The sequence below is a fragment of the Jatropha curcas genome, chromosome 8, assembly GCF_041381405.1.
Source record: "Jatropha curcas cultivar XTBG-Jc1 chromosome 8, XTBG_Jcur_1.0, whole genome shotgun sequence".
NCBI lineage: Eukaryota > Viridiplantae > Streptophyta > Magnoliopsida > Malpighiales > Euphorbiaceae > Jatropha > Jatropha curcas.
The window spans coordinates 27,328,585-27,471,070 of NC_143158.1; the positions used below are offsets into that span (position 1 = coordinate 27,328,585).

Sequence of the window (142,486 nt, forward strand, 5' to 3'; positions counted from 1 at the left end):
GAATAAGAATTACGTTTCCATTCTTTAATTTAGTTGCAGTAATGAGGGAAGGAATAAAATGGAGAACCACTAAGAAAACCCAAAACGAGAAGGCATATATTTGAATATTTTGGGAGAAAACATAGGATATATTTGGTTTTTTGAGCATAAAGAAAGCCTATTCCTTACCTTTTCCAACCCTCCTTCAAGAAATTCTTGTTCCTTGACTATTCCCATCTTATTCCTATTCCCCCTCCTTAATTATGCTAATGAACAAACGGAATGATTAATTTGGATTCCATTTCCCATTTCATTCCATGTACTGAACATAAGATTCATATATTCAAATGGGAACTGAGAATTAAATTGTGAAAGCCAAAAGCAACTTTTCGTAGTAACTTATAGAGACTCCTATATAAATTAGGGTTATTCAACTCAATATGGGGTTAATATGTTTGACTCAATTACTTATACATGGTAAACAAAGGGCTTTTGAACTCAATATTAATTTAGTCCTGCAGAAGCAGCTTTATTGTATTGGTAACTAAAGATATGTTAAAAAAAAATTCCTCCATTACATCATCAAAATTCAAAGGAAAAGCTCAATTATGGTTCTTACTGGTTTAAAGAACATACACATATATACACATATACACAAACCTGCTGTTGCTTGCATCACTAATTCACTGAAAGTAATATTTAATTTTCAAATTAAAACCACAAGATCTTCATTAAGCATAAACAAATACTACTACTACTACTACAAGTCAATATAATCGTTCTATATATAGTAAATATAAAATTAACTTGCAAGGTACTTATTTATTTTCTATTGTGCTTAATTAAGCAATATTTTCATATTAGAGAGTGATTTACATATAAGAACTGAATATTAGTATAAATGATCAAATGTTGAGATAAAACTAATGTATCTCCTCCACCCTCATGCATCTGTTATCGAACCTAATTTTAGACCCACCGTTCATCAACCCATAACTAGGGTTTGATATAGATTCCCTTCCAGACAAAAACCAATATTTCCATTTCAGCACAATGGAAACTTTGAATTAAGAAGGGAATGGAAACTCTAATTAAAGAGATTCACCCAGATTTGATTTCCTGCACTTGAAAACAAATAGTCTCGCTACTCATAGTAGCAATATATAGCATTAAAGATGATAATGATGAATTAATCATCATCATGCAGCGCAGCCGGAGCACAATCTTTGTCATCGTCGTCGTCATCATCATCGCCATCACCCTCCATTGATGCTGCAGGAGCATAGTCATAATCTTGATCATCATCATCACCATCACCATCAGTGCATGGGAATGGTGTATAATAATATTCATCTTCATTGACATACTTGTTGCATAAAGTGGCAGTGGCCTTTGGAAACATTTTCAACGCAGTCAAGAAATTAACACAAAGAAGAAAAAGAAGAAAGCAGATTAAAACAAAGAAAAGTAAATAATGGAATATATGTGATTTGAATTGTGTTAGAATAAGGGAAGCGATATATATAAAAAGAAAGGAACCAAGAAAGACATGGAAGCAAGTGAAGCACGTTGAGGAGTGTGGATTAGAGGTTCAAGTGTGTGTAAGACCTAATGCTTGAGAGATATGGTCCCCAATTTTCTAGGGTTTCAAATGACACTTCAGCCGACACGTCATCAATTCAACCTAGGGCTTCAAATGACACTTCAGCCGACACGTCATCAATGTGAGATATATTTGAGCTGAGTGCAGTGGTGGGGTGGGAAGCTGGTGTTGGCAGTGCATATCAACTGAATTGAGTGGATACTTTTTTTTGCTTGTTTGTTTATCCTTTGAAAATGGGTATAATTATGCAAATTGCCAATAGCATCAAAGATAAGGATAATTCTTTTCTACTACTATATATCGGCCTGCTCATACACTTACTCAATAATTAATTCTTACTCTAAAATAAATTATCCCTTTTAATTATTAGTTTGTTTCTCTTTTTTTTCTTTTTGGTGAAAAGAAGTGGATCCTTGTTTGTAATAAAGGTCTATTCAACAAAATTAATTATTTGAGTAGTTAATAACTTTTTATAAATATTAAAAATTTAAAAGTTAACGTTTTATAAAACGCTACTTTGACCTCTAACTATTAATTTAAACACAATATTATTGAATAATATAAAAAATTCTATGTTAAAACGCTAACAACTACTTAAAAAGTCAATGTGGAACACACTTTAAATGTTGGTACTAGATTGATTCAGTGCAATGTGTGGCATATTATTATAGGTCAATTTTAGGCCCTACATTTTCAAAGTATGTACAGATAATTTCTCCACTTGAAATTGGTCTGAATAGTCGTACGGCTTTTGGAGTCGATCATGAGGCAGACTTTCCTTCTACCTATTCTGCTATTAACTATACAATTGAAAAGTTAAAAGTTCTATGTCTTCCTATACAAATTTTTAATTTATTTTTTCTTAATTTGAAATTCAACAATTTAACTTTATTTTATCTCAGTTGATGTATTAGTGATATATTGAAATATATAACATAATGTAATTTTCATTTACAGCATTATCCTAACTTGTAATTAGAGTCGAATCTCAATCCATCAACGGAGTCATTAAAAAGTATATTCGAAGCCAATTTTTGGTATTCATTACTTATCATTGTATATTCAATACATTGCCCACAATATCTCGAGAAGTGAGATGAAATAGTAGGGATCCCTTCTCTCTTAACTAGAAGTCTCGAATTCGACTCTTGGATATGGAGACTCTTTAAACACTTAGGAGGGAGTGCTTTACCCCTTTATGGGTCTGCCCGACGTGAATCTATAAGTAAAATATAATTGATAAATGTATACATAGCTTCCTGGTAAAAGAACACTTGGAACTATGCCTTTAGATACCTTGTTTAACATAATATATTCCAAAGTTAAGAGAAAATATTACCTAATAGTTCCAAGAAATCTTGTTAATATATATTCTAAATATTTAACATCACCTAATTAGAGTTCTATTCTGAATTAGAATTCAATTGACCTCATTTTAGGATCATTTATTTGAAGATAAACTATTAAATTATTAAATTATTAGGATATTATTATTCTTTATGGAGTTGAATTAGAAAGTTTATACTATGAAAATTTTTTTATCAGCAAATATAATTTTTATTAAATTATATTGTCTAGAAAAAACTTACTTTATCTAAGTACTGTCTCAAGCCATTAGGTCTTCCATTTATATCAAATCTAACATGGATAACTTAAGTAAAAAAATCTGTCAAAATATCATATACACCAAATCGGAAAACATCAGAAACTATCTAGAATTTTTAACACAACTAATAATTAAATTGTCATAATAATAATAAAAAAAATACAAAATCAGATGCACGTACAGCCCACCTAAAGCAAAGTGTCTTCACAACCAATCATATTAAGAAATTACGGTTCAAAAGATTTACATATTATTCTTTCCATCATTATAACCAAGCAAGAAAATCTTAATGGGTTTTAACTCCCTTTTTAGCCAACGAATCTGCAAAATGATTTTGTAAGAATTGAACCGAACATAAAGATCCACGTGTAAAAGAAAGAAAGTTGATTATGCAAGAAGGAATTTATATAAAAAATCTTAAATTATTTTATAGTATTTTATTAACTGATAACTTGCAAAAGATTTCTTAAACAAATATGAATTTAAATATTTTACAAGATTATTAATTTTATGATTATATAAATTATTAATTAAAATTGTAGAAAAAAAAATACTCTTGTAAATTGCTAATTAAATAAAAGTATTATTTAAATGTGTTTTGGCAAATTTAACAATATCCAGATAATACCGTATGAGTTTAAGACAAAAATAATTATATGAGTAATCAATGATAAACTTTAAACATTTAAAATGAAATGTGTTTGAGTATAGGCAATATATTTTTTGGCAGGTATCATAATTTTTGTCATTGCAATCTATATATTGTTAGTGTAATCAAAGAATTAGTTATATGCATACAAAATATTTTATCAAAATTCAAAAATATTATCAATAATTACATTATAGAAAAAAACAAAAAATATTTGATCAATAATTAATTATGAATTGGCTATATATTGCTTTAGAGCTTCTTAGCTGAAACCATTATAGAAAATCAAATCATGGCTTATCTGATCAAACTACTGAAATTTGAATGCATAAAGTTTCAATACTTCAAATTTGATAAGAAGTGAAAGAATTAATCATCCAAACCAATATAAAAAAATCGATAATTAGAAGCATATCAAAATAGAATACATAGCTAATCAAGTATGATCTGGTTGGTCTTTTTATGTGTGTGGCAAATGAGGTTTCATATTCAAGACCTTTTAACCATAATCTTTATTACCAATTTAATGAATATATAAAGAATAGAGTTACCCTTATAGTATAGCTCGTAACGTTTTTTCGTTTATTGAATCAAAGTTTACTTCAAAAATTGATAATTAGAAGCATCAATTAGTTTCGATAATGGTACAGATGCTTTTAGAGTTTGAATTGTTTAATATATCAACTATGGAACTAAAAGTGATCATTTAGTGGTGGAAGTTGCTTTAACTAGTGTCTTATATTTCTATATTATCATGTCCTCATAATGTCGTCATCATCTTCACAACAGAGATTTTGCTGACTTAAATTTAAGTATTTTTTCAGCTTTTTAATTAGTTAATTATGTATTTTGACTTGAAGTCAAAGTCCTCGTGCTTAATCAAAATTATTAATTTTTAATATGTGGTGATGGTAATTGACTAATTAACTTATTATGTCATGATGATTACCAATGGATTTGGACTGACTTAATTAATTCTTCTAATAATAAAGTAGTATATGATTAATTATAATAATTTATTACACAAACTAACAACATAATATTAAGCCGCCTTATCGTTGAAGATTCTGAAGCTAAGGGACTCGCTGCTACGTACTGCAAGAAAAAGGGTTTCCATATATAGCCGAAAACCAGAGCTAGAGGATTAGATCTAACTATATTAGTAACTAAAATAACTATCTAGACCATCTTGCAGAATTCATTAGAGCTAATTTAATACTTTAGGGTTTTCCAAGAACTAGGGTTTTGGAAAAACGTTGATTGATCAAGCAGCCGGAGCATAGTCGTAATCTCCATCGCCATCATCATCATCCCCATCTGCTTCCAGAGACGCTGCCGGGGCATAGTCATAGCCGCCATCATCATCATCATCATCACCATCGCTATCACCGTCTTCTTGGGGTATCAGTGCCATGAAAAAATTAACATATTCAAAAAGATTATTTTCAAAATCTTGCAAATTCTGACCAGCAGGAACGCTGCCAGACATACTGTTTTTTCTAGCTAAAATTGCCATTGAAACTTGAATTCTGTCTGTTGTTTTCTTTTTCCCTGAAAGTAAGTCTTTAACTAAGTGGAAACCTAAGCTTTAAGTGATAGTTAGAGGATGCTAAGAGAAAGGTTATATAAAGAGAAAAAAGGTGAAGTGAGCGCTGGACATGAAATTGCCCGTGGGAAGATGTGGCAACTCGCGGAGGACACGTGAAATAGAATGCCAACTCGATGCCTGCATGGCATCTACGTGTGCAAATCAAGAACATGAATATATATTCTTTTCAGAAAAAGAACATATATGTATATAAATACATATATTTTGATGATTTTGTCGATGGAAAGCTACCTGTGATCTTTATTCACATTGGCAGGCAGGAAAAAGTGGGGAAAACAACTTATTTTAGGGCTTGGACTTTGAAAGCCAGATATTTAGTCAAGGTTACACACACATATGGACACGGCACAAAACACGGTACCGAAACGTGAGACACGTGATACGGTAATTTAAAAAAAAAAAAGGCATTGATATATTTAAGACACCTTAAACTAAATAAGTATTCCTTTCATTCTATTTTGTTTGCATGCTTTAACAAAACACTCATATTAAGAATTTAGTCAATAAAAATTATTTTTATCATTTTTTACCCTTTAAAGGATTAAGATATTAATGAAGAATCATAAATATTATTATAAAAAAATAATTATTTAAATATACAAATTTAGAAACCTTACAAATATATTAGGATATAAAAAAAAAGGAATAATAAATAAATAAAATGGGAGCGGATGGAATATAATTTATTAATAATTCAACTAAGTAAACAATCTTTATAAAAATAAATATAAAAGAAAAGTTTATAATTAGTTAAATTCTTGAAATTAATATCATTATTGAAAATTATAAGCATTTTCAAAAGAGATCAAATTAATCCCCACAACATTCCATAATTGAATTTGTTCAATACAGTATTGTCTGACACTTAGAATCCTTGAATCCTTGTGAATTACTTACTTCAAATTAACATTGTGAATTAGTTGTTGAATTTAATAATAATAGATATATAATAAATTACAAATTGTAAATTATGGGATAGAGTCTTTCATTCTTTTATGTATCTTTTAATTTTATATTTTAAGTATTAATAACTACAAATATATTTTTAAGATAAAAATTTTAAAATTTTTATTAATGAATGATCTAAAAGTAAAATTTAAGACAATAGGTTTAATCCCCTCAAGCGATAGAACCTAAAGACTTTTGGCACCTCAGTAAAGTGCGTTTTTCAGACGATCGAACTTGTGTTCCTATCCTTATATAGATTGAGGTTGCTTACTATCTGAATAAACGCATTGTTAGTATTTTTCAAAATTGTCTTTAAAGTATCTTTAAAGTGTCCTCAAATTGAGTGTTGTGTCCTTAAAGTGTTCAAAATTAATAAAATAAAATCAAATATTATGATATGTTTTTAAAGTGTCCGACACGTGTTCAGGAGTATTCGAGAAATGTTAATGTTCGACCCATATACGTTGAACATTTTAAAGTATCTGTGTAATTTAGTAATTAATTTCTTAATAATTTTAGCTTATTAATTAATAATAATTCAGTTTTATCCTATAAAGATTTGAAATATGTATTAGAAGTTTTTGGGATTATATTAAACTTCCAATTATGTATCATTCGAGTTGAGAGAAGAATATATAGAGGGGGAGCCAGCGCCCATTTTCAAAGGTTTGCTATTAATTCGTTTCACGAATTGAATTGACTTGCATTGATCCAATTTACAGATCACCCGTGCACCAAATCAACGATGATTTTTTTTTTTTTGTTAAAATAAGAATATTTATTACTATATAAAAAAAATAAAAATAAAATTCTCAAATATTTTATTTTCATTGATTTGATCTATGAACGGAGTTGTTAAGATTAGACAAGTTTAATTCTTAGTTTCAATATAAAAATGAATTTACAATTTCATAATCCTAAAATCAATTCCATTATTGTTCAACCAAAATTTATTTGGAAATATTATTGAATTAAATTTCAATTCCTGGTCAAGTTACAAGAATTCATTTTTTTGTTTAGGGAAACTAATTGTTCTATTTTTAATTAATGAATTAGTAATTACATAGATTTTTTTAGGGTTTTTTTTATTTAGATGGATTAAAAAAAATCCCTCCACCCAATTTTTTAAATATATTTTGGAATAGGATACGCCACGTCGTATTGCCGACCTTTTTTTCGATCTTCCTCCGATAGTCATTGTTAATAAAATATAATGGGTTTGGGAGGAAGATTGTCCAAGTTATATACTTTAACTAAACACCTTATCTTATAATAGAGTACCACAAAAAAAAAAAAAAAAAAAAAAAAAAAAAAAAAAAAACCCTAAGAAAAAGGAAAAAATTTTGTCTCTTCAATCTAAACCTGCCGACAAAAATGTTGTCGGATAATTATAGTTTTGTGTTGATTGGTGAAGGCATGACTTTTAAACCCTAAGCCATACTACTTAGAAAAATTTACAAAAGATGAAAAATACAAATAAATATGTGCTAAGATATAAAATATTGAGCTTTTAAGCTTTAAGAATCCGTGTTGCATCTAATGACAATTAAGGGTACCATTATCTATTTATTATGACAATTAAATAATTATTTTTATCCAACATATCTACTTAAATCGCTAATATCTAACGGGCTAATAAACTAGCTGATAGCTGCAATACGAGCCAATAGCCACTGCAACCGCAAATAATACAACGGCTATAATTTCAGAGGATAGGCACCTGCAGCTGCAAGTATTTTCCTTCGTTTATTGCAATGGCCAACCAATGAACCAAGCAGTAACTAATCCTAACAGACCATTTTTTTTTTGGGCTTAATATAAGACACCCACCCTCTAAAGCCCAAATTTCTGCCACGTATACCCAACAAATGGCCACCACTCAACTTTCGCTCCAAATCCTCCGCCCAATCCCCCCTGCCTGCGTTACTTCCCGGCAACTCAGCAACAACTTCCGGACCAGAAACTTAGCCGTTAGTACCGGTCGGAGCTCCAAGTGGGCTCTCAGGTTGAGTCTGGTGGAGCAGAGCCCGCAAGCAGAATCCACTGCGGTTAATGTCGAGCAGTTGGTGGATCTCTTGTATGACGATCTTCCACATCTTTTTGATGATCAGGGCATTGATCAAACGGCATACGATGACCATGTGAAGTTTAGGGATCCTATCACCAAACATGATAGTATAAGTGGTTACCTCTTTAACATTTCTCTTTTGAAGGTTATATTCAGGCCTCAATTTTTCTTGCACTGGGTTAAACAGGTTTGTAAAAATTGTAACTTTGATATTGGTTTTGATAAGTTTTTTGGTTTCTTTTAAAAATTAGTAATGCTAGAATGTTGAAGAGTCAGATTTCTTTGTTTTCTTTCTTCGGTTAGAATAAGTTATTCTTTTTGAAAATGAATGTTCCTTGTTCATATATAGAAGGCCTATTTCTTTGTTTATTGTTCCAATACAATCCAATTATTACATGTTTTATGTTATGATTGTCCATTTTGGGAAGTGCAAATATTTCATTTGGGTTTGGCTTTGTTGATTGATGTAATTGCTATAGACAGGACCTTTTGAGATAACAACTAGATGGACTATGGTGATGAAGTTCATGCTGCTTCCATGGAAACCGGAATTGGTCTTTACAGGAACTTCTGTCATGGGCATTAACCCAGAGAATGGGAAATTTTGTAGCCATTTGGTAAAGCTTTTACCTTTTTGTATTGGAAAGGAAGGTGGATAAGAATGTGGCCGAGAGAGAGAAAATATATGTGATTTATTCTATTGAATTTGTAGGACTTTTGGGATTCCATAAAGAACAATGAGTATTTTTCACTTGAAGGTTTATGGGATGTTTTTAAGCAGGTACAGTTTTTTTCAGTTGCATGAAATACCATTGCAAATGAAATTAATTTTTTTCCAATTCTTATGTGTAGGTTACGAAAAATTTTCTTTTTTTGGCAGTTGAAAATTTACAAGACTCCTGACTTGGAAACACCCAAATATCAGATACTAAAAAGGACTTCAAGTTATGAGGTTTGTCTGCCTTATCCAACAGTTCTGAGTTATCTGTCTATGGCATTATGTTTTACTAATATTCTAGTTACGTACGTATGGATGAAAAACATTATTTTCAGGTTTTTTTTTTTTTTTTTTCTTTTTTTTTTTTGGGTGGGATTTATGCGAAGGTTATGAAAGCAAAATCTTTTTTCTTGTGTTGCTTCTTTTTCTGTGAACTTGACTTGAGTTGCCAAACTTCTGTTCATTAGTATTGATGATTATTTCCTCAACATGACACAAAGCATGTACACCTATAATGCATTTCAAAGAGTGAGACAGTCATACAGCTCAGATTGTATATACTCTATGTTTTGACAGGTAAGAGAGTATGCCCCATTCATTGTGGTAGAAACAAGAGGAGACAAGTTGTCTGGGTCATCTGGTTTCAATGATGTTGCTGGGCAAGTATTCTGTTGCAATCCAGTTCAATAATATTTTTTTCGCCTTACCTCAGTATGTAAGTGGATGATTGATGCTATCTTTACAGGTATATCTTTGGAAAGAATTCTACAATGGAAAAAATACCGATGACAACACCTGTCTTCACTCAGGCAAATGATTCTGAGCTATCAAAAGTTTCCATCCAAATAGTTCTTCCATTTGAAAAAGAATTAAACAGGTGAAGCTCATCAATTTTTTAGGGCTCTACAAGTTCAAGATTAAATTGATAGAAATGGGATTGAACTAGTCATTTATGCAAAAATTCGGTTTATTTTTTGGAAATTTGATGTTAGAAATAAATTTATTCGAGAACAAAATTCAATAATCTCACTCCGAAATATGAGCAGTTAAGAATGATAATGTGTTTTGACCAGTTTACCAGATCCTAATCAAGAGAAACTTAGCTTGAGGAAAGTGGAAGGAGGCACTGCTGCAGTACTAAAGTTCAGTGGAAAACCAACTGAAGATATTGTCCGCGAGAAAGAGAAAGAACTGCGCTCAAGTCTTGTCAAAGATGGTCTTAAACCGAAGATAGGCTGTTTGCTTGCCCGCTATAATGATCCAGGCCGAACGTGGAGCTTTACAATGGTATGATATAGTCCTTACCTGTCTCAGAGTTGATTTCGTTTCTGCTGCTCATTCTAGTTTTACTCTTTTCATTTAAATCTGTGTTCAAACATTCAGACAGTCTGAAGGTAAATTCTTTGATAGAAGAGCGGTAGTTCCTATGAGAAACATTTGCAGCAATACAATGAGAAAAATAGAATGCATGATTTCCCACTGCTAAAACGATGGCATTTTGTAGTTGTCATCTAATTAACTACTGAGACATTCTCTTTATTTCTTTATGTTTGTTTGGATTGAAGAGGAATGAAGTGCTAATATGGCTGGAAGAGTTCTCACTGGAATAAAGTCGTTATCGCAAGTTCGCATCCATTGTTGATCATTCTTCCTCAAAGAAGTTACAGAGGATGTGCTTCCACCAAATTGTAAACAAAGAAAATTGTAGACGAGGTAAAAACTGTCATTTAGTACAAATATAAACTGGTTACGAGGTAATACTGCTTTTGACATTTCTACAAACACGACAGAAGTCTGCAAAGAAATTCATGTAATTATAATGAATGTCCAATATCGCTGACACACAATGTCGTTTTGTTTTGATTGTCCTGAGTTTGTTGCTTCTAAAACTTGAGCTCTGGGAAACTAGAACTGAAAACTTAAAAATAAAAAGAAATTAGAGGTTGTCTCTGAGTTAGATTTTGGATATCTCATATCATATCTGTCTCTTCAATAGAATTCAATCATTGATAAGTTAGATTACTTAAAAAGGCACATTATTCAAGAACTCTAGATAATAGGACAATCGATGGGTTGTTTTCACCTTTTGGCCAACCAAATAAAAACAGAAAACATAAAACAGAGAAAAAATGAGTGGAAATGGCTTCTCCAACAAAGCAATTCCTTTCCCTCAAAAAACCAAAAAAAAAAAAAAAAAAAAAAGGAAAAAAAGGCAGTTCCTTTCCTTTCAAAAAAACAAAATCACAATTTCTTACGTGGTCACAAAAAAAATGTAGGGATAAGTTTTTTGGTTCTAATTGAAGTAAATTGAATTAATACAAGTTAACTAAATATATAAAAAATTTTTAACAATTTTTCTTTATTCCCCTAATTTTGGAGTTTGGATTTAACACTAGACTTATATATTTAAGTTAAATTAAAATAATTATTTAATTTGATTATAACTAATATTTTATTACGACTCATGTCCAAAAAAATCAAAATTTAAGTAATTATGCAATTTGATTATAAATAATATTTTAATTTCGTTATAATAGGACTGTTTAGTTGAGCTGGTAATCTGCAATATGAATGTTTGGTTGAGTGACGCGTACTATATAAACAAGTCAAGACATGAGTCTCCGACTCCATGATCGCCATCTAGAAGACCAAGTCAGAGGTGGTTGTAAGTTGTTCAGAAAAGTTCAAGTTGGCAATTGAAAGCCCGTGTCTTAATTACGACAAGCTGACATGAATGAGACGAGAGAAGTTCTCCAAATGGTAGGTTTCCCTGATGTGACGACTCTGGACTGTTCCACTGATTTCAATTCCTTACCTGGATTGCTAGTTTTCGACTGATTTCAATTTCCTTCGGAATTTCTTTTCTTGATTTCGAGTTGAATTGTTTTTAGAAATTCTATATATATTAAATTAACATGCTCCCAAATCTTGACAAACATACGTACGTACACGTAGATGGAGGGTTTTATAATTCACGCTAAAGCTTTTGGCTTCTTCTAAAAATTCTAAGTTTGACTGTTAACATATCGTTTTTATATAAAATTCAAATAAATTTATTTTTCTTATACAATATTGTGAAATTTAATTGGTGATGTGATATTTTTTAATTTTTTAATTTTTATTAAATTTTTTGATTCGAATAAATTAAATTATAAAACTCTTTTTCTTCCTTTCTTTATTTCTTTCAATAATTAAGCAGTACATAATAAATTTATTGCCTTAAATAGAAAACTTTGGTTTCTTTTTTTCTCTATAATTAATAATTCAAAAAACAATATTTATTTAATAATATTATTTAAACAATGTCATACCAACGCGCGATATTGCGACTAGTTATTGCATTAATGATGAAACTATTTTGCTTTTTTTTTTTCAATAATTAATAACTATATGCCAATCATGTTGTGGGTCTAGTTGGTATTCTTACTTATATGAGATGTAAGAGTTTTCGAATTTGAGTACTTTCAATTATAGTTATTTTCATCAATTTTGTAGGCTAAGGAAATGACTATCCTTGTTTTGTAGCCCACAGTGTTATTTCGGCTTCAATAAATTTAAAAAATAACAATATAATAAAATTTTCACATTAATCCTCTTAATTTATAAAATTTTTATTTTAAAATAATAAAACTTTTTATTTTATTTTTTCCAATAATTCATAATTCATTATATATTTAACTTAAAAAATTTAGAACATCTTCTTAATAAAATATTTTCATTTAACATAATAATCATAATCAAGTTTAAAATAATAATCAGTATTAAACTCGCATAATGCACAGAAATACGACTAGTTTTAATATAATTTTAAATCTAAAAATAAATTTATAACAGTCAAATTCAAAATTTTAATCTGAACGTTATGCAAAATATGAAAAACAATTATGAAAAAGAAGAAGATAAGCATCTGAATAAGATCATGAAGACAGCCAGAGAGGCATCCATGTGACCTGTTTGTTTTTTTGGTCCACGTGATGTTAGTGGTGAAGAGGAAAATACTAGAACCGAAGACTAAACAACTGAGGAAATTTTTTGCTTACCCAATCATACCAAGCCAACTTTTTTTTTTTTTTTAATATTATTATATTATTATTTTTTTTCTTCGAATTAAGTTAGATTAAACTAAAGTATTATTTATAATTGATTTAATGTATAAGTGAGTACATATACTGAATATAGGTAAATTTTTCTATAAATAATTAAAATGCATAATTGAAAATGAATTTATTGACTTTTAGATTAGTTTGCAAGTGCTCTACCAATTTTAAAATACTACAAATACAAATACAAAGTTTTTTTTTTATTTGGTTGATATTATTAATTTATTTTTTTAGGAAATGGGACATCCTACTTTTTTTACACAAAAAGAAAATAACTTTCTTAGAGAGAGGTTGAAAAGTTACATTTTTCTAACATAATTAATTTATTATTTAATGCATTATTATCTAAATATATTTTAAATAATTTATTGCAAATATTATTTTCTTTTACAATTTAAAATCTATTTATTTTTTATATATTATTTTCTCTTTTTTCGCAAATTTTCTTTATATATTTAGTATAATTACTCGATTCATCTCTTTATTTTATTTATTAAAATCCTTTATATGTAAAATTATTTTAATGTAATTAATGTTTGCTCAAAAAGAAAAATTTAAATTTACTATCCCCTACTATCCAATCAATAGGAGATCCCATATTTGAATATGAGAATGAGACTCTCTCCATCTAAAATCTCTTCACAATAAAAAAAAATGAAAGCAAAACTCAATTTGGCAATAAGAACTATAAATATTTTATGGTATTTTAGAAAAAAAAAAAAAATATACTAAAATTTTATTTTTAAAATAATTAAAAATGAAGTCCTTTTTAAGTATTTTATCTTTTTTAATGAAATTTTATTTTCATTATTTCCATTGACTTTTGTATTAGACACTATAATGAAAGTAAAGATTTCTAGAACACTATTTATCTAGCATGTGAAGTTAAAAAGGAAAACACACAAATCACATGCTTACTAACCATATCATTTGTGTTTTACTATAATTAAATGGGAGATACATAAATTGACATATAAATTATATAAGAAAAGTGTAACGGCGTTATTAATTCTTATTTTAATTATTTTAATTTATAAAATTATATTTTTTAATCTTTTTAATTTATAAAAATATATTATTTAACACATTCACTGATAAAATTATATGCGTTGAAAATGTAAGAATTATTAATTTAAAAATTATACTAATTATATATTAAATTAATATTTGCATGTAAAAAATAAAAATTTTAAAAAATATACGAAAATAATTCATATCAACTCCTAAAAAATGGTTAAGATGGCATGATAAAAACAAGTTATAACATATTGAAATAAATACTTATTTTATTATTATTATTTAACTGAAAAAATAATTTGCATAATTTAAAAAATTAATAATCTAAAATCCCATACTAAAAAAGAAAAAAAAAAAAAACAAGAACTTGGGATTTATAATTCCGCTAAAATAAAAAGAATAATATTTAATTCCTTAATCACCCTTGTCAATAGCCGGAGGAATATAGAATCGTAAACGGCTTGACGCCGGCAGGTTAAAGATTTCAAACCCAGTTGGCGCCGCCTATTGCCCTCTCTTTATATTCTCTCCGTAGTCCGTTGAAACCTAAAAAACGCGTCCCATTCGGCACCTTCCTAGCTGGTCAGCGGGCCTTGTCTTCACCTTCTCTCTGCTACCATCTATATATATCTCAAATTATATTCCCGTTTCTGTTCACGCACTTCTATTATTTCTTTTTCTCCCTCTTCTTTTCTTATTAGCCTTCGAATCTTTTTTTTCTTCTAATTTTAATTAGTTTTATTACTCGACCATTAAGATTCTAATTTAAATATAGTACTAATAATCCTTCTATACTGCACATTGTCTATATAATTTCGTTTGGCTGCCGCTTACAGCTAGCTTCTTCCTCTCTCTCCTTCTGTGGCCTTTCCTGGTAGATTCAAGCAATCCGTCTGGGATTTACCGCTCGAGGTTAGTTTTTCCTTTTCTTTTTCTTTGTTTATCGAATGCCGTTAATCTCGTTTGATTTGTTTTTGATTTTGTGAAACCTTTTTGGATCTCGATCTTTCCTTAATTTAGTTTAATCGAATGGGAAGGTTGATCTGGTTTTCGATTTATAATCCCTTTTCTGCCAATTGCATGAAAGTTGTTCTTTGATTTGAAATTCTGATCTGGGGTTCAGCTAAATTTGATCTTTGATGAGGGATAAATATTTGGTTAAATACAAAAGGAAGAACTTTTGTCGAAATTATAGTAATACAGTATTTTCTTTAAATATAAATGAAATTAAATTGTTCATTTTTTAGACTTTACCTACTTGGGTTTTGCTTGTTTCGTCTTAGAGACAGTTCAGTTAATAAAACTTTGTTTTTTTTTTTTTTTTCTACGAGAAAGTAGAAAAGATTGGGTAAATGCGGATGAAACTATTTTGTCACTGTACTTGTTTGAAAATTCATTTTGGATTTGAATTTCTGATTGCCACTGTGCTAGATTGTAAGTTCTTTTTGATTTTTGGTCTTTAGTCGTTGACTTCTCATTGTTCATTGCATTGCTTTTCTTCTTTCACATACTCATATTATTGTTCTCAGTTCTCACCAAATTAATTGAACTTCTTTAACAGAGGAGAGATGGCAGAGCCAAAGCCAACTACACCCTTGATCTCACCATCATCGTCGCGAAACCTTCCTGATTTCAAAAAATCTGTAAAGCTAAAATATGTTAAGTTGGGTTACCATTACGTCATCACCCATGGAATGTACCTTTTCCTTTCCCCCCTTGTTGTCTTAATTGCTGCTCAGATTTCTACATTTTCTCTTCAAGATTTTTATTCCCTTTGGGAGCATCTACAGTATAATCTCATATCAGTGGTCTGCTGCTCAATGCTTCTTGTTTTCCTATTTACTCTATATTTTATGAGTCGTCCTCGGCCTGTATACCTTGTTAACTTTTCCTGCTACAAGCCTGAAGAATCTCGCAAATGCACGAAAAGGATTTTCATGGATCAGTCTCGGATGACAGGAACATTTTCAGAGGAGAATCTCAACTTTCAGCAGAGGATTCTTGAGAGATCTGGCTTAGGGGATTCGACTTATCTTCCTGAGGCTGTCCTCAATATTCCTCCTAACCCATCAATGCAAGAAGCTCGAAAAGAAGCTGAGGCCGTGATGTTTGGATGTGTTGATGCGCTTTTGGCTAAGACCTCCATTAAGCCCAAAGATATTGGAATCTTGATAGTGAATTGCAGCTTGTTTAATCCTACTCCATCTCTTTCTGCTATGGTTATCAACCATTACAAGCTTCGAGGGAATATTGTTAGCTACAATTTAGGCGGGATGGGTTGCAGTGCAGGTCTGATCTCAATAGCTCTTGCTAAGGATCTTCTTCAGGTCCATCCTAATTCCTATGCATTGGTTATCAGCATGGAGAACATCACTTTGAATTGGTACTTTGGAAATGATAGATCAAAGCTTGTTTCGAACTGTTTATTCAGAATGGGAGGGGCTGCAATATTGCTCTCGAACAAACGGTCTGATAGAAGAAGGTCAAAGTACCAGTTAGTACACACTGTCCGTACTCACAAGGGTGCAGATGATAAGTGCTTTTCTTGTGTTATGCAAGAGGAAGACTCCAATGGGAAGGTTGGTGTTACGTTGTCAAAGGATCTCATGGCAGTTGCAGGTGACGCCCTGAAAACTAACATAACTACATTGGGGCCTCTTGTTCTGCCAATGTCGGAACAGCTGCTATTCTTTGCCACATTAGTCGGTAAGAAACTTTTCAAGATGAAGATCAAGCCGTACATCCCTGATTTCAGACTAGCTTTTGAGCATTTCTGCATTCATGCTGGGGGAAGAGCTGTTTTGGATGAAATTGAGAAGAACTTGCAGCTTTCTGATTGGCACATGGAGCCATCAAGGATGACACTTTACCGATTCGGGAATACCTCAAGCAGTTCCCTTTGGTATGAACTGGCTTATTCAGAAGCTAAGGGAAGGATTAGGAAAGGAGATAGAACATGGCAAATAGCATTCGGTTCAGGGTTTAAGTGTAACAGTGCAGTGTGGAAGGCTTTGAGGACAATAAACCCTGCAAAGGAAAAGAGTCCCTGGATGGATGAGATCCATCAGTTTCCAGTTGATGTTCCTAGGGTAGCAACTATTTAATCCCTAAAATGGTTGGTTATGGTGTAGATTGTTGAGGACATGTGAATTGATTGGTTTGTGAAAGGCATTTTTTTAATTATTCTAGAATTGGAGCCAGGTTATTTGGAGGACTGAAATTGAAATTTGTAACTGATTTGTTCTGGCATTTCATTTCTGCTTTCAATGTAAGCATCATAAATTTGCTGCTTAAATTGCTTCACTTTTTGTTTTATTAGACCACAATATATGCATGACAAATTAGATTCTTCGAGGCAGATGATGAAGCAATGGTAAAGATCAAAAGGGAAGAAAGCAGCAGATCAGAGTAGAATATCTGTTGATAGTTAAAGCTTTCGATCCAATGTCAAAATGTTGATCGTTTTTAAACCCTATAGCTTGTCATGGATTGATCATTGCTTAAATTAAAAGTTTCTGGTAATGAAACGGTAAGAATGCAGGGGGGGATCTTCGATCTCAACAAAAAAAAAAAAAAAAAAGAGAGTAATCATGTGCAGTTCCAATTAATATCCAATCCGATCCAAAACAATAAATACAGATTTTTTTTTTTAATTTTTAAATGATAAATTTTGATTTAATTATGTTAAATTCTGCAAATTAAGAGTGAAAACACTATTACCTTTCATACCAAATTAAACATTAAAATATAAAAGTAGGAAATTCCAACTGGATTTCACGAAAGGTTTGATATACCAAACAGGACTTCTATGAATTCTGAGATACATACAGATGCAAAGATGCATGAAGCAAAACCAATCAGTTTGGCATCCATAAGCAGCCTTGCCAAAGTGAGCTTCTAATACTGCTACCATAAAGTGGGAATAAAAAGAAAAAGGTTGCCAAATAAGGTCATTATCCAAATATCCATAGTGTATGAGAAACCTACTAAGGCCAACCGAAATGAAAAAACAATAAGTAAGAGCTAACAATTTAAACAGTAGGTTTTGACCAGATCAACAGTAACAGAAAGTAGGAACTGTTTTCCCTTTGGCAAATTGACACGGTAAAATCCTTGAGAGTCTACTCCTTGGATGATTTGTTGATAAGTGATTTGTGGATGTGAGGGATGACTCCACCACCAGCAATGGTACCTTTAATCAGAGTATCAAGTTCTTCATCACCGCGAATTGCAAGCTGCAAATGCCTAGGAGTGATACGTTTAACCTTGAGATCTTTGCTAGCATTTCCAGCCAATTCCAGCACTTCTGCAGTCAAATACTCCAAAATAGCAGCAGAATAAACTGCAGCTGTTGCTCCTACCCTCCCATGAGCTGTGGTTCTTGATTTCAGCAACCGATGAATCCGACCCACTGGGAACTGAAAGTTACACCAAAAAATAGAAAATTCAACAGATATGCTTTCTCTGCCTTCAGAGAAACAAAAATTTCCAGTCCTAATTCATGTTCGTTTCCTAGATGAAGCAAGTAACAGCGTTTGGCAGAAGCACCACCGTTCCTTTACTCAAGCAATTCACTCACAAATCCACAAAAGATTCCCCAATTGTAAACATCCTTTAACTGAATAAATAACTAATAGTGATGAAATAATTGTTGATGGAATGAAAGCTCACGATCTCAAAATATCCGAGCTGCCTGAAGAAAAGTGATTATCTGAATTCTGAAAAAACTTATAGCACTCAACATAATTCGCCTGATATGCATCTAATGTTTCATGACACCACCTTTTCAAACATAGGTCTAGAATAGATGAAAACCTTACTAAAAAGGGCTAGTGAAGGTAAAAAAATGTACTAGAATTACAAAACTCCGGAAATTCAGACAATGAATTGATAATAGCAAATGAATAAATGTTTCATTTTCATTGAATTTTTAGATTTTCCTTATCCCACCAAAAGAAATGTGCTTTCCGAGCTTTTGTTCGCTAATTTGCATGTGTGACCCCTTAACAAAAGTAAAGAAACAATACGAGTTGAAAGTTATCAATCAATTACCAAAAAATAATCTCTTTTTTTAACTTGGCCACAAAACCAAAAAGAATAAGAGCCAAAAAGAGACATAGGAGCATCTAAATTCATACATTAGATGAAGTTAAATAAGCAAACGAAATCCAGTTCAAGAAAAGAAAAACAGAACAAACAAAATCCCAAACCAAAATCTAAAACCCTCAACTTAAATTAAACATCCATATTAACTGGGTGAAATCCAGACACGAAAGAAGAAGAAGGAACGTACTGGGCTGGACTAAATGTAAAAAGAGCAGGAAAAAAGAAAGACAGAATGAAACCTGAAGGCCAGCGCGAGAAGAACGAGAGATGGGCTTCTTCTTATCTTTGTCCTTGTCCTTGCTCCTGGTAGCAGCTGAAGTCCCAGTAATCAAACCCTTGGCGCCTTTACCGGACATCTTTTTCCCGCCAAAAACAAGTAAGAAACAGATTGGAGCTAAAATGGAAGACAAAGTGCGGTTCGAGAGAAGAAGAACACAATCCGCACGTTCAAACAGAGACGGAAGGTTATGAATTATTTCCGTGTCACTTGACTAAAATACCCCGTCCGTTCTACCAAATTTACAAACTACTTCTGGTCTACTACAGTACAACTCCTGCAATTGGAGTAGGTTATTAAGTGCTTGTTGCTTGCTTGCCTTTCGTATTTATTAGTGCGTTATTTTTCCAAGTACGACAAGAAAAAAAAGTCGTTTGAATGACGGGAAAGTATTTCTGTCTTGCAGTGAAAAGAAACTCTTTTTTTTTTTTTTTTTTTTTTTTTTTTTTTTTTGTTTAAAGGAGAAAAATTTACCTTTCAATAGAGAAAAAATTACTGTTTAAACCGGTCTATCTATTTCATTTAAACAATTACTGGGTAAAAGATAAATTTATTCAGAGAGTAAAAGTATATTGTTTATCGCAGGGTTAATCAGAATATCTGCTCAATGTCTTTTCAATTTAATGATGTGCAAGCTTATTTTTAAGTTAGAGATCTTTAATTCGACACCATAACATTTTAATAAAAAATGGAATAGAAATTCAAAGACAAAGGAACTATTAATCAATGACGTCTATGCTGCAATATTGGAAAAGGGACTATGCTTAAAGAAAAGAAAATGGAAAGCAGGAAAATGGAAGCCCAAGTATGAAAGCTTCCTCCAAATCCTTGAAAAGAAAGAACTGGAGGAAAAATTTATTTGATCATTAGAGCATTTCCACATCCATCAAAATATTTTCCAGGACTAGTTCCTCATAGCTCACAGAAGAAAAATAAACTTGGGAGTCAAAACATGTACACAGATTCACCATCAACCACAATGCAGATAGTAAAGACTTTAAGAAGTTTTGAGGGATCGATTATGAAGGTAGGTAGGCTGCAAAACATGTATAGGTCCGTTCTATCTATTTAATGCATTACTGGCTAAAGCTTGTACAAGAATTAGGTGGTCTTAAATCCTATATATGAGGCTAATCCTATACCTCGGCCTCTTGCAATACCAACCTATCCCACAACCCAAAAAAACAAGAAAAGAAGAAATCTTTTTTTGTTCATCAATCTGTTCCGGCTTCTTCCTTGTCATTGGCCTTCCCATCGTCTGAAATGTGGAAGCCCTCAATTTTTCGTGAAACTTCATCTGCAGTTACCTTCACCTTTTCAACTAATCCATTTGCTGTGAGCCCCTCCCTGTCATCATGAGTCAAAGGGCCTGTCTGCCATATCCTTATGGTTCCATCCTCAGAACCTGAGGCATATGATTCCCCTCCTGGCGAGAAGCGCACACAGTGTACAGGACCATGGTGACCCTTATTGCACGCTGCCAAATCAAAATTGACAAAGTCACTTGCCATAATCCAAAACAAGGATGAAGGAATATTTTCAGGACCATATAGAACATTTAACTACTCTAAAATGGAGCAGAAAAAAAAAAAATCCCTGAAAACACAAACATAGATTACTAAATGTAACGGATCCATCGCAATACCCCATACAAGGAAGAGAGAACCAAAAAATAGCTTCAAGATCATCATACCCATGCAGCCTTTTCTTGTTTATTTTATTCAATAAATTGTGGGAGCATATACCTATCTCATTGCCAGTATGAAAATCATACACATGAATCCACATATCTTCTCCTCCAGCAATGAACTTGTTCCCATACTTGGGTTCCAAAGAAGCTGATTCTACAGTGCAAGGCATGTTGTAGCTCTTCACCAACCCAAAACTAAGGGGGAAAAGGTGTCAAAATATGATATCAGTTAACCACAGAAACTTTTGTTACAAGAAACGAACAAAGTGAGCTTGGAACTTACTGGTTTGCATCCCAAAACTTTACAGTAGAACCATCACAAGTTGTTATATATCGACCGTCTTGACTCACTTCAGCACTGGTCACAGATGATTTAGTCTCAAGCGTTTGCACTATCTTGCCGCTTCTAACATCCCAGAGTCTGAATGATAATCAGTTATATCAGCAAAAATTAGAGAAACTAGTTAACCTCAAAACAGTCATTGAACTAAATTCCACACAAAAGTTTAAATCTTAAAAAAAAAAAATACATGTTTTTACAGAAAAAAAAAAGCTCACAACTGGGATTCATTTCTAGAACCAAAAACAATTGGATCATCTGCTCTAAATGACCTAATCCTCCTAGCCAGCCAGTCCTTTTCATATGGCCCTTGATCCCACAAACTAACAAGCAATAACCATAAACCCTCGAATGCTGGATCCCACAAAAGAGTTACTCAATTATCTCCTCCAACCCCAACGCACTCCCCAACAGCACAACCAAAAGAGAAAAATAAACATACTCACACAGTGAAAAGAAACACAAGAAAGATGGATTTTTCTCTTTCATGACAGGTTACAAACACAAAGTTTATCAACACACAAGTGCATATATTCTCAAAAAACGACACAAGTGCATATTACTATTACTGTAGCTAGCTTTATACATGATTAAAGAAGCTAACCTCACACCCCCCATATCAGAGCAAGAACTCAGTATTGTCTGATCACTGTGAAGCCATGCAACAGTTCTGATTGAGCCAGGAGACTTATCAACTTCTCTTGGAGGAGCATCTGGACGATTCAAATCAAAAATGCGAAGGACTTTTTCTACTCCTCCAGTGAGCAGAAGATGAGTATCCTGAGGCCAGATTGGGAAAATATTGAGAGAGATTGACGTAGAAACGTAGTGAACAAGAAAAGCACAGATCCACTCATCCACTTCCGTGACATATGATTCCAAGAATTACAGTAACACAAAGACATAGGTTTTATAATAAATACTATTTATAAAGGACATCAAAGGCTCAAACAAACATCGTCGATATCATGTCACTTGAGCATTAAAATTACCTTACAAGTCACCCTCCAAACTAAATCTTCCAGCTTAAGATACTAGGGAACACGAAAACAATATGTTTCAGGGTAGAAAAAGCAGATCGATTGCTCTGGAAAAATGCTTTCATCAAAGTTTAGTTACTCTTGTCCACTTAATTACTTTGTTTAACATTTTGTCAAACATAAAGAACAAGAAGCTTCAAAGTTCTCAAAGTAGGTCAATGCCACTGACTTTAATCATGTAAACGTGCTCACATCTTTAAGTGTGATAGTATGCATTATGATAACAGAAAAGAACCATCCTTTGCCCACTGAAAATTGAAAAGAAGAAACAAATGCTGACTTTACCTCTGAGAATGCAGAAGCTCGCACAATGTGCTTGTGTTCAAATGAATGCAGTTCATCCCCTGTTAATGCATCCCAGACTTTCCTGTATATAACATTGTTGTACATGTTAAATTAACAACTAACTGAAACTTTATAACTATAATGACTATTTACTATGTAAATTTATAAAACCTTATGCACCCCCGATGAAACTTTGCATTTTATCTTATACAAAACAAACCCAACTTCCACATGACATAGATATAGCATGCAGTTATCATCTTTTAATAACTATATAAATATAAAAAAAATCACATGCTAACATCCTCAAGCTCCCTAGATTATGATATTGTTTGGCAAGGAAAAAAAAAATGCTTAGCCTCTAGTAACAGAAGAATGACTTGTATGAGACGGATTTTGAACAACCAGGCAGAAGCTAATTGATTTTCCCAGGCTCAAAACATGAAGTTCATTCACCAAAATAATCAAAATGAAAATTCATCTGGAAGCACCCGTACAAGAGACAAATAAATGTAAAAAAAAAAAAAAAAGAAAAGGAAAAAGAATGCATGCTCCCTTTTGTCTTTTTCTGTTTGCAAGAGAGAATAAGTGATCATATGCAATAATCAATGTTATGTGATCTACAATTCTATAACAATTAAAAGCAACTGTAGAACAGCTCAATGGATGGGACTTGAATTCAATATCACTTTATAACTGTAAATGCAAAAGAAACAAACAAAAGCATCATGTTGGCAGGCAGCAACTTTGACCTTCAAAACATAATGCACAAGTACTCACATAAGATGTCACTCAAAATTTAGCAGTGCACCCATAAAAGCCATGAACAGACACTACTATGGAAAAATCCATATGAACAAGAAGACTTGGGTATGAAGAAAGCTTAAATAAATGCAACATCCAACAAGAGTCATAACAAAACGGTAAACCTTGAAAAGGCACATTAAAAGAAATTTAAAAAAACGATGAAGAAAATCTCGGGCTGTCAAAAACATACAATGTTACATGTCTCTTTAGGTTTTCTCAGTTCGCACACATTCATAAGATGGTTATATCTACAATGAGAAGGACTCAAACATAGATAAAAAAAGGACATGACATTCACCAAGAGGTGCACAAAATTTAAAACTTTGATAGCAAGAAAGAAAGCAATAGAAAAACACAAAAAAATGTAACTACATACGCAGTAAAGTCAGCAGAACCAGAAGCAGCACGTAAAGCATTAGTATCCAAGCAGCAACTCCACACCGCACCCTTATGTCCTTCAAAAGTTCCAATCCAATCTCCGGTCTCTCCATTTCTAAGCATTGGACTAGAATCTGAACCCAGAAGAGTAAAACTCCATAATTCAACAACTAAACAAACAATTTACAACATCACTAAAATGATCCACCCATTATCATCGAAATCTCATGGTTGACCGAAATGGAAAAAATTCAAAATGAATAGTTGTAATCAACTCTAACATTAATTAAGATTCTAAATTGGACTTTGTCCCTGCAAAATCAATAATGAGGAGGGCAGACACGAACTCCAAAACAAGATTAGCCGTCAGTGAGTAAATTAAAAAAGTAAAAAATATTCTAAATTGGGCTTTATTAAATGCTTCACAAGCAAATTCATAAACCATTAGAATGTAACCAATTTATAACAAATCGGAGCCTATGACTGAATCTGTCTATAATTTAAAACCAAAAAACAAAAATGAAAACGTACCCTTGCTAGCACTTATGAGGAAGAAACCATCAGGAGTGATTGGACTGTAAAACAGATCGACGACTGGGCGAGAATGACCATGGCACACAAGTGGAACCGCCACCCTTTTCTTATCCATCAGATTTTCTTTTTTCTTTTTGTCAAAAAGAAATATAATAACCTAAAATCTTTTGTAAAATGAAGATTTCTTATGATCTGAAATTTTGGAGAAGAGGAATTGATTAAAAAGAGAAGCGTGTCTGTGTTCTATACAGAGAGTAAAGAAATGGCGGCATTTGACACAGGTGGGAAAAGCTGAATCTTGGATTAAAGGAAAGCTTGAATCCACACCCCCTAACCCTAGGCTCTGCTGGGAATGAAATGCTTTGGAGCAACTAAAAGAAAGGAAGGAGAAATAAAAAAAAAAAAAAAAAAAATCGAAAATTAACAGGAAGAAAGAATTTTGTTAGTCCACAGAGCAGTGAAACAGGGGCTAGGCGCAAGGAGAACTCGAACTTGGATCCGACCTTATATAAGGGTGACTCTGGCGTTCTTGTCCTTTTGGGCTTTATTTTTTAGTGTGGGCTCTGTTAACTATAACAAAGCCCAACAATCTCTTTCACAGATTGCTAACTTGATGAAAAAAAAAAAATTTACTGACTTCTTTTTTTATATCCAGCGGCGTCCAGCTCTTAGGGCTGAACTGTGGACATGTATAGTTTTTACTCTTCATTTCGAGTCCATGCAAATACCCCTCTATATGAATTGAGCAAATTTCCAATACACATGGATTATGATCCATGAGCATTAGCGGATTTAAAAGCAAGCAGAAGTTAATTGACTGCTTGAATGCCTCCGAAAATCAAAACTTTAAATATGGTAATAAATAATCATTAAGTATCTCATTTATTATTTTTTAAAATAACAGTAATAATAATAATTATTTAATCATTTAAAATGTTCGATAAACTAAAATTATGCGGCTAATCATACAATACAGATAAAATGATTCTCTTTTAACTCACTAAATTAATAAAGATTCTTGCGGTTATCAATTCGAAATCTGAGTTTTTTTTACTCTCTACGTGTGCATAGAAAGTGAATAAACCAAACCATAGTTAATCACCAGTAAATGTCCCTTTTAATTTTTTTCATTTCACCGTTGATTTGTATTTGATTTTTTAGGATTTTGTGAACTTGAAGATACCGAAGCCTAATGAGACTCGGTAACTTGGGCCCGATGTACATACTAGATAAATATCGGACCGCCACAGGCCCACGGGCAACTATATAAATACGCCTAACCACGGAGAGAGCATTTTAAGACGACCGACGGTAGAACCGGAAACTCGCATCTCACCAGACTTGTTGGCAAAGAAACCCTTCAAAATCAAAAACCCAATATACTCTGAATCTTGCCATAATGGCCACGGTAGCGGTGGAGAATAAGCAGCCGGAGTCAATGATCGCAGAGGAGACATGTTCCGCCAAGGGGGCGGTGAAGCAAGGGGAAGGGCTTAGACAATACTATCTCCAACATATCCATGAGCTCCAGCTACAGGTCCGTCAAAAGAATAACAATCTCAATCGTCTCGAAGCCCAGCGTAATGAGCTCAATTCAAGGGGTACGTGCTAGGTGTAATCTTTATGTATTACCTGGTGCATTTGAATTTAGGTTTTGTGCTTTCGTTTGTTCTCTCTTGAATTGGAAATTTGGGGTTTTATTCGGTTTTCATATGGATTTGGTTCTTAGGGTTTTGAGCCCTGTTTATGTTCAATCTCCAATATATTTGTTCTTTTACTATGCAATAAGCCTTGTTATTATTATTATCTTCAATTGATGTGGTTTTTTTTGCAACAACAACACCGGAATTTCTTATGTGCGTAGATCTAGAAAACTAGCTGTTGAGCTGTATTATTAACGTGTTGAAACAAGAATCACATTAATGGACCTGCTTAATAATGTGCGTTGTGAGCTCAACTTCCGGTTATGCTGTAAAGTGGTAAATGAATTAGATTCAGCTTGAGCACTTGGGTTTGATGCCAATTCATGTATCTTTTTGCTGCTTGCTGAATGTCTATTCAGCACAGCTGGGTGCTGGTTTTACAGTTGTTAAGTCTTGGGTGCATGAACCTAAGCCTATGTTTTGTCCCTATATACAAGGAACTGATGAACCGATTATATGTTATATATGGAACTATATACAAGGGACTAATGAACTAACATCTATGTAATATGGACCAGTATGCTAATCTTCCTGCATTCTGGATACCCTTTTTCATAAAAATGTGTTGGCAAGGCATACAGTTTAGAATTACAGTGAAGCTGTTGGAATCCTGTGCTTTACAGCATCATTGACAGTGAAAAAGTTAGCTTTTTGGCTGGTCGCTTCTAACACGTGGTGAAGATGCAAAAGCATGGCATGTAGGATATGTTATTAAGCTACAGTTTCTCTTTTAGTTGATATATTGTTATTGTCCCTCTCCTAGTTCATTATTTATCTACAAATTGCGTGTAAGTTGTTTAATTGTTTAATGTTTGACGTGGCCAGTGAGGATGCTTAGAGAAGAACTACAGCTGCTTCAGGAGCCTGGTTCATATGTTGGTGAAGTTGTCAAAGTGATGGGGAAAAATAAAGTGTTAGTTAAGGTACTAAGTTTCTTTCAATCCTAGCCAAAACACTTTGAAATCTCTTAGTCCTTTGTTAATTTGTTTACCATGCATGATATGAATAATGATTCAAGATTTTCGTCTTCCACGCTCTAGAGAGTCCTTTTGTTTTTGAGCTTTTTTGTTTCCATTGTGCTTTATATGTCTTTTGATTTGTATATGGTTATATGTGAACTTTGTCATAATCTTATTTTTTGGAAGTTGGCCTTCTGTGAAACTGTCTTTGCTTATTAGAATCAGATATTGTTGTGATGCATCTGTTGGGCATGGTCTGAACCAGACTTGTCAGAACTCTTGATTCAAGTAAAGACTGCTCCTGAGGTTATGGCATAGTAGTCTTTTGTGAAAGAAGTCATTATTCATTCAAGTAGTTAAAAGCGGCAAGCGCAATCAAAGCGAAGCGTCCTGTTATTGCCTAATGTGCAAGGCGCACCAAAAAGCACTTGCCGTAGTGAAGTATGTGTATATATATATATATATATATATATAGACACACGCACACACACACATAAGAAGAAGAAGAAATGAGGGAGAGTGAGTACTGACTCTGGCAAAGTTCAATAGTTAAAAGCAAATTGCGAGTAACCTCAATAATAGAAAACATGAAAAATAATTGAGATGCATAAGACTGTATAGTGGAGATAAATGGTGCAAGAAACTCACTTTGAGTAGATGTCTTACTGTTAATTTTTTCCCCTCTTCTAATAATCCTAGGTTAAGAGAAGAAAACGTGTGTTAGAAAGTCTACCTATTGGAAAAGTTAATATATTAAATCTTGTATTTGACTAGAATACCCCTAATTTTGAGTGGCAGAGATCGACTCTTGATAGAATAGAACATTATCTTCATAACTTGTTGCCTCATTTGAGGCACTTGCTTAAATGCAATAAGAGAGCACCTGGTTGAATGCCATCCCACCAGGTAGTTTAGAAAATGTCAGGATGCTTTCTTGCTGCACTTTAGTGCCTAGGTGTGCACCCCATGCTCTTTTGACCATGAATTATTCAATGCAGTATTAATGGAGAAGTATTATTTTGGGGCCAATCATTTTCCTTGGTTGGAAGAAATAGTTAATGCTTTGTTTTGGGTACGAAGTATCTCCATTGGCATTCCTGGTTAGTTTGTGCCATTATTTATGTCTATATTATATGTCAATGGCATGAAAACTGTTTATGTCTATTTTATATAATAGAAATATTGAGAAGGTAAAAACTTTTATATGGAAAAGAGAGTACTTAATAGTACAATATTGTATAATGAACAAAACAATATTTTATATCTTATATGACTAATTTAGCTTGATTACTGAATATATTTGGAAGTCTACTAATGTTAAACCTTTTAATATAAATAAGTTATTTGTAATATTTTGTTTATGATTTGTTTTTCTTTTTTTGTCTCTCAATGTTTAAAACTTTAAATGTAGTAGTAGATACCTGTTTTCAGCCATTTACAAGTGTCGGTTTTTTCCAGGTACATCCAGAAGGGAAATATGTTGTTGATATTGATAAAAATATTGATATCACAAAGATTACACCATCGACAAGGGTTGCTCTCCGAAATGACAGCTATGTTCTTCACTTGATCTTGCCAAGCAAAGTGGATCCCTTGGTCAACCTTATGAAAGTTGAAAAGGTTCCAGATTCTACATATGATATGATTGGTGGCCTTGACCAACAAATCAAGGAGATAAAGGAGGTCTCTGGATACTTTTATCTATTTTGCTGACATTATTGTTTCTTGTTTCTTGATTGTTAATTTCTAGATTTCTTTTTAGGTTGTTGATTGGCATTGGCTTCATTTTTAAACTGTTTTCTTTTAATCTTTTCAGGTCATTGAACTTCCAATTAAACATCCTGAATTGTTTGAGAGTCTTGGAATTGCTCAACCAAAGGTAAAGTTAAGTTACTGTGCTATTGTATCCATTAATTAAGCTTTTTACTGAACATTATTCGTATTGACTCTCTCTCATGACAGGGTGTTCTTCTGTATGGGCCACCTGGTACTGGGAAAACGCTATTAGCTAGGGCAGTAGCACATCATACTGACTGTACTTTCATTAGGGTTTCTGGCTCCGAACTGGTTCAGAAATACATTGGTGAAGGCTCTAGAATGGTCCGAGAACTCTTTGTCATGGCAAGGTTTGCGTCTCTCATCACCCATTTCCTTATCGTGGATGCTTCATAATTAAATTGTTATATGTTAATTTCTTTAGCATCTGTTCCCCAACTTCTCTTTATTTGTTTGCGCTGGTTGCTATTGTCAGTGTTTATATTTAAAATTAATTCTGAAAAGGGGCTCTGCAACTATCTTAATTTAGTGTAATATTGGCTGAATGTTTATATGACATGAAAGATGCTGTTTCTTGTCATTCTTGTGGAGATTCAAGAACTGATGCTGGAAAAATGAAAAAATTTACCGTGAATGTCTTAGCTGCAGCCTAACATGAAAATGTTCTTCTGCTTGGCATTTCAAATTTTGATATGATGATTTCTCTCCTTTTGGTTCGCCACAGGGAGCATGCTCCATCTATCATCTTCATGGATGAAATTGATAGTATTGGTTCTGCAAGAATGGAATCTGGCAGTGGAAATGGTGACAGTGAAGTGCAGCGGACTATGCTGGAGCTTCTCAATCAGCTGGATGGATTTGAAGCATCAAACAAGATCAAGGTATCATCAAATGAATACCTTCAGTAAGTAGAAATTAATTTTGATACGTTGTGTGCTTGTGTATTTTGACATGCACTTTTGAACAGGTTTTGATGGCGACTAATCGGATCGATATTCTGGATCAAGCTCTCCTTAGGCCAGGACGGATTGACAGGAAAATTGAATTTCCAAATCCCAATGAAGAGGTGAGCTCCATTGTCACTGGTTCTATCTGTTTTCTTCAACTTGCTTAAAGAAAATAACATGCTTAATGATGAATATGCAGTCACGTTTGGATATCTTGAAAATCCATTCAAGGAGGATGAATTTAATGCGCGGTATTGATTTGAAGAAGATTGCAGAGAAGATGAATGGTGCATCTGGTGCAGAGCTTAAGGTATTTTTCTCCTTATATCTGTGAGATCTTTATCATCTTTCCTCTTGATGTTGTCAACATTTAAGAGGTTCTGTTTCCAAACTTAATGTTAGATAGCATGTGGGCACCTACATGTTCTGGTTTTGCATTTAATTCTCAATATAAAATTGTATATCTAGGTCCTGAGTTAGGCCTATATCTTAGGCCCTCTCTTGAAAGAGAGATGAATTGTCACAACAAGAGAGTGAGTTAAAAAAAAAAGTATCATTTATTTCCAACCAACTTGGTCTGTATTCAAAATTTGTTTTATTTCTCCAGTTAACATCGCCATTCTGATTTGTTCCCATCGAATGACTTATTAATCCTTGGCCAAATATGGGAACCTTTTTTCAAAAAGAAAAGGAAAAAATTTTGCTGTATATGTTAAGAGGCAACATATGTAGGAAAAATTCTGGAAGTAGCTTTAAACTTCTTTTTGTGTATCTTCTTGATGCATATTTGTGCCTTTTCTGCATTCACAGGCTGTGTGCACGGAAGCTGGAATGTTTGCCCTAAGGGAGAGGAGGGTCCATGTAACACAGGAGGATTTTGAGATGGCTGTAGCGAAGGTCATGAAGAAGGAAACAGAAAAGAACATGTCACTGCGGAAGCTTTGGAAATAAGTTAAATCTTATATTGTGTATTTTGTGTTTTTCTCTTTCCAAACCAATTGGAGCGCCAAAAAAAGAAAAAAGGAAAAAATTCAACACTTGCCCGTTCTCTGCGTGGAATATTTTGCAGGACTTGTTTTGCCTGCATGGACTTAGTTGGCGTCATGCATGTACCCCTTTTATTCACAGGATGAAGGAATTGTACGAAAGACGGATCCCCGGGGAGGGACTCTGTAAGACACAGTTAGCCCTGTGGATTTTATTTTGTAAGTCTGAATATTACTTATCTTGATTTGATCCCTACCTTTCTTTTGAGTCTAATCTGTTGGTTGGTTGCTTGATCATCCTTCCAAAGTGACAAATCAAATGCCCTTTTGGATTGGAAGGAGGAAAATTGTAGGAAGGGAAATAAAAAATAAAGCTTGTAGAAATTTGGCCGTGCCCTCCTATTTTCTTTTGGGTCAATAAGGAGTAAATGATTTGGATCTTTTGGGATGGGAAAATGATAGATTTTGACAAATAATGCTCTTGTAAAAATTGTTGTTTACAAATGTGATGCCAAATGGAAACTGTTTGCAAACCTGATACTAATGTTTTCTTTTGCTATGGAGAGAGAGGTGAGAGAACCTTGTATTAAAAAATCACCAACCCATCGAGTGGTCTAAATGCAATAAAAAACTAACTCACTGAAGAGTGTGGCGCAAAAATAAAAATTTTAAATTATTAAATAGCTTTTTCACTGGAACAATTCATTTAGCGATTTTTTTTTTTTTTTTTGAAATATGGAATGTGATTTCAGGAAAAATATATAAAAAATTAATGTTTTGTTAAGAATGAACCGGCTCAACTGATGGTTTTAATAAAAAATTATTTACTTCTAAGTTTTTTTTTTTTTAGAATAAAAGATTTGTTGCATAAGTATTTCCAATTAATTCATAGTTAAAAAAAAAAAAAAAAAAAAAGCACATCATCTGGTTTGTTTTGGTGAATAGCTTTGAAAAACAATTTAGAGTGACTAAGGTGGGGTTAGACATCTCGAAAGGTGTCGCAGCGCCTTCTTTTAGTTTTTTATTGGAGTCATTTTGGAAAAATCCTTATCACGGTAGCACAATAGTTTTAGATTTTTTTTATTTTTATATGTAAAATATTAATTAATTTATCGTTTGTATAATGTTTAAAATGATAATTTATATATTTTTCAATTTTTAAGTGAATGCTTAATCAATTTAATTTTATAAATTAAAATATTTAATAAAATGATTTTATAAATTAAAAAAGTGTGATAATTATAATAAGTACAAGTATCTAACAAGTTAAAATGGTAAAACGTGCCACAATATGTATTTGGCCTAAAAATAAGTGAGGATATATAAATTTCGCTATAAACTCTTTGCAAAAAAATAAATCTTATAGCATCATAAACTTAGAATGAACCTATTGTACTCTAAAATTTAAACTTTGATAATTATACATATATTTCTACACTAGTAATAATAATTTTTTTGAGTTTTTAATTTATATATATATTTATTACATGTAGTTAAGATAACTTATCAGATAAAGTTTTTAACTATTTTAATAAATATTCAATTGACTTTAATTTTACAAGTTAGTGTATTTAATAGAATAGCTCTACAAATTGAATTTATTTTTGGAAGTTTGCAAATAATCAAAATAAAAACTGAGAGCTAGCCGAACCAGTTTCAAAGGCTGTATTCCTCCGGCTTTCGATCTGCGAAGACTGTTTTGTTTTTGCTAGAAAAAATTTTTCATCAATTTTTCGAAGAAAGTAAATTACACATTTGACCAGTTATCTGATGCTAAAATGTGATGGAGGCATGCACGTATTATACTTCACATTAGAAGTAGGGCGAGCAATTTTCAATTTCTAATCGAAAATTGAATCAAACTGATTCAATTTGGTCATTTCCGAATAGTTCTTTTAAAAATGCGAATACCGTTTGTTTTGGGTGTATAAAAGTGTTTAGTTTTTGGTTTTTGGTTTTATTACTATATATAGCTAAGAAAATTTATTTTAATCTAAAATAATTAATTTAGTTTGAAATAACCGAATCCAAATTAATTTAATTCAATTTGGATCGGTTATCATATAATTTAATTTTAAATTGAAATACCATAAGAACATATTCAGAGAAATCAAAATCAAATTAATTCAATTTAGCTTAATTTGGATAACTGAATGCTCACCTCCTAATTCATAAGTCAAGTCTTCCGCAACTTGTGGGCGTCGAGCCAAGTATAAGTCTAAGTCTCTTTTTCTTTAAAAAATAAAAAAACAAAAAGAGGTATGCTGCACTACTAACCAAATAGCGAAAATTAATTTATTTTTTCATAATTTAATTTTTTTAATAATTTGATTCAGTTTATCAAACTTTTATTGTTTTAGTTAAATTTAATGTTAATAAGTAAAAAAAACGCTAAAAAAAATCAAACTAAATTGAATTATTTAAATATTATTTTATTATATAGGAATAATATATTTTTCTTAAAAAAATTTCTGTTAATGTAACTTTTTTCCTTTATTTCTTGGTTATTTTTAAATTTATTTATGAAATTCAAGTTGATTCCATTTTCTTCAAAACAAGTTCAGTTATTTTAATTTCTTGAAAATTATATATTTCAATTTAATTGTTCATGTTTTTTTATGTTGGTTTTAAATGTTCATATTTGATTGATAAATTTGGTAAATTTGTCGTAAATATTAATGCTCAATAATTATTTTTATGCAAATGTTTTTCTTAAGATTTTTTTTTTTGTTAAGAAAAAGAGGCTAGAATTTTTATTGTACTATAAAGATTCGCAACGATAATATTTTTTCCTCTGTATATATATTGCAATCTATTAACACAATAAATAAAATACAATTAATTTAATTTTCTCTTCACTATAATTTGGTTTAATTATTGAATTCGATTCTCAATTTCTAAGTTATTCAATTTGATTTAATAAGTGATTTAAAATTAATCCAATACTTGCAGGGAGAGACAATGATCTTTAACTGTGACTAAATCCCCAACCAAATTATATAATCCCTGATAATTGGGTCCGGATACTAGTGTTTTAAAAAAAAAATAACCCAATGCTAACTTCTATCAACTTGAACAATACAGTAACCTAGATGGTGTTGGGAAGAATGATTAAAGAATTGTCCACGAAAGGAAACCAAATTGTAGAAATGATGCTAAGAAATTGGAAATAATGCATCTCAGTTAACACGCCTCTACGTCATTTTCGTTCATTTGCTGTTTCGTTGTAGGATTAAATCAATGGAACTAAAGATGTTTATTAGTACGAGGATATTTCTAATTATACATTTGAAATATAAAAAATAAAATCGAAATATTTTTTAAAGAATCGTCAGTTTTATTGATTTGGTCCATTGATAGAACTATAGACCCTGTCTACGTAAGTTTTTTCAGTACTACTACATTTTTATATTATTTCTAGAGCCTAATGAAATTCATTCTATTCATTAGCTGAAAAGATCTGGTAGGAAGCTCTAGAAAAAAGAAAGGATCGCGTTTTAATACTATTGAGATTTTGTGTGGATAAAAAATAATTGTCACTCTAAAAACTACTATGTTATTTTTTCACCCCATTCTTTTGATGTGCATTTTGTCATAAATTTTGCAATATGGCATATTTTAAATAAATCACTATTTTTCTCCCATACTCATAAAATTAAAATCTCTTTTTTTTTTTTTGTTTATAATAAGAGGTTGAATGGATCGGGAAAAATATGTGGGCTACACAGTAAGAACGACTTTCCCTTCTAAATAAGATTCACCAAATTAATGATAACTATTGTGGTGAAAGGGCTCTAACTCGAGAATTTTCACTCTCCAAATTCTCTATAAGATGTAAGAAAATAAATCAAATTACACTTGATTGACAATATTAAAATCTCTTTAAATTATAGAAAAATTATGAACAAATTAAGGAAATTATATTCTTTAGTGTGAAATAAGTTTCGTTATTTTTCAATGAACGGTTACCCAAACTAGCTACTTTCTCTTCTTCCTTCTTTTTCACTAAAATTCTTTTTTTTTTTCTTCATGAAAAAATAAGAATCAAATATGGAAAATGTTGTTTCTTGTCTCTTATAACAACTCCTCTGTCTTTTTTCTCAATTTTTTGCACATTTTTATGTGTTTCTCTAAATAAATTACAAATATATGTTTGTTTCGACACAGATATACATTATTTATGTTTCTTTTTCTTTCTTGTATTTTGTCTCCATCTTATACGGAGTTTGTGATATCTCCATTTTTTGTATAGTATTTGTCTTGTTTTTTTTTGTATTTGGTTTATTTTTATTTGGACATGTGCAATTTGTCAAGAATTTATTAAATAGATAAATCTTATTAGCGTAACATTTTCCTCTACTAGATGTAGTAGTTAAAAGTCTTAGTGTTCGTCATAAACAACTATTTCATGGATAATCAGATTTTGTATAAAATACTCGTACAATTTGTTTAGCTAGTGACTTTGAAGGTTTATCAATTTTTTCATATTCACTTTCTAATTTTTAATTAGAATTTCTTATTAGATTAGTAAATTCTTTTGTGCTATTTTAATTATAACATTTTTATTTTATGCCGGTCTCACGAGAGGGGTCATGTCCTTCCTTTATTATCTATATTGATTTAAAATTATTAATGAAATCCTAATATATTATATTTCAAAAAAAAAACAATTCATTATTTTTCTTCCTTCATTATTTTCTTAATTTCCTTCAATAATATTTTTTCTCTCTTTTCAATACCTATATGGATAGTCATATAGTAGTAGTCTATCTAAAAAAGAGAATAATAGATTTTTTAAATTTTCATTCTCTTTTGTCCTAATAAGTTAGGAAAGATAAAGGGGAAATTTAGTTAGTGAAAATGATCAAGTCTTTTATAAACAAGCTTTATTTTATCATAATCCAAGACTAATCCACTTCCTAATTAAAGGCATTTACTTGACTTCCTAATTTTATATAAAAAAAAAGCTATTATGGAGAAAATTTTCAAAGCATCTACTCTATCAATTTTTTAAAAAATGATATCCATAATATTAACAATTGAACATTAATACTACTGATATATAAAAAAAATAATATATATTGAAGGATATTAAATTTCTAAATAAACTTTAACTAACGGATAATTTAGGATTCCCTCTATCTTTATCCTTATTCTAAGAACTTAACAGGTATCATAGATAACTTTCAATTATTAATGTCAAAATTTGAAAATTCAAAAGTAAAAAATTATTTCTTTAATATTTAGATGTTGTAAATCAAATTTTAATTAATCATATCAATTTATTTTATAAGAATGAACTACCTTATTATTTCAATTATAAAATGCTCGTATGTTAAAAGGCATTGATGGTATATAGATATTGAATTTAACTTACAATAGTTATACGTGACATGGATTTGTTTGGGTATGAACTCATTCCAAACTTGAATTTGAGCTTAAATTCATTTATTATATTAAGTTAATTCGCGATCTCATTCCAAACTTGAGTTCGGCTCATTTTATAGATGAGCTTATATACAAGATTCGGCTTGATTTATTAAGCTTATTTTCACAAAATCGAACCTATTTTTTTTTTCTTTTAATGAAATTCAAAAAACTTAGATGGGGTTTGATTTATTTATTACCCTAGTTAGTAGCATGTCGATGGTGGATTCCGTATTGAGAGCAATAGGGGCACATACCCCCCACTGCCCCTGTACTATCTTGTTTTATGAATAAATAATTTTTTAACTCAATATCATTTATATTTATCCACGCTTAAAAATTTTTATTTGCCCCCTTATAATTTTTTATTATACTAATTAATTTTAGCTAAATATTATATTTATTTTATATATAAGGATTAGTTGATGTAATTTGTATTGAATAAAATAATTTATTTTGTCAATTCCACTTTGATAATAACATTTCATCTTTATACAAAGATTAAAAAAATGATTAGAACATATTGATTTTATAAAAATATATGGTATAATATCTAAATTATCCTCTTAAAATTAAACTTTTCATCTAATTTTAGTACAAAACACTTAATAAATATGTGTAAAATTGAACAAAAAATTAATATACTCTTAAAATTCTAAATAAATATTCATAAAATAAAATAAAATGTCCATTTATTGCTATTAAAGTGAAACAGCGGCAATATTATTATTACAAGTAAGGCGAAAGGGAGCTTCCAGTCATAGAAGATGAAACAATGATTACCGGTCAATGCAATTTACAACTACCATAAAGCAACTGCTATCTAATTTATTGAATTCCGATAGAAAATTCAACAATTTAAAAGTCAACTTACAGATCATCATTATTATTCTTTTTTTACTATTTTTAAAAATCTGTGGGTTGTTTATTGTTTGCAATCACTCGTGCTCTGTATAAGACTTCTGATTGTGCTCGCATTAGTTCTTGATTATCATAATAAAATTGACAAAAATCATATATTCTTATACAATAAGGTAGTTAGTTAGTTAGTTAGAAAGCTACCAAATATTTTTCAAAAAAAAAAAAAAAAAAAGAAAGCTACGAATATTAATTAGACATAAAATAATAAATTAAATTGAGATATTAATTAGTCATTTATTTTTCTGCAATATAATTATTGCAATATTAGTAGAGTGGCAAAAGCCTTTAAGAGGGACACAATTTAATTATCCATATAATAACATACTATGAAAAATAAAAAAATAAAAAATAATCATATTTAACTTTATTTTAATTGTATAAAATTAAAACCAAACTTATCTACAGCTGACGGACACAATTTAATTATTTTATTACTAGTATTATTTATTTATTTATTTATTTTAACCCTATTTCCGAATGCGCGTAGAGTCGACATCAATGGAGAACCTTCAAAGGCATATAGCCGTCTCTTTTACGTTTTTTTAAATAAAAAAATAAAATAATAATAAAAAGTAATAACACAAAAACTCTTCAAGGACTACAATCTTGCGCTCCCACAAACATGTCCTCTCCAATCTCATCACTCTTCATCTTCTCATTATTCCTAATCTCACAGCTTTTCTGTACCTCCTATGGTGACGTCGGAACTGCTGCTCAATACAGCCCTCCTTATTTACGTAAGTACTCTTTATCCAAACCAAAATTTCATTTTCAATATACATTTTATTTTCACTAATTATTTTTACAATTTTATCGGTGTAGCCACCAAATGCTACGACACCGATCCGGCTCAGTTTCCGTCGAATAACCATTTCGCCGCGGCCGGAGATGGAATATGGGACAATGGAGCATCCTGCGGAAGAGAATACTTGGTTAGATGTATTAGTGCAACGGTTGCCGGTGCTTGCAAACCGGATCAGACGATTCAAGTAAAGATTGTTGATTATGCTTTTTCAACGCCTACTTCGCCATCGGTTTCCGGCACCACCATTGTCTTATCGGAAACTGCTTTTGGAAAAGTTGCTAATTTATCGGCTAATTCCATCAATATAGAATTTCAACAGTAATTCCATTCCTTCTTTTCTTTTCAATTCTACTATTATAAATACAAATAAACAGTAAGGAATTTTTATTTTTTATTTTTATATTTAAAGGTTCATTATTATTTATATATTTGCAGGGTATGATACACATAGAAGCCGGACCCCTGTAGATTTCAAGTAGCTTGAACTTTAAATTAGCCGTATCCGAATACGTTATAGGCAAGTGAGTATATTTTACATGAATGCTTGCACGAAGTAACTGGAAGAAAATAAAATGGTGACAAAAAGAAAAGATATTTCATTTCTGCAAATGATTTGTGAATTGTTTCTCAATTTAAGACTCATTTTGTTGTATTTGTAAATTGTTCGTCATGTACCAGAAGAAGTGTAAAATTTTGATATTAAATTTATATATGTTTGAGTTTGATTGATTTGTCATTTTAGCTACAATAAATGACAATTTCTTATTGGATGCTTCAAAAGCTAAAGAAGACGTTTGACGGTTTAACAAGAACGTTAGGCGGAAGGTGCTTTGGTTTTGGAATCTTCTGATTCAACTTGGCTTTACGTCCAATATGCTTTATTTAGAGCGATCGGCGCATCAAATCGTAGACTTAAATCTTTTATCATATTTTTCTTTTTCCTCTGTTTTTTTAACAACAGGCAGCTGTATCTGACCGTCTAATCTGATTTGAGGTTAATTACAAACAAATGTTATAAACTTTGTCGGGATTTAAATTTTTTAATAACAATTCATTATGTCATTTTAAAACGTAACGACAGGAGGAATATATAGGTTGCCTAATTTCCGTCTAACTTGGATTCCTCTCAATATTTGAGTACAAATAAATACATAAATAAATATAAATAAATAATTGCTAAGTAATTATCCATTTTATTAATGGAGCATTTAATAGTCTAAATCTCACGAAAAAGTGATTTGAAAAAGTTAAATTTCTATGTTATTGACATATAAATTTTATGTCCTTAAAAATTAAATTCTTCGTGGTTGGGTAATAATCATTAATTAAATTAAAATTCTGAATATATTAGCCATATCCCTATTTTTCTATGTATGGAGGAAGTTACTCTCCCTTTTCAAAGGGTAAAAAAATTAAAATGATTTAATTTGTCTCATAAACTTGAAAATGATATATAAATTGTAAAAAAAAAAAAAAACTAATTTTCATACAAATAATTAATGCTCTAACTTACTAAATGACCAAAAAGACCTTACTAGCAATCAAAAAGAATAAAATATATTTTTAGTATTATTATTGTTTTTTTAAATAAAAGAACAATTTTTACTTTTAATAATAATGATAATAATTTTATTAGTTAAGAACATTAAAAAATATTTTTTTATCAAAATTTGTACCTATTAGTTACAAAGTTGGAATGATGATAATACAAAAAACTATTTTCAAGTCAAGGGCACTAAAATTAAAATTTTTATAGAAAGTAAGGTGTTTTAAATAATTTTTAATAACATTATATTCTTAACTATATTGTTTCTCAAAAATTTTTTATTATCATCCAAATATACAAATATATTTTTCATAATAATGTCCTGATGTTAATGATTCATCAAAATGAAAGGTCAAATGACCACTCTTTTTTTTAAAAAAAAAAAAAACTATAATAAAATATAATTGACAAGGTTAAAAGTAAAAAAAGAATTAAAGATATTTTGAAGTAGAGTGAAATGCTGAATATTCACTATCAAATTTTAAACAAATCATTTACGTAATTTAATGTATAATTTTTACTTCTTATTTATTTTTTTTTTCAATTCTTTTTAAAAGATATTTTTCGTTTAGCAAACTATTTTTCAATCAATAATTAGGAAACTTAAAATATCAGTAAAACTTAAATTCAACGTATTCAATATTTCAAACTCTTAATTAGTCCTTAAATTTATGAGTTACCCTTTTGAAAGTAAACCATGACCATGAAATTTGAATTATTAGTTCTTTTTAAAAAGATTATAATCATTGTATTTTTTTTAAATATAAAAAAAATTAGATAACTATAATTATTGAACTTGTCATTATTATTTTTCTTTTTACATTTAGTAATAGATAATAATCATGAATATTATCAAATTTAGTTGACCTCATGATTTATTTTTAAGGTGCTGAATAATAGAGAGATATTTTAAAAGATAACTAATTTTTAATAAATCACCACGGAAAGAAAAAAAACATTCAAGAATGAGATCACTCGTACACCAAGGCGTAGCCTGGTAGTAAGTACATATACGGCCTGACAATAGATCCAGGTTTGAATCCCCTTCTTTAATAGTTAAAAAAAAATGCTAGTTTTTAGCTGTAACTATTTGAATCCTCCTTTTGTGAGAGCTCCCGTCTTCTCCACGGTGAGACCTAGGGTTTTGTCTTTTGACGACTATAGTCCCTCATTTATTGAGTTTTGTTTTTTTGTCTGTGTCCATGTCTCTTCTCTCCTTTTGTTTCTTTGTTTCTTTTTTCTAATCTGTTTTGTGTCAGGTTTTGGTTTCGATTATACTTTTGTTTTCATTATCTAGCTTTCGCAAATCTGTTGTAGAGTCAAGAGGGAGCAATTACTGATCAAACAGGTACCACTCCAACTGTGGCGGAAGTAGAGGTAATAGAATTTTTGGATGAAGTTTCTGAGAGTCCTGATAGGTGAGCTCAACTATGTGTCACAGGTAAACTATGGATTGTGAAACTTTTCAACAAATTCATCTTCATGGACACGATGACCAAGGTTTGGAAACTGAAGCATGGAATTGTGATTCGTGAATGGGGCAAAGATGTATTCCTGTTCAAATTTCACCATTGGAGAGATACTAAATTTATTTTAGATAATGAACCATGGCACTTCGATAAGAATTTATTGCTTCTTTGCCGAGTTACTGGGAATGAATAACCATCTTCCATACAATTTCACTCTTGTCCTATCTAGGTTCGGGCTTACAGTCTTCCCTTGAGTTGCATGAAGGAATCAGTGGCTCGACTAATCAGTGCAAAAATGGGTAGTTTCCTGGAATGGTTTGCCGATAATAAAGTTGGTTGGGGTAAATACAAGCAATTTAGAATTGATATGGATCTCAAAAATCCTCTTTTGCGTGGCACAAATTTAAGTGTAGGAGGGAAACCATTTTGGATCCCTCCCAAATATGAATCCCTACCCACCTTTTGATACATATGTGGTAGATGTGGTCATAGTTTCAAACAATGTGATAGTGTGGAGGAACTAGAGGATAGCAACACGATAATGATGTATGGTGATGCTATTAGAGCATCTCCTTTCAAGAAGACAAGGCAGTTAGTGTCAGGCATCGACGATGACAGTGGGGTTAAGAAAGGTTTGGTTTTTAACCATATAGGCAAGTCAGGCACTAAGGGTACAAGGGGATGTCCTATGGAGAATGTACGAGGTGATACCAATGGCCATACAATGGTGGATGAGAATCCAGTCTCTCCAGGTATTATGTTAGCTGAGGATGTCTTAATAAAGTTAAAAAATATGAATGTCAAATTATCACAATAAAAGCCTAATAATCGACAATACAACACCACACCTTTACCTAGCTCACCCCTACCTACCTCACCCATTAGACAAGTTCCCTCCTCACCTGTCCTTATAATCTTGGACCTCAAAACTCATACAGACCAAGCCACTATCACCACAGCTTCAAAACAGCTCCTTCCTAAACAACCTACCTACCCTGTAAAGAGGCCCCTTTAACATCCACTACACCTTTATCTGTACCACTTTCACCTACTGAAAACATGCAAAATGCTACTTTCCCTACATCACTTGCTAGTCCTATGACCCCCTATCCAAAATCTGGCCAACCCACTCTGAACCCCTCCGCACTGATTTTGTCACCCAAAGAAAACACTGACCCAACCTTAACTGTCCAAACCTTTGGACCATCCCTATTGTCTATATCCCATGTTCACAGTGGCAAAGTGTCGTGGAAACGGCTTGCTAGAAAGTTATGAAAGATGTTACTTCTATATTACAGCTTCCTAGAAAACGGAAAGACAAGTTTGGCTCTGATATTGACAACCTGATGGATACTAACAATGGTAAAAGGTGAAAAGGTAGTGATTTGAATATTGTAGGCGTCTCTGTGATCCCAACGGCGGAGGTTGCTTTACAACCCCGTCGAATGCCATGAGTTCGATAGTATGGAACTGCAGGGGGCTTGGGAACCTCGATGCAGTTCGAAGTTTGAAGAAGCTTTTAAAGCTTAAGTCTCCCAAATTTGTGTTTCTAATGGAAACCAAGTTGGAAACACAAGAGTTTAGTTAGGTTAGTAACCGGTGTGGTTTTCCTAATCACTTTGCAGTTTCTTGTGACCGAGTTGTGGGTAGGAAAGGAGGATTGGGCTTGATGTGGCCTAGTGAAATGGATATTCAGATTTTGTCTTCATCTTTTAATCATGTTGATGTGGTGGTTGATAACCAGTGGTGTTTTACTGGGTTTTATGGGTGGCCAGAAGAAAATAATTGGCATCTCTCCTAGGATTTATTGCATAGCTTATAGGGTCTCTCAAATCTGCCTTGGCTTTGTGGAGGGGACTTTAATGAAGTTCTTTTCCATCATGAAAAATCAGGTGGTGTGCCAAAGGATCAGAGGAAGTTAAACGCGTTTCATTAGCCACTTAGTGCGACAAGGTTCAGATCACTGTCCTCTCCAACTGTTTTTCAATTTCTCTACCACACAGCGTAACCGATGAAGAAAATGGGTTTTCAAGTTTGAACATATGTGGTTACGAGAACTGTCTTGTGTTGAGGCAGTTCGTAATGCTTGGTGTGACCCTTTAGCTATCAATAATGAGTTGGAGAATCGCCTTAGCCGATGCAGATCAGCTATGCGCAAATGGGAACGACAACATTTTGGGATGGTTAACAAACAGATTTCGAATTGTTTTAAATTGTATTAAATATGATGGAGTTAAAGAAGTTTATTATTCTTGAAAGTTAATGAAATTCCATCTTTTACTTCAAAAAAAAAAAAAAAAGGAATTTCTCGTATTTAAAATGAATTACTTAATTTGTAGATTTTAATGATGTTGGGAATTATTTTTTACATTAATTATAGAATAAATCAAACTAATTAATTCTCCTTTTATTTCATTTTTTATTTTTTATTTATCTTTATAAATTTCACTTTTATTTCATTTTTTATTTTTTATTTATCTTTTTGAATTTCACTATTTTCAATATATGTTTAATTATCTAACAATTTTCATGCTCATTATTAAAAAATCATGACTGCATTTTTTTATTATTCATCTATCTTTATTTATATATTTTAATAGCATAATATAAAAAATTTTACTTAAAAATCTATCAGCAAGCTATATACATTATATTATTTTCTTTCAATTTATTTAAAATTTTCTTCAATCGTGCATAGCATGGGGATATTACTAGTTAAAAGAGTATAACAGAGCATAATAAAAAAGAGGAGTGAAAGAGTTAGCATTTTCTGGTAGCACATTGGTTAAGCGTTGAAGCGCAGCTGAATCTAGGTCCGAGTCCAGTAAATGGGTCTATAACCCGAGCAAAAATAGTTGAAAAGAGCACAAAATTCAATCGAACCCAGTTGTATAAAATAAAATTGGAAGAGATGCTTTAGAAGAGTGGATGAGATATTTAAGCTTTGGAAGAGATTCTTCAATGCAGTCAAATGATTATTGTTCCTCTTGTACATTTTGTTTGTTGAGATGAAAGGGAAAGAGATATCAATTTAGGGTTCACAAAGCAGCAAAAAAAAAAAAAAAAAGAGAGAGAGAGAGAGAGAGAAGGAGGTGATTGAGTTGGAAGAGAGAAAAATTAGAAAAGAATTTTCATTTAAAAAAAAAAAGCTAGGTGTTGATAACATGGCATTCTGGCCAACGAAAATTTCGATACCTCAGAAGACATTTTAGTGTTCAAAATATAAAATTAAATATTTTTAAATGATAAATTGAGGCTGATATCCCAAGTGGTTATCCCTATAGTTAAAGTCCTCACAGTGAAATTAACCTTGGATGATTTGGTTAGAGCGACTAATTCATTGTGGCATTAATCCAATAGTATGCGCTACTGCGGTATACGATAAGGGCGCCAACAAGATAAGAGCGCGCAGGGGCCCATCATTTTCTCGCTAGCCCCTTAGAAAAGTTGAGCGACTTTTTTCCTCGGAAAATTTCCCAACGCCATAAAAATATTATACCTGTGATTTATACATAAATCAATGTTTTTTTTTTTTTTTTTTTTTTTTTGAATCTTTTCAATTTTTCTACTGAAAAACAACATTAATCCATCGAAACCGTTTCTCTCTTCAGATTCTTAGCTGTCTGTTTGGCAGCTCAGAGAATACTCAGCATTTTTCGATTTTAAACTTCCTCAATTAAATTATGTGAAATCCTAAAAATCCCCGAATTAATATTGGGACTTTTCTATTTTGACTCGCTCCCCTTTCTATCTGGCAAAAGGAAAAACATAAATCCAAAGGATTATATTCATCTTCATCTTTAGCTTTTTGACTTGAGGTTTTCGTTTTGCTTCAATAATTGTGTGATATCTGCGAATTTGCGATCAATTTAAGAGAGACAGAAAGAGGGTTATCCATGATAGAGGAGGTGCAGCTGGAGCCAGTGATTGCAGGGAATCCGAGTGATTCTGATCCTCTGCTAGAAAAGAAGGATGATTCTTCATCGTCTCCGGCATTAGGAAGTTCGAGTGAGATAAACAGTGAAGAAGATGTTGAGAATGGCTCAGTTCCTTGTTGCCGCATTTGTCTCGAGAGCGATTGCGAACAAGGTGATCGAATTTTAAACAAGTTCTGATTTTTATTTCATTTTTCGGATGAATTTCAGGATGCGGATGCTTTTATGTTATATTCGAATTGGGATTGATGGTTGGTGATTTTTTTTTTTTTTTTTTTTTTTTTTTTTTGATATTGATCCATGAAGAAGTTTTATCCTGTGATGAGTGCTTGTATTAAGCGGGTGGCTAACAACTGAAAGGAATTGTTTTAGTAGACGAGTAAAAATTGGACCTCACAGTTGAAAAATTTAGCTAATTTCATAATTTATGAGGAGGTTGCCCCAATCTACATCTTTAGGATATGGTCCAACTTACCTGTGAAAATCATAGTGTTTAGGCCCTAAATGGAGTAGCTATTCGGCAGTGACTTGATAAATGCTGTTTGTCTTGCCACAACACAGATTGACTATGAACATTGGGTAATTGCATTTGTTTGTTAGAACTTAGTCTTATGAAGAGTTTAGGCCATTTAATACACATTCTAAATTAAGAAACAATTTGAGTTCTCTTGTTTGAAGAATGCCAAAAGTTCAGAAAAATGAATATTTCTGCTATCTGAATATTGGGGGGGGGAGGGTGTGAGAATGGAAAAATCTCCAGTGTAACTGCATAAGCACGGACATTGACGAATATCTATTGTGATTCCCTTCTTTAGCCGTGACAAAAACATCAGCTCCGAGTAGCTTTATCTTATCATGCACCAATTCAAAGCAGCAACATATCTAGGCCTACATTCTCACCTTCTGTATCCTCATTGATAGCAACTTGTATGCTTTTTTTCCCCTGGAAATATTGCCATTTTTTGTCCCTATTTTTGTTAAAACAAAGTTAGAAATCTGGCATAGGCTTTTATCAGCCTTCTCATTAAACAAAGGTTTAGTTACTAAGGAACATATCTATGTCTCTAGTTGTTGATGGGAAATAATTGCCGGCTCATTGAATTTATCTGATCACATATTCCTTTTCTTTTAGGATTGCCATAAATCCAATTAGACACACACACACATTTTTTTTGTTTTCCTTTCGCTTGTATAGGTGATTATTTCATTTTCACTTGTCTAATGGTGTTTATTTGATTTAGTAGATGATGAATTAATATCTCCATGCATGTGCAAAGGCACCCAGCAGTTTGTTCACCGTTCATGCCTTGATCATTGGCGCTCAGTTAAGGTATATGCTCATATTTGTTAGTTGATGTTATTATAAATCTCCATCATTCCTGATGCTAATTTTATTGTTGCCATTGATCTAATACTAGCCTTCTTTCTTCTTTGGTAGGAAGGATTTGCTTTCTCCCACTGCACAACTTGCAAAGCCCAATTTCATCTTCGAATTGAATTATTTGAGGACAACTCATGGCGCAAAATGAAATTCAGATTTTTTGTGACAAGAGATGTTATCATTGTATTTCTGGCTGTTCAGACAGTGAGTACTTTCATTACTATTGGTTTTCTTTTTCTTTCACTTCTTTTTTGGGGTCGATGGTTGGCTGCCAGTACGTTTGTACCTTTCTCACCTCATTAACCCCCATACCTCAAAATACAAAAGCAAAGGTTTCTGGAAGAAGAAACTTGTTGTAGCAAACAGAACAGTAAACACTTAAAACCATTCTCTTCTTTATTTTTTTATATATTTTTCTCAAACTATAAAAGACATGGAAGAAGACAAAGAGCAGTCAATGGAATTTTAATTTTTTGATAACAAATTCTATACATTTATTTCAGTGGAGAAATCAATGTGTAAGCACATCTACTTACCTCTACATGAACACCTCTCTGGTTTGAAATTAAGAAATATCTTCAATTCTGAGATTATATATCTTTCATTTTTAATTGAAATCTTAGTTCATATCTATGGAAATCTGTCTTTCAGGTGATTGCTGCAATGGGTTGGTTTGTATATCTTATGGATAAAGATGGTGCCTTTAGAAATTCATTCAGTGACAGTTGGGATCGAATACTGTCAAAACATCCTATACCATTTTATTATTGTATAGGTACTTTGATGGTTTTTGCAATTGGTTTTGTATTTTCTTTTTTCCATTTATCTCCCCTCCTAAGCATTGGAATTCTATTCTAAATTTCTAGTGCTAAAGTAATTATACTGATAGGCCAATGTAGCAGTTTATTTCCATTTTAGTGATTTGGTAACAGTAATGATCTATCGGTGCATATATAAATGAAAATAAGAACATAGGCTGAGCAGATGAATGATTGTTTGTTTGTTCTATCCCATGTATCTCTTCCTAAATGGAAAATCAGTGGTTGTCAGGGCACACTTTTCTCAGTGGCAGTGTCAAACTTATGGAAGATAACATTATCCCTATTCTCATTTTGCTTGTGATTTTGCTACCTTCATTTGTGTATGCCCTTGCATCTGGATTTTGTAAACTGATCCCTTTAAGGTTTGCTACTAGAGTTTTATATGATACTCTTACGTGCAACTCCCTCTTATGGGGGAATGCTTCTTTGAAAACTGTTTTTATACCTATGATTTTAGTGGCTTAGTTAGCAGCTTTGCTCCTTGTTATGCATGGACTATTTCCAGGCTTCCTGGTTGACAATAAATAATGCTTCGATGTATGACTAATTTGAATGTTGTGTCTTTTTGCTCATTGTATTTTGGTGCTGTACTTATTCTTCTTTTTGTATGTACTTAAATAGTATGAAGTGAGGAATGATATCAGTTGCTTTTAAAGCCCCCTCCTAATCTGTTGAGTGCAGGATACCGGCTTGTGACTAACCATTATTTCCTTTTCTGCGTAAATAAATTGTTCCAGGAGTACTTGCTTTCTTTGTGCTTCTTGGGTTTTTTGGCCTGATACTCCATTGCTCGTCCCTTAATAGCAATGATCCACGGATGGCTGGATGCCAGAACTGCTGTTATGGATGGGGAATTCTGGACTGTTTTCCCGCTTCTATGGAGGCATGCTTTGCCTTGGTATTGGTCTTTGTTGTTATTTTTGCCATTCTTGGCATAGCTTATGGTTTCCTTGCTGCCACTATGGCCGTTCAAAAGATCTGGCAGAGACACTACCACATCCTTACTAAGAGGGAGCTAACAAAGGTAATCTCTCAATCCTTTCTGTTAAATTTGTTTCTAACTTGGAGGCGTTGATTATGTTAATTACTTAACTAAGACCCTTAAGAACTTCGCTTTATACAATTCAGGACTATTTACTGCTAGAATTTTGCAGGAATACATAGTAGAGGATCTTCACGGGTGTTACACACCACCGAAACTGGATTCAGAACACGAAGAACGTCTGAAAATGCTCAAGCTTTTGTAAAAATGCAGGTCGGTGAAGTTATAAGACATTTCGAAGTGTATCTAATCTTTCAAGACTTCAATGCTGCAAAGTGTTCCTCACCGAGATAAAGAAGTCGCATTTTTTTTTTTTTTTTTTTTTTTTTGCATTTATTTGGCAAGTTTTATTTAATTAGAGCGAGGATATAAGCAAGTATAGCTTCATTTTCCTAAACTTGACCGCCCCATTTTTAATTTAAAAAGCACCTCTGTACTTCTTAAATCTAGTGGTTATATCCTGTAGGATGCTTTGGTCTGAAATGATGGGTCCTTGGTCGACGACATTACAATGTGTTATTGGATTGTGAAACATTAAACGACATTATACGATCGAAGGAACTTTGCTTAATATTTAAATTTCAAAGAATAATGAAATTAAAATGATTTTAACATTATTGCTTCGAGCTTTACTTTCACTTTCGGATTTAAGATGTACCTATAATTTCTCTGAGCATTCTAAGACAAATATTAATTTTTACAAAAATTTACTCAATTTAGCTTACATTTTCAGATTGGTTACCATTTCGATCTAATTCTCAACTGGTTTTGGTTCACAATTTTCCTATTACTATTCAGTTAAGTAGTGACCATTTTCAATCCAAGCAATGTACTGGTTTTTTTTATGTAACTATGCCAGGGTAGGGTTTACGTAGGAGACAGAGAAACAGTCAGACGTAATTAGTAATTGCCGGCAGTAATTCACGCAAACCCAAAATATTTCAGTTTTACTCCTTATAATTAATAAAATTATTTTTTGACCCCACTAACTATTTGGGCTGGGTCCTGCTAATGGCATTGACACTCTTTGTGAACTAAACGTGTAAATAATTTTCCTATATTTAGATTTTGGAGGACCTTCAGTTCACCACCACCTCATCAGCTCACATTATTAGTTATTAATCTTTGTCGTCAATTTTCGGTTAATTCGTTACATTATTCTTACTTTCAACCAAATATCTCTCCTCTTCTTCTTCTTTCCTTTCCAATAGTTCAGTTTGTGGTGTCTGCTCTGACTGCTACGCCAAAATCGCATCCATTTCTCAGGTAACAGCTTCTGCTAACAAATAAAAATAAATAGAGAGGAACATTTAAATTATATTGTGTAATTAATATATTTTCTTGCATGCATGTAGCTATGAACAATGTTAACTCTCCATTCCAAGGCATTCTTCAAGACTTCAAAGGAAGAAAGAAATTTTACGTTCATGATTGGACCAGTGCAGTCAGTACCGGACCAAGGTAATAACGACCTTCTTCTTATTTCTTAATATAATATATTAAACCATTTCTTTACAAACAAACAATAATCTTTGTTTGATAATTCTGATATTAGGATATTGGCTCCAACGACCTATATATTTTTTGCTTCTGCTCTTCCGGTTATTGCCTTTGGAGAACAACTTAGCAAAGAAACAGGTATTTATGGATTTTTTTAATAATTTCACTACAGGCAAGATCGATATTTGGGTTATTAAACAAAAATTTTCTTTTCTTTCTCTATTTTCAGATGGAAGCCTGAGCACGGTGGAGACACTGGCTTCTACTGCTCTATGCGGTATCATACATTCTTTGATTGGTGGCCAACCTTTGTTGATCTTAGGGGTTGCAGAACCTACTGTTATAATGTATAGCTATTTGTACACTTTTGCAATAAAAGCTGATGCCATTGGACAAAAACTCTATTTGGCTTGGGCTGGATGGTAAAGCTTGATTCACCCCCTTCATTTTTACTTTTTCCAAATTCCTATCACTGAAAGAATAAAGATCTGTTGTTACTGTGAAAAAGAGAAGAAAAAGAAAAAGAAAAAGAAAAATTCACGGTAGAGTTACTTGATTTGATGTAGTGTAGTACTAACAAGTAATGTTAATTTTTAATTTTTGCAGGGTGTGTGTCTGGACAGCGATTCTACTGTTTCTTCTTGCTATATTCAATGCTTGTGTAATCATCAATAGATTTACAAGAGTTGCAGGAGAACTTTTTGGAATGTTAATTGCAGTCCTTTTCATTCAAGAAGCAATAAAGGTATCTTCTTTCCATTGATGATAATATAACAAATTTATAGAAGCAGAAAAATAATGGATTTCCTTGAATATATAGGGGATGGTAGAAGAATTTGAAATCCCTGAAAAAGAAGATCCAAACGTCGAAAAGTATAAATTTCAGTGGCTATATACAAACGGTCTCCTAGGTGTTATATTCACCTTTGGTTTACTCTTAACTGCTTTAAAAAGTAGAGGTGCAAGATCATGGCAATATGGCACAGGTTTGTGAAATAATGACTTATTTTTGAGCCCTTTTCTTTTCCTTTATTTATTTATTTATTTATTTATTTTTTTTTTTGGTTTGCGCTCGCGTCTGTACATGTGAGGCGGGTTGGTATTTAGATAAAGCAATATTTTCGTATAAAACTTTTTTTTGGCCATTAATGCAGGATGGTTTAGGAGCTTCATTGCAGATTATGGAGTTCCTTTAATGGTAATAGTATGGGCAGCATTGTCCTTTAGTGTACCAAGAAAAGTTCCTTCTGGTGTTCCTAGAAGGCTTCAAAGTCCTCTTCCATGGGACTCTGCATCCTTGGAGCATTGGACTGTAATGAAGGTGAAATTACATTTGTAATCTAGGATTTTGTTTAGCATTGCTGCTTGAGTTGCTATTAAGAAAAGAACTAGGTTGAAATTATATTAATTAGACACCATTAAAATTGTTTTTAAGAGTGGATTTTGTTGAGAATCTGGGCCCTAGGAGTAATTAATCAAATCAAATTCAATTATTTATTTAATATTGGGCTTATAATGGTTGGGCTTACCTTTAACACAAAATGGCCTAAGCCATTTTGGTTGGTTCACCCTTCACATTATATGCCCTTTTTACTTAATTGTATTTATCCGATGTGGGATTACCCACATATTTCAACACTCCCCCCTCAAGTGGGTAGCCCACTTGACAAACATACGATGGCCCAACACATGGGTCCATCAGGGTACGACCCAACACAGAAACTTCCCTCATGCAGGTTCGGGTCCCAGACTCTGATACCATGTTGAGAATCTGGGCCCTAGAAGTAATTAATCAAATCAAATTTAATTATTTATTTAATATTGGGCTTATAATGGTTGGGCTTACCTTTAACACAAAATGGCCTAAGCCATTTTGGTTGGTTCACCCTTCACATTATATGCCCTTTTTACTTAATTGTATTTATCCGATGCGGGATTACCCACATATTTTAACAGATTTAACAGTTTTAGTTATATAAGCTTCAAAAATAGCTGAACAAATTGACAAGGCCATGTTCTTGATTAAATTACAGGATATGGGTAAGGTCCCACCAGCATATATTTTTGCTGCCTTAATACCTGCTATCATGGTCGCCGGTCTTTATTTTTTCGATCACAGTGTTGCGTCACAATTAGCACAACAAAAGGAGTTCAATCTCAAGAAACCCTCTGCTTATCACTATGACATCTTAATTCTTGGTGTTCTGGTATATTATCTTATTTCCTCTTTTTTATTCCTAATAACATCTGAATTGCGAATAAATATTTACATGAATAAATTATCTAGACATTGATTTGCGGATTACTTGGACTCCCTCCCTCTAATGGAGTGCTTCCACAATCTCCTATGCATACCAAGAGTCTTTCTGTTCTTAACAGACAGGTTAATTTTCAACCTTAAAGTTAAATTAATGTTACCACTATTTCTGATAGTAACATAACTTTTACGTAGTCTCATAAATTCTGGTAAACTAATGCAGTTAATGAAAAGAAAGATGGTAAAAACTGCAAAACGATGCATGCAACAAAATGCTACTAACTCTGAAATTTATGGGAAGATGCAGGAGGTGTTTATAGAAATAGAGAAAACTCCAGCTGTAAGTTGTCATTGTAGACAAATTGCCTGTTTTATTTCTGTAGTCTCATGTAATAAATGGAATATATGTCTGTTGCAGCCTTCAGCAGCTAAAGAGCTGAAAAACTTGAAGGACGCAGTTATAAGTGAGGAAGGAGGTAATTCCTTCGATCCTGAAAAGCATATAGATGCTTACTTACCTGTCAGAGTTAATGAACAAAGACTCAGCAATTTTTTACAATCATTCCTTGTTGGGGTATCAATAATCGCCATGCCAATAATAAAAAAGATACCAACATCAGTACTATGGGGATATTTTGCATACATGGCTATCGATAGTCTTCCTGGAAGCCAGTTCTGGGAAAGATTATTACTTCTCTTCATTACTCCTAGCCGGAGATACAAGTAAGAAATGGTTCTGTTCCAATTCCTGTTGTCAAAGATCCTTAGATATTAAATTTTCAATATTTAGAAAGTTATGCTTCTTTTAATGCAGGATTTTGGAAAAGGCACATGCTTCTTATGTGGAGAGCGTTCCCTTCAAGCACATTGCTACTTTTACTCTATTTCAGCTGGTGTATCTTCTCATTTGTTTTGGAATAACATGGATACCTATTGCTGGAATATTGTTTCCATTGCCATTCTTTATGCTCATTAGTGTGAGGCAGCATATCCTTCCTAAGTTTTTCCTGCCAGCTTACCTTCAAGAGTTGGATGCTGCCGAGTATGAGGAAATTCAGGGAGATCCAGACCGTAGTCGCGCACTCTCATTTGAGGTATAATCTACAGATGCTATAGAAAACATAGTTTCTAGTAATGGATTATATTAATTAGAGTTTCCTTTATGTTCAATATTTTTTGTGTTGGCAGGACTCAAATGAAAATCAGAATGTTGATTCGTGTGATTCGGAATTGCTGGATGAGCGTACCACCAGCAGAGGAGAGCTGAAAGTTAGGTCTAAAAAATTTAGCGACGATGTCTTCCAGGCAAGATGACAACTTTCAGGTTACACTAATTTATTTACATTGTTTAATTTCAATGTTATGCATTGAGAACGTTTGATTGTGTTGATGCAGGTTCACCCAGAGTACAATTGAGGATGTCGTGTTGTAAGATTATGAACAGCATTTGTAATCATCAACTGGAGAAAGACCAAGGAGAATAAAGATTTAGTATTAGAATTTTTTGGCTGATTGGAGATCTTTTTGTAATTCAGATAGGTCTTTTTTTTTTCTCATGTCATAGCAATTAGCTTTAACTAATGCAAATCTTTTAATTCTTTATTCTTCCCGACCAATTGTTTGGTGAAAGGGTTTCAGAACAAGAAAATATAGCATTCCAGTGTAAATAAATATGGTTAACAACCGTGAGAATTTTGAATGCTAGCTTCTCGTGTTTGATCGCTTACAAATAAAATATGATCACCATCTCTAATCACCTCAATATCTTCGATTTCAGCTCTATCCTTGCTGAGAATTTTAGGGTGATTGAGCTCAAATTTCTTAGCACCAATCTCCAGCAACTCCTGCAAGGTCTTTGGTAGTAGAACAAGCTTCCCTGCAATTCCTAACCTTTCTGGGCAACTAATTACCACTCTTGCAGGGTTAGCTCCATACTTGTCTACACCTATAGAGGGAGTAACTGGGAATGGTAATTCCTTGTCGCCCTTGTTTGCTGCTGACATCATCCCAAAGAGTGAGTTGTGAAAGTTATTAGTTCTGCGTCTCGGACGGTTTTGGCTCCATGATCTGTCTGTACCTGAAAATGAACCTTCATGTGACAAAGGACGGATCGTTGGCTCACTCGTGAATCTCCCAAGATATCGAGGCTCTTGCCTCTCAGGAATTGCTACAACAGACTGACTTTTAGGCTCTTTACAAAAATTCTGGAAAATAAGTTTTATTTGTTCATGACCTTGTTGGTCTGCAAGATCCCTTGGAGTCCAGCCGTGAATATCCGGTTTGTCAATATTGGCACCTTGGTCCAAAAGAAATCTGGCTATTTCAATGTTTTCTTCACAAACAGCAACATGTAATGCTGTGGTTCCACTCTTCCTCGGGCAAGGGCAAGTAACATCCCCGCCGTATCTAACTATTTCTTTGAGTAAGTTCAAGTTGTTTTGTTCAGCAGCAGTGCATGCGAAATGACCTACATCTCCAGATTTTAGGCTTGCACCATTTTCTATCAGAAGTCTAGTTACTGACTCATGACCACCTACCATTGCTTCCCACAATGGGACATTCCCTTCTGAGTCTGCATACATGTCACATACTATTTCAGTTACTACGCATTCAAAAATCTTTTTGAGAAACTTAGAAATGAACAAACGCCGTAACACGATTGACAGTTGACAGTTGACAGCAAGAACTCCAGATAACAGTTGACAATAGACACCAAGATTTAAAAAACAAGAAAAGGCTAGCATGCTTCTGTCTTAATTATTAAACACCTAGTTGTCAAAGTCTAATATATATATATATATATATATTGCAAAATAATTATATAAGTCAATAAGCATGAACCAATCTGATAAGATAAAATATACTAGCTTTGACCAACGAAGGTTAAGGGACACCATGTCTTTATTCTTTATAGCATAATTTAAGTAATAGCAGAATGAGCCATCTGCATTATATTTTGTTAAACAATTTCCTTTTGTAGACTTTGATGAAAGGAGATGTGGCAATGTATCCCTCCCATATATTATGTCTGAACAAAAAAATAAAGATGCCAACTAATTTTTCTGGATAAGAGAATTACAAGGTCAACTACAAACCGACTTCAACGAGATGTTTGATTGGGAATATAATTATAAATTACAATCTATGGTACCCAATCACTGACTAGAATATAATAGCATGCAAAATATTTCAAAATGTTATCAGATTTAGTAATAGAATAGAAATTACCTTTACAGTTTGGATCTGCCCCAAAATCTAGTAAAATGAGGACACAGTTCTGGCTTCCTTTCGATGCTGCTATATGCTAATGTACAGAATTTTGGAGGAAAAACAAGAGAAAGCATTAGTATCAGTATCGGTTCTATTCAAAACAAAATAAGGGTTAGTTAAAAGTTGGACATACCAAAGCTGACCTCCCATTGTTGTCTGATTCGTTGGGATCGAGGCCCCGTTTCAATAACTGATGTAACAAGGAATCATCTCCCCTAACAGCAGCAAAGCATAGACTGAGAGGTAGGTCCATTCTACCACGAGCTAGCATGTTCTCTGTCTCCAGCAAAACTCCCTCCATAATGGGGTCCTTTTGTTCTTTCAGATGCTGCCCAACCAACAAAATGAAAGGTGAGCCAAAAATGGTTGCATTACACTTTTGATCCATAGAAAACAAAAAGAATGTAGATATTATCAAACCTGAAGGAGATTATTCATGATTATGGTCCCATCTCCAACATTGGCCTGAACAATATTCAAGAATGTAGTGCGGTTCAGTCGTAGCAGCTGGCTCAACCTTTTAGTGCGCACTGTAAAAAGTTGTGGCCTATAACAAAGCACCCCTATTTCACCGCAAAGATCACCAGTTTTTGCCTGCCCAACAACCTGCAATAATCTAATATTGTTTCAGAAAACAGTATTATTGAACAAGTCTTTGTGCTGCAAACTAGTATATGTATACAAAACTTGCCTGTTCAGCTCCATTTTTGTAAACTAGTAGATCCTGTAAAGTAATTCAAATATGAGAGGATAAAATTTGATGCATTTGACTAAAATTGAGAAAGCGATGAAATGAGGTGGTAATTACCACAGCACCAGTGACAAGTATATAGAAGTCTGTTGGAGCTTCATTCTGTAAAATCACATCTTCTTTTGGGGGGAAATATTCAGCTTTCATCTCTGAGACCTGTGAAATTCATTAATATAAACAAACATATACAATGAATATTCACTTTGAGAAAAAAATTCATCTACATAGATAAAAATAAAGTACGATTTTGAGTTAATTACCAGCTGGAAAAGCAAGTCATTTGAAACACCGCGGAATAAGTAAACCTTGTCCAAGAGAGAGTAGAAAAGATAATGTGAAATGCTGGAACGAATTGCTTTAGGAAGCGAATCAAGTGTCTCTTGCTGCTGCAATCCCTCTGAATCTGTCCTGAACTTCAAACAAAGATGTGCAAGCATCTGATCTTGCAAGCGAATAGGCAGCTGATTCCTCTGAGCAAAACTTGAAGCTGCTTGTATGGTATCTCTCTAGAAAATTTTAAAAAATTACTTGAGATGCTATAAACAATGAACCGAAGAAATGTTAACCATTCAAGTAAAGAAAACGCTAAAGTAGTAAAAATAAGAATTACTCACAAATCTTCTCGTTCGACTAGTTCCATGAACAACCAAGTTGGTCATGTTACCAATTAAATATGCAGTCAATCCAAGATTAAACAGCATATAGAATATGTCAAAGACCATTTCCCTTGTATTCACAGGATGCAAGTCTCCATAACCAACAGTTGTTAGAGTAGTGATAGACCAGTACATTGAAGTCACATATCGGATCCATACACTCTGCTGTTCAAAATTGTCCCCCAATGATGTTCCAATCCATGTTTTCTGAGGGTTGTGATAATTTGCAGCAATAAGATAATAGAAGCATCCAGCACAATGTACTGCGAAAAGGGTAACCTATAAACACAAGTATAAAATTATCAATATGCTAATAAGATGAGGAAAAAAATTCATTGTGATTTAATATAAAACACTTACACAAATAAGTTTGGCACATCGAACCCAAAAGTAGTTATAGTTCCTATCTTTTTCCAATCTGTTGGAATAAAATATCAAATGAGTAATTCATTAATTAAATCTTAATTTGTTAATGTCAAAGGAAAAAACTTTGTTTCTACCTGGAAAATAAGGCACTAACTCTCCTGAGACGCCAGAGGCGAAGCATATTGAATAATCCATATGATCGAAAAGGTTTGGGAGAGATTTTTTGAGCGAGTTCAGATGGGATTGTGGAAATGACATCAAAGGCAAACCAAGAACTAACATACTTCCAAGCTATCTGTTTTGGATTGTCAACAAGTAGGTAGGAGGTCTTGTCAAGGTAAGCTACAAAGAAAGTGAGTATAATATCCACAGCAAAGAATCCATTGACAACATTATCAGCAATAGACAGTGGTCCTGCCGGTTTATCAAGAAATCCAAACTCGAATGGCGATACCCAAGCTGTATATACAACCAGAATTACAAGAAATGTCTCCCATATCCTGCAAGAAAACGTTTATAGTAAAGCTTATCTTGGCATACTTGTTCTGTTTTCTACACGTTTTTTATGTCAACAAACATGTAAACTAATTGATATTGCAACTAACTAAAACTCTGCTTTTTTAAAAGAATTTCAAACAGGGTTTTCATCATTTTCAATTTTGACATAAATGATAAAAAGAATTTACAAATGGAAAATTTTAACAGAAATGGAGAAAGCAAAAATAGATACTAAAAACAACTTGAACATGAAGACTGTTTTCTGTACAAGTCAAAACAGAAAATTTTGAAACTTTCAAGGCCTCTAAGTAGGAATAGTTGATCTTAGGTATGACTGACTGGTTACAATTCAACAAAATCATTCTATCTAACCATTAAAAAGCGACTATTAGATCTCTCACTTTTTTAGAATACAAGTCCAGGATTCCAAACCCATGTGAAGAACTACCAAAAGTTTTACAATAAATAAATAATATTCATGAAAAGGCCCAAAATAATTGGTTGCCAGGATTCTAAGCAATCTCAAAAATTTAAAAAAAAAAAAGAAGAAAATAAAAACATTGCAAAAAGGATAAGATTTGGTAATATTATTATTAAATATTCAAGAAACCAACCGTCTTGAACCCTACACTCCAAACATAAAACGGAAAAAAAAAAAAAGAAACAGAATAAGCAAAAACATAAAAACTAACAGTCTCTTTTCCAAATACCAACAGAAAAGGTAAAAAAAAAAAAGAAAAAAAAAAAAACAAACAAGCAGGCAAGGAAACAGCAAGGAAATGTAAAAAAATTGAGAAGAATCTGAAAAGTATTCCAAAGTATTAATACAAAATGACAAGAAGGAACTTTGAAATTCACTACCCACCAAAACAAAATGAAAGGAACCCAGAAAATAGAAAAGAGAAATCATTTATGATTCTCAAAAATAATACACTTCAAGTCTCTCAATTGTTTATAAAAAATTTTTTTAAAAAAAAAAGCCAAAATAAAAGTTATAGTATGACTAATAAACAAGGTGTCACGAGATTCAATGTCATTCTTTCGCACATCCCAAAGAATAAAAAATGCAGAAATAGCCCAATAATAGCAGTTAAGTCAAAACCAACGAACATTAAATATTAAAACAACCAATAAACCAAAGCTTAAAATTTTTCAACCAAAAAAAAAAAAAAAAAAGAGAAAAGATAAAAACAAGAAACAATAACCCAGAATGAAAGCGAGAAATATATTTTTATTATCACCTGTAACGACGGTCATAAGGTGATACAATGAAGCTCCTAAGTTTGACTCTCCGATTACTTCTTGCACCAAGTGAAGGCAAAACAGCAGTAGAAAGACTATAATGGCTGCCATCTCTAGACAACTGCTCTATCTCTTCTTGGCCGCAAACTGAAACTCTAAGGACTCCTCTGTTAATCAGAGAATCCATTGTTGAATCTTGACTCACGTACAGAAACAGAAAACGCTTTTTGCTTTAGTTTTTGTCTCGTGTCTTCTTTTGTTATATTGTTTCTTCGTGTTCTTTCTTTAAGACCGCCGTGTCCTATATATACATATATACATATAACAGCAAACCCTTTGGCCTATGCTTTTAGGTTCAATAAATTTGCCTCTTACAAAAGTGACCTCAGTTTACAGTTACTTTGTGTCCTGTCTGCATTCTTAATTTTCGGGAAAAACATCATTTTGACTATTTTGCCCCTACATGTTGCCCAATATGGCAATACCTCTTACATTATATTTATTATTATTATTTCTTTATTAAGAAGTATTTCAAATACTTTCTTATTTTTCTATTTTGACTCTGCATTCCCATATTTAGTTAGGTTGTTGAACTCATTCCATCAAATTGGAAATTTGGAAATTAAAATCCAAAAGTAATTATGTTTTTATTAGTATGATATGAGTTTTTATATTATGCTTTTAGCAAAATTAAATTTTTGGATTGAAATCTTTTTTTAGATATTTTTCTTCTTTTCAAAATCAATTATTTCAGTCGAATCCCCGTAACGATCCAATCTAAAATGAAGTATTATATTCTTACTTTTTTTAGATTTTTAAATAACTCACAAAATATAACAAATCCCGGAAAAAACTTATTTGGATTATGATTGTTTAGGCAATATAAACTTACACAAGGCAATTGGATAACACATTAACATATTACCAAAACAAAAAAGAAAAAGATACTACATTAACTATGCTTTTAGTCAAAGTTGGAAACTTGGAATTTAATGGAAGAAAGGTGCAACAGTTCATTTATAGATATTTTCTTTGGAAGAAATGGTCTAATATAACAAAATACCTCGAATTTTGTAACTATTTATAATTTCACTTTATTTTAATTTTTCTATCAGTTTTATTCTAATTTTTACCTTTTATAATAATAAATCAATAACGCTCTCAATTGAAATCAATAATGCAATCTTTCAGTATAGTATCTTGTTGTTGAATAAATAAAAAATTAATAATAAAAATACAACTCCGCATGTCATTGAATATTAAATTATATTGCATATTTATAATTGGAAAAATTACAGCACGAAAAGAATTACAGTGTAGTCCCTATAATACAATTATTCTGTCTCTTTCTTTTAAAAATAGAATAAAATATCCTTATAATTTACTTCCGTTAAATTATGAGGTCCTTGTGTCTAATTTTTGCACCTTTCTTTAAGTAAAAAAACACATGCTGTAATTTTTCCTTTATAATTTAGAAATATGACATTTGAAACATATAATTAAAATAATTAAGAAGTTAATTATTTTTTTAAAATAATTTTGCTATATAATCAATCCAAGATATTACAAGAATTAAAATTTTTTTTATCCTTAAAATATAGATAATATGAAAACAAATATGTAATTGAAAAAAAATAATATTTTATTAATTTAATTGTTATGCCAAATTTTATATTATTTAGTAAGTAAAAAAATTTTCCTTAAATTATTAATTAGTATATAAATTTTAAAACTTAAAAATCTAATCTCAAGATGAATTGGATAGATCACTAATTGAAATTTTTTTTCAAATTTTTGTTTTCAAATTTTTATTATTTTGATATAATGATCTAAAACTGGGTGAAAATACTTTTTATTTGCAATTTCAATTCTTAATTGCAATTGAGGGTGCTATAGTTATAAAATTTTACAAAATGGGTTTTGTAAATCTCAATGTGTTTGATATGAATTTTGTAAAGTTTGATAGAATTCATTTACAATAAATTTATACTTTTAGAATTCGTGTAAGTGAAAAATGGGTTAAAATCTTTAATATTACATATTCTTAATTTTATAGAAATGTAATCTTAGAACTACATTTTTCAATGTTGATAGAAATTGCTAATGAACTCAAAACTTAACACAAAACTATATACCAATAAGATTAATAAAAAAAATTTTGGAAAAGAAAAAGACTCCTCGTAATTCAAATTCTGAATTTCTTGTATTGACTGAACATAAAAAAATGAATTGAAGCGGGGAAAAAATAAAAAATAAATCGAAAATACTGACCTTTTGCACGAACATGATTATAAGATAGCCACTCGTTCCATCCATCCATTAACTGAAAGTCTTGATCCATCTGTGTGCAGAGCGATAAGAAGCCAAGCGTTTAATTGTATCGATACACGAAAGAACGACATTCGAGCTTGGAGGAATAACAAGTTCAATCGGACTGTGCTTCTGTTAAGATAGGAATCCCATTAGTGTTTATCTTTTATTTATCTCTATTAATTAAATAAATTCTTTTTTGGAGAATTTACAGATGACTCATAAAAAATATATATATACCGTTTTATACGTGGAAAAGAAATATTTGTTGCTTTTAATATTATGCTCTTTTATAGGAGTGGCTGGTTCATTGAACTAGGAAAGAGAATGCTTGGAATCCATACCCAAATTTGGTTATATCAACAACTGTTAAAATTGGAGTCAAAATTTGTCGATTCCTGCCAGTTTCTAACTTTTAAATGAATGCATAAAGTCTACGGAATTTCGACCGATTATTTTTGTGATCCTTTTGAGTTCTGTGAGGATTCAATTATGACTCTATACTTTTACATAACACGAATAACTATACTTTTAAAATAAAATATATTTTCAGAGATTCAATTGTGACTACAGTATTTTATTTGACGAGGGAATATATATTATTGAAATGTGAAAGTGCAGTATCATGATAGGTTGCTTGAAAAGTTTAGGAGACCATACAAAGCCAAAATTATCAATTAGGCTAATTTTTAAAATAGCAAAAGGAATAAATATGCCTTTTTTATCCTAATCGGATTCAAAATTAAATTTTAAGATTAATTTTATTTTAATTTATATTTAAAAAATGCCTAACAACTAAAAAAGCCTGAATTTTAGTGATTCTTTTAATTGTTACAATTGATATTGCGAAGTAATTTTCTTAATAATTATGGCCTCACCCATCAAACGTTACAACTATGCTGATGTGGCCGTTAGTGGAACCTTTGTCACGACATGTCACTTGCTGACTGTAAATTTACAACGTATAATTATTAAAAGAATTGACTAAAATTATTAAAAAGGCCAAAATTCAGAGTTTTTTTTAGTATTTAACCCAAAGTTTGTTAGTTTATTAATTTTAGTTAGGATTATTACATATGCATCAAGCATAATCTAATGGTAAGTGCATGAACAATTTGGTAATAGATTCAGATTTTTTTATTAAAATTAATTTCTAATATATATATATATAATTCATTTATCAATAAATAATTTTATAACTTGTAATACTCAAATTTAATTTAACAAATACAGTCAAATATTTTATAAATTTTAATTATAATATTTTTATTTTAAATGATATATTATAATAATTAATGACAAACAATCAATATTATGATAAAGTTTTTTGATTTTAATAAGAATTAATTAAAAATAATAATTATATGACACAAGACAAAGGAAGAAAAAAATTTTAAAAGGAGATTATAACTTAAAGATTCGAAAGGATTAAACTTTGCAATTAAAATATAATAAATTTTAATAATGAAAATTGATAAAAATTTACATTTATGTATAAATTTCTCAAGAAAGATTAGTGTAAAGATATTTGATGTTGATCCTTCTAAAAAGAAGAACAAGTTTAAGTAAGGAGATAATGTTGTTAAAGAGATTCCTATAAATAATACTATCACTTTTGGAATTAAAGCGAATTTACGCTCGATTAATTATACAACATTTAGTTTTTCATCTTTTACAATGTTGATAATTTTATTGAATTTTTAGATCTTCTTTAATATTTAATTATTATAACATGAGTATTGACAATTTCAAATGATAAAAAACTCGCTTTTTTTTCATGAAATTGACAAAAAAACTACAAACTTTAGTCTTTCTAATAATTTTTTTAACGATTATACTTTGGAATTTATAGTCACCAAGTGTCAATGTCATGGTAAGGGTCCCATTAAAGGATTCAGTCAACTCTCCAAAAGTATTCTTGGCAAGCTAGGCTCAATGAAATCTTTATCTTGCCGAAGGGCTAGGTAGCGGGATAGCTCAAGCACATGACTGATAGAGTGTTTTCCCAGCTTACATTCAGGGGAATGGAAGAAAACTCAGCAGGTCAAGCCCATTGTTCCGAAGTGAGGGGACTAGCTCTTTCTCTTGATCAAGCACCTTCCTTCTTCGTACGAATGGAGCGTAGCACTTTGAAATAGATCCGTTAACACTATCTCTGAAAGCTCTGATGAGGTTCTTTCTTTTTTTTTTCCCCTCAAGATGTGTCTTTGAAAGCCATAATTGTTAAGAAAAAAATTACTTTACAGTATTAATTGCTGCAATTAAAAGAATTGGCTAAAATTATTAAAAAAAATCAAAGTTCAAATTTTTTTAGTCATTAGACATTTAAAAAATTATTGAAACTAAGTTTTTTTTTTTCATTCACTTGAAATCCAATAAGATTTGAAATTATATTATAAATTATATAAAAAATTAAGTTAACTGATTTTATCTCTAACTTCTTTTTTTGTTTTTTTGAGGAAAAGCTAATTTAATTTTATCGCTTTGGAATTTATTTTTTTCAGGATACTTGTGGACGGCAGGGGCATTGTAGTACTGCCACCTGTCCCGTCCAACTTCAACTTCGAGGAATGGAATCAGCCGCGTTTGTTCAGCGTCACACAGTATCCTTTACTGAAGACAAAATAAATATTCTATTTTCCATAAATACCCCTACCGCCAAAGTAAAATGATTGCATACTCCACAATCGTATAATTAATACGAGTCCCATCTCCCAATATATTCAGTTGACTTTTGGTTGCGTTATTACTTTCTACTAGTCGCTCGCAGAATAAAAAAGCTTTCTGTTTTTTTTTTCTTTTTTAGTTCATTTTAAATCAAAGAAAAAGCAGCATAATCCTTTTATAATTATTATTATGTTTTTAAATAACTTTTCTTTCTAATTTTAAACTTTTTAAATAATTTTTGTTAGTTAACAATGTTATATGTTACTTTTTTATGAAAAATTAAAATTTTTATTCTTTTAAAAAATTAAGTTTTAAGTAAATTGAGAATTACTTTTAGATTCAGAATCAAATTAACCTTTACTCCATTTAAAGTTAATTATTTGAAATTTGACAATAAACATTCAATATTTCACTAGTGTTTTAAGATCCTTTTAATGTTTTTTTTTAACTCTATCAAGTATTTTATTATAAGCTATCACCAAAAAAATCTTAATTTCTTTAGTTTTTTAAATCTGGTAAATAGTTTTAATTTTGTCAATCAACACTTTGTTTTTAATTATAAATTATATCATTTGTTTAGAATTCGATTGAATGCGGTCGAGTGATGCAGTTCTGAAAGTGAAGAAATCTATTTGGTGGACCTTAAGATCGCTGATGGTGCAAGTTGTTTGCTGAAGGTCCATCAAGAACCCATTAATTATAAATCTATATTAAATTCTTTCAAACTCATGGAGAAACGTAAAGAGATTATTTGAACAATACAATCTTTCAATTTAAAAATCTTAAAAGCAAAGATGAAAGTCAAAAAAATAGATATGTGGATGTGAACTGGTGTATTGTTGGGCAACTATTATCTAAATAATCAATAAATTAATGGAGAGTATAATTGATAAGAAAAGATAAATTGAAAATGGTAATTGATAAATTTTAAAATATTGACTAAATTTACTAAAAACGTTACGCATCTGCCTTTTTTATGATTTGGCCTTTATTATAATATATTTAAAAGAAAAAAAAAAAAGGGTAATTTGACCCTAGTTTTGACGAGTACATCCGCCCCCTGTTTTGGCGACCCGTGGAATTTAATATGGTCCAAAGTCCTCTTGCCCCTGTCTCACCATGACTCATAACCTCGCCTTTTAAGTCCCAATAAATTCTCTTGCACATCAATTAGGCAATTTTGCTTGCATGTTGCGATTAAAATAAAAAAAATAAAATTAATTATTTAGCCCCTGAATTATAATTATAATTATTATTGAATAAAATTATCGATTTATCTTTAAAATTTAATTCTGTTAAATTATGCTCATCTAAAAAATTATTTTTATTAAATATCCTATAATATATATTATTATTATTCAATCTCTTTCCTATATTATTAAATTAATAATTAATCCTGCATATAATGGTAAATAGCACTTTTTTTTTGAATAAATTGATTAAATAATTTGATACAACTTGCCAATTAAGTGTGGTATGGTTATCTTATCACTTATGTGAAGAGTAGAAAATCTTAAATTCCAATCCTTTAATCATGGTTGGATAATTGATAATAGTTTGAGTTTATTAAGTAATTTGAGTTTTGCTCTTGTCATGTAACAAGTTAAACTTTCTCTTGTTCCGTTTGTGACAAGTTTCTTACTTTTGTTCTACTTTCTATCCTATCTTTGTTTACTGGTGACAACTATGGCTTGGATGGACAATCCAACAAACTCTATTGAGGAGTTGTATGCTGGGTCATCTTTGGAGGAGCAACAAAGTAGGTTGGAGATAGAGAAAGATAGGGAAAAGGAGGCGGCGGACATTATAGATCAATTTAAGTATGGACTATCGATGTTCTGTTTTTTCTGTGGTATGCTTGGACACTTTGACCATTTCTGTAAAATTCTCATTGATCATCTAAACTTTCCTAAAGATTAATTTGCCTATGGATCGTGGATGCGCGCGAATAATAGGAGAACATACAATATTGGTGAAAAGTGGTTGTTATCAGAGGCTGCGGTGGTTTGTGGCCGACGTAAGGAGGAAGTAGTGCCGATGAAATCTGATTATGCTATTTTTTTGGGCAAGGACTCTTTTCAAAAATAGTCCAATCCCGTGTTTGCTTCAAATGTCTTGCATGCAATGGTAACTCAAGATACCATGCATGTTAAGGGAAAGTAGTATCCTTGACCAGTACGGTATGGACACTGTGGATGCTTTGATAGTGGTAGACAAAAAACGAGGGTGTTTGATGCAGTTACAACAAGATCATGTAGTTATGGAAGAAGTTATTGAGATTTCAAAAATAAAAGAGGCGAGTCCTGGGGTCCAGGCCTGCCTAGACCACTAAGCTCCTTTTGCTAGAATAGAGTGGGCTTGGGAACCCACATTCAGTTAGCGAACTACAAGACTTGGTGTCTTTAAAGAAGCCCAATGTTATGTTCCTTATGGAGGTGTTAGTGAGTTGGTTGAAAGTGGAGAAGGTTAGGAAGTTGTTGGGTTTTGAGGGGATCTTTGCGGTTAATCCAGTAGGCCATAGCGGGGGACTCACTTTATTATAGGAAGACAAGCCAAGTTGCTCACTCATCAGCTACAGTCAAAATTATATCGATGTCAAGGTTGATATCACTAGTCTTGCTCCATTCCGTTTTACAGGCTTTTACGGAATTCCTGATTGCAATCTTAGAAGGAGATCTTGGCATCTTCTAGAATCACTAAAACATAAGTCCTCTCTTCCATGGGTTGTGGCTGGAGATTTTAACGATCTCCTCTATCCATCGGAGAAGGCAAGACAAGTTGAGCATCCAACATGGTTATTTCAAGGGTTTCGTGAGAAGGAGACAGAAATATTGGCTGTAGGAAGGAGACAGAAATACCAAGTATTTTTATACGATGGCTTCTATTCGTTGTAAGAAAAATATTGTGGTGCATTTGTAGGATTCATTGGGTAACTAGTGATCATGGGAAGATGGGCTCGCGGACCATGTTGTGCAGTATTACAATCAACTTTTTACCTCTGAGCAAGGTGATGATGAGACGATTCTAGATTGTGTCAAGGAGAAAGTAAAACCGTTCCATAATGAACTTCTAGCTCAACCTTTTACAAGTAATGATATAAAGGAAGCTGTTAAAGGCATGCATCCGGATAAGGCACCTGGGCTGGATGGTCTTAATCCGGCCATTTTTCAATGTTTTTGGCATATTATATGTGGCGACATTACTGCAGCTTGTCTTGCATTCCTAAATTCTAATGGTGAGTTGCCTAAAAATAATAAGATGAATATTATTTTGCTTCCAAAGAAAGGCAATCCTCAGTTTGCTTCTGATTTAAGATCGATTTCTTTGTGCAATGTTGTTGATAAAATTATCAATAAAGCCTTGGCTAATAGAATGAAGTCGTGTCAGGTTGATATCATATCTAATGTCAAAGCGCTTTTGTGCTGGGTCGGTCTATAATTGATAATGTCATGATTGCGTATGAGGTTATGCATTTTTTTGAAGAGGAAAATGCAGGGTAAGGTGGGGGTAGTTGCTTTAAAAACGAACATGAGTAAAACCTATGATCATGTGGAATGGGATTCTCTTAGAAAGTTAATGCTTAAACTAGGCTTTTCTGTGGATTGGGTGAATAAAGTCATGCATTTGGCTACAACGGTTACATATAATATTTTACATGGTGGTTGTAAATATGGCCCAATTATTCCAAAATAGGGAATACGGCAAGGGGATTCAATATCGCCATATTTGTTCATTATTTATGCTCAAGCTCTCTTGGTGTTATTCGACAAATTTCAGTTGGAGGGTCAGCTACATGGTTGTTAGGTGGTAAGGTCGGCTCCTATGATCTCACACCTGTTTTTTGCTGATGATGCTTTTTATTTCTTCAGGGCTCCTCTTCCAGAGGCACATTATTAATCATTGTCTCTCGCTTTATCAGAAAGCTTCAGGACAATTGGTAAATTTCGATAAATCGAAAATTTATTTTAGTTTTAATACTTTTGATAGTTTAGAAGAGGAGATATGTGGTTTACTAGGCGTTAATAGAGGAGAGCCAACTTCGAAGTATCTCGAGCTTTCTTCGATTGTAGGAAGACGAAAGAAAGAGGTGTTTTCATTTGTAGTAGAAAAGGTGATTAAAAAGCTTAGAGGATGGAAGCGGTAGCTACTATCATAGGCTGGCAAAGAAATCTTACTGAAGTCAGTCGCACAGGCAATTTTGAATTATAGCATGAATGTGTTTCTATTACAGCTGGATGTCAATGATACTTTAGAAAAAGCCATGAACAAGTTTTGGTCGAGGAACGGTGGTGCCGAGGGTAGGGGAGTTCGCTGGTTTTCTTGGGCAAAGATGCATCGCACGAAAGAAGACGGTGGGTTGGGTTTTAAGAATTTGCGAGATTTTAATATTTCTTTGTTGGCAAAACAAGCATGCTGCTTGCTATCCCAGCCACATACATTGGTTTCCAAGTTGTATTGTGCTCAGTACTATGCAGAGGTGCCTTTACTTCAGGCTGAAGTGGGTTCTAACCCAAGTTTTATATGGCGTAGCTTGCATAAAAGTCTTGATTTACTGAGAAAAGGTTGTGTGCGCCATGTCGGCAATGGTCAGAATACTCCAGTCTACGGGTACCCATGGTTGCAAGACATGGCTAATCCTTATGTGACATTTAAAAATACGTTGGGGATGAAGAATTTATTTGTGTCGGATTCAATGGTGGCGGGACGTCAGGTTTGGGATGTGGAAGTGATTGACTCACTATTTACGAGCCAAGAACAAAATTTAATAAGGCGAATTTCTTTGGGTAGGGTGGACAGGGAAGATGGATGGATGTGGTGGTAGGACAATAAAGGCTCTTACACTGTCGGTGGTGGATGCCAGATCCTTTATGAAGAAAGGCAGCTCTAGAGTTCTATTGATGGCAATGTCTGGAATTTGGTATGGCGTTGTGATATTCCTAATAAAATTAAAATGTTCTTATGGAAGCTATTATCGAGTTGTTTGCCTGTCTTATGTGCTTTAAAAGCAAGACATGTGGTAGTTGAGACATGATGCCCTGCATGTAATGGTGAAGAAGAAAGTGCTTTGCATGTGATTTCGACTTGCCCAGTGGTGCAACAAACATGGTGTTAGTCTTCTTTTGGTTGGTGGACCAGTGTTTCGTATGTGCATGAATGGATTGACTCAGTTTTGATTAATGTACCTCGAGAAGGTTTCAGATTAGTTATTACTATAGCCTGGGAATTGTGGTGGAATAGGAACCAGCTTGTTTAAAAGAATAGACCTGCTACAGCTGGTGTTATTCTTAGGAGGGCATTGAATTGTGTACGTGAGTGGCAGATGGCTCAGGCACCTATTGCAGAATCTGGTTATCCAGATAGGCAACAATACGCGTTCAGATGGCAGGCCCTTGCTGTTGGTAATGTGAAGCTGAATGTGGATGCTGCATGGAATAATAGTACTAAGAGGACTGGCTTGGGTTGGTTACTTCAAGACAGGATATGTCACGCCCGACTCTAATCACCAGAGGAATTATCCGCTTTGAATCAATCCAAATCCCTCATACAAGACTAACAAGACCCACGCGGTTTTGTCCCGCAGGTGAAATGGAAAACTTCCTAGGAGATCACCCATCCTAGGATTTCCGTTAAGCGAGCACGCTTAACCTTGGAGTTCTTCTAACTCTCCAGCCATTCCACCAAAAGGCGCCTCTACTAATTAGTTTCCCCCTTTTCGATATATGATTCTATTCATTCTTCTGTCCCGCATTCCACTACCCTAGCTAGTCTGTCATCCTAGAAGCTAGCTAGGAACTTCGCTCTACCTGCCTTCTTAGGATCGCTTTGTCGGGTTGGGATGTCACAGGATGGGTGGTTGGTTGGGTGGTGGAAGCAATGTTGTTGAAGGAGTGCCGTCTGCAGCCATGGCTAAGTTAATTGGTATACGAGAGGCATTGAGTTGGCTTAAGAATCATGGAAAGATAAGCCAGATTGAAGTGGAAGGGGATTGTCTTTTAGTTCTTGAGGCTCTAAAGAACTCTTGTTCTATTTATTCTTATTTTGATGTTTTAGTTCATGATTGCAGAACTCTGTTAAATGAGTTCTCTTCATTATCTCTTTTGTTTGTTAAAAAATCAGCGAATCAGTGCGCTTATGGCTTAGTCAGGGCGGCTAATTCTAAGACTGGTTTATCGGAGTACGGTTCTGTCCCTCTGGCTTTTATTCAGGATGTTTTGATTTTTGATGCCTATAATATATAAACAACATTTTAATAAATAAAAAATCTTTTTAATCATAAGTGTTTTTACTAATTTTGTGAGTCTGTGGGATAAATACTCTTGTTATGTAGCTCGGAGCATTAATTTAAAATGACTTGATGAGTTTGACCAACATTAATGATGTAATAATAATTTCCATTAATACTCGCGGAATATATAATTTTTCTTTTTAAAGTAATTTAGTGGGTCCGCATGAGGTAGATAACATGACATGTACTAGCCATTTGCAAGCATATCCACTAATATATAAATGTTAGTCAAATACTCCACAGCAAATGGGCTGATGAATGAGATTAAAATAAATCAATTAAATTAAAAATTGTAAAGCAAACCTTCATTTTAAATTTTAAAGCAAAAACATGTAATATGATGTAATCTTACTAAATTAGTTGATCGAATTAGTTTCAATATATTATGGGTTGCCACATTGGTTTAATATTTTTTTTTTTTTTTACAATTAAATATTAATGAGCGTTTAGTTATTGGAATTTCAGAGAAAATATAATTATGAAAGTTGGATTATATTTTGGAAAATTAAATTTATTTTTCCATTGGAAGCATGAAAGAGTTAGATTTTATAAAAAATAGGATATATATATATTTATTTGTTATATAAGAAGAGGAAAAAAAAAAACAAAAATAGCAACACCAATTCAAACTCGTCTATTCATTATCGAAACTCATTAAAATCGGATCGGATCGACTTAGATACATGCCAAATCGGATAAATGGTCATCCCTGCATTGAATGTTTGACTCTTACTAATTAAAGCTTGCATGTATATGAGAGATAGGAACACATTTTATCTCTGTAGTATTTTATTCTTTGGATAAAATAATTGAATACTCATTTGTGCTCTTGAAGACTATCGATAGTCAACTTGTTGTACTAATAAAAGTCGCACAAAACACAGTTAAAGCAAATGGAATGGTTCCATATCTTCCAACCACTCTATAAGTTTCCTTCCCCTCGTCAAAATAACAGTTGGATGTTCAAATATCACTTTTATTAATACTATTCTAGTAATTGTTAGTTAATTAACAGTTAGTAGTTAATTGAACATTAAAAAAAAGTAATATTTGATGATTCATTTTATCTCTTTTCTAATTCTCCCTAATTCAATATTTGCTTCCTCTGATTTTTTTTCTTTCTTTTATTTTATTTTTCCATTTCAATTTAGCTGTCTTCAAATAAATAAATAATTTCTTAATGCAAAATATTCAGTTGTCTTCAAACAAGGATATATCCACAAGAATAAACTAAGAAACTCGAGTCATTTACATTTTGCAATTTACAGAGAGAACAAAAGATGGAAAAATTGGAACGGAGAGAGACTTGTTTTCGTTAAGGATAATATTGACATTTTAAATTAAATTAATGAGAAAAGTGATTAAGGTACTAAATAATTGTGATATCCCGACTGCGGGACACGAGAATGAAATGAATCATATATCGAAAAGGGAAAAACTAATCAACAGAAGCGCTTTTTGGTGAAATGGTTTGCAGAGTTGGAAGAACTCATAAACTAAGTGTGTTCACTTAACGGAAATCCAAAGATGGGTGAACACCTGCGAAGTTTTCCATTTCACCTGCGGGACAAAACCATGCGGATCCTGCCAATCCAGCATGAGATGGATTCAGCTTGATCCAAAGTGGACAATTCCTCTGGTGATTGGAGTTGGGCGTGACAGTTGGTATAAGAGCCGGACCCTCTCTGGTAGATTTATGGTTCAAGGACGAACCACGTGAAAGCTGGTGGGCCTCTAATATCCTGACTACGAGACATAAAAATGAATCAAATCATATATCGAAAATGAGGAAACTAATCAATGGAGGTGCTTTTTGGTGAAATGGTTTGGAGAGTTAGAAGAACTCCAAGGTTTAGCATGCTCGCTTAACGGAAATCCTAAGATGAGTGACCACCTGGGAAGTTTCCCATTTCACCTGCGGGACAAAATCGTGTTGATCCTGCCAATCCCGTATGGGCGATGGATTCGGCTTGATCCAAAATGGACAATTCCTCTGGGGATTAGAGTCGGGCGTGACAGTTAGTATTAGAGCTAGACCCCCTCCAGTAGATGTATGGTTCGAGGACGAACCATGCGGAAGCTAGTGGGCCTACGATATCCCGACTGTGGGACACAGAAATGAATCGAATCATATATCGAAAAGGGGACAACTAATCAACAGAGGCGCTTTTTGGTGAAATGGTTTGGAGAGTTGTAAGAACTCCAAGGTTAAGCGTGCTCGCTTAACAGAAATCCTAATATGGGTGACTACCTGGGAAGTTTCCCATTTCACCTATAGGACAAAACCGTACGGATCCTGCCAATCCAGTATGGGATGGATTCGGCTTGATCCAAAATGGAGAATTCTTTTGGTGATTGGATTGGGCGTGAGAATAATAAATAGAAGAGCTTCATGAGGGAACTTCATTGTGAAGTCTGGGTATGACTCGATGGTTGAAACAAATGATTTGAATGACAGCTCAATATGGTCTATGATTTGGAAAACAAGAGTTACTCAACACATGTGAGTTTTCTTATGGGAGGTGGCACATATGAAGATCATGTGTATTTCTAAGCGATTTAAACGTCACTTTATTAATTTTGAAGTTTGTACCATTTGCAAATCCTCTACTGAGACTGTTCTTCACGCTTTGCGGGATTATGTTAGCACTAAGCAAGTTTGCGACAGTTTGGGAGTTGAGAAGGTGAATGATGCTTTCTTTGGAGAGTTCGATGCTCCCAGGTGGTTACTGCGTAACCTTGGTACTGTTTCCCTAACAGTCCACAGTGTCGCCTGGGACACCCTCTTTGTGGTTGCCTTGTGGTGGATTTAGAGGTTGAGAAATGATTTGGTGTTTAATGCTCATGAATTTCAAGGGTGCAACATGAGGGAGTTTATGCTAGTAAAAGCTAGAGAAGTGAGAGATGCATGGCTTCACTTTGGTGTGGTTTCTTCAAAGTCAGGCTAACTCCATTTGGAGTTAGTCACTTCAGAAGCTCCTCCGGATGGTTGGATTGTGGGTAATAATGATGGCAGTTCTTTAGGAAATCTAGGTCCAGCCACATGTGCAGGTGCATTTCGAGATAGCCTAGGCAGGTGACTTCTTGGGTTCTAATAGAAGGCAGGGGTTTGTGGATCTTTGGAGGTAGAATTTTGGGATATCTATAATGGTTCGTGTGTTGCATAAGATAACCAATGGAGGAAGCTCGTTCTTCAAGTTGATTCTCAAGCTGCTAGTGATATGTTCATAGGGAAGATGGTTTGTAGTTTTCATGTGCCAATTTGGTGAAGAACTGGTAGCAGCTCTTGGAGAGGGATTGGCAGGTGTGGGTTATCAAAGTTTATAGAGAGGCTAATATGATTGCGGATTGTCCCGCTAGGGAAGCCTTTAGTGGCAATATGGGTCTTAGGGTAGTGAAGTCTCCTTTTGCTATGGTGAGACAAAATCTTGATGCTTGGGGTCTTTTGGCCTAGAACGGTCTCTTAATAGAATACATCCCTCCTTCAAATAGAAAAAAAAATATAATAAACATGAGGACTATATAATTAAAATTCGAAAACGAAGGTCATGAGTAGTGTATTTGACTAAAACTAAAAGAATCAAGGTGCACTTGCTTTAGTTGTTAGATCAATTGATAATTGAGCCAATGAATATTAATGTTTGATAAAATTTTAATGGTTATTGTTGTTAAAATGTAAAACATGTATATTTTTTTCCAGTTTGTAACAATTGGTATTCAAAAGCTCATTAGGCTCCGATCATGTCCAGCTCGAGTACTCAGGGTCCATATACGGACAACTCTCAAAGCATAAATTTCCATACCTGAAGCTCGAACTCGAGAGTTTTGGTTAAGGGAGAATCAACATAGGTAACCGTGTGTGTTTTTTAAATTTTTAAAGTAAATATTTTTTATCTTAATATGTTATATAAATAAAAAATACTTATTAAAATATTTCGTAGAAATTTATTATTTTTAAATAACAATAATAAAATTAATGACAAAAAAATATTTTTTTTGAAAGAAAAAAATATTAATTTGAAAACATAATTATATTTGTAATTATTTTTATAAAGTTAAGAGAGTTCAAATATAATATTAATATAAAATAAGCTATTAGCACTTGTTCGGGACTTCCATCAACTATTAACTACTGATTAAAATTCTTATTAAACACAAAAAAAAAAAAAAAAAAAAAACATAGTTATTGAGTGTAAATAAGCTATTAGGTGCATGAAAGAGCTCAATCAAACGCTCTATAAATAATTCTTTACTTAATAAGAAAATAATATTTCTAAATTATAGCAAATATTAATATTTTATTATTTGCAGAGACATTGCAATTAGATGACAAATCTTAAAGTTAGAAAAACTAAACTGTTTTGAAATCAATGTTCACATTTATTTTCAATCACCAAATTAATTACTAGCAAATTTCATGAGAGACACTCATTACCTCCACTTTAAGATGGCACTTATCGCCTCCAATATGCAAGTGCTTGCTTTCCTCGGACTCAGTACTTATAAAATATGCATGTTTTCTTTCTTCCTCGACAAACTTAAAGAAATATGTTGTTGTTGATTATTACTTTTTAGTTAATTACGCGGACTAAATTGATGATACTCTAATGGAAAGCTTGATTAATGCTTTGTAGTGTCCATAGAGTAATAATGCGATGGCTACATGATTAAACCTAAAACCAGGTGCTCCCAACAACTTTTTTTTTTTTTTTTTTAAACCACTGGTATCCGGATTCTATTATTAGGGACAAACCGGTTCGAGTTTTGTCACAATTAAAACTCTTCAACTCTCCCTACAGGTGTGTTTAGTGGAGACAAACCTGAGAGCTCTTTCCAGATGCAACAGCCTGCATTGTCAACTGAGTCACAACCCATAAGTAGTGCTCTCAACTACTCTAATAATTGAGATTTTACCATATTTGTGTTCTGCAATAATTTTTTACATAGTTTTGTCAAAACGTTAAACGTTAAATGTGTTATGTTTTATAGTATTAGGTAATATAGTGTTGGACTAGTTTTAGAGGTTAAGATAATATTGGTTTTTAACATTTTATGGAAAACTACCGAAACAACAACTACTCAAAGAGTTAAAACGCACTAAAACAGTTAACAACTATCAAAATAACTAATTTTGCGGAATAAACTCTATGTAAGATACAATTAAACCTCCAATTCCATATAGGAACGGTGAACTCACTTTTGATTAGTTCATTAGTTAAATTAGACTCATCAATTAAGTTTGCAAATCACATTACATAAATAAATAATTTTTCTTAGAGATTATTTTGATCATAAGCCAAACAAATTTTATTTCCTATATACATTTCTCTTATTTTCTTTCTCAAACCTTTCTTCTTCTACCTCATTTTAACATAGCACAAAAGACAATTTAAAATGAAAATGTCATTTAATATATACTGTAATTGAAATTACCTTTTCAACTAAACTAATCAGGGCAGTGGGGAGGGAAGAGCCTAAGAGGACACTGACAGTTTAACACTATGTTTGGAAAGGGTGGAAGTTTGATAGGAAGGAAAATTGGGGTGGAAAATAACAAAAAAGTAATTTTCCCTTATTTAGAAACAATGAAGAAAAAGAGCGAAGGAAAATGTTAATTTACTGGAGGTCTAATAGCTTAAAATAATATTGTGAGGCAGTCTTTCCCTTGACTTACCAAATTGATAAAATAACTATAATCAAAAGAACTTAAACTTGATATCTCATACTCGTCACATAAGATCAATCAAACTACCATGTAATTTACACTTTCGTCAATTATTTGAGCCTTTCCAAAGAAAAGAAAATCAACCTAAACATAAGATAAATAATAAAACCTAATTCTTCATTATTTTTCTTCTTTCTCCTAGTATTTTCCCTTTTTCTCCTTTCCCCACATAATGTAAAGCAAGTCGGTGCTACCCCTTGCAAGTTAATAATTTAGAACTAGTGGGGGGGTGGTGGGGGGGAGTAGACGGCAGCATGAAACCTTTGAAGAAGAGGCCAAAGAGAAGCCATTGAAAGCCAAGCACATGTACTCACTTCGATCTTACACGGTTGATTATGATCTTTTTTGTCTCCCTCTTTATCAAAAAGTAGCCTCCTTTTCAATATCAAATTCAACAAAAACGAGCTTTTTCTATCCTCAGTCTAATCAAAGGGTGATGCCTTGGAATTCTATATCCCATATTCAATTTTCGTATGTATAAACAGCTAATTCTAATTTGTATTTCTACCCATTATCGATTGTATTGCCTCTTAATGAGATTTAAAATTATTATAACTACTACTAATAGTGCAGAAAGTATAATATTCATTATATCCAGTGACGAATAACCAAAAAAAGCTAAATTCATAGATTTATTTTTTTATTTTGCATTCATTTCAATTAAAATATTATCCAATTAATTTATATATTTATTGAAATTAAAATTTAATATTAAAAATAAAATTCTATGTGACAAATTAAAAAGCTCATTAGACTATTTTTCTTTTTTTAGTATATCAATTCATCAACTACCGGTTATTAACTCAAATCATCTTTTGTAGCTTGAACTATGTAAGCCATAGGCGTGTTTTGAGGCACGTAGGCGCTTGGGTTGGTGCCATTTTAGTTTTTTTTGACTGAAAATGAGACTTTTAGATGTTATAATTTGACCCTGTAATCATGGCTTTCAAACACGTGATTGACTGGGAAGTCTAGCATGGAATACACGTGTTTCCTCTTTCTAATTTTCAGTGCGGAGGTAAATTTACCATTTAATTTGTGCGATTTAATCCTAATTACTGTTCAGTCTGTGCATTTGAACTAAATAATAAGATGGTTTCTAATTTTTAAATCCTTTTTCATTTAGAATTAGTTTGATTTAATTAACATTTACCACTTGTTCCGTGGAAAATGTAGATTTCAATTCTATAGAATTGAATATAATTATACCAAATTTCATAAAATTAAGTGAAATTTATAAATAAATTCCACAAAATTAGGCAATAAATTTTTATGACAAACCTATCATTTTTCTTCTACAAAGTCAAATTTTCAATTTTTTTACATGTTTAACTCATTTATTTTATCAAATTTGATCAAAATCATTTAAAAGTATATATAATTTTTTAGAAAAATATTTTCTTATTATTATTTTTTTATTTTAATATTTTTCATCTTTTATTTTAATATTTCTTTACTATCAAGGATATGGATTCAATTTAAATATACATTTATCACTAAATTAAAATGTAATACTTTTGTTAATATTATTTTTATTTTATATACTTTTAATAAAAATATAAAAAATTATATAGCATAACATCAATATAATTAGTATTTATTATTTATTTTTGTGAAGTCAATATTTCAATAAGATTTTAGAAACAAAAGCAAATGAATTTTCAATTATAAATTTATTCCATACATGATTATGTGAATATTTCTTATTTTAATTTGGATGATGTTATAAATTGTTATTTACATAGCAAAACTTGTTAGCGGACAAAATTAGTCTTTGCATAAAAAATGGTGCTCCATTGCTCTCAATCCAAACCCAATAACGAAACTTTCCGTATTCATCCACAATATCTTAACTCTCCACTCTTTTCCGTTATCTTCTCCTTCTTCACCTTATAAAATCAAGTTTTAATTTTTCAATTATTTATTTATTTCTAGTTCTCTATTTATTCTGACCCTTAAGACCCATCAATCTATGCTTGTTTTTTCGGTAATCAGTTTCTAAGTCTAATTTTCTTTTCTAATCCTGCCCATTTGCAATCAAAATTTGAAACTATTAATTTAATCTGCAAAACATATTGCTTTTTGATTTTTAAATAACCTGAGATAAGAGAAATATTGCATTTGGTTACAAGATTCAAAAATATTGAAATTGGATCGAAAATGGTGGGATTTAGAAGAATCTATGGTGTTTAATATTACCAAAATATTCGCAATAATTGGTACCTTTAAGGATAAAAGAAATCATCAACTTTTAGAAAGAGAAAATGGATTTGTCAAAACCAAATCTAGAAAGGATAAGGAAGCAAAATATGAGATTTTTTGAACTCTAGCATTACAGTAAAAACTTGGATAGTTTTACATTGATGAAGATTCATCAGAGCTTAAGTGAAGTAATGTAAAGATGAGATAAGTAAAAGGAATATAAAGGGTAATTTTGTCTATTAATAGATTTTGCTCTGCTAATAACAATTTAAGCTCTGAAAATAACACCACCCTTTAATTTTTAAGATTAATATTTCTTATTTTAACTTGTTGGATAAATAAAAATTAATTTATATATTAAAATAATATTTAATAGATATTTTCTTATTTTTATATTATATAAATAAAAACATCACATAAATTTAGTAATTAATTTTTATAGATTAATAAAGTCTTAATATGGATAAATACGAATCAATTAATAAGTTACCAGAAAAAAGTTTTAAAATGTAACTAATGAAATCAATAATGGATAATTATTAGTTGTTTGATAATTCTTACCAAACACCGATAGTACAATTATTTGGTACAAAATCAACTAACATTTGTATGAAACAGCCAATCCGAATCAAATGTACTTTTAATTTTTTTTCATTCAAAAATGATATTTTTACTTTTAAATAAGAGATTAAATATATTAAATGTAAGAGAATAAATATAACATTATACTAAATGTTAAAGACCATATTCCGATTCATCATCTTGTACATAGTATTATCTAAGGGGCAATTCATCATTTAATTTATTGATAATTATATTAAATTTCGAGCCTAATCACATTTATACTATTCTTACAATGTGTATATATTTAATTATGGGCACACATAATTAAATGTATATACCATTTATAGATCCATACACACATACCATGTTAGAGATTAAGTAGTATCTAAAGTGACAAATATAGTAATTATAAACCCAATCCTATGGATTATATATGGAAACCATATGATATGTAATAAATTTCAAATTTAAAAATTAGGACATCACTTGTTAAAATAACTTTACAATATAATGTGTTTAGCGCAATCCATGGTAAAGTCGCAATCAATAAAGTCTCATTTTCAAAATTCGTTTAATAAAAAATTATACTATTTTTTCTAACCGTTGTAAATGTAAAAAACACTATATTTTTATCTTTTATTATACAATTCTAATATAGCTATTACAATAATTAGAATAGGAAATAATCTTAGAGATAGAGTCAAGGGCTTGATTCTAGGATCAAATCACGATCATCAAACCATGCTTCTTTCCTTAAATGACCTCTTCCATCTGATGAGTTGGAATAAATGACACCCAACTTGCCAAGAACCTCATCAAAGACTCGTCCTGATACAGCCTTTGTCAGAATGTCTGCCAGTTGCTCATTTGATCTCACAAATGGGAGACTAATAATTCCTTCTTCGAGCTTCTCTTTGATGAAGTGTCTATCAACTTCAACGTGCTTAGTGCGACCATGTTGCACTGGATTCTCCGAAATGCTAATTGTGGCTCTGTTATTACACATCAATTGACAAGTGCTTCGAACTGGAAAACCAATCTCTACTAATAATTTCCTTAGCCACAATACTTCGGTCAATCCACGAGCTATCCCTCTAAACTCAGCTTCAGCACTTGAGAGAGCCACCACCTTCTATTTCTTACTTCTCCAAGTCACTAGATTGCCTCCAACTAGAGTAAAGTAACCTAATGTTGACCTCCTATCTACAGGATTTCCTACCTAATCCGCATTAGTATATCCTTGGATATCTAAGTGGCCATGCTTCTGAAATAACACTCCTTTCCCTAGTGAACCCTTCAAGTACCTTACAACTCGTAGAGCTGCCTCCATGTGTTCCTTCTGAGGCTTATACATGAATTGGCTAATGACTCCAACTGCATAAGCTATATCTGGCCGAGTATGTGAAAGATATATCAATTTTCCCACCAGGTGTTAGTATTGTTCTCTGTCAGCCGATTCTGCTCTATCGATTATCTGTAGCCCATGATTCACAATCATAGGTGTCTCAGCTTGTCTCCAGTCCACTAGACCAGTCTCAGCTAGTAGATCCAAAATTTATTTTCTCTGTGAAATGAAAATGCCCCTTTTTGACCTTAGTACCTTAATCCCAAGAAAGCACTTCAGTCCTCCTAGGTCTTTCATCTCAAACTCCTAAAACAACTGATCTCTGAGCTTTTTAATTTCTGAAGTGTCACTTCCGGTGATGATCTTATCATCTACATATATGATTAGAAATGTCACCAAATCTCCCCTTTTCTTCAAGAACAGGGTATGGTCGGAGTTACTCTGCCTGTACCCGTACTTCTTCATAGCTATAGTGAATCTTCCAACCACGGCCTCGGAGACTGTTCAACCCATATAGTGCCTTTTTTTAGTCTATAGACCTCATTCTTCTGGAAACTGTCTGAAAAACCTGGTGGAGCCTCCATATATACTTCCTCCTTGAGATCTCTATGGAGAAAAGCATTTTTTATATCAAATTGGTGTAATGGCCAATCCAGGTTTGCTGCCACAGAGAAGAGCACTCGAATAGCATCAATCTTGGCTACTGGAGAGAAGGTCTTAGAATAATCAATCCCATATGTCTGAGTATAGCCCTTGGCTACCAGTCGAGCCTTAAATCGCTCTACTGTCCCATCTGCTTAGTGTTTCACAATGTACACCCATCGGCACCTAACAGCCCTTTTTCCTGCAGGCAACTGGCACTTTTCCCATGTCCCATTTCTTTTTAATACATGCATTTCAATTTTCATAGCTTGTCTCCATTTTGTGAATACCTTGGCTTTCTCTGATAGACTCCCCCTAGCCAAATTGGTCATGGGATATCTTGACGCCCGTGGTTCATATTCTGGATCATACTGCTTTGGTGGTACACCACGAGTACTCCTAGGGGGTAAGACATATTTCTCCTGTGCCTCTACTACAATCACTTCCGGAACTACATTTTCGTTAGAACATTCTACAGCGAAAGCAGATTCAGAATGTAATTCCGGATCAGAGATACTTACCTCAGAATTATCAGGTGAGGAGTCAGATTGAGCGTCACCTAGCTCAGCAGACTGTCCTGTGTTTTCAAGTACCAGCTCAGTGGTATCACCTACTATTTCTTGTGGGACATTGACAAGTAAGACTGGGCCGATCAACCAACTCAATGGATCCATACTGGTAAGCTCCCCCTGATCACTGGGTTGGGATGAATAGAAGTACTCGGTTTCAAGGAAGTCACAGTCCATGGTAGTGTGCATGTGACGGGTAACTGGGTTATAGCAACGATAACCCTTCTTATGGACCTCGTACCCAACAAAGACACACTTAAATGAATAGGGCTCAAACTTGGTGCGCTCTGCCTTAGGAATATGAATAAAGACAGAGCACCCAACCACATGAGGTTGTAAGGTGAGTATTTCTGCTATAGGAACATCAGAAGTAAAAGTTTGGAGTGGGGTTTTAAGGTCAAGAATTTTAGTAAGCGAACAATTAATCAGGTATGTAGTAGTGGCTATAGCTTCAGGACAAAAATGCTTTGGAACTCGAGACTCAATCATAAGGGCTCGGGTGATTTCAAGAAGTAACTGATTGTTTCATTCAGCCACCCCATTTTGCTGTGTTGTGTGGGAACATTTAGTCTGATGGATCAATCCTTTTTCCCGAAAAAAAAGTCTGCAAAGTACTATTGATGTATTCCCCCATTGTCATATCTAAGAATCGTAATTTCTTTCTGATACTGGGTTTGGACCAGATTATAAAACTCAATAAATTTTTGGGGAACTTCAGACTTATGCTTTAAAAAATACACTCAAGTCATACGAGTGCAATCATCTATAAAAAGAAGGAAATATCGAAAAATACTGTTTGCAGAATCCGGGGTAGGACCCCAAACATCAGAATGAACTAGAGTAAAGATAGTAGAGTTCCTGGTAGTACTAGGATGAAAAGTTTGTCTATGACTCTTAGCTAACAAACAAGTCTCACATGAAAAATGACTCTGATTATTAAAAATTTGAGGAAATAGAAGTTTTAAATAACTGGTCGAGGGGTGTCCCAATCGTCGGTGCCACAACTAAGCCTGTAGGTCAATTGTCCCATGAGCTAGCATTGTGATCCCCTGATGAGCCACCTCGTCAACATAGTAGAGTCCGCCTCATTCAGTGCCATGCCCAATAATATTCCCTGTCCTGATATCCTGTAATAAGAAAAAGTAGAATAGATTAGTACTATACAGTTTAACTCCTTCGTCACATGACTAATAGCTAACAATTTGCAAGACAAAGACGAGACATATAGACATTTTGTTAACTTAAGCATGGGTGACAACTTAATTGACCCTGCTCCCCATACTGGTGTCAAACCACCATTAGCTGTCTGAATATAATCCTTAGTAGGGATTGTAGAGGTAATAAGATCTGATGAATCATAGGTCATAGTATCAATGGCACCACAATCAAATAACCATTCTCCACTTTTTTCATTCCCAGAACCCTGAGTAGCATATACCCGGCTCCCTCTTTCAATTTGACCCCAATTGACCCCTTTTCCTTCCTTTTCTCTCTTTTTATTTTTTTTATTTCTTTGTTTTTTTCTAGGGTGATTTTGACAATTCACAATTCCAGGAGGACTATACTGGTTAACTTCTAAAAATGAGGGACTTTCTTATAATTTTTCAAAAATAATAGGGCCAGATTCATAATATCCAAAACATCTATGGGAAAAATATTGAGGATTAAATATTAAGGGGCTTAAAGACAATTTTTTTGTCTTCAAACCCTATACCTGCAATCCGTTCCTTTTTGTCCTCTCGCGACCCTTCTTGAGCGGCGGTGGTGGTTGCACAGAACTAGTGCCGATCGTTGCCGTCGCTGCTGGGTTACCCACAGCAGTAGCGACCTTGGCGCCTTGGTTTTTGTCCCCTTGCCCTGCTTGCTGAGTGGCTGCAATGGCTGCAAAGCCTTGATGCTAGTCATTGTCGTCGCCGCCAGCAGCACCCTGTATACCCACTGCAGTTGCGACCTTAGTGCCGTACTTCCTGTTCCCTGGCCACCACTCGGGATATCCAATAAGCTTGAACCAACCCTCCTTGGTGTGTTTGCTTCCTCCATAGTGTGAGCACTTGAGTCGCGATTTGTCTATCGCCTTCATCTGTGGTGATGATTTTGCCACTGTTTTGGGCGTATCTGACTGGAATTTTGCCACCAACCCACTGCCAACACCTGAGGGAGATTCTCCCGGTGACAGTTGGCCTCCAATTTATGTCCCGCTTATGATTCCCAATCGGCCTGCCTCCCTTTGAATATTTGCACAGGCTTTTTCAACTGTTGGGAAAGGTGCTTCTCTGAGGAGGTATTTTCGGTCGGAATCAAAGCGATCGTTCAAGCCAGCCAAAAATTGGAACAATCATTCCTCTTGCCGGAGACGGTTGAACGTTGTTATATCTAGTGGAGAAACCATAGGATTGGGTTGTCTTCAATCAATTTCTCTCCAAATTCTCTGCAAATTACTGTAATACTGTTCAATCATCGAATCTTTCCTTGTTTTTGATTGTTCGCCTGTACTGTTAAATCAAACAGTTGAAAGGAATCTCTCCCACTGTCATATGTTTCTGCCAAGCCTTCCCACAAGGCTTTTGCTGTCGGATACTCAACATAATTATTAACCAAGTGTTCTTCAATGTTGTTGATGATCCAAGAGCAGGCGTTGAGATCTGCTTGCTCCCATTTTGTGTATGCAATGTTCTGTTTCTCCAATGGTGCTGGGTTTCCGGTGATGTGATGTAGGTGGTTTCTCCCTTCGATAGCCATCCGCATTAACTGGGCCCAAAGTGCGTAGTTGAAATCATTCAGTTTTACACTGATTGAAATATGTTGTGGGCTACTACTTTCGGTTTGACGGGTATTTATTTGGGTGGAAGTAATATGTTTAAGGAGAGTTATCAATTGGTTTGACAGGTTTTCAGGTGTTTGTGTTTCCTCTGACTCTGCCAGATCTCCGACAGTGTTCTGTGCTTCGCTCATGGAATTAAACGGTAGATGATGAGTTATGACTCGGTCACTAGAACCGTTCACTACTCTGATACCATGTTGTAAATGTAAAAAACTCTATATTTTTATCTTTTATTATATGATTCTTATATAGCTATTACAATAGTTAGAATAGGAAATAATCTTAGAGATAGGGTCAAAGGCTTGATTCTACGATCAAATCACAACCCTCAAACCATGTTTCTTTCCTTAATTCTAACACTAACCTATATGGTTAGTAATAATTGTACCATTTTCAAAATTACTATATATATATATATATATATATATATATATATATATATATATATATATATAGTCATACTAGATGAGATGTCTTTCTAACCTATATGAACTACATTTTTTTTTAGTATTATTTTCATTGTTTTTTAGAATATTATCCATTTCTCTAACATTAATTTTAGTCGTTATGTAAATTTTGTAGTTTTGTTGTTATTTTGTTGTAACTTAAAATAATTGCAACTTAAAATGATCTTAAATGAACTTTAAATTTCACTATTATTAATTTTCGTTATACAATTAATTATCTTTTAACAATTTTTAATTGCATTTTCTATTTTTCTAATATTGTTTTTAGTTATTACCAATAATATGTTAATATTTTTGGAGTTTTTTGTTTTTTTGGGATAGTAAGCTTTAATAGTTTGGGGTTTTTACAAATATAATCGTTTTAGGGTAGTTGTCCACAAATATAGGTCATTTTAAGAATATTAAAGAGTAATTAATAAATTTTTTTCAACTTTATATATGTTGACACATTAATTATTAATAATGCGAGATAAATGATAATTTAATCAAATAATTGAACTTTTTGTATAATCTAGGAGAATTAATTATTTTCTTAAACTTCATGCAAAAATTTTAAATGATTTATATTTGTGAACGTATGGAATAATAAAATTAATCATTTTGTTTTTCCCTCCTCATATATATTATGTGATTTTATACATGTAATTTTTAATTTCTTGGTATGATATACTCCCTCCATCCCATGTCTTGGCCTAGTTTTATATAAATTAAGAAAAACTTCATAATATAGTTAAATTATATTCTTTGTTTAGCTTTTTTCTAAAATACATTCTGCTAATGATTGTGGTATATACAATTGGGAATAAAGATGTATATTAAACGGAGTATATATTAAACAATGAATGATTTTCTAGAAGAGGAACAGAAAATACATTTTGAAACAAACGAAAAAAGGAAAGTAGGTGAATTTCATTTTATTTGATAATAATTATACTAATATAAGCATCATTGCAAGAGTACAAATTGAAGACAATAAAGAAAGGTAGGAAATGTTTCAGGATAATTATTGAAGACAATAGAAAAAAGTGGGAAATGTTTTAGCTACGAGCAAATCCCGTTATTTATTGAGGGAGCTTATTAAATTTTCGGATTCGGTATTCTGCATAGGTTTTCGTGGTGTATTTTGGTGGATTTTTATCGTCCAAAAGCTGTGGAAGAGGTCCGATCAACGCCTCATGCGGCGGTGCAATAAACACTGCCCATGACATGCGCGTGCTTTCCTTATTCACTAAACTTCTGTGTAGAACGCTTTTGTATTTTCCATTGCTTAGCACCTGAAAATCAAGAAAGCCTAACCCTCGTCACATGTTTAAACTTGGACGTTCATTTAGCTAAATAAAATAAATTAATGTTGCTTAATTATAATTAATCAATTGAGTACCTGGAGCTGGTCTCCAACATGTACAAGGAGAGCATTAGGAAGGTTATGAACAGCAACCCAGTTGCCATCTTTCCAAACCTGAAGACCTGGAATATGGTTAGGTACAAGAATGGTGAGTGCAGACATGTCTGTGTGAGGTTCAACTCCAAGTGCCAATTCAGGTTGCGGACATGGTGGGTACATATTGATTTTCATTTCTAGCTCTATATCTTCTCCTCCCAAATGGGACTTTAATGTCTTCTCTTCCAAACCCAACCCTTTTGAGAGCAGCTTCAACAGCTCATCTGTAATTCTCAGCATTTCCTCTTTGTATTTTTCATTCACTTCCCTATAAATGTACGAGATCATCAATAATAGATTATATATATACATATAATTTCCTTAATTGGTTATTATTAAAACAAATACCTGATTGAATGAGACGGGTTAGTCGGTCTCTGGTGATAGGATTCGGATACAGTGGTTTACAAAAAAAAAAAAAAAAAAAAAAAAAAAAAAAAAAAAAAAAAAAAACAAATACATACTTGATTGAATTACCATTAATAATAGATTTTTATGTACTACTTTATATAAAAACAATGATTATAGTTAGATAAAAACAACTAATGCTAAAACAAAAATATATGGGTATTAGCTAATCCAGATATTGTATGTAATCCTTAGAGCTTTGCTTTCCTTCTTTATAAAAAAAAACTAATGCTAAAACAAATATATATGTTTATATTATTATTTATGTTACCCAAAAGTGCGATCTTTTTCATATTTGCCAAACAACCAAAAAATAGAAGGGAAAGTACAAAATTTAGAAAAAAATCTATAGATTTATAATTTTTTTAGCATATATCAAGAACGGTTGAAAAGAAAGAGAGATCGATGCTGAAATTTGAATCTTTTATTGATTGAATTACCTATAAGGAGGAGGATATTTGGGCCATATATCATAATTAACCCGAGAAGTAGGAGCCACAAGATGAAAAAAATAATCAATCCACTCTATCTTTTCTTCATGGTTCTTTGTCATCTTGGTACCATACCCTTCAAATTTCCCTCTGCTAGGGTCATTTGCGTAGGACTCTTTCTCCTCTTGTGGCAATTCAAAGAACTCTTGTCCCACTTCTTGCAGCTGTTGAATCAAAGAAGATGGTATTCCATGATCTATGACCATAAAAAAACCCCATTCACTACTTGCTTTAAAGACATCATTGACTAGAACATCATGTGGCTGTGACAAGGAAATCACCGGCACTGTCACCCCTTCGATGGCTATGGTGTTGCCCGGTCGTTCATGGATTGAGCGGATAAATTGGAGTGGAAGTTCCTGAAGCCCGCCTTTCGATAGAACTTGCACTCTCTCTATCTCCATTGCTAGTCAGTTATATTTTTTCGTTCTTGTGTTGAGCAGAAGGAGAAGATATATGAAGCAATAAATGAGTACAGGGGTGCATTTTAGTAATTGACTACATATTTTGTTATATAACAGGACATTTAATTAACAATTTTCTTTTTTTTTTTTTAGTATTGGTAAGGGGATTCAAATCTAAGCCTATGATCAGGTCGTATATACACTTACTACTAGTCTATATATGTCTTGATGCGCTAATCAATAATTATTTGACATGAGTGATTCGACACTCTTTTACTGATGAAACTAATATAATTTTAATAAAAAAATAATAAAAAGAGAGATAAATAATAAGAAATGCAGCACTAATTTTTTAGTGCGACGATGAGAATTAGTAGATAGCTAGCTAGCTATTGAAAAGATTGAAAGAGATGATTGAAAGAGCAGTGAATTAGAAATGGTGAAATTTATAGAGATTGAAAGAGATGATTGATAAGAGTAGAATTCATTAATTTATTTTATTTTAAAATTAATATAAAAAATAGTCATTTATATTATTAAAATTCATGAAGTAAAGCATACAAATCATGGTTTAATATATTATTAATTCTCTAACTTTATAAATAGTTAATTATATTTAAGAAGATTTAGTTCACTAAATAAAAAATTATAAATTTAATTTATTTTTAATAATTTATTTTAAAAGTAATATAAAAAATAACTGTCTAAATTATTAAAATTTATAAAGTAAAAATAATCATCCATATCATTAAAATTTAAAAAAAAGTAACTTATTCATGTCATTAAAAGTTATATTAATTGTCATTTAATATGTTACTAATTCTCAAACGGAATAATTTATTATTAAAATTTAAAAACAAATGAAAGAAAGAAAGAAAGAGAGAGAGAGAGAGAGAGAGAGAAATCAATCAATCAATCATGTGCGAAGCGGGACTCACAACATATTACTTATAGCATTGATTAATAATTTGAATTGTGACACTGCTAATTTGATGTGTGATATTTTTTATTTTAGCATATTGAAACTATTTTAAAAAATATGAAGCTATTATAATTGCAAACCTAAACTTCCTACTTTTCGCAATTAAGAAACCTTTAAATGCCAAATTTATTAGGCAAATGGCAACATTGATTATCAATATTTTTAAAACATAATTTTTTGATTAATTATTGTGATTAGTTTGTAAACCCTTGTTTGATGCACTTTGTGTATATATAGTTGGCGGCTTAAAAAATACTAATTATAGCAACTTTAATTATTTAAGTTTTTTTATAGGAATTATTTCATCATTTGTATATTGAAAGAATTTATAAAATTAAAATTAAAAAATTTAGATTTAAGCCATTCTCAAGTATATCTATATGGTCTAATTGCTATGTTAGTTCATTGGGTCCATGTATTTTTTTTTTTTTTTTTCTAAAAACTGTTTCTCCCTCATTTCTTTCTACCACACATTGTGGTGATAGCAGCAAGTTCAATATCATACCCATATTATGTGGTTAATTGCACATTGGATAAATTTATATTGAGTAATTAACATATAATAAGAAGGATGAACCAATTAAAAAGGCCTAGACCGTTTTGTGTTAAAGGTAAGTTCAACTCTTTAAAAATTTAAAATATTAAATATATAGTTAATAGTTAATTGAATTTGATCAATTTACCTTAGGGTCACCGTATAGATTTTTAACAACTAAACTATATAGAAAATAATTATATAGTATCACATAGGAAGTATCTTCATGCTATTGGTTTTCTCAAACAAATATCATTTTTGTTTTTCAAAATCCCACATAGATCGTGATAAGAAACTGCCTCTTCCTCTCTCCCTTTCTCTATTGAAATTTTCTTTCCTTTTCTACATGTAAACACAAAATCAAGCATCTAGATACAGGAAAAAGCCGATTCTTATCTCTTATGACAGCCCTCCTCATATTTTTAGTTTTTTTGCAAGTTTTTATATTTTTCTGTTAAATAAATTACAAATCTATGTCTATTCAGGCATAGATTTATATTATTTATATTTTTGTTATTTTTTGTAATTTATCTCCATCTTATGTGTAGTTTAAGATCTCCCCATTTTATGTGGAGTATTTATTTTATTTTTTACATTTGTTTGGTTTTATTTAGCATGTGTTCAATTTCGAAGAATATTTCAACTACATGATGATTTTTGTCTTTTGGAACTTAGTAATGCGGCATGTTCATCCATTGGAATTAATGGTTCAAATCATCTGCGTTCGTTATAAACAACAAATTCATAAATAATTATGCTATGTATATAAGATTTAAAAAGTTTGTCTAATCAGCTACTTTTGAAAATCCATTAGTTTTTTAAAGTTCACCTCCCAATTTCCATTAAGATTTTTTATTAGATCAGCGAACAATAATTACTTTAGTTATAATAATTTTTATTCTATATCTCGTATTAATTTAAAAATTTTTTAATAAAATCCTAATATATTATATTCAAAAAGAAAAACATAGATGATAATAAATTCTCCATGACTCAAAATTTTTTAATTGTGACATGTTACATCCATGCTTGAGCTTTAACCCTAATGATTCTTTAATCTTTAATTATCTTAGGTGCAACTTGCTTGTTTCTTTTGTTGAAATATTCTTCACGTCAATAATTTAATTATCTGATCTTAATCAAGATCTCCATCTTAATTTAAGATACCACAAATTTAAAATCTTCTTAATATTACACATCACCTTTTTCATATGAAAGTAATTCTATAAAAAGAGAGAATTAAATTGATATTATTTATATTGAGTAAAATTGTCTATTTTAGTCTTTCAGCAAAATATTATAATAATCAATAAAAGAAATCCATTCAGATACTTAGTTTATATTTGATAAATTAATATGTTTATCTGACAAAAATGTATTTAATTGCAACTCTTTTTATCAGTTTAGATATTCAATATAAATTTTTTCATTCTAACACCAAAATAAAAATTGGCTTGACAGGATGGCCAATGCCAAGCTGCCAATTGCTAATCTTGGATAATGGGATTGAACCCTAGATTCAACTGGGTCACCATCTGCTGGCCCATACAAATAATAAAAAGAAGAATCATTTTCAAGAACCAACCAGTCAATCCTAACACTTAACTGCATTTAAACCATACAACAAGGGGACCATGAAAAAAGAAGAATCATTTTCAAGAACCAACCAGTCAATCCTAACACTTAACTGCATTTAAACCATACAACAAGGGGACCATGAAAGAGGACTGTACATGTGGTTATCTAATTGACTATTGTTAGTGTCTTTCGCTTAACTAACTGTTGGGGAAAATCACTATTTTCCCGCCCTTCGGACCGGCTTGAAGTAGGAACAAATGAGAAAATAAAATAATGACTGAGAAATTAAAGAGAATAATTAACACGATAATTTAAAGTGGAAAACTCCCCAAGTGGAGAAAAATCACGGCCGTTGCCAAACGAAAACCAAGAAAAATATTCACTACGCGGAAAATTGTTACAACCACAATTACAAAATATTTTTCTTCCCGACACCCTCAAAACACCCCAAATATTTTATACTCCAAGGGACTTCAAAAGACTTGCTTTAAATTCCTAATATAAAACACATTTAAGTGTTTTTAGTGTGTTTTGGTGTGTTTAGAAACCTAAACATTAACTTCCTTTTATAGCCAATTCAAACACTCTCAAAACTCAATCTCCCCTCAAAACTCAATCTCCCCGATGTGGGATTGAGCACAACCAATTTTTTATTTTTTTTTTCTTTTGTTTTCAACAAAGGCGGCTAACAATCTCCACCTTGAAAATAAAATTAAAAAAAAAACATAACATTGTATGCTACCGACAATCATAATTCTTATCATCAAGAATTATCATACTCCACCATAAAAGAGTATCGCCACTTGGAACCACTTTACCGACTCCAAGAATTTTTCATCGGCCATGTCGGATCCCGCTAATAGTTTATGGTGCAACCCTCTTGTTGACTTTTCCGAGAGTTCATTAGCCATCGACATATTTTTTTCACCACACACTTTGCATCAACTGTCAACCAATGTCGTGCGCATTTCCGTGGACCAGCTACCAATAATCCATCCTCTTCCATGGCATCTCTACGAGTAGCAATCATGCCATGAGGACACACATCTCTCAATTACAGAGAGATCACATCATCTCCTTCGCCACAGGAGATCACATTGGCAGCAACAACGTTAGAGTTTCTAGCCGAATCAGCTCCACCGTTCGGGCAATCCTTCTTCACGTGTCCAGTTTGATCACAGCCCCAGCAGACAACCTTCCTCTTTCCGGAGCTTTGATTCTTTTTCTGGGTACCGACAAATAAAGCTGAATCCTCATATAATTTATTTTTCATTTCATTCAGTCTTCTCTCCTCAGTAAGGAGCTTACTAACCACATACACCACTTCCTTACTACCATATTTCAGAACAGGTTTCATATGCTCATATGTCGAAGGAAGTGACAGGATGAGTCGGAGATCTTTATCTTCATCTTCGATTTGCACTCCAAGAGTTTCTAATTCAGAGACGATGCCGTTAAGAACACTCAGGTGATCTGACAGCTTTGTACCTTCCGCCATTTTCAACGTATAAAATTGCTCCTTCAAATATAACCTGTTGGATATATTTTTTCCCTGGTACAATTCTTCCAGTTTCTCCCACAACTCTTTTGTCGTGGACAATCCAAGCACATTAGTAAGAACATTTTTTGCTAGACACATACTAATTTGACTTGCCGCTTTGATATCCAGCTCCTTCCATTCTTTATCGCTAATCTTGGATTTTTCTGAGTCTCCACTGCTACTGTCTTTTCCTGAATTCTTTCCGTTGACTGGTTAACCCTTCAAAACCTTATGCAGTCCAGACTGAATCAACACCTCTTTGACTTGCAATTGTCACAGTGCAAAATTCATGCTCCCATCAAATTTCTCAATCTCACATCTCATAGCCGACATGCTTACTTGTGCTTATAACAGTGAACCCAATAATTAGTGAAGTAAACCGATTCGGCAATACCCAGGAAAGATCACAATGATCTCCTAGACAATATTACCATTCCACGTAAAATCTCAGTTGGACGGAGGGGTCACAAGTGGTCCCACTTAAAATCCGGCCTTCTAGACAGAAGTTACGTGCACGGTATATTATCAGAACTTTCGTATCAGAATAACTTCAATAATTATCGTCAGGACCTTCACCACCGATACTCAAGCACACCAAAGCAAAGCTCCACCCGCTTCAAGACTTCCAAAAAACTCCACCTGCTTTTAAAATAAAATAATTTCTAACAATAGTATTTCTGATGTGGAAGATCAGACTAAGCCGCAACCACAGTGCATACTTATAATTACAAGAAATTATTTTAACACTAAAAGCTCCGCCTAACAACTAGGCTCTTGTCACGACCCGTTTCCATGGGCTGGACCGGCACTAGGGCCCAGGTAAGCTTAAGGCCCCCAAGGCCCGTAGTAAGCCTGAATCACTAAAATCTATATCTCAATATAAATTTCGAACATTCAGCCTATATTAACATGAAAAATGTACCTCAAATTTCATTATACCTCGGCCCAAATTTATCATCTTCAACATTCCACAGTTCGAACCTCATGTACAATACAACACATTTTTAATATGGGCTAACATAATTACTTCATCTGTATTACTACACTACTAGATGTATGTAAATTCTACAACTACGGAGTCACTAACTGTTTGTTATACATAGCTTCTTATACATATAGTTACATAGCAAAATAATTATGGAACTAGGAAAAACTTCTTAATAGCTCTGCGGCGAAGAAACATAGCTTAAACCGAATTAAAGAGAAACTTACTTCCTGAAAAATTTAATCAAGGCATGTGAGTTTTCTAAGGAGTAATAATTATTGCACAACACACGCAGTCACACAAATGTGTAAACATATCAATCTAATCATCCGACTAGTTATATGCTCATGCAGCTAGTCACACAAATGGCATATCACCAGCACTCACAATAATAAACATCTTCATATAATCACATCACGTGGAAATTAGTCAGTGGAGTCACCGAAACCCCCGATGAGTCGTCCTCCCACATGGCCCATCCTCTCACGTGTGCACCAGGGAGTCGATCCCCCATTCTGGCCGACCGGTCTAACCCTCACTTGACCAGTCCTCTCATTATTTTTCCATTCTCTCTTTTCTTTTCCATACCAACAGGAGGCAACCCGGTCGTCTCCATCAAATATAGATCATCAGGCGCTCTCAACAAGAGGCCACCCTGCGGGCTGCGATCAAATCTAGATTATCAGGTGCGCCCAATAAAGAAGCCAACCTGTGATTTCAGAATAATCTCTCTTCTCTCTTTTTTTTTTTTTTTATACCAACAGGAGGCAACCCGGTCGTCTCCATCAAATCTAGATCTTCAAGCGCTCACAACAGGAGGCCACCCTGCGGGCTGCGATCAAATCTAGATTATCAGGTGCGCCCAATAAAGAAGCCAACCTGTGGTTTTCCATATCATACAGATCAGAACAGTAGGTGCACACGGGGGCGCCGATCTCCCATTTACCCGGCTAACAGAAATTAGAATCAGGATCCATATAACAGTAACAGTCTCACAAACCCATGGTGACCCACTTCATCCCAATTCCACACAAACAAAGAATATCATTATCACAACACAATTAATCAAACATTGCAATCAGATGCAGACATATTGATCAGTTGAACATCGTAATGCAATGAACAATTGGACATCCATTCTCAAATGCAAATAACTAAATAACAAATAAAAAAATTAACAATAAACAACAATGATGAAATAAATAAATAATTGAATAATCATGATAATAATAAAATAACCAGAGCACTTTATTTATTAAATAACAAGTTATAGAATTAATCTAAATAAACTTATTGATTATGTGCAGTCTAGGTTCCACCGAAATTCCGGCAGCATTTCCCCTAAAAATTGGACTATCCACCTGTTTAGATAACACAGTATTATTATACATTAATCAATCAATACACACAGCCCATCCGTCGGGCAATCAATCGGCTTTATTCCTATCCTCCTTAAACATCAGTATTAACACCCAACTATCTCAACCATAAGTTTATAAATATAACGACTTTCAATCTGTTCCAACAATACTCATACAAGATTATTTGTTAAATCATAAGCTGACCAAACTAATAACTTATGGTAATTAAATTGTTAAGTTGTTAAAACTCATTTTTAACAATAACTATTTATAACTACTATTTATTTAGATTCGATCATCTAATTATCTAACTAATTAATTCTGATTCGTCCTTCACGTTTCGATTTATGACAATTATTCCAAAATGACTTATGTCCTAGATTTTCAACATTAAATATATTTAGTTAGGTTGAATAGTGATTTTTAAATTATGTACTCAACCTAATATAATCACAATTTCTAACAAGTGAATCCTAAGTTCGAATTCTCCTATAAATCCCCCAATTAAATTCACAATCTTCCAACCTTATATTTCAAAGTCCTTCGATTAAATATCTATCCGAAATTAACTAAAATATCCCCTAAATTTAAATTTTGAAATTTATAACACAATTAATCAAGTATCGCAATTACACACACTAACCAATCTAATTTATTTACAAAAGACCATAAATGTCTATATATATTTAAGCTATTCCAATAACCTAACTTCTTATTATTCAATTCAATCTATTTAATGACTCAATTAAATTCATTAATCAATTAATTCTTTATATACAAAAATTGAGAATTGAGTCTTAGAACGTACCAATTGAGAATCGAGCGATGATTTCATGATCAGCGCGAAGAGAAGAGAATTCTGTCTCTCGGGGCCTCGCAGGAGTGTCGCCGGCCGGTCACCGGACCGCCGCCGTACACGGTGGCCGAAAAAAGCAAAACTGCCCAGATTTTGATTCTAACCATGGCCCCTGACTCGATTTTTCACACAGAACCCAAATCCCATATCAATTTCACCTTTCAACGCCAATTTGTCAAAAATCCCAAATCTAACTCACATTGAAATCTAAATCTAAATCTCCTCAAATCTCTGTCCAGTGACTAAATTGTCAAAAGCATTAAATCAAAATTGCTATGGCTTGTTTTCCGACCGAGCTAAGCCACGGAAGTCACTGAAAACGTTGAGCCTCACCGGAAATCGCACTGACTCACTGTCGGAGGAGGCAGCCGCGTTGCAAGGGAAGAAACTCGATCGATCGACGTGAAGAAGGACCGACAACGTGACCGGCGGCATGAGAGGGATCAATCGCCACCCCTCATTCTCGCCGGGCAGTGGCCGGAAATGGGGAGGGAGGGAAGAACGTGCTGGCGCTCGCTAGGAAGGAGAAGAAGAAAAGGAGAAAAAGGAAAGAAAAAAAAAGAAAAAAAAAATCTTGGAGCTTCTAGACCATTCCGGTTCGATTCGAACCGGTTTGGTCTAATTCAATAATTCGGCTCGATTTGCTTGGTTTTCTAATCCGATTTGATTTATTTTGATTCTTTTAGTTAGGTTCTAGAACATTTCTTCACTTTACCAAATAGTAATAATGATCGGTCTAATAATAATATTAGATTTTTAGAATAATTAATTTATATAGTAATCACACACATATACATATACATTTTTTAATAAATTAATAATTAGTGCTCCATATTACTCTTAAAAATTTCTAAAGGTTCTCCACTCGGCAAATATTTAATAATATGATTTGGGCTTGAGCCCAATCCTGTAAACTTGGGCTCGAATTAGAATTAAACAGTATTTGAAGTCCAAACAGTCAAAAATTCAGATTTTTTATTTAATAAAAATTCAAAAGTTTCGAAAATAAAAATTAAGGGTGTTTCAGTTCTGATACCACTTGTTGGGAAAATCGCTATTTTCCCGCCCTTCGGACCGGCTTCAAGCAGGAACAAATGAGAAAATAAAATAATGACTGAGAAATTAAAGAGAATAAATAACACGATAATTTAACGTGAAAAACTCCCCAATTGGAGAAAAACCACGGCCGTTGCCAAACGACAACCAAGAAAAATATTCACTACGCGGAAAATTGTTACAACCACAATTACAAAATATTTTTCTACCCGACACCCTCAAAACACCCCAAATATTTTATACTCCAAGGGACTTCAAAAGACTTGCTTTAAATCCCTAATATAAAACACATTTAAGTGTTTTTGGTGTGTTTAGAAACCTAAACATTGGCTTCCTTTTATAGCCAATTCAAACACCCTCAAAACTCAATCTCCCCGATATGGGATTGAGCACAACCAATTTTTTATATTTTTTTTTTCTTTTGTTTTCAACAAATGCAGCTAACACTAACATCTAACTGAATCACATATATTAATAAAAACAAAAAATCCATAATCAACTGTCAACTTAGAAATGTGGAAAATTCATATGTTTTTTTTTCAATAATTATATATTTTTTTTTTCGATAACTTAGACCACTTTTTTTCTTATAATAATAAAAATGTGGAAAATTCGATTCTATCATTCAAATTATGATTCAATCATTATTGGTGTGTTGTCTTGATCAGTTCTAAAATCTACTTCCTACATCTCAAAATATATGTCATTTTAGGATAATTATTTTTTTCTTAAAATATAAGTCGTTTTGAGTATTTTAAAAAATAATAAATGATATTTTTCCAATATTACCTTTATTTATATTAGATATAATAATTATTTTCATAAATTATTCGTGATTGAGATAAAAGAGTAATTTCATTAAATTTACTTTTACTTTTTTTATAATTTAGGAGAATTAATTAATTTTTTAATTTTAATGTAAAAAATTTAAATGACTTATATTTTGGGACTGAAAAAACATAACTTTAGCTTTGCATATTTGTAATACCAAGTGCAGCCCATATCCATATGGTGACTGTCCTATTAGTTCTTTACAATAAAGCCCAAAAACATTAAAATCCAGTTCCAATGTGTGGGGAAAGAAGATTTATTTCAGTTGAGAAGCAAATATATATATATTCCCATCTTCGGTTTAAAACAGTTAATGGACTAGGACCAGGACCGTTAAAGGCCCATTTTTAGTTAAAGCCGGAGTTCAACTTAGAATATGCTAATTGGAACTCAGCCCAAATACATATAATCATTTTTGGGTCAAATTTGGATTAACTCAAACATTTCAGTGCAACGTTCTCGTTCTCGTTATCATGCAAATATTAAATCGGTAAATAGCTTTAATTTGACACCAAAATTGTAAATAATGGTTACAATAAAATTTATTGATCGAAATACAGATTCCGATAGGGAAGATGAATTTTATTAGCAGGTTTGGGATGAATAGTGATATCTATTTTATAATCGGATTTAGGTATTCCACGTTATTCTTAGTTACAATATGATTATTTTTGTCGTTCTCCAAAAATACATTCTAGTAGTTCTAAGTTAATTGCTTCAAAATCTCATTCGGAGGTTGAAATTATACTATCTTTTTATAGCTCATTTGGAACAAATGAATTATGGTTGTAGAATTCATTTGTAAATAAATTTCAAGTAAAATTCATTTGCAAATGATTTTGTTATGTATTATATATTACAATTTAAAATAAGAAATTCAGTTGAATTCCGTAAAATTATAATTGGAATAAATTTTTAAATGAAAATTCATTTATCTTTATTTCTTATAACACCCTTGACATAATAATTTAATAAAAATAAATAACAAACATCAATTATATTTATTATGTACAATATAATAACTTGTCATTTTTTATTAAAATATAAATAATAAATTTCACATAAATAAGTACACTAATATTCCACGCTAATTAATTAATTATATAAGCAGTAACATTCATCATAATAATTATTTTTAATTGATGTAAACAATTTTGTTGATTTAAGTAATTAATTTGGAAACTAAAAATATATTAAGAATGTTACTATTGTTTTTAATTGCATTTGAAAACAATTCTTAATGCTCAATTTTTATAGTTTCATAGTAATAATAACTAACGTTATTATTAGGTTTTAAAAAGAACATCATTACTAGTTTGAAATTTTAAAAAAAATAAAAGTATAAATATAAACTAACATCATTATTAAATTAAAAAAAATAACATTCTTATAGATTAGAATTTTCAAAAAAATAAATAAAAAGTAAAAATAGTTGAGTTTTATAGTGTGGGGTAATTTTATCAATAAACATTTCAATGGTCAATTTTATAGAATTCATTTACAAATTCCATCAATTTTAGTAGAATTTGAATTAGTCACATTCAGTTCCATATAATTCAATTCATAAAATTCAAATCTGTATTTTTTTTATTCCATACACAACATTTTGGATTCTAAATGAATTCTTTTGTGAAATTCATTTTCAAGGGGCTCTTAGTTCCTAAAATTTTGGATTTAAATGTTTATTAGTTGAAAAATATAATTATTCATTAAAATAATTAGAGTGATTAAATCTCAAAGAATCAATCATTTTCATATCTCTAATAATTTTTCAGTAGTAGGAAAATTTATACATGAACGGCTTCCAGACGGGTTTCCGTTCAAAGTATCCGACTTTTCCGGCAAAACGACAGATGAAGACGCCAGAAGAGAGTGAAAACGACGATGTCGGTCTAAATTTCTCTAGAAGCTGAAAATTGGTGAATAAATCCAATAATCCAAGGGACGAAGAAAACCACAGCGCTGTCTTATTATCCGCCAGCAGGAAGCTAAGGAGAAACCTCAACACATCTCCTCCATCCTACCATTCCCCAGTGGGAGTAAGTAGCCGACTTTTGATTCCGAATATGCGAATCTACTAGGACGTTCACACATGCATGTGAAAAAGGGTATAAAGATTAAAGAATATATATATTTTTTTTAATCTAATAAAGAGGGATAAACCCCGAAAGATAAATAAAATTAAGACTACACCTTGCATATTCTATCGTAAAAGATCCAGAGCCTGACTGCTAAATTAATAAGCTTGTCTGCAACTTAATTAGCTGAATGTTTAATTTGATTTCTGGATTTTTAGTAAAATTAAATTTTTAACTTTAAGAGGGAGCCCCAATTCTGCCATCACACAATACTTTTCCTTTCTTCAATATCAGCATGTCATTAAATGACATGTGACAAACATCCACCTTGATTTATATAAGGTAAAATGCATAAATTCACCCGTGATTTACATAAAAAATCTCGCGGCGCACTTAACTTTACGAGGGATCTATATCCCTAATATATTTTGATAACATTGTATATTTTTTCATATTAAAAACAATAGTATTTTAGTTTTTATATGTAAAATATTGATTTGATATGTAGTTAATACAACTTTTAGAATAATAGTTTTCACATTTGTCAATAATTCAATAAATGATCTAAATTTAAAATTTGGAGTATTTAATGGAAAAAATTTTGCAAATTAATATATTTAATAGGATACAATTTTTAAGTTGAAGTGTAGGACGAGTGAAAATAAAAATTAAACATGTTACAAGATCTTTTTATGTAAACTATGGGGCTTAATTTATGCATTTGGACATTTATATAATCATTAAGAGGCTAACAGAGTTGCGGATGGGCTTGCAAACATTGTTGTTCGTGGGGATTTGGGTTTGCAGGTGCAAGCCTCTCCTCGTGCTGCTAGCTTTGTTGCTGTTCTTAGGGAAGATTGGCAGGGGATTTCCTTGCCAAGAATTACTAATGTTTTTTGTTAGGTTAATGATCCTTCTCTCCCTTCATTCAAACAAATCATACTGTGTTAGAGGAAAGTTCCAGCAACATCTTTTTCCACTGTTATAACATAAATTAATTAGGACCTTATGAATAAAACAATTGCTGGAGTAACCTTTAATAGGGCAGAGCAAAGCATTCTTGTAAATTCTTAAATTGATAAAATTTCTAATATTTGATTGATCTAATTTTTTTTCCGCAAAGGAAATAAGTTGATTCTTTTAGATTCTCTCTCGTTCTTCCTAAAAACAAAATCCTAATAATTACATCCTGTAATGTGCTTGAACTACAATTAGTATCTCTCTGTGAGATGTTAAATTATTTGGATAATTTTTCAAAATAATGGTAAAATAATGGTAGAACTATTTAAAATTGTTATTTCAAAGTAAAGAGTATTATTCTTACTGCGTACCATAAATAAGAATTTTTTTTTATTTATATCACAGGTGTTATTAACCTATTAGGTTATACCTAATATTACTCGGCGCCCGTGTCTGGCTCATAAAAAATGAGCACTCCTAGTAGAAATTTTTTTTTATTTACAAGAATTGAAAATATAAGATTAATCTAGATCTCGATAACATATTTAAAATAATGATGGTGGTATTTACAATTATTATCTCAAAGTAAAGGATATTGTTTTTAATGTGGGCTATAAATAAGAAAGTTTTTCTTTATCTATAAGTTCATTCTTGTGATTCTCAAATCTTTCTCAAATATCAACATATGAGATTAGTCTCCTTTATCAAGATTTTGTAGTTGTTCCTCCTATGAACGTTTTTTTTATTAATGGAATATTCAACTTTACAAAATCGTCTATCAAGTTTAAAAGGTATTTTATTATTTGAGCCACTCATTTTAAATATCATATATAAAAAATTTATCATGGAAATCTCATAATTACCATCTAATATATAAATTGAAAAATGAAAAAAAAATATATTTTTTTATATTCTCAAAAATTTTGAAAGGTACCTTTAAATGGAATAATTAAACCATTAGTGTCCGAACTTTCACATTTTTTCTATTTTTGTATCTCAACGGAGAATAATAATAATTAAGTGTCTAAACTTGTAAAATGTTGCAATTGAATGTCTCTAATTAATGTGGATAACCAAAAAACTGATTATGAACTAGCGTAGCCTAATTTTTTTAGTTACGTGGCAGCTTACTTGGCGTTAAATAACTGAAATATCTGCCAAATAAGCTATTGCTTAGCTGGACGGGACTTAAAATCCCCATTTTAACCTCAATTTATTGCTTTCCCAGCTACCTCCTTCTCTTTCCTTCCAACGCCAGTGTCAAAGCAGGAGAGAAAGTGGGTTTTAACTTTTTGAAAACATCAAAATTAAAATAAAATAAAGGAAAGGGAAAGCAAAGCCAAGCCATCTGAGTAATGTGACATGAAAAGTATAGGAAGAAAAAGTGCAGGGAAAATAACAAATATACATCAAGAATGTAGATGCAAAATTACTAGTAAACTATCTAAATCATCATATCATGTCGTATCCCTTACTAAAAAAAAAATAATAATAATAGAAATATAAAGCCCTTAAACCAATTAATCAACAATGAATAACTTAATATTGCCAAATAGAAATATCATCTCATCCATTGTGCAAATGAATTTCAAAAATTAGAGTAAAAATCCACTAATATGATTTAATCACACCCATAGTAATCCAGAATTATTTTCAATTTGCTTTTGATAGAATTCTATTGAAAAATATGATCTTTCTCGAGGAAAAAAAAAATTAATGCTCTGTAAAAAGGACAAATTCCTCAAAAAAGTGAAAAAAAAGGTTAACTGCTTTCCCAGAAGTGCAAGAATGATCACTTCACAGTTTGGTCGACAAGGCAAATGATAATAATTAGTTGTCAATTATCTTCCTGCCATTTTTCTTTCTTGGGAAACAAACAGAGAAACGACTGAAGTAGAATCAATACAAGAAGAACCTCACTAGAGATCAGGGAATCGAACGACAGAGACGCGAGGAGAGCAACTATCGTAGAGGAGACAGACGACTGAGATCGGATGCAGCAAGAAATGAAAAAGAACCGACGGCTACTATCCTAATTTATTCGCGCTATTTCTCTATGAGAAAACTTGTAATTTTTTGGCTTTACTTTTCCTTTATTTTATTTTATTTTAATATTGATGTTTTCAGAAAGTTAAAAACCAATTTCTCTCTTTTGGTTTTACCCTAGAAGAGAAGAAGAGGAGGTCGTGGGCAAATAATCAATTGAGGTTAAAATGGGGATTTTAAATCTTGTCCAGCTAAGCAATGGCTTGTTTGACATATATTTAACGCCAAGTAAGCTGCCACGTAACAAAAATTGGGCGCTGCTCGTGTATAATTAATTTTACGATTATCCACGTCAGTTAGAGACATCTAATTACAATATTTTATAAATTTAAACACTTAATTATTGTTATTTTCCATTGAAACATCAAAATTTAAAAAATAAGAAAATTCAGATAATAATGGTATAATTATCGCACTTAAGTTGAAGTTGAATGATACTTGATACTTGTAATAACGGCCCAACCCAATTAAATTTAGTCAAACGAACGCATCATTCGTTAATCGTTACCCTCAACTCACCTCCAAGTAGGCATCTACTAGATGATAGGACCTCTCATAAAAAACAACCTAAAGATGGAAACAAGAAAACCGGAATAGCCAGTTAAAAGTCCTAAATGAACATAAACTACCCCACACGTTTATTTTATGAAACCTCCACGTGTCCACTCTTATCCGTTACCTTCTCTTTTTCTCCTTCCCTCTCACCTCCTTTAAATGCTGAACCTAAACCAAACGCCACCATCGTTACTTTTGACTCTCTATAACTCAAAACCAAAACCCTCACCTTTTAAGAGCGCTCTCTTTCTCTCTCCAAAATCTTAGTAATGGCTGCTAATATCCTTCCATTGAACTCTGTCACTATCAGAGCACGTGCCGGACCAGGTTCCCAGAGGCCCGATCCACATGGCCGGAAAAGTTCCTCTAGCTCGGGTAACTGGTGGTCCCCGCTCTTCGGATGGTCCTCCGAGGCCGACTACATTGGCTCTGAGAATAAGCCCCAAGATATGCAGGAAAAAGAGGACGGCAGATCGGAGTCGGATCTCAGCTCAAAACCAGTGAGATCTCGGTTTGCTCCAGGTGGTTTCACTGAGGAGAAGGCGAGACAACTCCGTATGATGACTAATGAAACGTCATCGTTTCATGATGTTATGTATCACTCTGCGATCGCGTCAAGGCTAGCCTCCGACTTCAAGCACAGATCCGAACGGTAGTTCTCCGGCTAGTATGGTTCATCAATAACTTTTTTCTATATGCATATAGATTTTACTCGTACATGGTTTTTCCAGCAAAAAATAATCTAGTTTGGAAAATCTGTAATTTTGGACTGAAATGTTTGATTGCTACTTGCTTGTAAGTTATGATCAAAAGATAACGGATAAGGACTACGCTCTGTAAATTATTAATGTACAAATCTGATATCGTTTATGATGCTTGCGTAGCATATGCGTTATTTTAATGGCTATCTCTTTAAGGTATTCTTATAATTATTAGTTAAAACATGATTTAACGTGCACGCATATTAGCCGGCAACCATTGGATTAACGATCAATCATTTCTTATTCACTGGGTCCCAATCCGATTTCACTTATTGAGTGATGGACGGTGAAGATGAGAGCAACAGTTAACCCAAATTCTTCACTATGACTGATTAATCGCGCACGATTGTTATAATAACAAGATTAGATTAACGCTAGTGTTGGTAACTATAATCTTGTAATCCTCTGAATAAAATTTGGTTGGTTGCTTGGCTATAAAATAGAATAGAATAAAATAAAATTATGCAAGTTGGCTATGGAATAAAATTAAATTTCGTACATAGAAAGATCCTGAATTATATTCGGATAATTTATATGTGCTTGTCAAGAATCCAATTCCAAACAGAAGAATATGCTTGTGTCCCAGGACATTTGTAAATTTGTACGTGACTAATTATATTTTTTTTGGTGGAATAGCAGCAAATTTTAGATTAATTATACGTTGATTAATGAGAAAAAGATGTTATCTACAATGTGGGTAACTAAATTGTCTATATGTGCAGCATCGTAGCAAAATTTTGATCACAGAAATGAACCAAACAAATTATGTACCCATAATTGTTAAAAAACGAACGTGTACAATGCAGGGAAAACTGTGGTCCTGGAAATCAATTGTTCCACATTCAATGTATACCTTTGTCTCTATCTTTCACCATTCTAATCTGTCTTACTTGAATGAGAAAGGACAGAACAAGGCCTTAATAGAATTATGGTTAATGAATCGAGACATCACTATAACAAGGCAACAGCAGGAAGTAACCGTCTGCCGGCAAGCAAGTGCTACATGCATTGGCCAGCTATCTAGCAATAAATTACAGTTACTACAGAAGTCTTAACACAATAAACACAAGTGCAACGGGCTTTATTGATGGATTGGCAAGCAGTAGACTAGTTTTTCTAATAATGAATCTGCACTTTGATGTTTCTGACGCTACTAAGTTAAGAAAACCAAGATGCAGACATCTACTCTTACAACTGCAAGGTAAAGTGAAGTAGCAACTTGACATACAGACATCTATGTAGATATACAGAACCTCTATGTATCGAAAGTGACAAGGCTGAGAATAATGAGGCTAGTTGGGATGCATAAACACCCAAGTGGTACGTAACAACAAGTTCCTTGCTGAAGAATGACAAAAATAGTCTTCTTCCAGGCTATGACAATAATAAAATTCATGAACCGTGCCAAATAATCATAATATTATTTTGACCACCCAAATGCAGCCTGTACATTTACCTAAAATATTGAAAGTATTCATCTCAAACTCCACAGATGTAAAACATACTTGCAGAAATTTGATTCCTCAGAAATATAAGATGCGGTCTAACATTCTGTAACAAAACCAAAAAGAATACTAGAGTTGAGTTGGAACTTAGAAGCCATAGAAATATGAACAGAGTACTTGCAGGGAACTACAATCACTGCCAAAGATACTCGGTCTCACCATCAGCACAGAAGAAGTTACACCATTCTTAGGAGTCGGGGATTTTCTCTCTCTCCAACCTCCTCCTCCAAGCATTCAAAATTGTTAGTTGATCAGCTACCATTAGCCTAGTTTCAGTAATAATGGAAGCACACTTGACAAGTTTGATTTTAAGTGTCATTGAGACATCTTCCACAAGTTTTTGGGTCAGCAGTTTTGGATATGCAAACTGAGCCGTAATCATCTATTCTAGCAATTGTGGGAGTAATTTTATTTTATTCATTGACAAACAAAATAAGAAATCAACAAGAAAAAGCCCCATGTAATTATTTGGACTTACAACTTGTTAGCCCCCAGCCCAAGACCCTTTTGTTCCTTTTAGGGGACTAAAATAGTAATTAAAAATCATACACCCACCCAAATAAACATAATATCAACCATTCATTTGAAGCCCAGTACAGGAAACTTAACTTCAATAACTGGGTGTAGAAACAGTACTTCTGACATCATAGTTCAAAGCTCCGAAGTCAAAAACTCAATGACGACTTTTTTTTATCTTTCTAATATGGCATTTACACTTAAACAAAAGTAACTTCCATGTCTGGTATTTATTTCTCTCAAAAACTACAGGTGTAAAATGCAATCCTAAAACTTTTAGCACCGACAAATGGGTATAAGGTGCAATCAAAATTCCATAACAAAATTGATAAGACTACAAACTCAAATTTTGGTATAGCTAATTCTTTTGTAAGAAAAATACCAAGTCACTATTTGATTCAATAACCAATAAATGAAGTAGAGTGAAGCAGCAAACCAGACCTCTTGAACCAGAAGCAAAATCACTTGCTCTCGATGTCATATAAATCTGTTCTGTAAATATCTATCAAGGAAAAGCAACAAAAAACTTGAAAGACAAAGGGAAAAAAAAAAAAAAATACACTGACATCTTACATGGGCACATAACAATTTCACAGCATTTCTAACATCTAAGTGCATTTTATAAAAGCTTATGCTTGATTGTCCTCTCATTCACATAGGGCACTTCATGCAGGCTCTCAGGCAGTTAAGTACAACTCTCCAAAAGACATTATGAACTTTTAAGGCTCAAACACATTATTATCACGAGGATTTCATGAACAAAATTTGAGAAATCTTTTTTTTTTTTTTTTTTGGATACATAGTTTATGCAATTACATTATTATTCAAACTGAATAACCTGATAACATGAAATCACACATTGAGTAACGCAGTAAATGGTGTATATTATTTTCAACAAAATGGAGTCATTACTTGATGTGTGGTAAAGTTTTGCCTTGCATCTACATCAATGCAGGACTGAACATTTGAAGTCTTAGAAGCAAAGAGTTGGATAATTTCCAAATTCTCTACCCGCCCCAACCCAATATTGTGCAGGTGAGACCGGGAGACCCTCACCCTGCCCGAAGCCCCTTACTTGCACCAACTTATAATGTATTAGTACTTTTTATTGAATAATTAATTCTTTTACATATTTAAATACTTAAATACTTAATTATAATAATTTTGAGTTGAGAATTTATATTTGTAACTTATAATTTATGTTTTTAATAAATAAATTTATATTTTTTAATAATATATTGAAATAAAAAATAAAAAGACCAAAAAATCCCTGCAAGGAAACACCTCTCCCCAACCCAACCCTGATCTTCCAAGGGGCAGGGATGGGAGAGGCAATCCCACGCCCACCTGGCCCCCTTGCCATCCCTACTTCATGGCAATATAAAAAGGACTTATTGAGATCTATAGAAAAGTTTTTGCTATCAGCATTTGCACTCGAACTTAAAATTTTTATACTAACTCTTATTCATATGTTTGGAAATTTGAATTACTTCAAATTCACAGAAATTGGACTCTGCGTGCTAAAGAAAAACATAACAGAATTATCATCATGCAAGTACCAGCTTTGTGTGTTATTCATGACAACTTAGTTGGACCCAAGATCAAAGAGGGATAACAAATTAAATTGACAAAAGATCATGGAGAAGAAGAATGTTGAAGCACTAGATGCTATAGAGGAATTATTTATACAATAACAACCTATGCCTCAAGAAAGCAAACCTCAATGCAATCGACTGAGAGGTCACATGTTCAAACAAGGTAACAGCATCCTCACAATGCAAACAGAAGGCTGTTGACCTACTTTGGGCAACAGCATGCATTGACAGGAGTATCATAGGGTCCTTGTGACGCTTTACAACAGAAGACACTAAGTAAACTTGATAGTGTGGACCAAAAGTGTGACTTCAGGAGAAGTTTCACTTTCAGGGAACATGTCTATATCCAACAAAATTATTCTTTTCAGCAATGCAACTATGTGAAAGAAATTATGTTAGATCTTATTGTTCAAGTATCAACTTAATACTTGACAATTTTCAATTTAAACAAGGGAAAAAACCAACCAAATCAGACTTGCTGCTTCCTCACAAACTTTTCATGAAAACCCATAAAGATCCTAATCTCTGGAATCTTACTTTATCATAACTCATAAATCTCAGTTTGTCGTCAGTTATATCCCTAAATTCTAGACAAAAGCGGAATCATATCGTGGGTAAATACATGTTTAGCAACTTGCAATTTCACCCCGTATTCTCCAAAAGAAGTCCACCCACCCCCATGTCCCACTACTTCATTCTCTCTACATACATAGTATGCACAAGCTTTTTTATTTTTTAATCACGCTATAATATTGTAAATGAAGACACTAATGTTTCCAACTTCTGATATCAATTCTCATACAGGCCAGTAAGCACACAATTATTTCATAAAACACACACCTAACCTACAGAGAGAATGTCACAAGGGTATACATCACAGAAAATGGAATGAGAATCTACAATTTGCATATACCAAAATGAGCAAATTGAAATAAAGAACAGGATACAGTGATATGATTACTCATCCATTCATAGTATACTCCATATCAAAACAAAGAAATCAGAATCATATTGCATTATAAAAGAACCGAATTTTTTGACAACCCAACAAGTAAATTGAGAAAAGGATACACCAGGTAACAGCCATGGGCAAAAGCACCAGCCAAAACAGCAGTAAACAAACGATCCCTTAAAACTGGATTTCTACGCAGCGAGATTCGAACTGAAAAAATTGAACATCCATAAATGTTAAAAACACTGAATGGCTCAAAAGGAAAGGAAAACCCATAAAAGGAATCATAAAATATGCAGAAATAGATCTTACTGAGAGGAAGAATCGGGGCGTAGACGAGAGGAACTAAGAACTTGAAAGCGGGGCCATTGTTTTGCTTTCTAACAACAGGCTCACTGAAAAGACATGCGTAGAGGAGATTAATTAATCAACAATATCAATGATATTTTAAAACGAATATGTAGGATTGTGTGTATAGAGAAACTCACCGGACAGACGGATCGGACGATGAGGCCATACTTGGCTCAGAGGTGATAGGATCTTTACGGCAATTTGTTATAATTGGCAGCGTCAGACTAGACACTAGTCTCCTGCTTCGGGTCAGAGATGGAGTCTGGGCAATTTGTCTTCGTGCAAGGCGGAAAGCAAGGGCTGGTTATACCAACCAAGAGCAGAACTAGCTGAAAATAGAATTGAAACCGGGTTATGACGTATACTTAGGGCTGAGTGACCAATATACGGATTTGATCCCAAAAGCGAACCAACTCAGTTTGGTTGGATACGATCGACTTTTTTGAAAGTCGGTTACCGTTTGATTTCAACAGTGATACCGAACATTTTTTATTTCGGTTCAGTTTTATAAATAGCTGCACTAAAATAATTTGTACGCCCAAACGATTCCATTCAAACCAAATCGAAACTAATATATTTTGATTTAGTACTGAATCAATTTGCACAGTATCAATGAAATTTCAAGACCAAACTAATCTGGTTCAGTTCAATTCGGTTAAAAATGTATGTGTATAATTTCCTCTTAACGAAATTTCTAATTTGATTTCTTCTGAAAAAAAATATCACCTTTAAACTTTAGAACTTGAATCATGTGTCACTTTAAATTTTATAAAAGACCTATTTGTGCACTTTGAGTATTAAATAAAATTATAAAAAAACTCTAAACCATTAACTACAAAAAACTTTAATTTAAATATTAAATAGAATTATAAAACCCGGATAGATATAGGAGTGAGGCAGGTGAGTTATCTGTATCTATTCATTTAAAATTTCACTATCATATCTATCCCAAACATATTTAGAATTCTCCTTAAATAGATAGGATACTCGCAAATCCTAAACTATCAAAATCCGGACTTATTTAATTTTACTAGTGATCAATAGGGTGCCCATGAATACCTACTACCAAATCTGTTTAATATAGCAGGTAACTGGTAGCGAATATCCAAAGACATATTCACAAAACCCGTATCTATTACACGTAGCATTTTCACTATCGGAGCGAGATAGGTAGCCTGAAATACTAGTACCGTTTCGATCCCTAAACACGGACTTATTCACGATTTTGGTTGAATACTTTAAATACAATCTTTAATCTAACTTTGAAAAATACGAAGCCTTAGAATATGATTTTGTTTTGGAAAAATTACAATACAATTCATATGGTTTGCGAAATACAATAAATTCATCTTTGAATTTTTTAAAATGTACTAGATAGGATACTCGCAAATCCTAAACTATCAAAATCCGGACTTATTTAATTTTACTAGTGATCAATAGGATGCCCATGAATACCTACTACCAAGCCCTTTTAATATAGTAGGTAACTGGTAGCGAATATCCAAAGACATATTCACAAAACCCGTATCTGTTACACGTAGCAATTTCACTATTGAAGCGAGATAGGTAGCCTGAAATATTAGTACCATTTCTACCCCTAAACACGGACTTATTCACGATTTTGGTTGAATACTTTAAATACAATCTTTAATCTAACTTTGAAAATACGAAGCCTTAGAATAGGATTTTGTTTTGAAAAATTACAATACAATATTCATGTGGTTTGCGAAATACAATAAGTCCGTCTTTGAATTTTTTTAAATGTACTAATTTGTCATTATGTTTTGCTTCTGTTACACTATTAGGTCCTTCTATCCAATTTTTGCATCTTTTTCATTAAGTCAATAAGAAAACACAGAGATCAAACGAGAGATACTAAAATATTATACCAGAAATTTATATTATAGTCCTTATGGTTGAAAAAATAACTAGTTCGTCCATATGTTTTTAAAAATAAAAAAGGGTATTTTCATCATTTCACACGATATTTAATAGAAAAGATGCAAAATTTAGACATAAAGACCATATATTCTGACGAAAATAAATTATATAAAAATTTTAGTATATTTCCTAAAAGACAGGGACAGACTAGTTGTATTTCACAAATCACGGGATCGTACTGTAATTTTTCCCTTTTGTTTTAGGAAAAACTCGCCTTATTAATATTTCATTTCAAAGTGGATTAGGTTTTGATTCTTTAGAGTAGTTACTTGTAAAATTTAACTCAATTCCTTCTCATAAAGAGTTGAGTTTAATCAATATATCAAGTAGGCAGTCTTCTCTGCTTCACACGGCTGTATAATAATTATATTTTTCATTTCAAATATAAGATATATAGGTTGAGTAAATTATAGAAATTCGTTTTTTTTAGAGAAAAAGTGACTGGAATTATTATTATATATAAAGTTTTGTAAGATTTAAGATAATTTAAATACTTAATTTTTATTTTTGTAAATATTTATCTAATTAGAAGTGTATAATTAAAAAAACCTATTAAAACATAATAGTTAATTCATCATTACATAAGACATATTTAAATCCTTTGAAATTGCATACACTTAAATCCCTGCAAAAATAAACTAAGGTAAGCAAAATATAAAATGAAAATGAAAATGAAAAAAATAAAATAAAGTAAACAACTCAAACAAAGCAATAAAATGCAACAATATTCTACTTTTAACCGACAATAAATTGACTAAGTTAAAGTAAATAATTAAGTTAAGCTTTCAACGATAGAAAGAAATTTAAGTATTTTATAAAAAGAACAGAATAGTGAATAAAAAAAGAATCTTGAACTTTCTATTTATATATGACGATATATAAATGTTCAAATTCTCCGTCAACAAAACAAAAAATACAATTTTAAAAAGTTTAAAACCACTAATTTCACATCTACCAAATTCTTTAAATTTTAAATCAAAATAAGAAAAACCACATAGATAGCGTTTTTTTTTTTTATGATAAATTCGATATAATCTTACAAACAATAAATTGTTTAAAAATCTCAAATATTATGGACTTGAAAAACTAAATTTGTATCCTTATAATTTACTCAGAAACTTAAAATTATAATTAAACAAATCAAAAGACACATAAAAAATACTACTCACTATTTTATCTTATCGTTTTCAAACTGTATTTTATAATATGTATTTTTGAAACACATGATTTTTTTAACATTTTTAAACATACTATATTTGATTTGAGGTTTACACTAAAAAAAAAAAAAATTATATTTGTAAATTATGAAAATTTAAAGGTTTAGATATTATATTGTTTTTCTATCACATATTTGATTTCTACTAAGAAAATAGTAAATTATGAAAATCTAAAAAATGTAATTGAAATATTTAAAATTTTTATATTGCTATAATTGAATGAATTTAAAACTCACAAAAATAAAAGGACAATTCATTATTGAAAAGTAAATGATGGAAGGAAAAAAGTAAAAAAAAAAAAAGCTCAAAAATTCACAACAAAAGTTAAATCAAATACTTAAGATTTAACGATCTCACTTTTTAGAGGAAGCGCTACGTCAGCACCGGAGAAAACCCATTAATTCTCCTTTATATATATACATATATATAATATATATAATGATAATAATATACAAGCATTATTTTACAATGAAATTGACATGTGGCATAATTTTTCTATAATGTTCCACTTGGCATGTTTTTCCAAGAAATTTCATTTGTCATATTTTTTTAATTGGTCTACACTAAGTATGTATTGCATAATAATCAATAATACATAAAACAAAATTCATTTGACTAAATCTCAGTCAAAAATTTTCCACTAAATGAAATGGCCATCAAAATCGCAAAGTTTTACTTCACTATATAAAAAAATAGAATTAACTAATATAATATCTTATTGTAGCCTTATTATCACACATATATATATATATATATATATATATATATATATATATATATTTAAATGGTTTAATATTATAATTACAATTTACAAAATATGATCTCAATTTGTTAAATTAAATTTGAACATTGCAAATTTTAAAATTATTTACTTAAAAATAGAAACATAAAAATTTGAAAATTAAATATGTATTAAAATATTATTTATTAATATTTATTTCTACACTTGGCATCTTATCTCCCTCTATTAATTGTCATGTAAGTTTTAATTGTAATTTTCAATTAATTAATATATTATTATTATAATTATTGATAGGCATTTATTATTTTTATCATGATGTCATTATCATTTAAAATAAAAAAATTAATATCATAAACTTGAATTTTACAAGTTTTAAAATTATTTATTTACAAATAAAGTATATGAATATTAAAAAATAAATTTAATAAAAAAGTGAAATATTAAAATTAAAATTAAATGTTAAAAAATATTTATTAAAATTGTGCATAGCACGTGGCTAATTTAACCATAATTTCTTTCTGGTAATTTGGCAGAGTTAGAAATAAATTAAATTAAATCCAAAAAAGCAACCTTTCATTTCCTTATCATCTCATTTCTTTTCCTCCATCCATCCCTACTCAGGGGCGGAAGCAGGACGGCAAATGGTGGCTCCCGCCTCCCGCTATCTTAGGTCAAAAAGTTCTAACTAAATTATTACGAAATTCATAAATTTTTTCTAATTAAACTATTTATTTTTCCACCTCAAAAATCATACTAATATTTAAGTATTGGAAAAGGTTTAAAATGGCCCATGACCTAATATGGGATGTGATTTGGACAGTTCGGTTTTGAACCAACAACCGAAATTATACATTCTGATGACAAATCCATACCGCTCTAGAATAGAAAATAACCGAACCAAACTGCAAACATTGATTCTGACTTTTTATTTCCTATTAAGTTCTTATGTTGGCCTGAATCAGAAAATTTTAATTAAAAAATTAAAAGATATAGTTGAAGCAAAAAAACACCGTAGCTAAATTTCGAATCGATTCGGCTAATTAAAATTCTTTTTTTTAGAACTGAACCAAAATTTCTTCAAATTTAAAACCATATACGTACCAAATAACCAAACTCATTGGCTAAGTGCGGTTTTCGTGTTTTTTCAAAGTTTGCTGATGTCTACCTTAATATATATAGAAAAATAGGAATCAGTTACAATTAAATTAATTTACTAACTATTTTTACACTATGTAAAAAAATCTCAAACTATAAATTTATTATGGAGGGAGTAATAATTAATGCTAATAATAAATTTTATTTTAAAAAATATAAAAGAAACAGAGCTTCTCTTTTTGAAAAAAAAAATTATGAGCAACAAATGTGTAGGGGTGAACCGACCTAGACCGTCAAAACTCAAAACTGATTTTGAAAAAATGATGATTTAGTTTGCTTTGGAAGATTAAAAAAAAGATTTCAAATTTGAAATTGCCGAAACAAGTGAAGTACAATTTGAATTCATAAAAAATACTCGTATAAAAGAAAGAGAGAGATAAAAAAAAATAAAAATAAAAATGAAAGGGCCAGCTGTGCGTGGATCATAAGCTAGAAAGAGATCGGACGGTCAATTAATGATACAGAGCATATCCCAGACAATTATTAGTACTAAAATCAAATGGCGGAAAGGAGTTGCGTTAACTTAAAGCCAAGCTGCAACCTCAAGCTATCTCTCCATATAAAACCGTTTCTCCTTCTTCCACTCTCTCTCGCACTCACGTCTTTGCATATTATCTCAGTTTCACTCACTCTGTACCTATTACGAGCGCAATTCAATGGTACGTTCTTATTCGCGATTCATCTCTCTGTACCTATTTACCTTCGCTTTTAAGGGTTTTTTCTGAGCGGCAGGATCGTTATCTAATCTCGATCGATTTTATTCGCATTTTGTTTTTGCAGGCTTTACCAAATCAACAAACTGTCGATTACCCGAGCTTCAAGCTCGTCATTGTTGGTGATGGAGGCACTGGTAATTTCGTCTCTGAATCTTTTTGCGTTTGTTCGTTTTTTTTTACTGTGGAATTGTCGTTTCGGACCTGTTTTCGCGATGTATTGGATTAGGTTTTTGAGTAGCATTAGTTCAATATATTAATTTCAATCGCGAGATAGTATTTCTTTTAATTGTAACTGCTTGATGTGAAATGCTTGGTCTCTTTGATTGAAAATGTTATTGACATGATATTTGGCTTTCTGTGGAATGCTAGGGTTTTTGCTTTTATTCTAATCGTTTTCGAGATAAACAGGATGCACGTTTAAATGTTTTTGAATTTTTGATTGTGTTGAAATATTTGGAATGGGAGCTCAATGTTTTGAGATTTTTGCAGGAAAGACTACGTTTGTCAAGAGGCATCTGACAGGGGAGTTTGAGAAGAAATATGAACGTGAGTGTTTGTGAGAAAATTATATGTGCTCTGCTAGATAGTTTTGTTAGAAAAATATCACTGAATTGGTGCTGATTTTTCCATTTTTTCTTGCAATGTATAGCAACTATCGGTGTTGAAGTTCATCCATTGGATTTCTTCACCAACTGTGGACAGATCCGATTCTACTGCTGGGATACGGCTGGGCAAGAGAAATTTGGTGGTCTCAGAGATGGTTACTAGTGAGTGAATTTTGATTTCTGCTTTTCGTATTAAATTTGTTATATGTATGTTTTTTTGCTCTTAACAATTTACATGAAGTTCAATGGATTCATACTCTTAAATGGATAATTTGATTAATTGCTGCTCAACTATCAATCAATCAATTATCAATGTGGATTCAAAGTTAGATGTATTGCTGCACTAGGCGGCTTTTATTGGAAAAATAGTTTGCTCAAGTTAGTGGTGGCATCACAAATAACAAGTTGACAATACCACAAGCTTTGGATGCATTGGCTATGCATATTCTAGCTGTTTTTATGTGTTCTACTGCCTTTTTTCTTATATAAATCACAATTATTTCATTTTTCGAGTAGTTCAATTTGATCAGTTGTCTGAATTAATTTACTTACAGAGTGAAGGTAGTAAACATGCGAGAATTGATTTATTAGTTAATATCTTGTTATTGGAATGTATCTAATCACTTCATTGCTACTTTCTCTCCTTCTGTCTTCTATCTCTCTCTCTCTCTCTCTCTCTCTCTCCCCCGCTTGTTTCTTCCCTTGTGTGTTCTTGGTTGGGTGCTATAACAGGCCTATGCTTTGTTTTGATGTTTGTGGGTTTATCTTATTTTGTAAGTAACTTTTTAATTAGTTATCTTATAACCTAGTTTCATTACAAATTGCAGCATCCATGGGCAATGTGCCATCATTATGTTTGATGTTACAGCTCGCTTGACTTACAAGAATGTTCCCACATGGCACCGCGATCTCTGCAGGTATGTCAATTTTGAAGGGGGAATGTCTAATGTCTATTTCCACTATCTCATAGAAAGGATCCAAGCTGTGGAAGCAGCTGGACCCTATATGATGAGTTCTAACTTCTTCTAAAATAATTCTCATTTTGCAATGTTATAAATGGATATTGTCTTGCTTTATGCATTCTCTAATTTTCACGCTGCTTCTAATTGCTGTCACCTCAGAGTCTGTGAGAATATACCAATTGTTCTTTGCGGTAACAAGGTTGATGTGAAGAACAGGCAAGTTAAGGCAAAGCAGGTTACTTTTCACAGGAAGAAGAATCTCCAGTACTATGAAATATCTGCCAAGAGCAACTACAATTTTGAGAAACCATTCTTGTACCTTGCCCGCAAGCTTGCTGGGTAAGATTATGATATCATAATATTGTTACTTTTTATTGTTGGCATTTGAGTGCTTTAGATGATACTCTAGAATTGATGATTGCTTTGGTGATGTCAGGGACCCTAATCTTCACTTTGTCGCAACTCCTGCTCTCGCACCTCCAGAAGTACAAATTGATTTGGCTGCACAGCAACAGTAAGATCTTTTCCTTTATGTTGTTGCTATTCCATTATTTAGAAATAAATACTATTTCTATGGCTCTCAAGGATTTCCAAATTAACTTTCTGCAGCAATATATTCCCTCTCATATTTATATGCTTCCTCGTCGGTTCATAAACTGAAATACGAGCCTATGCCCTTACTCTCTTCTTACCTTTGCTGATTGTGGCATGCTGTGTTTTCCTGCAGGCATGAAGCTGAGCTTGCTCAGGCAGCTAGTCAGCCTCTCCCTGATGACGATGATGATGCATTTGAATAGAGGATGACGACTTAACCACCTAAGGGTGTCTTTTTGTGGTTTTATGTCCATTTTTACTGTGATGTGCTGTCAGTTTGAGAAATATTTCATGGCAGGCTGTGTTTGTTTAGGATAGGAATCAAGGTATTTAGAATCATAAACCATATATACAGTATATGTAGTTTATAGGGTTATTTTAGTTGTTTGGGTGGTGCTCGTCTATGGTATAGATTGATTGTTGTCTGGGATGCGGTACTGGTATGGTGGATGCAATTTCAGTTGCAAATTTCTGTGAATCCTTGAAAATATAGAATATTCTTACTCTAAACCTTGCCTGTTCGTTTCATGTATACTGGTCATTCTTGAGATATCTGAGAACTTTCTTCGTTTACTCGGTAATTATGACCCGATAAGAGTATCAATGGTGGTGCTAAGCTTGATGAATCTGGCCTGGGTCGAGTTCCTTTTTCTGGACCAGCCCGTGATCAGGTTCTAATTCCTATTTATGTGTAGGGCCTAAGCAAGCGACTACTATGTATAAAGCCAGTGCCAGAGTGCTATCGCACCTTACAGTGACCGGATCTCCAGGCCTCTAAATGAATTTACTTTGAAGCTTCTCTACATTGCAATGACCAGACCCGGACTAGGAATGAGTAAATGTATGGGATAATCCATTGTCTGGTATCATTTTGCCATACCGAACAAAACAGCTACTATGCTAAATTTTACAATCTATGAGAACGATAGGTGGATGTCTAATCGACACATAAGCCAAGTGGAAACGGAGGTTCCTGCACCTGAAAATTGGAATGTCTAAAGTAAATCTAGATTATGACGTTCTCACACATGATTTGCAACAGGATTTATGGACTCCCACAGCCTAGCTCCGTCAGGATAAGATGAACTGATAAAAGAAAATTTACTATCTAATGTCACTTCAAACAATCAATAGAGGTTGGGGGAAGTCGTAAGAGAAAGCTTTAAACCCAAAAAAGGACAATGATTGATTGATAAGAGGAGGAATTATGGAGAATAATGTTTGAAAGTTCGATCAAGAAATAGCTGTATCCACAATGTTATGGATTTAAAAAGAATCACTGTGGAAAATTGCTGTATCCATCCTATTGTGCCCCTTCATTAGCTCATTCACCATAAAATGGGCTAAGAATATCTGTTCTTGGGCCCCCTATTATAACTCCCTGCTCTTAATGTGAAATTGGCACTTGTGGGTGTGGGGGACACAGTAGTACCCGTTTGAAAGAAATGGACAGAAAATTGGCTTACTGTGCCTAAGTGTCAAGCCCTTAGACCTAAATTCTAATAATATAATCAAAGCTTACTTAAAAAATTCATTAAAAAGAAAAAAAATATAAAAAAAAAGAAAGAAAATTGTTTTGTTGTGGACAAGAAAACAAATACAACTTTTTTAGAAGGTGATATTAGTACAGGTATCGATGACCTGATTATAGTAACGAATAATTAGTTGTCTTATCTTATCTTTAAGTACTAGCAACTATTAAGGAGAAGAAGAGGAAGGAGAAGAAGAAGAAGAAGAAGAAGAATTACATGTGAACTGCACATGACATAAGATGATATGAAGTACATGAAATCACACAAACATAATACTAATAAATAATACAGCCAAACTACACAACGCAACCCACTTGCCTATGTCTCAGGAACCTGACATGCGACCCCTGAGGCCCTGGCCCTGCTCAAGCTCACCTTACCTCTTCTTCTCCTCATTGTGGCGCTAGTCTTGTCCCTATCTCTGTCGGTTCAAAAAACGCTCAATAGGGCTAAAATGGCAGGGACTGTGGCATTGTAAACACGGTTCATCACCATCAAGCATCCACATCATTCCAACCATGAGTGGGGTTATTCAAAGCTGGTCTTAGCCATTGCCAGCATGTCTACACAATGTGGGGTGACTTGTAAAGGACACTGTCCAAATTTTCAGGGGCTAATTACCCTAATAAGGTCCCATAAAATGGAAAGGTAATTTAAACTTGCAGAACAAACATATGGTGGGTTTTATTGTCGGTGGATGGTCGGTTTTCTTTGTTTGCGCTGATTCTGCTTTCTCAAAGCGACACTTTGTTACACCTTCTTCTTTTCCTCCTCCACCTCCACCTAAAGCTCCCTATCTTTCTCATTTCTTTTCAAAAGTCACCTTCTATTGCTATTATCTTCAATGGGGCTCCCTTTGCCATTACATTTTCTGTCTTGCTTCTTTTTGGTTCATACCCCCTTCCACTCTCTTTGCTTTTCCTTTTTCTTTTTCCACTTATATATGTATTTTTTTTTCAAAATTTTCTTTCATTTTCTTTTTCTATTTAGTTGTAAGGTGGACATCAAGAATCAATTTTCGACATTATTTTAAATTTAGCATTTCAGTCCAGTTAAACACATACAGTCAAATTAGAATTAGAGCATTAGTCACAATTAAAGAAAAAGAATTTTTATTTAAATCGCATTCGGCAATAACTTTTGAATTAACTTTTTGACTTTTAATCAAATCAAAACTTTAAATCCACTAATTGTAATGTTCAGTAACATAGCTTTTAGAGATTAAATAAGTTTTTTATGAAATGATTAAACATTTAATGTTTAGCTTTTAGCTTTCTCTTAAATTTTTTTAACAATCATATTCATTTTTTTTTCCTTAGAATTCAACTAATTAAACAATCTATGTCTTTTCTTGTCATTTTAAGTTAAAACAAATTAATTAAACAGTTATTTATACGAAACATTTCTAATTTAAACCGCTAATAAAATAATTAACAACTAATAAAACACCCAATATTGTGAACATACTCTTACTATAGCTTTAGAAATCAAACTGCTATTAAATGAAACGAAAAATAAATTAACTTACCAACGAGATTTTCTTTCATTGAAAATTAATGAGGAATTTGTTTCTTGATATTCCAAGATGGAGATGTATGTTTATGTCAGGAAATTAAATAAGTGGGGGAGAAACGATTACTAATTATAGATTGCGACTTATCATCACGTGGCCCATCATGTGAAGAATACGAAATTCATTTTCATATACATGTATTTTTTATGAAAAATTAAACATGTATAAGAATATATATTTTATTGTTTGTTCTAATGGTAGGGTAAGGTTCATGATGAGGAAAAAAAAAAAAAAAAACATAATGTATGTCTGGATTCATGTAAGCTTGGAACAGGACAGGTTCTGTAATAGGAGCATGTGCTTAGGCATAATCGGGACAGACATAAATTAGGAGGATAGGAAGCAACTGTCATTGTCTATCCCATATTGCATTCAATTGGTTGATGCTACCACCAGAATTCAGGAAACCTGAATTTATTGCTACCCACTGCAGGAACCTCCCTTCATATGCATTTTCCTCCTCTCCTCGATTCCTCTTTTCCTTTCTTATATTATGATCTGGGTTCTCATCATTTCAATCCATCAATCCCCTTTTCCACTTCCCACTTGTTTGATTCAACTATTACAATCGACTCGATTATTAATTATTTTAGTAACCGGCAATCGTTAACTAAATGTTAGTTAGCGGTTCACAATCAATGATTGAAGAACTAAAATTCTATAAATACTTAGCACAGGATGCATTAACTAAATGTTAGTTAGCGGTTCACAATCAATTCACATTTAATACTTGAATAACTTAAATTCTATGAAGATGGTTCCATTTACAGAATAACTTAAATAAAACAAAACGATTGATAATTTAAAAACACTGTTCGTTTCTACCATATTTAACAATTTTAAAAAAATAAAGTTACAAATGCACATTTTTCCTATTCTTTTTAGCACAAGCTCCATCTTCATTTAATGAGAGCTTGAAATTCTTCAATGTTGGGCAGTGGAGTTGTTACGCATGGGACCATCAGAGTTGAGAGAAAGAAGCCGTATAAGAAATTAGGAAATGCTTTGAATCTATATTGTACATATAAGAATTATTGTCCATTGAAATATATGCATATAAGTAATGGAATTGGACATGCAGGATTCTGAAAAGATTTGGTAACAAGAAAAAAAAGATACAGTTAATAAGAGTTTATAATGATTAATAATCTTGTAATAATAAATATAGATGACAGCTCCAAGTTAATATAGTGCTTTTGTAGAATGATGTGTGTATATAAATTATGAGCCTGTCATTCTTTTGGATTGACATTCCATTTCCATTGAAATAAGCAGTAATTTTAGAAATCTGAACAGAAAATTCAATCATATCAAATGTTCCCTCTGAAAAGAAATCATATAAATGCGTTTCTGGGTCACTGCCATGTGTCCTCCTCTCTTCTTCGTCTTCTTTATTATTATTATTATTATTATTATTATTATTAGTGTATGGAATTGGAAGGGGGAATTTATGGCTACTTGGGAGGACAAAAGCAAGCAACAAGAGTGGCAGAGTGAACAGAGCTGCCCCTGATTTAGACAAAGCGTGCTTCCAACATTATCTTCCCTTTAATTGCTTACAACCTACATTTCTGTGTATGTTTTTGTCTATAAAATCTACTAAAATCCCAGAAATTATTGATTCTAAGGATATTCTACTTCCAATAGAATCTTATCTTCAACTCTCCACTGTTAAAACCACTCATGATTCTTAATCATATGCTTATATCATGAAAGGAATATGGATATGTAATATCCCTTCCTCGTCCACCCGTGAATCCGAATGAACCGAGTCGCGATGCTACAATCTGGTTGAACTTATGTCCTGTCATGCTGATCTCATCCTGTATGCTAAATATTATGTCATGTTGTTGCTTTATACATCATTTATATACAGAAATCAAAATGAAATGGGTCCAACTATGTGCCATGTGCATGCCACAGAACCAAAATATCAAAATGAGTAATTACACTGAAAACTGGGTCTTCAAAAGATGAACTGCAGCAGTTGTAAAGATGACTCTTTACGGTCCAGACCCAAAACCTGCGAGTTAAAACAGGTAACTCGCTGAGCAAATAAAGCTCAGTGGATATCTCAACTTAATAAGAATTAAATAAATAAGCATGTAAGCACACATATCATTATACGTTCATAGTCTTACCTACTGTTCATTAGACTGTATGAATTATGGAATTTTTATTAACCATCGTATAATTTATAAATAACACAATTTCATAACTGTATGGCTCTATAAGGTTACAGTGAAATCGAAGTGATAAGAACGACTATATGAAACTGGATGAATACTGTATAGCTGGGCTGCTATGACCTGTATATAAATCATATCCACTCAACGGCCTGTAGCCTGAGTACCAAACTATATGAAACGCAGATCTGCTATCCTATGTCGCGACATAGCCTTATCTACATGGTTTCTACCTAACCTCAGTGGAGCATATTATCTATATTATTCATAAAATGCATAAACCATACTGTTTACCTGTATGCTGTCTCATTCTATATGTCACTAACATGTTTCATGCTTTAAAAGGATTTCATAGACAACTACAAGTAATATCAAATGAGTAATAATGCAAACAATTGATAACTTGTAAAGGAACTTGCATGAAATGAATCTATCTGTTGCACCCGCGATGCAACTCTTACTGATCTTTATGTATCTTAATTTAGAATATTCGGATTAAGGAAATTTTTGATTTTAATTTAAGTACTAATCTTAGACTGAATGAATCTACATATGCGTTCCAACAGCATTTCTAATGTAGCCTTAAAATCTGCCAGGGCAGCCTGTACATGTTTCATAAATTCTAGCATAACTTTTTCTTTTTAAGTCCAATTTAAGTCATTCTAAAGTTTATGGTTAGCTAACACAGTAGGGTACAAATATGTCGTCTATCACCTTTCTGAAATATGTTGGTAAAGTAGTCAAATATTGAAATAAAGTAGCAACTTCCAGTCTGCCCAGCTGTTGGTTTTCAGCCTGCACAGTTTGTACTATTTTAGTCATATCTCTCAATTTATAAGGCCAATTTAGGTGATTCTAAATTCTATGGTTAGCTAACACATTAGGGTACAAATATGTCTTTACCACCTCTCTGAAATATATTGGTAAAGTAGTCAAATATTGAATTAAAGTAGCAACTTCCAGTCTGCCCAGCTGTTGGTTTCCAGCCTGCACAGTTTGTACCATTTTGATCATATCTCTCAATTTATAAGGCCAATTTAGGTGATTCTAGATTCTATGGTTAGCTAACACATTAGGGTACAAATATTTCTTCTATGACATCTCTGAAATACTCCGACTCGACTCGTTAAATGCAACGACTCGATTCAGTAGGATGTCACAGGATATGTATGCATTGTATCTTTTTCTACTCTACCCTACACAAGTTTACCCCTTACCTTTGGACTTTGGTAAGAGATTGAAGCTATAACAAAGCTTGTTTTCTATCTAACACTAATTTTTTTTATTTGATTTTCCTTCTACTGATGTGGAAATTATATATTCCAAAAGATTACTTATTACATACGGAAAAGATTACTAATTTTTATTAAATTGGTTTATTCCTTTTCAATAATATTATTTGCTATTATTTATTCATACTACAAAATAAAAAAGAAATAAAAAAAATTAAAAACCTTGAAAAAGAATTGTCTAACTTCAATTTCAATGTGGAATAAAACCAAAATCGATGGTTTCAAAGCGCCTAAGAGCAATTCTTTTCGTAAAGAAATCAATAATTTGAAATCCAAATCTGCAATTCTAGAACTCCGATGATGCCTATCTCAAGGCATAATCAAAGAAATACAAAATTTAAATTGCTAATAATGAGCCCTAATAAAATATAATATAATATATTTAAATATATCATGAATAAGATGTTGGTTATAGTGACAAGCGATCTTAATTTCTCGGAAAGCGCACTTTGCTTGGAGGGGGCAAAAATGAGGATTCCACTTCTAATTATACCAATATATATATATATATATATATATATATATATATATATATATATATATATATATATATTTCAACTGACCACATATAAATTGAATAATAATTTTTAAAAGAGAGTAGGAACATTAAGATATAATTTTCTTTTATCTTTACTTGATGAGATAACAAATGCTTAAATAAATCATAGAAATGTGAAAATTAAAATTTAAAAAAAAAAAAAGAGGGAAGGTAATAAATATAATAGGGGCGAAGGGAAGAGAAGGGTGAGAGTGGTGGTGAAGAAAGGGAATGAAGAGAGGTATTTTTTTTTAAATGTGAATAATATCAAAATCAAGAAAGGACATGGCCGTTGGAGAGAGAGAGACATCGCTGGACAAGGATGGTTTTAAAGGGACAAAACATATGGCATGAAATGTAGTTCCTTGTGTTTACTTCCCCTTCTTTTTTTATTATTTATTTATTTATTTATTTTTCCATAACAAACAAAATCTTGGGAAGGTAAAAAAAAAAAAAAAAAAAGGTCAGATGGTGATGATAGAGAGTAAATAATTAACTATTTATTTATTTATTTTTATAGTAAATATTATTATTATAAAATAAAAAGTGAAAAAGTGAAAACACTTATCCCTCGATTCACGAGGGGTAGGGAGAGTAAAGTACGGACTGTGGATTCTTATTTCACTGCCAGAGGTTGTTATCTCTGTACCCAAACCCTCTCCCTATGTGCATACCTACACTTTTTTTTTTTTTTTTTTTTTTTTTTTAAATTTTTTTCTAATGAGGCATGTGATTTTGTCTTTGTTTTCCCACATTTACCCTTGTCAGTTTTGTTTTTGTTGGGTTATCAAAGATTACAAACACCCTATCACACTTCACTTTGGAAGTTGCAAACTCATGACTCCATCATTTCTTACTTAACCAACACCGTCACTTCCATCTTATCATTGCTTCTTGACCGCTCTTATCTTCCGCGAAACGCAGTGTTGCACCACAGCTTTTTAATTAAATTTTAATGTATTTATAGATTAAAATATAAAATATTATTTTTTATAATTTTTATTAATATAATATTTAATTTATAAAAAAATTATTAAATTTTATCAAAATAATTAATTTTATCGAATATAATATATTTGAGATTTCAAATCATTATCTTCCATATAAAATTCAATTTCAGATCTCCAGTTTCTGATTTTATAAGTGAAGTTCTGGTTAGAAATATGGTTTATTTCTAATTATTTAATAACCCCTTTAATAAATTTTTTTATCTAATTAATTTACAAGCATAAAATTATAATGATAAAAAAATATATTACTACTGATTCAACAAAAGCGTTGATAATATTCCTTGGAGAAGATAATCATTGAACAGAGAAAGACAAGAAAAGAAAAAAATAATTAGAGAACTGAGAAAATAAAAAGAAAAGAAAATGCAGAAAGAGCAGCCTTTGAGTTGATGGAACGGAGAAGGCAGTGTGTGTAGACAAAAATGGGGGAAGGAAACCAAATGATTGGATGACACGTGGAAGATTTTGATTTGACAGGGCTGAAGGGTGGAACTGTAAAGATGAAATGGAGAGGTTGCAGCTGTGAAGTCACACCACACCGTTGATTGCGTAGACGCAGACGATAACTCGTTATTAACAATAATTATTTCTTCTTCTTCTTCTTCTTCTTCTTCTTCTGTTATTGATTGTCTGTCGTCAACGCATAACAATATTTCGTTATATCATTCATCTGAATTGAATGAATCTCCTTTTTTTTTTTTTTTATTTATAAAAAATTCATGAAAATTTTTATTTTTACAAAAAAATTGTTGCCACTCGTACTCTTGCATTGGCATGACTGATGTAACTGCACAAAGAAAAAGGAGGATTTTTTATATTTCAGTCCAGTTTTTGTATTTTTGCTACTGTAAAGATAAAATATCCATTTAAATTTTCTTTATATTTTATGTTTCTTTAATATTTTTCTTTTAAAATAACTTAGCATTCTTATTCAATAGAAATAAATAACATGCCTTGATTAGTTCATCATTCTAATAATAATGGGTTCTATAATTTTATCTTGAGAGGAGATAAAACAGTAAATATGTTGAAATATGTTGAGCTCGAATTTGAATTCATAAAAGTAATAATTTCAAACTCAATTCGAGCTTAAAAAAAATTAAATTTGAGCTCGATTTCTTTAATATAATTTATAATTAAAAAACTACTCTTTATAGGCTCAAATTTGAACTTGAACTCAAAATTTATATATGTTCGTCTATTGAATGAAACGAGTTAGATAAGTAGGTTAATACTCTAATTTTAAATTTATCAAAATTTTTTTTTATTTTTTTAAATCGAGTTCGAGCAGTTTATTATCGATTCGGTTCATTTACCCGCATAAGAGAGGAAAACAATAACTTCATAATTTTTACACAAAATTTGTTCTTGATATAGCTTTAGACACTTTTGATGTAGATGAGTTTCTAAATTTTAATTTTATGAATATTTATAAATAGATTTATATTTCCTATTCATTAATGTTAAAAAAGAGGATACAAATAATAAAACATTCAAACTATTTATTTTATTCATTAAGATGTTCAATGGACCAAAATAATCCTATACGGTACAAACATGGGATAATACTTCCACATGACTCATTAAATTGGTGAAAACTATTGTGGTTGAAAGGACTCAAGCTTAAAATTTTATTAACCTCACGTAAGTGAGAAGACTAACGAGACTTGATTGGCATAAAGCTTTCAAATTTTTATCATTAGTACAAATGATTTATCATCATCATCATCCAATATTTTTTATGATGTGGTTTTGATTTTTAAAAAAATTAAATCAAGAAGGGTGAGAAAGAAAAACAAAATTTAAATTCTTTATCCAAGAAATCAAACCCCAATCAAAGAAGAGGATAGTTGAATCATTTGTAAGAATCAAAAACAAATTGAACTCCACAACCAAAGCACGCATGCTTTCCTTTCTTATAGTGATGTAATTTAGTTATTGATACATTGATTGACCATATAAGTGTGTATTTCTCTCAATCTTTAGTCATCAATAACATAAAAAAAAAAAAAGTAATATAATATAAATTAGTGAAATTATTACCTAGATGAAAATTTAGGGCCATCTTTATTCCTTCATTCAAAATGGATTTGGCATTGAGTAGTAAAAGATCTTTCAAGCTATCATCATGAAGTGGTCAAAAGATTTTTATTGGGTAAGAAATTGGTCGAGTATGCCATAAATGGAAGGACATGTGGACACTAAATGGGTATTGCATTTAAATCCTTGTTTGTGGGATGGATTTAGGGGAGAGGAAAGGAAAGGTAATCACAAAGAAGAAGATATGGTATAGTGGTGGGTAGGGATTTGCTAGCTAATCATATTGCATATCCCTTCTTTTGCTCTTTGCACCTTGTCTTTACCAACTAATTTTCTTTATCACTTCAAAAGTTTCTTAATTCTCTCTTTAATTTTGTTAGAGGAGAAATGAATTTGTATAAGTAATATTCGAAGTACTCCAATTATTGCCAATTATTTCCATGGCATATAATTAATCGAGTCCAAGTTTATGATTCAAACTCAATGATTTTCTTATATAAGGTTTTCAAAAAAAAAAAAAATTCAGAATGAATTAGATCTCTCCAGGTATGATTCGAACCTACGACCAGTCAGTTATTTATGATAATTTGTTTTAATAATGTATTTCTACATTTTTATTTTCATAATTAAGAAACATGGGTTATTATTAGATTGTAGATGTTATTATAATTCTAGTGGGTATCCTCCCTTACTTTGCCAAGATCAATTAAATTTTGAATTTGCATAATCAAGCAAATTAATCATGCTTATTAATTAGTTATCAAGTACACAATGGATTTAGGCAATTACAAACAAGCTAGTCATTAGGGCACTAATTAGTCAAATATCTTCCTTTGAAGAATTTTAAATTAAACTCATCTAGTGATGAAATTTGAACTTACAATGGGATCAACAATGTCCTTTTGGCCCATTTAATTAATGGCCTTCTATTAAAAAAAAGCAAAAAGAAGAAACTAATGCCAGTAAAAAAAATTTTTTGAAAGAGCACGATCATTACTTAAAACTATTACAAATATTTGATAATATTATTATTTTTGGTACTGCTAAGGTATTCTGTCACCTTCTATTTAACAGTTGGATGAGAGATTAAATGCATTTCAGATTAGAAAACGTTTATGTTGAAAACTCTTCCCAAAATGCCGATTTCATAATTGGATCCTGCAATCACCGGAACGGGTACTTGATAATATTGGTATTATGCTGTTAAAAATCTACACATATAGTTAATTGCTGTTTATTATGATGATCATGGATTAGGTATTTTACCATTCTACAAGATTGTAAATGTAATGAAATCATTCAATTAATATTACAGAATTGTATGAGCTTTTGCTTACACAATTTTGGTTGATATGCTAAAATTTAATTGAAACACTCTCTTAAACAAAAACTAAACCTCATTATGTTTTAAGTAAAACACAAGAGATTGGGCAAAATTGACAAATTAAGATAAAAGAGTTACATTCTTTACAATGCTCCCAATAAATATTCTTCACCTTTTCTAGTACAAAACTATGAAAGCTAAATTACATACAAGTGAATTAAAATTATTCCAACATAGAAAACCCAAAATAACAGTAATTAATGCAACTGCCACCCCAAATTTTAAAAACTGACAAATCATATATGTACCCTCACAAGTGCAAACTGTTGGCAGCTTTTATACATAGATATGTATTTTCATTTCTAATCTTCAAAAAAAAAAAAAAAAAAAAAAAAAAAGTGCAGGCAAACGCACCTCATCATCTGCAGGCTTTTCCTGGTTGGACTATTTTGGTCATTTTCGAAAACTCCATGGCTTGTTTAAGTGATTGCATATTCTACTTTGTCCTTTTGTCTTTTTGATTTGCAGAATTTTTTTTTTTTATTTTTTTTGTAATTTATAAGCTTGATTCTCTATTTTCCTCTTTTAAAGTTTCTTTTGTATCAGCCATCCATCTAACTAAAGTTAGACAGCGAACAGCATTCAAGGACGAATTCAGATCTTCCTTGAAGTATTCAATTGGATGCACATAATCAATTTTCTCTCACCAAATTATATAATACATACAAGAAAGAACATCAAATTAAACCGTAATTATTTAATCCTAATTTTTCATCTTTTCGTATTCGAATTACCTATACTCAATCCATAAGCAACTATTAACAACTAAGTAGTGAATGCTATAAGGAATGACTTCACACTTTTGAATTCAGTGAATAATTTGTGCATACTCGGGAGTTCAAACTATGAAAAAATAACTATAATTCGAGAATGTATAGTCACGAACTCATAATGAATTTAGTTTATTACCCGTTTTAAATTTCGTATGTAAATTGCAAAATCTTGGTTTAGAGAACACAGAAAGAAAAGAAAAGAAAAACCCAAGTGAGATTTAGTAAAACATATATAAAACAATTGATAGTGTGAAAGGTTAGTATGAACTTTATGATGAAGTTCCCAAAGCAGCAAACATTTGGCACAATCGTTCAATGTAACGATTGTAATATTACTGTAACCGTTGATTTGTGTCTTAAATTTGTAGGACCCAGAAGGGGCACATGGCCCCAACATGTCTTGGGTCTATTAAGACAAGATTAGGGAAGGTGGCTTTGCGTGGGCACACCATTGTTGGATTAAGCAGAGCATATTTCCCTAACTAAAGCACAGAAGAAACCCTAAAATAGACAGCCTTGTTCCCATGTGCACAAATTTAAGAGCAACATTCCAAAATAACAACCTCCTTTGTGCTCCCCTCTCTTTCTCTTCCCCTTCCTAATACAATCTTTTCGGGAACAAGGAACTAATTTATCAACACACTATTAATTCTATCTTAATTTCCCTTTCATGTTAGTAATTTTCAATTAATGTATTGACTTCTAGGGTTTTTTTTTTTTAATTTCATTAATTATTGAATTTTATGTATGCACTCTTAAATCAACTAATTAATTATTGTTCTTTCGCATATACACACACATATATATGCATTATCAAATTTGATTAACAATTGATTTAGGAAATTGATTCCATTAAGCTCGCTTCAAGAGAAATTTGGCTTCGATAGTTGTAAGCTGCATAAAAGAATCTTGACCCTAAATATCAAAGTAAAAACAAAAAAAAAATAAGAGAAATTAATTAAATTAACTTATATCAATGGGTGGGAATGGGTGAGAACATCAGGATTGCTAAAAATATCCCTACTAAATTAATGGATCGATAAAAATACCATTAAGGATTTTAATTTGGTTGGTAGAAAAAATAAAATTAATTTAATTTTGATTGGTCATATCAATTTTCTATTTAAATCTAAATTTTATTGAATAAATAAAAAATTCTATCATATACCATATAAGGTTTATATAAAATATGATAATATATACTATTTGATTCTATATTTCTTATAAATAAAATTGGAGGTTTCAAAACCAAAAATATATAATATATATAATAAATATATTAAATATGGTAATATGTACATACTATATGGTAATACAATATAATATGATAATATATTAAATGGTAATATAAAATATGGTAATATAATATAATATGATAATATGATTATATGGTAATATATATATATATATATATATATATATATATATATATATAGTAATATAATATAATATGGTAATTCTATTTGATGCATAATAAATAGAATATACACTAAATGTCGTAAGAACATAATATCTTTATAAATTTTAATTTTGTTGGTTGAAAAAAATAAAGATAATTTAATTTTGATTGTTTATATTATACTATATAAGGTGCATATTAAATATGGTAAAAATATAATATTTTTTTAATTATTAAATTTTATTTTATTTTCCAAGAAATAACTTATTCTACAAAAATAAATATTATTTATTTAACAAAAAATATTAGAAGATTTATTGTTTGATATAAAATATAAAATAAAAATCTCTATCTATATGTATATTAATTATTATAATAGTTAATACTGGTTTCTCATATTTTAGTAATATATATAGTTTATGGTACTATTTTATATACAAAAAAGTAAGTTAATTGAATTTAAATTTTTGTAAAAAAATTTAAATTGATCGATTAGTAATTTTATTTTCATGAAAAGTTGACTGCTAAATTATAATAATATTTTATTATTATCAATATGTTATTTCCTTAACAAGTTATTTAATTATTAATTTTATTATTTCATAACATGTTCTTTTTCTATTTTAGAAATACTCTTAAATTTTTACTTTTATAAATAATTAATAATATTATAATATATATCAAAAAATTAATAAAAAATTATATATAAAAATTGAATTACATTTACTGGCAATATGTAAGAGAAAACTAGTACAGATAAGAGAAAAAAAAAAAAAAAAAGAGAGATCATATCAGTTCACAAGTCTTGATTTGTTGATAGTATGATGGAGAAAATTTTTGGTTGTTGTAAGGAATTTGTTGATTCAATAATTGGGCAAGTGTATATTTTCTTGTGAACATGTAAGGAAATGTTGTGTTTTATATGTAAAGAAGGAAATTGACTATTTGCATATACACCTTGGAGTTTGAGTATCCTAATTCGTCAGCTTCCAATCATAGCATAAAAAATAAGGTTCACATGTCACATGTAATTATTATTATTATTTTTTTATTTTTTTTATTTTTTATTTTTTGTCTTTGCTCTATTGTGTAATCTTTTCATTCTTTTGGATACTAAAAGAATCTTGAGGAGAAGGAGACATCATGCTCCAATTTTTTTATTGTGTATATATATATATATATATATATATATGATCTATTCGGTAAAATTAGTTGTTTTAGTAGCTATTAATTATTTTAGTAGTTTTTAACTATTTGAGTAATTTTTTCATTAAATGCTAAAAGTTAAACGTCACATAAGTTAACTGTTTATAAAATGATACATTAACCCTAAAAATTAATCCAAATGCTATGTTACTGAACACTTAAAAGTTATTGCCAAACACGTTCATAATATTTTTTGTTTCTTTTTTTTTTTTTTTTTTGTGATCTATGTAATTGTAATTAGTGACAATCAAAGGCATAGATTGTCAACATGTATGTAAGGATTTATGAGGTGGCAGAAAAAGATTCATGCAAGATATAAATAATACAAGTGATTAGAATTAGTTAAGATGAGATGATTGGTTTTGGTTGTAAAGAAAGTGTTTTGTAACTTTGAGTTGACAGTTTCTAAAATTAAAAAGAAAAAAAAAAAAAAGAAACAAAAAACTCTAAATTGTCTGATTAGATTGAAAAATGCTAATAAGTTGATTTGGGAATTTGAAAAAGGTGAAAATGGTACCTACTTAATGATATGTTCCAATCTCTTTTTCAAATTGACATGGAAAGACATGCCAAGAAAAAGATCAAAGGGGCCACTAAAGGGACCTATTACCAATTTCACTACAAACCAATTCCCAATTTTAATTATACCTACTGTTTTTGCCTCCTTCTCCTTTTTTTTTTTTTTCACTGTAACATTTATTTATTTTTTTATAAAAAAATCATATGTTTAAGTACACACGCATAATATTCAATTTCTTTTTTCATTTCTAGAAGATCCTAATTAATTATTTGATACCTTATGTGTGTGTATATATATTTATTTGCTAAATTAAACAAATTACTATTTTAACATATAAGAATATACACCTCATGCCCCTCTGTTGCCCTCCAATCATGCCTTACATTTGGAAAATTTTGCATCTAGTGACAAAAACCTCCTTCTTCCGATGACCACAAAAGGAAATCAGCTCTGATATTATATTTTTTTATTTAAAAATGATATTTTATTACTTTCTAAATATATGTTATTGCCAAAGCCAAAAATATTATTTGCAAAATTAAGATATTTTGCCTTTTATCATAATAATTGATAAAATTGTCCTTTTCCATTTGAGCTAAATATGATATAATTGTTTTTTTTTTCTTTATTTTTATTAATATTTTATTACATTTTCAGTACAAGAGCAAAATATTTTGTTGATATTAAAATTCACAAAATTATCTTTTAAAATTAAATATTTAATTTAATTTCAATTGACCGATTTAATAATGGGTTATCTGATTTAATGCAGTTCTCTTCTTTAAATAGTTTAAAAGCAAAATCAATCTGATTCACCAATCCTCCAGGTTGACACTTATAGAACTGCATTAAATCAGTTAACCCATTATTGAAATTCAATCAGACTAGCATTCTAGAAATATCACTAATTGAAAAAAAATTATAATTTATTTTGAAACTTTCCATAGGGATAGGTTTCTATTTCTAACTTTATATATTAGCTGCGTTTCTATTTTTTTTTTATTCACTATAATTATAAACTGTTAACAATGTATAATCTGAATGGTCTTTTCATTTATGTGAGAGGTGAAAAATTTCGAATTCAAGTCTCTCGACCATAAATTTTCACCAATTTGGTGCCTTCAATGGAGGGCTACCCCATATTATGTAGGTTGCAATAGTTTTCTCTAACACCTATTAAATAATATTTAGTTTGGCTTTTAAATTACTTAAAATCTATTTTTAAGTAGAAAGTCATTGTCTACTGATTTTCTTACATTTTATTTCAAATCCTTCCTTCTAAAATATTTTGCTGATATTAAATTTATAACATTACATTTTAAAATTAAATAGTAATTTAATTTCCTTTTTCTCTTTTATTCACTTCCCACTAATACTATTATTTCTTTATTTAAATACATACTTATCTACTTCATTCTTAAAAAGGAAAAAAAAAAAAATTAAACTACCATTTTAGCAATTTAACCAATTTAGCAAAAAAAAAAAATTTATAATTTTTTTTTCTAATTTTTCATAGAGATTGGTTTTCTTTTTATATTTTCTTCAAACTCTTCATAAAGAGTGTTCGATTTACTTTTTTTTTTTAAGTTAGTAAAAAATCTACTTTGAAGTGAAAAATAACAAGTAAAAAATTGTTTAATTTGACTTATATGTAAAAAATTTATTTAGAATAAGTTAGAAGTAATAAATAAAGTACTCATGACTTTTTAATTATCTATTTATTGTAAAAAAAAATAAAAAATATATATATTTTTTAATTTTTAAGTTTTTTTTTTAAAAATACTATATCCTCATTTTTACTTTAATATTTAGAAGCTCGATATATTGATTTCAAAAAACCATGATATCATTAGAATATTAGCTTAATGAAGTTTTTTATTTTTAGAAAATGAATGAGATAAGTATTAATAAAAAAAAAAGAAATACAGGAATTAAATTAATTATTTAATTTAAAAGGACAATTTTATCGATTTTAATATTAACAAAAAAAATTTTTTTGCTCCGATATTAAAAAGGAAATTTAATATTATTAGAATAAAATAAAAAACTCATTTAATTCAAATGAAAGGAAATAAAAATAACATCTTTCAGTTATGGCAATAATGCCATCCTTCTTAAACTAGAATGTCTAAATAAAACAAATTAAATTAAACAAAATGAGCACATCCCAATAAATTAGAATGTCTCATCTTAAATTCTATAGGTTATTTTTTCTAATCTATGCTCTAATTATTTACTTAGTTTTTGTTAATTTAAATTATCTTTTTAAGAAAAACGAGAATTTCATTTTGTCCAAGAGAAACAGAACCCCTGAAAAAAGGCAAAAAAATAAATAATTCTAATAAGGGATACATTAATACTATTACAAAAAGACAAGGGCAACATTGTCTTCATGTTATTATAAATTATTAATATAAAATAAATAAATAAAAAACCTCACACGTTGACCCTTAGAATTCCAATGGCGGCCCCTACGCCGTTGGCATTGCTTGCCCTTTCTCTCTCTTTCTTCCTTTGTTTCAAGTAGTATTAAAAAGCCAACACACTCTATCTAACAAGTAAACCAACACAAGCCAAAAAACAAGAGAGGAAAAAAAAAAAAAAAAGAAAAAGAAAAGGAGAAAAAAAAGTGGGAAAGAGAAGAGAAGATAAGAAGCAAAAACAGAAAAAGGCTGCTCCAGTACTGATCTTAAGGAGAAGGAGAAGAGAACACACTGTGTTAGCCTAAAAAAAACATCTCTCTCTTTGTTTCTTGGTTTCTTGGTTTTTTTTAAGATGGAGGTGGAGCTTTTCTTGTACTGGCTTAAGCTGGTTGGCATATGTTTCTTTATATTAGTTATTGTTTTAAAGATTGTAGTGTTGCTTTGGTGGAGACCAAGAAGAATTGAAGAACATTTCTCAAAGCAAGGAATTAGAGGGCCTCCTTATCGTTTCTTTATAGGCAATGTGAAAGAGCTCGTAGAGATGATGTTGAAGGCTTCTTCTCAACCCATGCCTTTCTCTCACAACATTCTTCCCAGAGTTCTTTCCTTTTATCATCACTGGAAGAAAATTTATGGTACTTTTTTCTTTTCTTTCTTTATTTCATTTTCCCTTTTTCTTTGAAAAGAAAAGTTTAAACCAATGAGTTTTGGTTCTGCAGTCGTTTCCAAAACTGTAAGATTACGAGTTTTGATTAAAATTTTTGTGTTCTGGGTGGTGGCATTGATGTTAGTTTGAGTTTTGAGTGTTGTCTTTGTTTTTTCTTTTTTTCTTCCTTCCTTTTTTTTGGTTATAAAGATAAATTAAAAATAGTGTTGATAATTATTAAAGCTGTGAGGATTGTGGTTCTGTTATGATGTGTTTCCTTTGTGATCCATCCTCCAAAAATTGTGACTTTTAAAAGGCTTGTTTTCTGAGTTCAGGTACATCTTTTTAAAACTTTTCAGCCTTTTTTCTGTTCTTGGATGCTTGATGTTGAACTTCTGAGTTTGGACTGTTCCACTTCTTGTTTTCTTCTCTATTTCTTTCTTTCTTTCTTTCTTTTCCCCCCTCTTACAATAACCTCATCCTTCTAACATTACTATCATTTTCTTTAAATTTCAAAATTTTCTTAGTTTTATTTTACTTCAAACTTTACTTCCCCATAATAAAATTACTAATTAAAAAGAAAAGAAAGTGGTGTTTTTGCACTTGTTTTGTTCTGCAGCTATCATTTCCTTTCTGTTTTCCATGTCCACTTGCTTTTGTTTTATGGGTTCAGTTGGTATTCTGATAATGAAAATAGTATATGTTTGTTAGCTGCATAGTTCCAGTTGTCTTCTTTCTATACTCTATTATTATTATTATTATTATTATTATTATTATTATTATTTCTTTTTTGTTTTTGCTCCCTCCTTCCCTCCCTCCTTCTCTCTCTCTCTCTCTCTCTTCTTTGTAGGGTCTACACTATATCCATGCTCTCTGAATTAATGGTTGCCATGTTTCCTGCTCATTCCTCTTTTTGCTAACTCGATACTTACTACTTGAGGATGTGCGATACTTCCTCTTTGGTGCAAATCACTTACCTCTTTGTTTCCTTGTGCTTTTTTTTCTTTAGCTCTTGTATATTTAATGCACTATATATATTTTTACCATCTCTTTCTTTTCTTTCGACTTTTATTTATTTTTCCTTTCCCTGCAATATTATTAACAGAATCAAGATTACATTTTTTCAGGTGCAACCTTTCTAGTATGGTTCGGACCAACTGGTAGACTCACTGTCTCTGATCCAGAACTTATCCGCGAAATTTTCACTACAAAGGCTGAATTCTATGAGAAGATTGAAGCTCACCCTCTTGTTAAACAGCTTGAAGGTGATGGACTCCTTAGTCTAAAAGGTGAAAAATGGTCTCATCATAGAAAAATCATAATTCCTACATTCCACATGGAAAATCTCAAAGTGAGTTCTAATGTTACATATCTATATATCGATATGTGTCTCAGAGATTAAAACAAAGTAGCTTAATCCTTGTTCTTTTTCCTTTCTGGTTATGTAGTTGCTGGTTCCTGTGGTGGCAAACAGTGTGATCGAGATGTTGGAGCAATGGTCGAAAATGTCGAAATCAAATGAAGTAGAGATTGAAGTCTCTGAATGGTTCCAAACCCTAACAGAAGATGTTATTACAAGAACTGCATTTGGTAGTAGCTATGAAGATGGTAAAGCTATTTTTCGATTACAAGCACAGCAAATGGTTCTAGCTGCTGAGGCCTTCCAAAAGGTTTCTATCCCAGGTTATAGGTAATTAATTCGTTAATTAATTAATTTTAGTAGTGGAGATTTCACAGGCAGTCACCTGTTTTAGTACTTAACGGCGAAAATTTTATTTCCCGTGACAGATTTTTTCCGACTAGAAGAAATATGAATTCGTGGAAATTAGACAAGGAAACGAAGAAATCGCTAATGAAATTGATCGATCGACGGAGAGAAAATACGAGTAATGCAATGCAGGATGTGAAGAACCCGAAAGATTTACTAGGATTAATGATCCAAGCCTCAAAGTCATGCCCAAATGTGACTGTCAATGACATAGTTGAAGAGTGTAAGAGCTTTTTCTTTGCGGGCAAACAGACCACATCCAATTTGCTGACGTGGACAACTGTCTTATTAGCAATGCACCCACAGTGGCAGGTGCAAGCACGTGAGGAGGTACTAAGGGTGTGTGGATCACGTGACATACCCACTAAAGATGATGTTGTAAAGCTTAAGACGGTAAAGAAATTCAGCAACTCTCTTCAGATTATGACAAAAATCTTGTTTTGTCTCTTAGCCTTTTGCTTCCCTTCTTAACAAAATAATGAAAACAAAATCAACAAAACTGCCACCTTTACCTTTTGCTTTATTATAATATTTCTATGCTCTTTCAAGTCTTGCTTTTTGATAGCACAATCTAATGGCAGTTTTGTCATTTTCATTAAATTAATAAATAAAAACATTTTCCAATCTTTCTAACTTATTATTGATTAGGCTATACTATGGTATGCAGCTCGGTATGATACTAAATGAATCTCTTCGGTTGTATCCACCCACAATCGCCACGATCAGACGGTCAAAAACGGATGTAGAGCTCGGGGGCTACAAGATTCCGCGTGGGACCGAGCTTCTAATACCAATCCTGGCCGTTCATCATGATCAGTCAATATGGGGGAATGATGCAAATGAGTTCAATCCAGGGCGTTTCTGTGATGGTGTTGCAAAGGCAGCAAAGCATTCTATAGCTTTTATACCATTTGGGCTTGGTGTCCGAACCTGCATTGGCCAAAACTTGGCCATTTTGCAAGCAAAATTGACCTTAGCCATTATATTGCAACGCTTCTCTTTTACATTAGCCCCTAGCTACCAACATGCACCCACAGTCCTTATGCTGCTCTACCCACAATATGGTGCACCCATTATTTTTAAAAGCCTAGCCAATCAAAATCCCAATGATCCATCAAATTAAAAAAAAAAAAAAAAAACCCAAATACCAAAATCTCTATATATACCAACCCTTTATATATATATATGCTTTTGTGTGTGAGAGTGCACTTATTCTACTAAAAATTACCATTGTTTGGTTTAAAAATTTTATAGGACCTTTTCTTCTTCTTCTTTTTTTTTTTTTTTTTTTTTTTTTTAAGTTGAATATCTACCCATGATCCATCATATCATATATTCTCTTCACCTACTTTCTTTGCTATATACTAACCCTTCCATGCCCATGGTTTTTTCATTTTTTTTTTAAATTTTTTTTAATTTACCTTGGCATGTAATTGTAATCCATGGCTTTCACTAAATAGTGTTTGCCTTGGCAGATTTGATGAGTTTTATTTAGGCTAGGACTTTGGTAAATTTGCTAACAATTTTTAGGTAGCTGTCTCTTGTATGTAATGTATATTTGGAAGAAATTCTGTATACAGTTTTGTACTATTTTTATTTATAATATTATTATGCTTCTATGAATCTTATTTTGTTGTCTATTTGTTACTGTTAGACAAGCCTCTCTCTCAAATCTCTTAAGTTGTGTGTAAATTCATGGCCTAATACATCCAATTTCATGAATATTACTTTGATTTGGATTGCATTGTTGAGCTCATGTGAGTGCATATCATAAATACTTATAGATTATAAAAATAAATAAATTGGAACGCATCATAAAATTATATGTGTGGTCTAATTTATTTTCTTAATTTTTTAAAAGTATGGTGAAGAGTGAAAGATTTTATGTTCGAATTTTTTCATCTATAATTTCAAGTGAAAAATTAATAAATGGGAGAACTATATTCATACTATATGATGCATATATTATTTCAGTTTCATAGTATTGCATATATTGGATTATTTGATCTCCGCTTTTCAGATTAATTGGATTTCTCCCTTTTTCTAAATTTAAAAAAAAAAAAAAAAAAAAAAGAAGAAGAAGAAAAGAGTAAAAAGATGAGTATGCAACGTAAGTAGCTTTCTTTGATTTGGTAACCTCACATTTCATAAATGCTCGTAGAAATTGTCAAATGAAAATTTTCAAATTTCAATCAATGAAGCATTCTCTTGTGGACCAACAAATGAAGAATATATTTTGTAGCAATTGCAATTTTCTGGACACCAACAGTAACAATTGAGAAGGAAAGGCATTGAAAATTTTGAAATTTTATAGAGACTCAAAATGATATACTATCTACAATTTAATTGCCTTTTGCATAGGAAGGGGTGCCTTACCTAAATCACTTAATAAAAACAATATCCTTAAAAAAGGACATTCCAACAATGGAAATTTAATTTTTTTTTTTCTTAAAAAAATAAAAATTCAAACTCTGCTGTACGCATTTTTATTTTGTAGCTCATTTAATAAAGTAAACTAAATAATAAATAGAAGCATAGACAAAATCATATTTGATATGTATTGAATACTATCATCAGATACCAATGCAATATATATATATAGGATAAACAATTAGATAATGGGTACCAGTTAAGATTGCGAAACCCTAAACCAGATTTTAATAGGTTTTGAAGCTTCTCCATGTTCAAGTTTAATATTTTTTAGGGCATTGAACTGCGCTTCATATTCATGGACACAGCTTGGCTTTCTCTCTTAATTAGCCATCAGATTTCAATTACTCTCAAAACCATAGTTCCGTAATCGACAGATCGGCCCCAATATATATGTACATTTAATCATAATTAAAAATTTTTAAAGGGATATCTATTAAGATAGAATTATAATTATCTTACGTAACGAAATAGATATTCGATCACTAAATTATTTTTTTTTTATTTTTGATTTTCTATAAAAAAAGTTTTAATTATTTATGGAGTTTTCCTATATTAGAGAGAGAAGGAGAGGGAAGTTTCCTTTTTCTTCCTTCCTTTTATTACAAGAGGATGGGAAGATTAATTAAGGATATAATATAATAGAATAGAATGAAAAAGAGTGAACTTAGTGTTACTACAAAAATAAAAGCAAGCAAAGGACACTTGCAGGGTCCAAGGCATGAAATGTTGTTTTAAAGCAAAAGGTGAATGTAATCCAGCATGCAAATAAACTATTTGTATATATATATATATATATATATATTTAAAAAATATAAACATATTCTCCTTTATGGGGGTGTGAGTATTGAGTTGTATGTTAGTGAGAAGTAAGATTTGAGAGCAGCAACCTTTCTTTTTGTATTGCTTTTTGGGATCTTCTCATGCTCTTTAGGGTAGCTCTCTAATTAAGGAGGATTGAGTGTCCCCATGAAGCATGTGGGTAGGGAGAGAGAGAGAGAGAGATCTCCTCTCTTCTCTTCTATTTTGGTTTTGTGTTTTTTTGCTTTTGTTAAAGGAATCAAAGCATGCTATCAAGCATGTGATCACATTCATAATTACTTTATGAAACCTAACTTTCAATTCCTTAATTTACTTGTTACTATTATTCATCAATTGTTCTCTCCCTCTCTCTCATACACACATCTTAAACTAATCAAGTTTTATTATTCATGTATTTTTCTAGCATTGGAGAGGAGAATTTTTATGTATATTACTGAGATTCTGAAGAAATTCTTAGGTAGACTCAATTTACCATGTCAATAAGTTAGAAAAAAAACAAATTATTAATGTGACTTTATTTTATTGGATGGATTTATAGCCGACGCGATAGCCAGAGTCTGCCTAAAAATTTCTCGAGATTTAAATCACTACAAAAAAAACGTCATTTTGCGACCGACCAATCGGTCGCAAAATGGCAAAAATCGGTCGCTAATTTGCTTTAGCGACCGATTTGGGACCGACAATCATCGGTCGCAAAAATACTGGTCGCAAACTTATTTTGCGACCGATGAGAGAATCGGTCGCAAATTAGATACCGATAAAATCGGTCGCAAAATTGAATAATCGGTCTCAAATTTTGGTCGTGGTTTAATTGGAAATTCAGTCGCAACTTTGGTCGCAGATTGTCGGTCGCAATTTTTTGAAATCGGTCGCAAATCGGTCGCAAAGTATAAATTCATAATTTTCACTTTTGGTATCAAATCGGTCGCAAATCGGTCGCAAAAATGGAAAAAAAATAAAAAAAATTAAATATTATTTTGAAACCAAAATTTTTCTGCACCTGTGAAAGTTGACATAAATGCATATATATCACACAACCAATTCAATAACAGTATAAAAATGTAAATTTTATTGTTCTGAACAAATTAAAATATGAAAATACAAATGAAAAAATAAAAATATCCAAAATCAAATCTATATATGCTGCTGCTCATCTGCAGGATCCGATGTCGGATCTCCCAATGTCGGATCGCCGGGAGGAGTACCTGCTGGATGTGATGTAGCGCCAGGAGGGGTGACCAAGGTATCATCTGCAGTATCGGGATCAGGAGCCGATAGTGGCTGCTGCTGAGACGTCGAAACATGTCGGTCTGTAGCAGGCGCAGGATCAGAGGGAGAAGTACCAACACGGTGCTCACCGGACAGCCGCATCACATGCGCTCTAAGCTCTGCAATCTGTCTCTGCTGATCAGCAAGCTGAGCCCATATATCGTCATCACAGTGCGAGCCACTGTGCTCCGGCTGTCGTGCTGCACTGGCTGTAGAAGCGTGAGCTGCTGATCCAGTGTAAAACTGTGACGCCTGAGACCCGATGCCGTATACCTTCCTCTTATTAGTTTTTGTACTTGTTATTTTTTTTGTTCAGTACTTTCACAGAGTTGGTTTTTATGCATCAACTACGTATACGCTGATCTTAAGATATTTACAATTAGTTTTTGTAATTTGGAGCATATATTGAAAACTGAAAACTCTTAAGTACACATCGCATTTGCATATTTCTTTTATATTACTTTTTCGATTAACTTGAATAAAATGTAAAATATTATATAATAAAAAGAAAAGTGCTTTCATTTTCAATCCCATAATATTTATATTCCGTATATTTGAAATGACACTTGCTTTGAAACTTTGAAACTTTTCTGAATTGGTTGCATACTTTGAAATGGTCTATTAAAGTAGCTATCAAAGTTTGATTAAATTTTTTTAATAATTTAATTATTTCGGTTCAATTTTAAACTTTGATGAATTTGTGAAAGGTATTTTATAAGTTATTAAAAATTAGATCACTTATTAGATTTGAGAAATTTTGATGGATAAAATGAGTTTATTTTTTTATACATTCAACAATTTTTTTAGTAAATAAATGTTGAAATAAGAAAAACCACTAAATGTTAATTTCACATTTTTCATTAAAAGTCCTAACAAAAAATATATATAATAAATCAACCACAATATATTTAGAACCTTTAAAATATTGTTATTCTCTCCTAATAACAACTCTAAAAATCATTCTACTATATATTTACAATAGTTTTATATGTATTGATTACTAGATTTTATATTAATAAAATAGAACTTTAAAGCAAAAAGAAAATGCAATTTTTAATGAATAAAATGTTTTTTTAGAAAAGATAAATAAAAATAGAGATTGAATAAGCAAAAAAATTTGGCGTTCTCACTAATCACATTCAATTTTGTTGCTAAATTTCATTATCATCCATCGGTAAAATTGCAGAAATTAATGTAATTTGAAAATTAAAATTTTTATCGCTCGATATCACTCGAATGTATCTCCAAATGTCGTTCTTCCTAAATATTAATGGCGCGTTCTATTTTATTCGATTCAATTTAGTCAAATTTGTATGATAAAATGATATTTATCTATTTGCTTGGAT

General features: G+C 31.9%; 15 protein-coding genes across 20 annotated transcripts; 10 read left to right on the forward strand and 5 right to left on the reverse strand.

Moving 5' to 3' along the window:
- The first annotated feature begins 8,063 nt into the window (after window positions 1-8,063).
- On the forward strand, window positions 8,064-11,043 carry HBP5 (SOUL heme-binding family protein). Its single transcript, XM_012223313.4, has 8 exons — window positions 8,064-8,649; window positions 8,942-9,079; window positions 9,175-9,243; window positions 9,343-9,414; window positions 9,757-9,839; window positions 9,926-10,057; window positions 10,254-10,467; window positions 10,746-11,043. Exons 1-8 carry the CDS (start codon window positions 8,263-8,265, stop codon window positions 10,788-10,790), a joined length of 1,140 nt encoding a protein of 379 aa, XP_012078703.1. The 5' UTR covers window positions 8,064-8,262; the 3' UTR covers window positions 10,791-11,043.
- Window positions 11,044-14,804: 3,761 nt separating this feature from the next.
- Window positions 14,805-17,592, forward strand: LOC105639303 (3-ketoacyl-CoA synthase 11). Its single transcript, XM_012223314.4, has 2 exons — window positions 14,805-15,209; window positions 15,859-17,592. Exon 2 carries the CDS (start codon window positions 15,866-15,868, stop codon window positions 17,399-17,401), a length of 1,536 nt encoding a protein of 511 aa, XP_012078704.1. The 5' UTR covers window positions 14,805-15,209; window positions 15,859-15,865; the 3' UTR covers window positions 17,402-17,592.
- Window positions 17,593-18,045: 453 nt separating this feature from the next.
- Window positions 18,046-19,922, reverse strand: LOC105639304 (putative histone H2A variant 3). Its single transcript, XM_012223315.4, has 2 exons — window positions 19,643-19,922; window positions 18,046-18,715 (listed from the first exon to the last, which is right to left on the reverse strand). Exons 1-2 carry the CDS (start codon window positions 19,757-19,759, stop codon window positions 18,419-18,421), a joined length of 414 nt encoding a protein of 137 aa, XP_012078705.1. The 5' UTR covers window positions 19,760-19,922; the 3' UTR covers window positions 18,046-18,418.
- Window positions 19,923-20,486: 564 nt separating this feature from the next.
- Window positions 20,487-25,230, reverse strand: LOC105639305 (uncharacterized). Its single transcript, XM_012223316.4, has 7 exons — window positions 24,752-25,230; window positions 24,219-24,354; window positions 23,036-23,117; window positions 22,315-22,490; window positions 21,654-21,791; window positions 21,426-21,565; window positions 20,487-21,157 (listed from the first exon to the last, which is right to left on the reverse strand). Exons 1-7 carry the CDS (start codon window positions 24,867-24,869, stop codon window positions 20,895-20,897), a joined length of 1,053 nt encoding a protein of 350 aa, XP_012078706.1. The 5' UTR covers window positions 24,870-25,230; the 3' UTR covers window positions 20,487-20,894.
- An 810-nt stretch (window positions 25,231-26,040) lies between these two features.
- On the forward strand, window positions 26,041-31,315 carry LOC149494438 (26S proteasome regulatory subunit 8 homolog A). The gene is made up of 9 exons (XM_089725004.1): window positions 26,041-26,355; window positions 27,283-27,380; window positions 28,875-29,099; window positions 29,233-29,295; window positions 29,379-29,542; window positions 29,917-30,073; window positions 30,160-30,258; window positions 30,339-30,449; window positions 30,950-31,315. Exons 1-9 carry the CDS (start codon window positions 26,154-26,156, stop codon window positions 31,088-31,090), a joined length of 1,260 nt encoding a protein of 419 aa, XP_089581130.1. The 5' UTR covers window positions 26,041-26,153; the 3' UTR covers window positions 31,091-31,315.
- Window positions 31,316-38,027: 6,712 nt separating this feature from the next.
- Window positions 38,028-39,014, forward strand: LOC149494439 (EG45-like domain containing protein). Its single transcript, XM_089724698.1, has 3 exons — window positions 38,028-38,210; window positions 38,296-38,596; window positions 38,714-39,014. Exons 1-3 carry the CDS (start codon window positions 38,096-38,098, stop codon window positions 38,718-38,720), a joined length of 423 nt encoding a protein of 140 aa, XP_089580824.1. The 5' UTR covers window positions 38,028-38,095; the 3' UTR covers window positions 38,721-39,014.
- A 5,718-nt stretch (window positions 39,015-44,732) lies between these two features.
- On the forward strand, window positions 44,733-49,089 carry LOC149494440 (RING/FYVE/PHD zinc finger superfamily protein). Of its 2 annotated transcripts, none has more exons than XM_089725295.1 (6): window positions 44,733-45,382; window positions 46,470-46,558; window positions 46,667-46,813; window positions 47,261-47,384; window positions 48,168-48,454; window positions 48,585-49,089. In XM_089725295.1, the coding sequence occupies exons 1-6, from the start codon at window positions 45,190-45,192 to the stop codon at window positions 48,675-48,677; spliced, it is 933 nt and encodes a 310-aa protein (XP_089581421.1). In that variant the 5' UTR covers window positions 44,733-45,189; the 3' UTR covers window positions 48,678-49,089. The 2 variants fall into 2 exon arrangements, with proteins under 2 accessions (XP_089581421.1, XP_089581422.1); XM_089725296.1 differs by having other exon boundaries at window positions 44,739-45,382; window positions 46,473-46,558.
- Window positions 49,090-49,632: 543 nt separating this feature from the next.
- Window positions 49,633-53,838, forward strand: LOC149494441 (boron transporter 4-like). Of its 2 annotated transcripts, XM_089724969.1 has the most exons (14): window positions 49,633-49,738; window positions 49,828-49,933; window positions 50,028-50,110; window positions 50,202-50,394; window positions 50,579-50,717; window positions 50,793-50,958; window positions 51,127-51,293; window positions 52,006-52,179; window positions 52,260-52,355; window positions 52,453-52,569; window positions 52,648-52,952; window positions 53,044-53,323; window positions 53,418-53,534; window positions 53,625-53,838. In XM_089724969.1, exons 2-14 carry the CDS (start codon window positions 49,830-49,832, stop codon window positions 53,643-53,645), a joined length of 1,962 nt encoding a protein of 653 aa, XP_089581095.1. In that variant the 5' UTR covers window positions 49,633-49,738; window positions 49,828-49,829; the 3' UTR covers window positions 53,646-53,838. The 2 variants fall into 2 exon arrangements, with proteins under 2 accessions (XP_089581095.1, XP_089581094.1); XM_089724968.1 differs by lacking the exon at window positions 49,633-49,738 and having other exon boundaries at window positions 49,803-49,933.
- Window positions 53,802-61,439, reverse strand: LOC149494442 (potassium channel AKT1-like). Of its 2 annotated transcripts, none has more exons than XM_089724966.1 (12): window positions 61,284-61,439; window positions 59,012-59,159; window positions 57,407-57,772; window positions 57,267-57,324; window positions 56,865-57,185; window positions 56,511-56,756; window positions 56,308-56,406; window positions 56,191-56,223; window positions 55,920-56,105; window positions 55,633-55,827; window positions 55,458-55,533; window positions 53,802-54,801 (listed from the first exon to the last, which is right to left on the reverse strand). In XM_089724966.1, the coding sequence occupies exons 1-12, from the start codon at window positions 61,351-61,353 to the stop codon at window positions 53,906-53,908; spliced, it is 2,694 nt and encodes an 897-aa protein (XP_089581092.1). In that variant the 5' UTR covers window positions 61,354-61,439; the 3' UTR covers window positions 53,802-53,905. The 2 variants fall into 2 exon arrangements, with proteins under 2 accessions (XP_089581092.1, XP_089581093.1); XM_089724967.1 differs by having other exon boundaries at window positions 59,012-59,313; window positions 61,284-61,421.
- A 4,236-nt stretch (window positions 61,440-65,675) lies between these two features.
- Window positions 65,676-70,228, forward strand: LOC149494443 (uncharacterized). The gene is made up of 9 exons (XM_089725494.1): window positions 65,676-65,841; window positions 66,627-66,850; window positions 66,966-67,376; window positions 67,473-67,595; window positions 67,859-67,926; window positions 67,977-68,100; window positions 68,221-68,700; window positions 69,310-69,452; window positions 69,835-70,228. The coding sequence occupies exons 1-9, from the start codon at window positions 65,676-65,678 to the stop codon at window positions 70,226-70,228; spliced, it is 2,133 nt and encodes a 710-aa protein (XP_089581620.1).
- A 15,281-nt stretch (window positions 70,229-85,509) lies between these two features.
- LOC105639310 (flavonol synthase/flavanone 3-hydroxylase) lies at window positions 85,510-87,417 on the reverse strand. Its single transcript, XM_012223322.4, has 3 exons — window positions 86,900-87,417; window positions 85,992-86,319; window positions 85,510-85,884 (listed from the first exon to the last, which is right to left on the reverse strand). The coding sequence occupies exons 1-3, from the start codon at window positions 87,352-87,354 to the stop codon at window positions 85,672-85,674; spliced, it is 996 nt and encodes a 331-aa protein (XP_012078712.1). The 5' UTR covers window positions 87,355-87,417; the 3' UTR covers window positions 85,510-85,671.
- Window positions 87,418-102,986: 15,569 nt separating this feature from the next.
- LOC105639311 (uncharacterized) lies at window positions 102,987-103,373 on the forward strand. Its single transcript, NM_001308762.1, is given in 1 exon segment — window positions 102,987-103,373. A coding segment is annotated over 1 exon segment (387 nt).
- Window positions 103,374-105,565: 2,192 nt separating this feature from the next.
- LOC105639312 (SH3/FCH domain protein) lies at window positions 105,566-108,763 on the reverse strand. 3 transcript variants are annotated; one of them, XM_012223325.4, is made up of 4 exons: window positions 108,535-108,761; window positions 108,359-108,441; window positions 108,166-108,256; window positions 105,566-105,991 (listed from the first exon to the last, which is right to left on the reverse strand). In XM_012223325.4, exons 1-4 carry the CDS (start codon window positions 108,561-108,563, stop codon window positions 105,961-105,963), a joined length of 234 nt encoding a protein of 77 aa, XP_012078715.1. In that variant the 5' UTR covers window positions 108,564-108,761; the 3' UTR covers window positions 105,566-105,960. The 3 variants fall into 3 exon arrangements, with proteins under 3 accessions (XP_012078715.1, XP_012078714.1, XP_037495009.1); XM_012223324.4 differs by lacking the exon at window positions 105,566-105,991 and adding an exon at window positions 106,025-106,173 and having other exon boundaries at window positions 108,535-108,763; XM_037639081.2 differs by lacking the exon at window positions 105,566-105,991 and adding an exon at window positions 106,045-106,162 and having other exon boundaries at window positions 108,535-108,762.
- Window positions 108,764-113,971: 5,208 nt separating this feature from the next.
- On the forward strand, window positions 113,972-116,839 carry LOC105639313 (GTP-binding nuclear protein Ran1A). The gene is made up of 8 exons (XM_012223326.4): window positions 113,972-114,111; window positions 114,233-114,302; window positions 114,658-114,714; window positions 114,818-114,935; window positions 115,601-115,690; window positions 115,895-116,074; window positions 116,172-116,249; window positions 116,463-116,839. The coding sequence occupies exons 1-8, from the start codon at window positions 114,109-114,111 to the stop codon at window positions 116,530-116,532; spliced, it is 666 nt and encodes a 221-aa protein (XP_012078716.1). The 5' UTR covers window positions 113,972-114,108; the 3' UTR covers window positions 116,533-116,839.
- A 17,467-nt stretch (window positions 116,840-134,306) lies between these two features.
- BAS1 (Cytochrome P450 superfamily protein) lies at window positions 134,307-138,236 on the forward strand. The gene is made up of 5 exons (XM_012223327.4): window positions 134,307-134,840; window positions 135,979-136,202; window positions 136,300-136,541; window positions 136,640-137,012; window positions 137,287-138,236. The coding sequence occupies exons 1-5, from the start codon at window positions 134,558-134,560 to the stop codon at window positions 137,740-137,742; spliced, it is 1,578 nt and encodes a 525-aa protein (XP_012078717.1). The 5' UTR covers window positions 134,307-134,557; the 3' UTR covers window positions 137,743-138,236.
- Window positions 138,237-142,486: the final 4,250 nt, after the last annotated feature.

What these genes read in the sequence shown, in the direction of transcription:
- LOC149494443 (XM_089725494.1), top strand. Translation starts at nt 65,676, where the DNA reads ATGGCTTGGATGGACAATCCAACAAACTCTATTGAGGAGTTGTATGCT. An exon ending in GAAGGAGACAGAAATACCAA is followed by an intron (nt 66,851 to 66,965) that starts GTATTTTTATAC and finishes CATGTTGTGCAG; the next exon opens with TATTACAATCAACTTTTTAC. An exon ending in AGAAAGCTTCAGGACAATTG is followed by an intron (nt 67,927 to 67,976) that starts GTAAATTTCGAT and finishes TACTTTTGATAG; the next exon opens with TTTAGAAGAGGAGATATGTG.
- LOC105639312 (XM_012223324.4), bottom strand. Translation starts at nt 108,563, where the DNA reads ATGGCCTCATCGTCCGATCCGTCTGTCCG. An exon ending in TCGTCCGATCCGTCTGTCCG is followed by an intron (nt 108,442 to 108,534) that starts GTGAGTTTCTCT and finishes ATGTCTTTTCAG; the next exon opens with TGAGCCTGTTGTTAGAAAGC. An exon ending in CGCCCCGATTCTTCCTCTCA is followed by an intron (nt 108,257 to 108,358) that starts GTAAGATCTATT and finishes CAATTTTTTCAG; the next exon opens with TTCGAATCTCGCTGCGTAGA.
- LOC149494439 (XM_089724698.1), top strand. Translation starts at nt 38,096, where the DNA reads ATGTCCTCTCCAATCTCATCACTCTTCATCTTCTCATTATTCCTAATC. An exon ending in ATACAGCCCTCCTTATTTAC is followed by an intron (nt 38,211 to 38,295) that starts GTAAGTACTCTT and finishes TTATCGGTGTAG; the next exon opens with CCACCAAATGCTACGACACC.
- LOC149494440 (XM_089725295.1), top strand. Translation starts at nt 45,190, where the DNA reads ATGATAGAGGAGGTGCAGCTGGAGCCAGTGATTGCAGGGAATCCGAGT. An exon ending in ATCATTGGCGCTCAGTTAAG is followed by an intron (nt 46,559 to 46,666) that starts GTATATGCTCAT and finishes CTTCTTTGGTAG; the next exon opens with GAAGGATTTGCTTTCTCCCA. An exon ending in TATTTCTGGCTGTTCAGACA is followed by an intron (nt 46,814 to 47,260) that starts GTGAGTACTTTC and finishes TCTGTCTTTCAG; the next exon opens with GTGATTGCTGCAATGGGTTG.
- LOC149494441 (XM_089724968.1), top strand. Translation starts at nt 49,818, where the DNA reads ATGCATGTAGCTATGAACAATGTTAACTCTCCATTCCAAGGCATTCTT. An exon ending in ATCATGGCAATATGGCACAG is followed by an intron (nt 50,959 to 51,126) that starts GTTTGTGAAATA and finishes CCATTAATGCAG; the next exon opens with GATGGTTTAGGAGCTTCATT. An exon ending in TCTTAATTCTTGGTGTTCTG is followed by an intron (nt 52,180 to 52,259) that starts GTATATTATCTT and finishes TAAATTATCTAG; the next exon opens with ACATTGATTTGCGGATTACT.
- LOC105639310 (XM_012223322.4), bottom strand. Translation starts at nt 87,354, where the DNA reads ATGGAGATAGAGAGAGTGCAAGTTCTATCGAAAGGCGGGCTTCAGGAA. An exon ending in AAATATCCTCCTCCTTATAG is followed by an intron (nt 86,320 to 86,899) that starts GTAATTCAATCA and finishes GTACATTTATAG; the next exon opens with GGAAGTGAATGAAAAATACA. An exon ending in ATGTTGGAGACCAGCTCCAG is followed by an intron (nt 85,885 to 85,991) that starts GTACTCAATTGA and finishes CTTGATTTTCAG; the next exon opens with GTGCTAAGCAATGGAAAATA.
- LOC105639305 (XM_012223316.4), bottom strand. Translation starts at nt 24,869, where the DNA reads ATGGATAAGAAAAGGGTGGCGGTTCCACTTGTGTGCCATGGTCATTCT. An exon ending in GAGCTTCTGCATTCTCAGAG is followed by an intron (nt 22,491 to 23,035) that starts GTAAAGTCAGCA and finishes ATCTGGCCTCAG; the next exon opens with GATACTCATCTTCTGCTCAC. An exon ending in TCTGATATGGGGGGTGTGAG is followed by an intron (nt 21,792 to 22,314) that starts GTTAGCTTCTTT and finishes ATTATCATTCAG; the next exon opens with ACTCTGGGATGTTAGAAGCG.
- HBP5 (XM_012223313.4), top strand. Translation starts at nt 8,263, where the DNA reads ATGGCCACCACTCAACTTTCGCTCCAAATCCTCCGCCCAATCCCCCCT. An exon ending in TCTTGCACTGGGTTAAACAG is followed by an intron (nt 8,650 to 8,941) that starts GTTTGTAAAAAT and finishes TAATTGCTATAG; the next exon opens with ACAGGACCTTTTGAGATAAC. An exon ending in TTTGAAAAAGAATTAAACAG is followed by an intron (nt 10,058 to 10,253) that starts GTGAAGCTCATC and finishes TGTTTTGACCAG; the next exon opens with TTTACCAGATCCTAATCAAG.
- LOC105639304 (XM_012223315.4), bottom strand. Translation starts at nt 19,759, where the DNA reads ATGTCCGGTAAAGGCGCCAAGGGTTTGATTACTGGGACTTCAGCTGCT. An exon ending in CTTCTCGCGCTGGCCTTCAG is followed by an intron (nt 18,716 to 19,642) that starts GTTTCATTCTGT and finishes TGTAACTTTCAG; the next exon opens with TTCCCAGTGGGTCGGATTCA.
- LOC105639303 (XM_012223314.4), top strand. Translation starts at nt 15,866, where the DNA reads ATGGCAGAGCCAAAGCCAACTACACCCTTGATCTCACCATCATCGTCG.
- LOC149494442 (XM_089724966.1), bottom strand. Translation starts at nt 61,353, where the DNA reads ATGGATCAAGACTTTCAGTTAATGGATGGATGGAACGAGTGGCTATCT. An exon ending in TCATGAATAATCTCCTTCAG is followed by an intron (nt 55,828 to 55,919) that starts GTTTGATAATAT and finishes TTGGTTGGGCAG; the next exon opens with CATCTGAAAGAACAAAAGGA. An exon ending in ACAATGGGAGGTCAGCTTTG is followed by an intron (nt 55,534 to 55,632) that starts GTATGTCCAACT and finishes TCTGTACATTAG; the next exon opens with CATATAGCAGCATCGAAAGG.
- LOC105639313 (XM_012223326.4), top strand. An exon ending in TGTTGGTGATGGAGGCACTG is followed by an intron (nt 114,303 to 114,657) that starts GTAATTTCGTCT and finishes AGATTTTTGCAG; the next exon opens with GAAAGACTACGTTTGTCAAG. An exon ending in GTTTGAGAAGAAATATGAAC is followed by an intron (nt 114,715 to 114,817) that starts GTGAGTGTTTGT and finishes TGCAATGTATAG; the next exon opens with CAACTATCGGTGTTGAAGTT.
- BAS1 (XM_012223327.4), top strand. Translation starts at nt 134,558, where the DNA reads ATGGAGGTGGAGCTTTTCTTGTACTGGCTTAAGCTGGTTGGCATATGT. An exon ending in TCACTGGAAGAAAATTTATG is followed by an intron (nt 134,841 to 135,978) that starts GTACTTTTTTCT and finishes ACATTTTTTCAG; the next exon opens with GTGCAACCTTTCTAGTATGG. An exon ending in GTTTCTATCCCAGGTTATAG is followed by an intron (nt 136,542 to 136,639) that starts GTAATTAATTCG and finishes TTCCCGTGACAG; the next exon opens with ATTTTTTCCGACTAGAAGAA.
- LOC149494438 (XM_089725004.1), top strand. Translation starts at nt 26,154, where the DNA reads ATGGCCACGGTAGCGGTGGAGAATAAGCAGCCGGAGTCAATGATCGCA. An exon ending in AAAATAAAGTGTTAGTTAAG is followed by an intron (nt 27,381 to 28,874) that starts GTACTAAGTTTC and finishes GGTTTTTTCCAG; the next exon opens with GTACATCCAGAAGGGAAATA. An exon ending in TTGGAATTGCTCAACCAAAG is followed by an intron (nt 29,296 to 29,378) that starts GTAAAGTTAAGT and finishes CTCTCATGACAG; the next exon opens with GGTGTTCTTCTGTATGGGCC.